This window comes from Coloeus monedula (assembly GCF_965178545.1).
Source record: "Coloeus monedula genome assembly, chromosome: 20".
NCBI lineage: Eukaryota > Metazoa > Chordata > Aves > Passeriformes > Corvidae > Coloeus > Coloeus monedula.
In genome coordinates this window covers 11,046,119-11,164,483 of record NC_138800.1, presented here as the reverse complement: position 1 = coordinate 11,164,483, position 118,365 = coordinate 11,046,119, and the positions used below count along the sequence as shown (strand labels likewise).

The 118,365-nt window shown below is 41.2% G+C and overlaps 6 protein-coding genes across 9 annotated transcripts; 2 read left to right on the top strand and 4 right to left on the bottom strand.

Annotated features, from left to right (window-relative positions):
- Positions 1-3,170: 3,170 nt before the first annotated feature.
- On the top strand, positions 3,171-7,781 carry PIMREG (PICALM interacting mitotic regulator; the record flags this gene model as incomplete). The annotated part of the gene is given in 5 exon segments (XM_082294506.1): positions 3,171-3,526; positions 4,340-4,662; positions 5,462-5,557; positions 7,657-7,762; positions 7,764-7,781. Coding segments are annotated over 5 exon segments (834 nt in total). The 5' UTR covers positions 3,171-3,235.
- A 7,445-nt stretch (positions 7,782-15,226) lies between these two features.
- On the bottom strand, positions 15,227-69,711 carry PITPNM3 (PITPNM family member 3; the record flags this gene model as incomplete). Its single annotated transcript, XM_082294754.1, has 20 exons — positions 69,680-69,711; positions 55,477-55,572; positions 47,757-47,864; positions 39,005-39,052; positions 34,764-34,840; positions 32,546-32,781; positions 31,383-31,572; positions 28,605-28,724; positions 27,606-27,787; positions 26,655-26,824; positions 24,953-25,123; positions 21,979-22,173; positions 21,086-21,234; positions 20,723-20,839; positions 19,953-20,069; positions 18,611-18,759; positions 17,460-17,609; positions 16,446-16,629; positions 15,919-16,047; positions 15,227-15,535 (listed from the first exon to the last, which is right to left on the bottom strand). Exons 2-20 carry the CDS (start codon positions 55,535-55,537, stop codon positions 15,227-15,229), a joined length of 2,862 nt encoding a protein of 953 aa, XP_082150880.1. The 5' UTR covers positions 55,538-55,572; positions 69,680-69,711.
- On the bottom strand, positions 68,753-81,352 carry KIAA0753. 4 transcript variants are annotated; one of them, XM_082294755.1, is made up of 15 exons: positions 81,214-81,352; positions 80,890-81,030; positions 79,502-80,102; positions 78,900-79,003; positions 78,547-78,609; positions 78,207-78,422; positions 76,927-77,137; positions 75,654-75,853; positions 74,377-74,546; positions 73,246-73,333; positions 72,870-73,043; positions 71,731-71,812; positions 70,957-71,077; positions 70,606-70,830; positions 68,753-69,887 (listed from the first exon to the last, which is right to left on the bottom strand). In XM_082294755.1, the coding sequence occupies exons 2-15, from the start codon at positions 80,977-80,979 to the stop codon at positions 69,770-69,772; spliced, it is 2,463 nt and encodes an 820-aa protein (XP_082150881.1). In that variant the 5' UTR covers positions 80,980-81,030; positions 81,214-81,352; the 3' UTR covers positions 68,753-69,769. The 4 variants fall into 4 exon arrangements, with proteins under 4 accessions (XP_082150881.1, XP_082150883.1, XP_082150882.1 ...); XM_082294757.1 differs by having other exon boundaries at positions 72,870-73,040; positions 80,890-81,346; XM_082294756.1 differs by having other exon boundaries at positions 75,654-75,850; positions 80,890-81,346.
- A 53-nt stretch (positions 81,353-81,405) lies between these two features.
- Positions 81,406-83,599, top strand: TXNDC17 (thioredoxin domain containing 17). The gene is made up of 4 exons (XM_082294795.1): positions 81,406-81,575; positions 82,319-82,400; positions 82,620-82,695; positions 83,313-83,599. Exons 1-4 carry the CDS (start codon positions 81,434-81,436, stop codon positions 83,379-83,381), a joined length of 369 nt encoding a protein of 122 aa, XP_082150921.1. The 5' UTR covers positions 81,406-81,433; the 3' UTR covers positions 83,382-83,599.
- Positions 83,600-84,594: 995 nt separating this feature from the next.
- On the bottom strand, positions 84,595-86,879 carry MED31 (mediator complex subunit 31). Its single transcript, XM_082294794.1, has 4 exons — positions 86,855-86,879; positions 86,401-86,478; positions 85,702-85,798; positions 84,595-84,969 (listed from the first exon to the last, which is right to left on the bottom strand). Exons 1-4 carry the CDS (start codon positions 86,862-86,864, stop codon positions 84,777-84,779), a joined length of 378 nt encoding a protein of 125 aa, XP_082150920.1. The 5' UTR covers positions 86,865-86,879; the 3' UTR covers positions 84,595-84,776.
- A 10,572-nt stretch (positions 86,880-97,451) lies between these two features.
- Positions 97,452-111,213, bottom strand: SLC13A5 (solute carrier family 13 member 5; the record flags this gene model as incomplete). The annotated part of the gene is made up of 13 exons (XM_082294547.1): positions 111,119-111,213; positions 109,572-109,679; positions 107,130-107,258; positions 106,205-106,341; positions 105,568-105,782; positions 104,084-104,255; positions 102,813-102,935; positions 102,063-102,275; positions 101,165-101,286; positions 100,774-100,892; positions 99,474-99,635; positions 98,346-98,483; positions 97,452-97,580 (listed from the first exon to the last, which is right to left on the bottom strand). The coding sequence occupies exons 2-13, from the start codon at positions 109,674-109,676 to the stop codon at positions 97,452-97,454; spliced, it is 1,764 nt and encodes a 587-aa protein (XP_082150673.1). The 5' UTR covers positions 109,677-109,679; positions 111,119-111,213.
- Positions 111,214-118,365: the final 7,152 nt, after the last annotated feature.

Here is a 118,365-nt window from a genome sequence, read left to right as displayed (position 1 = left end):
ACATCTTTTAACTTTTTGGCCTTCACCTTCAGTTTAGCTAAACAGGGATGGGGTATCAACTGCTGCTACAGCAGCCACCCTCTAAGAAGCCTTTGGCTAGCATCAGCTGCAGTTAATAGATCATGGTTTGTGCTCTGTTGCCTAGTGTTTAAAAGTACTCAGTTCTTTGGGCTGTATACATTTGAACTGGACCATCAGTGCAAAATTAGCACTAATGACTTTTCCTAGCCTTCTGGGGTACCATTCCACGACAATTAGTACCCTGCCTTAGATTCAGGTAAAATCCCTGTTGAGTATAATAAGCATGGCCATGGAAAGCTAGTGTTTTGCTAGTACCTTTGCAGAGGCTAAAATTCAGGATGTATTTACTTCCCTTCCCTGTAATACACGTGTCTTAATCATGTCTGCTTGAAAAATCATTCCTTGGCTTTTGGGGGTGAAACTGGAAAAACATCAAGTGATACTTTCTAATGGTCTACCCCAGAAATCTAGGCTTCTTGTCTGACAGGACTTACAGGAAGATCCGACTCAAAAGTACAATATGCCAATCTCCAAACAGTCTACCTTTTCTACTTTGCATGTGATATTCTGCTGGATAAAAAAAGTTGAAATGGATGGAAACAAGAAATGCACCATAAGAAGAAGAAAACATGCAGATCCATAAGAGTCTGTTTACAACTACAAAGGCTCAGATATTTCTATTTTAATTTTATAAATGGGCAGGAAAGGTCAGGCTGACAGCCCCCAGTTCAGCTTCAATCTGCTGTTTGCCTTTTGGCCTATGGTTCTTATGTCACACAGAATCTCTCTGCCTGTACACACACTCTTTTCAATTAGCACCGTTTCTGTTCTTAGGGATTCCTCTGCCCACTCTTGCCATTCAAAGTGGCAATCCAAATCCCCAGCTATCAAGACAACCCTTAGAAACTGAGCACGTGGTCTGATTACCACCCGACTCTCTCTCTCTCGTATTATCCCCAAGAAGAGCTCTTTGTTTTGCAGAACCATCAGTCATTTAGGAGGTCTCTAGATCAATGTCCAAAAATCCAAGCCAAGTCTTCAAATATGGTAGCTGAAGCTCCAGTTTGCTAGTGAGAAGAACCTGAAACTTCTGCTATAGAGATTGAGGGCCGGGAGGACACAGGAGAAGCGGGCTAACACTTCAGCTACCTGGAAGCCCTGAAAGTCAATGGACAGAGGAAAGCAGAACAGCATATAGGGCTGCAATACATAGAAACACATCTGTTAATAAAGGGTGTTTATTACACTATACTCATAATTTTTAGTGTGTGAATACAAAAGGGTACAAACACCATCACGTGGAACTTTTTTAAAACCAGAGCTCTTAGGAATTCGTAAAAAGTATGTTTGTAAGCCAGTGGTGAGATTCAAGAGGTATCCTGCAGCGTTACTGGGTTGGCTGCCTCATCACTTTAAGTCTTAGCTAAGGAGGTGTCTTTAGCTGTCAGCTCTGAGTTTAACTTGGTGGGGGGAAAACAAATCTTTGGAAAAAAACAGATGCTGCTATAGCTCTTTCTAGAGCAATTTTTTTCAGGTAGAAGTTTTATAAAGAGAAATGAATGCTTTGCATGTCTTGTTTGCCTCTCGAGTAAGAAAAAAATCCAAATCAAAACAAAATCCCCCACGGCTGAACAAATACATCCGCTACACTTGGGCCTCTTTGCTGCCCGATCTGCTTCAGAGGGCATCCCGGATGGTTTACGGTCCCACAAGGACAGTTACACCAGCTGTCGCCTCCAGCAAGAGCTGCAGAAGCCCGTGGAGTAAAAGCAAACAAACAAAAACCTTCTAAGACTTTGGCCGATAATTACCAGAAGTAACAGGAGCTGTGGCTTGGATACCCAAGTGGGCAACCCAGCCTGAGTCCTTTTACTACTCAGCTGACGCGGATCTCTGGGCCGAGGTCCGCAGAGGCACCAGGCCCGCGGGAGGCGGCAGCGCAGCCCCTGCGGTTGCGTCGCTGCGGGCCCGGGACGCGCCCCCCCCGCCCCGGCTCGCGGCGGCCACGCGCGCGCCAGGCCGAGTAACGGCAGCCGCGCGTGCGCGGGGCCCAGCCAATTGTGGCGGGCGGCGGCGGCGGCGGCGCCAATCCGGGGGCTCGGAGGGGGCGGGGCGGTGTTCGAACGTGGTGGCGGCGCACACGGCAGCTCCCGGAGGAAGGTGGCAGCTCGGTCCCGCTCCCGGTGCACTGAGTGAGTACTAACCCGCGCGGCCCGGTCGCGGCCCGCTTTTCCCCAGCCCGTCTCCTCCGGCCTTGGCGGTACTTTTCGCACTTGTTTCTATCGTCCCGGTGGGTGCAATAACGGCACTAGCTGGGCCCGCCCGGTGCCGCCGTGTCTCGTTACCCCGATGTGGCGGCACGGCGGGTCTGCCGCGGCTGGCGGCGGGGAGCGCGGGCAGTGCCAGCAGAGCGGGGTCCCTGCGGCGAGAGCGGCTCGGATCGGATCGGACGAGGCCTGGGCCCGGGCGTGTCCAGGGGCCCGGCCGGGGACTACCGCAGACAGCCGTGGCTTCCAAGAGAACTAGAGCAGCGCGCTGTCCTGTGCAATACCCGTTTGATCATTGTAACCGTAGGACGGCAGTGGCTCTCTCGGGACATTTCACCTGAATCATATTTGCTAGCAAGTGAAAAATCAAGAATTGAAAGTATATGTGTACATATGTTTGAATTGTCATATGGGATTTAGGTAACTGGCATTTTAGCCCTTCCCACCAAAACCTTCTACTAATAATAATCCTGTCTGTTTCAGGACTTACGTTTCCACAATCATAACTGTGACTGAAGCAGGAGCCTTCAGCTAGCAAGTACAGCAGGAGACAACAGCAGCTGCGTAAACTTGTCTCGCAGTGGAAGGTTGTTTTTGATAAAGAAGGCAAAAATTTGGGAATACCAGATCTTGATCTGAGACACAAACAAAAAAATTGCACTCATAGAGCATTCTATCTCTCAAATTAGCAGTGGAATTGCAGTATGAGGCTTCTTTATGGATTTGCACAAGCCTAAACGGCTGTAGAAATCAATCCTGTTCTCTTTCAAGCCTCCAAGTAAAAGTCTGCTCAGCTCTGGTTTTCTTGTTTCAGGCAAGTGTAACCAAATATATTGTGCCACAGTTTCCATTTCTCTTTTTTTTACACTGCTTTGTACTTTGTTCTGTCTAAGCTTTGCTTTCATTTTGATTGTTTAGAAATAAGGCTGACCAAGAACTGGAACAAGATGGCATCTGTGCTTCAAAATGTCAAAGCAACAGTGGCCTGGCGGAAACACCAGCTCCTAGCTGACCTCAGTGAGAATGAGAGCCCTGTGCCTGACAAATTCAAGAGAAGGGCCTCTCTGAGTTCTCTCAATACCATTCGCATGTCTCTAAGGAAACGGGTACCATTAAAGCGACTAGAGCTGAATTTTCATAAAACCCCAACTAGGGAAAGTCTGGAACCAAGACAGAGATGCCAAACTCTCCAGACTATTAAAAGAACAGCAAAATATGCTTTTGGAACAGTGTCCCAGGTACTTTGCCTTTGCAGTGGAACATGGATAGAGTTTAGTTTTGGCTTCAACTCCAGTACTAAGATTTCTGAAATCTGTACTGAGTGCTGTATTCCAGAGAGTCCATTCCCATGCACTTGCACGACTTAGTAGCTATGAGACAACTACTAACTTTTAAAATCTTTAATATCTTCTCCTAAAGTATAGGCAGGCAAATTATGGATCTAGCTGAACATGGAGCAAGGTGAAAACATTTTATTTTATTATGAAATAAAAGCTTTTCCCCTACTGTATTTAATCATGTATGGCAGAGCAGCCTTCACACGGAGGAAGCTGGGTAGAGACTGCCATCACTTGCAAAGAATTGTTACTGAGAAACGTGCAGCACTTTGGATTTTTTTTCTTTTATTTATTCTCCTGTACCCATACTATTTACTAGCATGTTCTTCATTATAGTTGATCTAAATTTAGACTGACAAAACCTGCTACAAGGTAGCAGGGTAGCAGATTTGAGGTTGCACTTCCCTTTGTTGGAGACCTCAGATTTTTAAATGCATGAGTTCTGTGTTGGGGAGCTTGACTTCTTCCAGCATGAGAGCAGCAGGAGGTTTGTCCCAATGCCTGCTCTGAAGTCCTTGATGAGTGCCAGGGGTTAGGGAAGCAAGTGACTCCTACAATGCAAATGAGTACAGAGGTTGAGATGCATTCATGTTAGTTGAAACCTGATACAAGAATGGAAGCTAGGCATTCAGCCCAAATGTTCCTAGTCTTCCTGGTTCCAAACTCTAGGCTAATTGAGTTAATTTAGCCTAACATGTCTAATGCTTCTTTCAGAAAATACAGAAGTCTTGCCAAAGCCCAGTACGGTCAATGGTGACCTTTCCAGCTGAATCCATCAGCAGAGGCTGTGCGACCAGTTCTACCAAAAAAGGAAGTACTACACCTTGCTGTAAGAGTGTTACTCCAGCAGCCAGTTCCAAAGGCACTCCAAGGTCCAGCAAAAGGGCCTTGCTTGGGCCAACAAGGGTGTCAGAACATAGAGAATGGAGGGATTTCTCATCCTGGCTTGGTAAAAATGCTGTCTCTCTCCGGAGATCAAGAAGAGCAGCAGCACTGAAGAGCCCTTATTCATCACCTGCTCCTTCCAGCAGGAAGATGTAAGTTACATTCTTTTGTAAGTCTTTTTTTTTTTTAATTACTCTGATTAGAATACCTGGTAAAGTGAAAGGCAAGGTGTGCAGTTTACTGTCCTATTCTCCTGAAGGGGTGTGCTGCTCGAATAGTTAAGGAAGTAGTTCCAGCTCCCTGTGTAGACAGGGACTGAGCTCTGCATAAAGCTGAAACATAAAAAAGTAATTTTTTGCTGACAGGAACTTTTAAAAAATCACTCTCCCACTGGGTAAGTTTGCACTGTTTCTCAGCACCAGTGCCCATCAGATGCTAGAGACATACCTGAGTTCTTTGCTGGGTAAAGGCAAATGCCCTGTATGTATCTCGCTCCTATTTCATTGTATCTTTTCCAAAGCTGCTATTTGTCTTGTGAAGATACCAGGAATTGCTCTGCTTATGCTGAGTTCTTTATAGAACGTAGACAGATTCTTGCCTCAAAGAACAAACACAAATTAGATCAAGGGTTGTGAGCTAGGGAAATACTTAATAATGTGCCCATAGGTTTTTCTTTTGGTAAAAGTCGCGAGAAAGGTTAAAGCTAGAAGTTGAATCCAAGCCTCGTGAATCTGAATCCTGTGTCTGAGTTGGAAGGTAGCTGTCTGGGGGATGAATGGAGATATGAAGCAGTTGGCCAATGGAATTAAGACCCTAACCCTACCAATGCCCTAAACTTCTCTGGGTAAAGTCTAGAGGTAACGAGTTACCTCTGCAGGGATGGAGGCTTGAGTAGTGTCGCCTAGTCAGCCTGTCCTGTTTGATCTTTAGCAATGACCATTCTGTTTACAGAGAGTTTGACTGCGAGTTGGAACTGGTCTCCTCAGGGATTTGCCAGTTGAAGCGTATCTCCCAAGCACTCGACGATGCCATTGTGAAAGAGGAGAGGTAAATAATGTTAAGTGTCCTTCAACTTTTGGCACAGGTTACCTCCCACCTGAACATAGCCAATTCCAGGCCAAGTAGTCCCTGTAACTCAGGATGAGGAATAGTTGCAGAACTTTTTCAGGTGTAACGTAGTACATCCGTTTTTCCTTCAAGATACCTGGGAAGATTAAATCTGCAGTTGGATTTGCAGCTTCTAAAACCTGTCAAATGCTCTCCTTTTCTTCAGTTTCCTTGTTGTGGAAGTCAGATTTTTAGCAGCAAGAGCCTACCTTTGACCTTGTGTGAGAAGAGTACCTCCCTGACTCTTGTCTAAAAGAGGTGCCAGTCCAGGCTGGGGGAGGAGCTGGGAAAATTCCAGTGTACTGACACAGTCACTGATGTCTGCACATCTATAAGAAAAATCCTTTTATTAGGTAGCGTTATGTTAGCAAACAGTCCATGGTACCCAGATGAAGCAGCCTCTTATAAAACACCTTGGTTAATCCATAAGGTGATAGGCTGCTGTATTTGTGAAGGTTATGCCATTCTGAATTAGACATATTAAGAGAGTAAAAATTAAAGGTCAGAAGTCTTGTCACAGGGTGATTCCCTAAACTTCTTCCTCTCTTAGGACACTTCATGTCAAGCATTCAATAACTAAATGTCAAGCACCTCAAACGCTCTAGAGAGTTTAGCATCAAGTACTTTACCTACAAAGAGTTAAGGGCTTAACATCCCAGATAATTGCAAAAATTTTTACCAATGGGACCATGTCTAGATACCTATAGGGTAAAGCTTGTATCAAGTTAATTTTATCATATCCTTTGAAAGTTCACTAAATGTCACTCCTAATATTCTCCCATCTGCTAGCGATATGACAGTTTCTCTCATTCGTAACTGAAGATAGTAGCAACCAGGTAAAGTAGTTGTTCACTTACCTTGTCTATGCCTGCATGCATCTGTGGGGAGAAAACCTGCTGTTTAGAGAGAGAGAGGTTTATCAATTCATGCTGCTTTAAGGCAGTATTATGCCAAACCACAGAGTTCTTCCTTCATATTCACTGTGGCTGTCTCTGGTACAGCAGATCATTGTGCAGTTGTAGAACTTCACCTCTACATTGTGGACTAGTGAGTCCTTGTGGGTTCACAATGAACCTCCTATGCAAACATCAGCTTTTCTCACCCCAGACCAGAAAACTACTGGTACTAATGTTTTTGTCATTCAAGTTTAGTTCTCACTGGTTACTAATGATCACAAAGCATGAGAGAATCAACCATTATCCTGAGCTGTCTGATTTTACAGCCTTTTTTTTCCATGCCTCGAATTTTTGTAGCAGTTGAATCCATGCTATCACAATTAACAGCAGCTCATAACTGTATTGGTGACATTTTTAAACACAGCAATTGTACCCAAATGAATGTGACATTAATATCTTCACCCATTATGTTGGAAGTGTTCTTTTTGTTAAAGGGAAAGGTATGTCCTGAATACTATGTTCTATTTTAGCAATGAAGATGGGTGCAAGACACTTTGCTGTAACTTTTCAAGAAAAATGAGAGCAGTCTCAAATGCTCAACTGATGCTTTAAGCTGTGATCTGTACTGCTTCCACTAATTTGGTACAGTTCTCCTGAATATGCAGATACATACAACGTGCTCTGTCACTGCCTAGTTGCCTACTGGAATAGTTGTGAAATGAACTTTTTTGGAGGTGCCTTTAGTCTTGCATGAGATTTTCTGTTCTGGTATCCAATTGCCATGAGTTTTAATGTTAGCGCTCCCTTTTCATTTTTTTCATGATGCAGCAAACCTTGATCTCAAAGGATTGTTTCCAATTCCATGTACTGTTCTAATGTTTTGCATTTTAATGAATTAGGTTATATCACAAGAAATGCTCCTGTTGCTAGTTAAAATATTGCAGTACTTAATTTGTGTACTGCCATTTATGTTCATTGAAGACAACAAAATACTTTCTTGCTAGTGTTTAGAACAGTTACACAGTGAAAGTGTACCAGACCTCTTCCCTTCTCCCATCTGTTTTCCAGCAATTTGTGTGACAACCAGTTGATTAGCTCTACTGACTTCATGCTGCTAATGGCAGTACTGTTGTTCTTCTGCAGGCAACAAGCAATATCAAACTACTGTCTAATGGCACAAAACTCACACTCTGTACATCAATCCCTGAAATCATCTCAAGCTATCAGAAGGCAAGCAAAGAAACTCCATCCAAGCACTTGGTACCTAGACAGAGATGGCTGTAGCTATTTTTTCATGTTTCCAAGTTTATGAGCACATATAAAGGAGAGGTCTGTATAGCACCTGAAAGGATGCACTCTATACTCTTAAATGAGCCACTACACTTTATATTTTTTTTTTTTCATGAAGCAGCTCAGCACTTCCCTTGCTTTCTCTTTTCAAGTAAAGAGAGAATCAAAATGGTACCAACTACAGTGTGTTATCTCCCGCTGAGATGAGGGAGATGGTTCATCTTGAAAGTGACTTTCATGAGGCAGTAAGTACTTAGAAACTGATGCTGAACTGGCCAGTAAGAATGGCCAAAGCAAGGGCCACAGACTTATGAAGGGTAATCCTAGGTAATATTAGTATTAGTGTTTTAACTGGTATCCGGTGGCCATGAATTTTAGCACAAGTACTTTTCATGTGAAAAAGATTGGTCTATTATTTTGAAAGCCTAACTTTTTTTTTTTTTTTTTTTTTTTTTTTTTTTTTTTTTTTTTGTTATTAGCAAACTAGAAGTTATTCATTGTATTAGCTGGAAGTTAATAAAACAGTAGTGGCTTCTTTGAGTTCTAGGCAGAACTGCCATTCCAAAGCAACAGGCTTCTGTGCAGTCACTCATGCCACAAGAACAGAGCCATATTAGGACTCTTACTACATGGCCTTAAAGATTAGCCTAACTAATCCTATCTTAGGTAGTTTGGTTCCAGACAAATCGAAGAGCAATTTTGTAATTTCTTACTGCTGCTTTAGATAGCATCTTGGCAGTTGAGTTACACATTGCTTTTGTGCTAATCTGTCTTTTAGTTACACATAGAAATTTGTTACTACAATTAATGTAACCTCTTGCAACTACTGTTATTAGCTACTATCACAGTGGAAGTATTTTGATTATGTATACTTAGCATTTGATACCTGTATCTTGCTTCTAATGACTTTAAAAAAAAATTAACATTCGTTTGACAAGCCATTTTTGGTAGTTCATTCACTATAACAAAGTTTAGTCTTTCAAACTAAAGCAAAGACATCAAGTTTCTAGAATTCAACAGCAGGGCTGTTTTCCATGGTAAGCTTTGTGCAGACTTCTCCGATTATGTTCACTCTAAAATGAACCTTCAAATGAAAGACTGATTTGGGAAACTTTGCTCTACTTGATAATTTTTAAGATGTGCTTGTGACTTAGTAGTTCCAGTGTTACTAAAATTTTAATGGTATCAGGTATAAATATGAAAAGCATTCAGTTATGATTTACGTATAAGTATTGATTTTAAACTTGGTTGCAATTTTTCTTCTTTTTATTGTCAAACTAAACAATTTTAAAACATTGAAACAGTTAATGAGGCCTGGAAACATGAAAGCAACCCTTCCAGCCTGAAGACTTCTAGACTTTCAGAGGACTGAGAGTTTTAGCTTATGTTATTTCTTGATGTAGTGTTTGTGTGTGTTTTGTGGGCTGGTTTTTAGGGTTTTAAAACAACTTTTCTATGTGGAAGTATAGAAAAGTATAGTATCTCCAAATTATTCTTTGCATGTCCTGAAACTACTTCTATAAAGCTTTCACAAAAATGTTGTCTCATTAGTGAAATACCTTCTTCTGTGACTTTTGAAAAGGAAGGAGGGTTGGAGTTTTGTGAAAAGTTGACCTCCAATCTAAGTATTATTTCAGACAGATCAAATACCCTCTCTTTATGTTTCCACCAGCTACTAGGGCATGTACAATGATGATCCAATATTTACCAAATCACTGGTAAGAAAAATCAGTGACACTGTTTGTTTAAAGGCAAGGAAGGTTTTATTTAAGTGGCTAATCTGTTTTAATATTTTAAAAACCAGCTCACATCAAAATCTATAGCAGTTGTAGAAATCTTACTCCTTATTTCATATTAAGAAATTCATTATTGTACATTTTTGAATCTTTACAAGGCAGCAATAAGAAATATAAACATTTGTCACCAGATAGAACCTTCTCACTGACAATATTTAAAAGTATGCACTTAATAAAACTATAGACTGAAAGAACACCTACAATTTCAAGTTTCTTTGTCTGAATTCAGTTGTAAGGGGACTGCCCCTTTTCTCCCCAACAAATAGAAAAACAAGTTATGCATAACCTGCTTGCCTAAGTTATACATAAGACTTGGGGTTCTGTGAGAGGACTGCCATTCTGGGCTGTATACCAGTCATCCAGGAATAACCCTACCTTTCAAACTTGCTATCTGTAAATCATGTTGCAATCTCTGCTATACCATCTCCCAGCATGTCACCATAAACCTGCCTCTCTCTTTTCTCCCTCCTAAGTTCTATACATCCATACAAATGACAAATGAACTGTCAAATTTGTTCCATTTTCCCCAACCCCTCAAAATTCCATTCCGTTTCAAGGATAGCTTATTGAGATAAATACACGTAGAGGGTAAACTGTGCTAACTGCCGTCTGTTGGGCTTGAACTAAAATGAGTGAAAGAGCCAACAACATGACCAATTCCAGAGTCCATGGCACAGGATTCTATCTGTTCCAGGCCTCGTTTCTGAAAAACAGATATTTTCATCCAGAAAAATGTGTTATTACTTCCATTTTTTATGGGGGTTCTGAATTTAGGCTCATTTGTAGGAACAAATAGTTACCTTGAGCAACTAAACAGCAAGGAAGTCTTAATTACCTTGCCAAACCCACAATTTCTGCTTAAGATATGAACACAGACCATGAAGAACCATTGCTCTTAGAGAAGCTGAGAAGGTAGGCTGGAAAGTTTTGTGTTTACAGGAATTCTATCCTGTACCAGCTCCAGATGAGGATGAAAGTTCCACTTTCTCCCCTGCATGCCTGACATGAACAATTCAATGCAGAGATCTTGAGTTCAGATGCCACATGTCAATCTAATCAGAAAAGTTACGAAATTGTGGTGCATAATCTTCATCTCTCCATTATCAAACCAATGAGCCTGTCAAAAAGGTACCCCGTCATCTAGTCCTGCGATGATGTACTCACCTTTCTGTGGCCTAGATGGCAAGAGGGGAAAAGAAACCTGGGGAAATCCTATTTGTTCAGTAACAACTGTTGGACCTACAAATTTTGAAATGTAAAATACCTACTGGCTTTGGGTATTATTTAAAATGCTTATAAACAAAGCTTTTAGCAAATTTAAAACAGAAAACTATGCAGAAGGCAAGAAAAAAAATACTTTTTTCCCTTTCTAAATTTATTCCATGAAGGACAGGATGATACTATAGATCTAAATATTGAAGATTTGTTAAATACGCACATTAGTAGTGTCCTGGCTAAAGAAAGACTGCAATGTATAAACAGGACAACTTATTCACTAGTAATGGCAAACAAAAGGCTATTTTGCAGAATAGTGGGGCTTCTGAAAAAAATGTCATTGTCCTGCATAGACCAGGGTGTGTAATTTTTTTTTTTCTAGTTTACTAATAGTTCCACTTCTACATAAGCAGTGAAAGTTTTACCTGTTTGGAAGTGACTTCCCTAGGTACTAGGGGAAAAAGTGAAGTAATCTGTATAAATTAAGACTAGTTTAATGTAAACAAATAAAAATGACAGCTCTCATGAACCCCAATGAGTAAGAATTATCAATACTTTGTCATTTTTACACCTAACAAAATTTTATGCTGAATAGATACAAACCATGCCACAAAACTAAACAGGAATACTTTGGTCAAGCAAAAATCTATTACAAGAGCACTAGTTTATGCAAACAAAAATGTTATTCAAAATAAGCAGATTTGGATTAGCATCACTATTCAATTCTGCAATCTATACAATGATATCTTTTTCCAAACCTACCTAGCTAGACAACAAAACTGAACAGACAGCCATTGTTGCTGTTGAGTTGGCTTTGTTCTTTTTTTTTTTAATGTATATTGGTTACAAATTTGCTGTGAAAGCAGAACCAAAACTTAAATGTCTTCCAGTAGCTATACACACATACATACAAAACCGAAACACCACAGTTGTGAAGGTGTGTTTTCACAATATCTCAAATAACTTTACCACTGCTATTAACCACAGCCATTTTTTTACAGTAATTTAAAATGGATCCATATCAACAGGACAAAGAAGTAAATGCTTCCAACTGTGGCTTACTTGTATGGTAGCCTTAGCGCCCACTGGACTAACAATTTTGCATTTTACAATTTCATTTACGCTTCCTCCATTCAGCATATTAAAAGAACGTGCTTTTCTGTTACACACTGGAGGCACTAAACAACTGATGGTGCTGAACCAACTGATGAGTCTAATGTATGTTCTGTGGGCACACCCACCTGACTTCTCTATCCCCTTCCCTTTCGTGTATGCTAAAACACTTTCATAGCCTGTATAGTTTAACTAAGTGCTGGCTGCACAGAAACTGCAGCGATGAGGACTTGCAATTAAGAATAAGATGACTGTAGGATCAAACTTACCCTCAGTAAATGGCCTGCCTAGGGGACTGATTTTCCATGAAAACAAAAGTAAAACTGAAATTCCAATTGCAAGCTGAATGCCCATGAATGACTGGATGCAGTTTCATGTGGACAAAGTGTTTAACTAAAATGCCTGTATCACTGTTCTGCTAAAATGCACAGCTGGAGCATGTGATCACAAGATAAACCATTCTCGCCATGAGCAATAAGCAGTGCTGGAATTATGCAAATACTATATAAGCTCTCATATATTGTATGAAAACAAAGTTAGGGAGAATATTTTCAGCTTGATTATAATACCATGTGAAACTTTGAAATTGTTACCACACTAAATCATACACACACACACACACACAAACGTTTTACTGCTATTAGCTCCTAATATTCCTAAGGGAAGCCAACACAGTGACTACTGTAAAGGTGACCCAGCTATTAATAGAAATACACAAAATAGAGTTTTCATGACATGGTACCCTGCAAAATGACATTATGTTTCCAAGAGTAAAAGGCAGCCCTTTATAACCTAGGAGATTTTTCTAACCTCGTATTCAGACACTATTTCCTTCAATACAGTTACAGAATTACACACAGATCCCTCTTTTGAAAGGAAGTAGACCTTTCTACTACAGCAATTTAAAACAAAAACGTAGGTTTTCAAGTCTCTTGGGTGATAGAGGTAGATGGCTAAAGCAACAGTAGCTTTGAACAGGAATAGCAATTACTGTCAGGAGACATGCTACACAACACCCAATGCTTAAAAAGAACTTTTTGATCAGTCAATATTTTAGACCCCTCAGCAAACTTAAAATTTTCCTAGTAAGTTCTCTCACAAGCCTTGGATTCCCATACCTATTTAAAACTAACAAGCAGGAGCATGCTAACAGTAAACTCACTGGAAGGAGATGGAGGCTGGGGCACCTGTGCAACCTCCTCCTAGTGCAGAGCAGAGGAGAAGAAATGCACTATGTGATTAGAATTAATACATGCAGTGGGCTGAGACAGAACATGGAATAACTCCTCCAATTTCACGTATACAAGAACTATGATACTACCGGGAAAGCATTTGTAAATGTAAAGACTGCTTCAATGCAGTTTGCGAACTACTTTCATTTAGCTTTTGTAGCTGGCTGACTTGGCAACAGAGCATAAAACCCCAGCCCCTTGTAATGTATTTACCTGCTCCCAATAAGTGTTTGCTACCAAACTTTTTATACCTTTCCTTAATCTTCAGCAGAGATTATCCCTTCCCTTAAAGTAAGCATTATAAAAAAAAACCAAACCAACTACTGATGTGACAGATATTTCAGGAAGTTTGAAATAGGTAACTGACAATCTTGCCAAGTAATGTCTGAAAATATAAATCAAAGATCTCCACTTATAAGCTATTTTGCTGCCTCTTAGGCAAAAGCTCCACTCCTATACCCTTCCAAAAGCACACCGAAACTTCAAGGTTAACAGGGAGTATAGACTTACTTTACTTCTGCACTGTCTAAATAGTTTTCCATTGCATTTCTTGTTTTACATGTTAACTTTCAAAATCATTAACCAACTTGTCGAGAGATTGTTTCTGGTCTAGCAAAACCTGAAAGGGGGATGGAGAGGCACAACACCCTCTCCACCCCAATTCCCTGAAATAAAAAACAAACAACAAACCTGAAAAAGGAATGTCCTGTTGACTTCAAGCTTTCTCAGTGTCAAGAGTACGTTTTTAACTCTAAAAAAAAGGTTTTTTATGTGCACTTTTAACTTCATTGCAGGTTTTAAAACATGCGTCAGTTCAGTCATTAAAGTTCTCTTGATTAATTTCAATGGAAGTATCTGCATGAAGAATCTGCAAACTGCTACTATGTAAAAGTAACTATAATGCTTTAGAAATATTACTACTTAGGGAAAATGTCACACATTTTACATCTAGTAAGTCCATTGAAAGATCAGAGAGAAATTTAAATCAGTAGAAAAATGTCTATTTGGCACCTGTATTTTCGCATGTCCACTCTTTGAAGCTCAAATGCTATAATTCTGAATATCACAGATTGTCTTAATACAGCAGCTGCTGTAAAGCATGAGAAGGTAAACAATTTATCAATTTACTTAATTAACTTTTTTTCCCCTCCAGTGTAAAGATTCTAGTTAGAATAATTTAAAAAGTGATTGCTCTGAAGTTTGCAGATCCCTTAGTAAAACGGTTCCCTTTAACTTGCCCTCTTAGGATTTGACTCTCAGACTGAGATCATCAGAGCCATCTTCTTTGGAGTAGTCCACACATTTTTGCACAGTCACCAAGTTCCACAAACAATGTGATCTTTGTACAGTTGCACACTACTTTGTTTACAACAACACTAACCGTGTTCAAACTGTGGCAGACACATTTATTTTTAACATGAAGTTTTTATGTTCGATTCACAAGTGAAGTTCTCTCATTTATTTGTCCAGCACCTCACACAAACATGAGTGCCCATGTTGGAGTCTGCTGACCAACACTGTAGGCTGAAAGGAAACCTTGGGTTTAAGGCACCCAGAAAGCATCTTGTTATACAAATCCTAACCACTTGTTATTGTAGCTCCTATAGCTGCTTCCCTTTATCACTTTTATTGAAAAGTGAAGTGGAAACAGACATGACTACTTAATGTTTAAAGTGTAAATCTTCTCTGTAACCTACAGGACCTACCCTTTATGCTGTTTTGGGTGCAGCTAGTTAGCTGATACCACAATCCTTCTGAGTAAAATCAGTGTCTTCTCCTCTTATTGCACATATTACATGTGTTAAAAAACAACCAAAGATATTTCCTGTTGCTATGATGATAAACTTGTGATAATTTTAGATTGTTTTATAGTTTCCCAATAAACATGACAAGAGGAAGAGATTGGGAGTGCCCCACTTGGTGTAAGAAGGCAGATTTCAGAACAGGGAAGACTCCAAGGTACAAATTCCCATCTACTTCTCTTAGTTTGGAGCTGCCTAAATACTATCTTTGAGGCATGCCTACAAGTTTAATGGGGTGCACCCAAGATCTACATTCCCAATCCTCCTAGGGAATAGATTCAAATTTGTGAACTCCACCTCGAACCCAAGCAATGGAAGGCAAATGCCTGTCATGATCTTTGTCTGATTCAGGCTGGCTCTGAGCACGCTCTGGCTTGGGGTTGGAAGAAGGCGGGTCAGGTTGCTGTACAGACATAGTCCTGCGGAGGTGGTTTCTCTTGCGCAAAAACTCAGGTTGCGAGTGGAGGCCAAAGCTGCCTTTTCTCAAGATCATCCGAGAGTTATTCTTTTTGGGTCGTGAATGGAGACTGAACTCCAGCGAGGCCAAGTGGGCTGCATAACCTTCACTGAGGAACTGAAATAGGAAGGAAAGAAAGGGAGTGACAAATTATTGCTGCCTTGACCTATGAGCTCTATAAGGAATTAAGTTTTGATCACTGGCATTCCAGTTAGACACCTACAGAGTATTAATACTCCTCTCCCCTCACTTTTTTTTCAAGTGACCTGTTCCATTTTGTCATTCAGAAATATGCAATGCATGCACTTGTAGATACAACTTGCAACCACTTGATTCTCTTTACTATTCACTCTTCCAGAAAACGCCTCATTTGTAACCCAAACAGCCTTTCTTTGAAATACTGTCGCTGCTTTGTGTGTGTGTGAGTTTGCACATGCATTCATTTGCATGCATTTCCTTGTTTTCCCTAGGACTTCCTGACTGAATAGCAAGTTACTTACTTGGCACTGTGCCTGGTATTTCTTTGTGGATCGTCCAACTATGTAGATCTGGGATGGTGACAGAGCCAAGACACTGTACACAGAAATATCCTTCATGGAACCGTATGCGGCACAGATTTTGATGTGGCACTGAAACAAACATTACTTCCAAAGTGAACACACTGTTGAACACCATGCAACTACAAGGCTGGTGCTTGATTTGCAATGAAGCAGCATATGAATTCGTTGTTAACAATTTCAATCTGTAAACCACAGAAAGCTAAGTCGGTCTGCCTGCATATGAGCAAGAACTACAGCTATGCGCACAGGAAAGAACAAGCAGTTCATTTACTTATTTGTCATGATTGGAAGTCCCTTTGGATGTTTTATCAGCTTTCCTTGCTCTTTAAAAAGTGAGAAAAGAAATGAGGAATGGCAAAAAGACTTTGTGATGGCCAGAAAGATTTACTGTTCAGAAAGAAGGGAGATCTCTACTGAATAATGTTCTCTGAAAAGAGGTTTCAAGGCTATAAATAGGTTTCTAGTACCTCTTGCATGAGATTCCGGAGAAAAATGGTCTTTTGTCGCAGTGGGTCATGGACAAGTCCATCTGAGAAGAAGATCATCCCTTGTGGGAAATTGTGTTGGGACAACCATGAAACCACACGCTGTTTTTGCATATCTGGACGGCCGGTGATATAGATAATCAGATATCCCAGGTCCTGCCAATGCCTGTCAGAAGAAGCAGTTAAATTATGTAAGTACAGAAAGAGAAACAACACTCACAAGTCAGGTCAGCATCTTTTCTCAGATCAGTTAGGAGTCAGATGTTATCCTTCAACAAGTGGAAAGGAGCATGCCTAAGTCTCTGCTCTAATCAAGGAACTAAATAATAATGCCTACACCTTGGGGGAGATGGAGGAAAGCAAGAGACATTCTTATACAAAATATCATCTAAAGTATGAGAGACATTTAAAAATATACTTAGAATAAACCTTGCAACACATCAGGTATTGTTACTTTTGAAATCTTTAATGAGATTTCCTGCCATTTCAGCTGTAAGGAATGGAAACCCTTGAAAACTGACATTTCTACATTCCCATGTAAGTTCCAAAATGAGAACTGCCTTTACCCATCCAGTGCAAAAATAACAGACCTGCAAGAATGGATTAAAAGGCCTTTTAATTTTCCCTCCAAAAAACATTCTTGCATTCCTGGCACCTGATATTTTTGAAGTACAAATATGTCCTTATTTGAAATTAGTGAAACACAAAATACACATGGGAATCATTATTAATTCACTGCACACACTTCAAGATCATATTCCCAAGAAGCAACTTTTTATCTTTAGGCAACTTAAACTACAAATTTTAATGTAATCCACAGCATTCTAATATTACTCTGAAATTCAGGCAGATCTGATGTCCAAGAAAATACAGAAATGTATCTGCAAAGACTCTTGGTCCTTATAAAATTGCTGTCTGTTTAGTATAACAACCCTTTTCCCTCCTACTGTGTTCAAGCAGAAAGTCAGAGATTTGAAGTGTTCAAAGCTCATTTACCTGACAACATCAACGGCCCCTGCTCGGACTTTGGGGTCACTTCCCATAATTGAAACACTTGCTGCAAAGGAACCATCAATGCTGAACACAACACATTCCATTCCTCGGGGCAGTACAGTCAGGTAACTTGCAGCACTGCTCTGGTCTCCTCTGGAGAGTCAAAGCAATAAATTAATTTAAAAAGCAAAATGTCAGAATGTATTTTCTGCATGTTCTAGTTAAGACTTGAAATTAGATCTGTCTGGACCTACAGCTTTAAAAATCACTGTCAAATACGGCTTCTGATTTCAGTCTTACATGGGGCAATTGAAACTTACACTTTTAGGAAATAGTTTTCCAAAGACAAATTTGGAAGCTGACCTTAATAAGAAATCACATACAAACAAATAACTAAAAGAATTAGAAAAAAAAAAATTGCAAACCAGTCTGAAGTACTCAAACTACTACTCAAACTTCCTCCATAAGCTTAACAGTTGGTAATACGAGCATTAGCCACCCTCAATCCTTGCAAATTATGATGGGAATGCCAGTCGAGAAAAGTCAAAAAAAAAAAAAGAAAAAAGAAGCCCACCCCAAAACGATGCAGTCATACATCACTCTTTTCATGGAAAGATATGTGAAACACATTTCCTTGTGATGTATTTTCCCCAAGAGAACTGGATGTTAAAAAAAGGATAAATGACAGGGAAATCCAAAGCTCTTCCCATCCTACCACCTCATGTTCCCTAAAACCTGTAATCTAAAGACCGTGTTTATGTCTGGTGATGAAGATTCTTACAATATGTGCTCACAGCCTAATGAACAAAGACAGGACAATTTATTTTGTTCCTCTTTGAAACGTACTCCTGCACTCTAAAGCTTCACTTTTGAATACGAGTTTATTTGCGTATCAGTAACTCCATTTTCTTGAATTGATTGCCTTTTTTATTAAAGTGAGGTAAAACATTTTCTCCTCCTCAAATAGCACTACATAGGATTGTAAGCTGACTTTGGACTTTGTTAACTGGTGGATAACAACATTCTATTGAAGCTAAATTCACCTCATTGATTTAATCTCCCAAGTAGGGATTCAAACGAAGTTTTTACCCAGTTTTGAAGTTCCTTCCTGATCACAACCCATCACAGCTTTAGTTCCAGCTTGGAGCTATTACCTGACCACCATTTTGATGGGATACACACCAACTCTCAGTCTCTTCTGTTCAGGTATATTGTAGGATATTCGTCCACTGCTGTTGGATATCTCTGTGTCAAAGTACACCCACCTACCCGAAGATGGCTCAGTCATTATGAAGATATCCACCTGTAAAACCAATGAAACAGTGATCTAGTGTGATAGTCAACAAAACACCCCCTAATTACCAGGCCTGCCAAGACCAGATAATATTAGTATCTCCGACCATGACTGGTTGTAAAAGCTTACAAGGAATTTTGAAGGAACTTCATTACTCAGTAAGAACTTCAAAGAGAGTCCTTGCAATAAGCAAATGCTTCCTAACATACAATACAAGAGTTTATTGCCTGCATAATTTATTGTCTTAATAATTTAAAGCCCTGATCTTAGCACTGCACATGTCAAACATAGTTATAGAGGTCAGAAATTTGGCAGGAACCTTAACTAGGAAAAAGACAATTCTATCTTGCATGGCTATTATTACCTTTTTGCACACTAAACCTACAAAATGGAAAATTTCATCTGGTTATTGAGACAAAATCTTTCTCAAATCATAATCTTGCCTACAACCAAAACACTTCAAATTATCAGAAGATTTCATCAATATGGTTTTCTTCAACTGAAATATTTCATAAAAATTAACATAAAGGATATTAAATACTTTGCTGGACCAGAAACAGGCCAAGTGAAGCCTCCATGCTTCAGTTTTTCCCTCAGCTCAGCTGCATTGCTCTCTTAATTTGCGCAGAAAATCTTACAACCTCAGTGAATATGAAAAAATGTGTTCACTTGATGCTTGGCTTTATTAGCTGCAAGCGTGGCTTCTGCAGGCAGCTTTAGGAATGAGAGTTTCAATTGTGTCACATTACTACTGATTTCTAGAACTAATCTTTACACACCCATGTGTAGGCAGCCACCTAACCTCTAGAATGCCTATTCTTTTATCTGGTTGTTTTACCTGGGCAGGATGATACATGATTTTCTTTTAGTGCTTTGTCAACTACTATAAAATTCTTTTTCCTTCTTCCTCGGAAAGTTAATTGCCTCCAGTAGGTGATACAGTTGGATGATAGGTTCAGAAACCACTGCACAGCACACTCACCACTAACCAAAGGAGATAGCCATAATCAGGTAAGAGAGATGAGAGCTCAGAAAAAGGTCACCTATCAGGAAAGCCCACTTTACAGCCTATTTTTGCTGAAGTAGTAGGGGGTTAGTGACACATTTCCCCTCACTGTAAGGCTTTCTCTGACACTATACATGTGTGCTACATTCCACGACTGTTTCTGTAAAACTAAGAAAATTGATTACTCAGACTTCACCTTTTCACCTGTTAAAGCCACCATGTCCAGAGGTCCATACATAAAGCGCCCAACTAGTACCTGAGGACCATCTTCTGCTGCAATGACATCATTAGCTCGGTGATTAGCAGTCACATTCTGAAATAAGAGCAAAAGATGGGAAGGGTACTGTTTGTTTTTGTCACGAGGCTACTTTCTCTATTATGTTACAAACAGTGACACAGAAACACAGTCCAGGACAGTATGTCTGAGGTTTGTCAAGTGCACTGCATTCCCACTTCAGCTGGAGCCTGATTTCCACTAATGGTGGGGTCCTGAATAGACTTTCTAGAGAGAGTGCTCCAGATGACCAAATAAGAGAGAACTTTTAGGGGAAACCCAATTATCCTTCATTTCAAGTGGTGCCATAGATCCACATCATTACGTGCAGGGCACATGCATTTTAACTGATATCAATAACTGACTTAGCACCTGAAGAATGGAGGAAATATTTTTGCTTGGCTTATGGATTTGTCTAGCATAAAGAAACTTCTTTGCATAATGGAAACTTAGGGCCTGTCTGTTATTTAAAGAAAGAAATATACTTTCTCCCAACATGTAGTGATAAACCAAGAAGAAATTGCTCCTATTCCCTAACCGTTAATCTGCCTGCCTCTGGATTAAGTTAGCCATTTTCAGCTCTTTAGTGATATTCAGTTATGTAAACTCTTACTCCGGGAGATTGAACTCCATTTAAATTTCTGCCAAACCCATGTTCCATAGCTGCCATATATATTCAGACTTAAACTTACCCTCAATTTGACATGTGTCCTCTTGCGTAGCCATTTTTCTCGTGGATTGGATGGACTTAGTGTTTCTGGATCCAGGTTGTAATTTTCCTTGAAATTTACATTTTCATACCTCATCACCTGAAATTATATTAATATTTTAATAAATAGTGTATGGCCTGGGGAGTCCCGGTACTTGGCAAAGAAAGAGAAATTACAATGCTGCCCCAGTTGAATGACACTGCAGAGCCAAAAGCACCATGGAAGTAGAGAGAGGTAAAGCCATATGTTCACATTAATTGCACAAATATGAAGACTGACCCTTGGAAGATGCAATTAACAATCCCAAGGTTATCTGTTGCAGAGAGAAAAAAAAAAATTAATTACCTGTCTTAAAATGAAGGCCACGACGTCTGTTGATTCCCAGTAGCTGGCATGAAAGAGATGCGGCAGGGCTACCGTTGGAAAAGCTGTCAGCACATCTGGACAATACAAGGCATAATCTATTCGTTTTGTTCCCCACCACTTTGCAGTAACTACAAAAAATGAAACAAAATATCAATAAATTTCTTGCTGTCTTCATTTTTAAGCTAGATAATGGAATTAAGTCCTCTGCTTTCTTAATCTTGGCATTTTGAGTCTGTTAAAGGTATCTATCATTTATGCAAGTACTGTTTTTACTGACTGCATCATCACTTAACTGCCTGCCATCTAAAGAGCTCTTCTGGGTTCAAATTTTGGGAAGTAGAAATCACCTCAGCATGATTCCCACAGCTTTCTGGTCCACGGAAAATGCACAGTGAAAGACTAGTATTTTTATGATCATGTTATAGGGTAAGAACTGCAAATGCTTCCCAAACAGTGAAGCAATACTGAGATAGATAGATACATATATATACACACACATGCACGACTATAGTCCATAACAGGACAATATAATGATTTATAGCACTTTTAATTATGAGTAACAAATCCTATCTATTTATACTGCTTCATGCCTGGAACATGATCATAAACCCGTTACTATGAAACTCTTGTGGCTATTTATGAGAGGCACCTTAATGTAAAACTGTGACTTCTTTTCTATTACTTTATCTAATTACAAACAGAAAAGAAAGATAACTTGTATTATGTAAAATTGCAGAAACTTGGGCTATTCTCATTCTCCCCAATTTCCAAGCAGGTACCTTTTCTTTTCATAATCAGCTTTTTCACAGAAACAATGTGAAGGGAAAGGCTGTTGCCATGTCCAATAGCACATGGCGTCAGGCTTCACTCACTGTTGGTGAGGCATGCTGATGGCAAGCTTTCAGTTGACCCAGAGTTTTCACTGTTTGTGCTGCCCAAGCTCAACTTTCTTGTTTTCCCTTGCAGTTGATCAGACGTATTTGGAGATCCAGGACTCTCCTGAGAGAAAGGTATGTTCAAAGAGCTATTCTCAAGGAACAGACCACTGTGATTGTGGAGAGCATCACCTGCAGGTTACAAAAATGAAAATAACATTAAAAAAAAAAAAAAAAAAGGATGCACACGATGGTTTTGAAACTAGTGTTTGTGTGTATATCTTATTTGTTTATTTATTCATTTATTTTTAAATACAGGGCTAATGAGTGTTTTCCTGAATAATATCACATTTAATGCCCATGGATGAAACTTCCTCCTTCAGAGTGAGAATAGCATGACACAGCATGACTGTATGGAGAAAGCATACCCTACTGTCATGAATGTGCAATGGTACCCTGGTGCTTTTGGCCAGGCTCTTCCAAACTGTGTAGTAATGCTGGGAGGCTATTTTACTTCACACTCAACCCTACTCATTTTAAAGTCATTTTTGGAGAAGAACTACACAGCCCTGGGAGCCTGTGATACTTCTCTGGTCCTCTTTCTGACGTGAGCAAAATTACTTTAGAAAGAGAATCTTCAGCAAGGCTATCTACTGGTTTGCATTTCCCAAATGGAACAGAATGGAATAGAATTCTCATTTATTCATGCCATTCTGACAAAACCAGAGTAATACCTCTACTCAGTGAAATGAAACACAGCCTTCTTTGCAAGGTCTTCTGAAACATGTAAGAACAGACATGCACTTAAATAAAAATTACTGGTATCTTTGCTTGAAGCAGCCACATTCCTCATAGCCAGGAAAGGCAGAACCTCAACTTAGATATAGGTTACAGAGCAAAGTACATATCAAAAGCAGCTGACTCCTCAGTGTTACTCCTCAGAGAATAAACCTGTTGGAGATGTAAAAATAGTGAAAAAAAAAAAAAAAAAAGGAGACCTGGTTCAATGCACATCACACAAAAGAAAGGAGATGGCCCTTGATGTCTTGCTCTATTTTTGAGCATATTTCAGTTCCATTCAGACAAATAATTGCAGTCATGCTGTGCTCATCATTCATGCGGTCTTGGGTTGGGGAACTTTATGATTCTTTATGTGCTGGAGGTCTGAAATAAGTTTCTCTGCAACTTTTCAAGTCTTACCAACTCTCAATGCAATGCATACCTCAATGGTGCACAAAGGAGAACACAATAACATGTTGCTGCTTTCAAGGACACCATTCAAAAAAGAAAACCAAACCACTGGAAGTGTGTCTATAGCTTATCAGATCTGGTAAAACAATTTATCATTAAATGAAAAGGAATAGCAGTATAGCTCCCTAAAATCTCCTCCCTTCCAAAAAGGAGACATGGTCAGAAAGATTCGGCTTGTTTTGACATAAGCATGAATATCTCAACTGCAAGAAACAATATTGAGATCTGCCCCGCAACTGAATGAGAACAACATTCAGTTCTAACACTTTGTGGTGGGTATGTAGTTTGGACAGAATATGTTCAACTGCAGTTTCCATGGGAACATGTTTTTCATCAAAAAACTGCAGTGTACTGTTCTTTCAAAGAAATCTTGTTGACACGTAGTGTAGCTAAATGTGGCTACAGGATGGAGGTGAAAAGAATGGAAGGACAATTTTGTCTCAGGCAAACTATATAGATCCCAACACAGTCAACTGAAAAGAAAACACAATGCTACTTTGCTATTACTTATCTCGCAAGACAAGGCAGTATTATTATGCTTTTTGTACTGAAAGAAGCAACCTTTCTCATGGCTCTGAGAGTGACCAGAAGTTATTATTTGTCCCACTAATCTAAATTTACCATCATGCTTGATAAGAAATAAATTAAAGACAGATCATTTTACAGAGTCTCATCTTGGATAATTATGATAGTCACAGCCAATACAAAGAGACAAAGCAAGCTTCCTCAAAGTCACAGCAACTATCTCCAGACAAAATTAACAATACTTTATTTCATGCATATACAGCTGGAGCAGTACTGAGCTTTCAGATGTTTACTTCTGTCTATCCATAATGAAGCAGACCAGTTGGATCAGCCATAGTCTGGACTGGCACTCCTGCATATTCCTTATAAAGAAAGCATCTCAAGAGAAGAATTTTGCAATTATTTAAATTGTGTTGCAAAGTTAAATGTGAGGTTGAAGCTTGAACAATAAAGATAATGATTATGTACCTCCTGCTATGCCAAATGTCTAAAAAGTAGGCTATGTTGAAACCAGGTGCTTTGAATTAATATAAAACAACCATGTTTTTAGCCCCCTAGTAGATATAATGTATCTTGTCATAAGCAGGAAAGCAAAGGAAAGGAATTAAATCACACATGTTAGTAAGTATCAAAAGCAGGAGTGGTAAATCAGAGACCTGTTACAAAGCTAAAGCTAACTTTTAACAGCCACAAAAGCACCTCAGTTACAAAATGTCAGTTAGGTAGCAGCTAAGAAAGCTGCTGTTTAATGAAAGGTCAAGACAGTGTGGCTTTCTCTGGGCTGTAACACAACCTGAACTTGTACCTTGCCCTTACAGTGAAGAACCACACCAGTTAATAGATCACACTTTTGTCTGAACCATTACCTCCTGCAATGTCTTCTGTCAGCAATCACCACAGATAAAAGAGGAGGAAGGGAAATGTCTTCCCCACTTGCTCTACATGCCTGGCAGTGCTTTCAATCTGCTTTCAGTCCTCCTCTTTATTACAACTAGTATCGCAAACCTCGTGCATAAGAATAGTTTTTTCTTAGTAATCTTCTTCAGTTCCACACTTGCTAAGTATGTCTGTGCTACTCAGTCCCAGATGACTTGTTTTCAGCATGTTAGCACATTGCTATTTCAAATTTTTTTGAGCTGTGTAAGGAGAGACACTTAACAACAGGCAATGAGACCTACAAAAACAGGCACTGTACCTAACTGGTGAGATCTTCCATCCCCTAGTGGGTATCTCTGGTACCGTGGGACACTGAATGGAGGAAGAAGATGGAATCTTTTCTCCAATAATGGTTCAAGTCTGCAGGCAGAGGGGTCAGCAGAGTGAAAGAAACTGTACACTTGGCTGCAGGCTGGTCGGACCTGGCATACTTGGATGAGAATGAGACAGAGAAAGACAGGGGTCAGTATTGCTACTTTACAATTTTCAAGGAGTCTGTACAGAAACATAGTTAATATAGTCTTCTGCAAACTCCAGATTAGCACACATCAGGCCAAAAGAAATGTAATTGAATTGTTTCCTGTTTCAGTGAAGAACACTTCACTGCACAGGAATTTACAGAGACATCACAATCTGAGATGCAGGCACATAGGAGATGTGAAGAGCAGCAGAAGAGAAACAGATGGAAGCAAGGAAGGAAAAAGAAATTTCAAATCTTGTAAATATGTTATTGAGCATTACAGCTGTGATGCTCAGCACTTCAAATGTGCTTCAGACCAGCAAAATGGTCTGATGGGCCTGTGACATCCAGAGGACTTAAACCTAGGTGACAGCAGAAGCTTCCCTTATATTTTAAAAACTGATTCTAACAAAACAAATAAATTCGTCCGAATTTTACTTGTCACATTTTCAGGTAGCTTTCTACCTTTCCTTTCAGTAAAGAGGGCACCTGACTCTTCTCAACTAATTTCCAACTGTCTGCATGATAGGTTTAAATTTGTCTTTTTCCCTCTCAACTGTGTCACAATTATCACTTTAAAACAGGATTCTTTTATCATATGCACTTCTAAAGACTAATTATGCTTCAAGTAGACACTGCTCACCTCAGAATGTGTTTGAAATGCCCATCAGTTGAGCTGCTCTCAAAGCATATTCCTTTGCAGGATACCAGAGGAAGGATAGAAGTGAGAACTAATTTGAAAAAAAATAGTTTAAAGTACTAGTAATTAACATGAAAATTTCCTGTCAAAGTGTCTGGAGGGTAGCAGAGCAGAGACTGAGGGAAGGACTACTGGCTAGGAAAAAAAAAACCCTTAGAGTTCTGAATTGTTGTCTCTTCTCATTATTGCAACAGATTTTCTCCCTCACCTGATAAATGAATGCATCATTTCCTATAAAGATGCTGTGCTATCCAAAGCTCATACCATGCAAAGAGACAAAGCATGTGCTGAATAATGAAAAATAAAGTAAGTTTTTAACTGAAAAACTTTAAAAATCCAGATGCATTAGAAATAAAACTAAAAAATCCTTTCTGTGTCTGGTCACTAGGCTCTGTTACTAGAGAGGAAGAATGGCTCACATGCAACACACCCGAGGGCCAAATCCACCCATGAAGCCAGACATGAACAAGAGGCAATGCTGAACCAAGAAGAGATGTTATTTTTGGCATTGTTTTCAAGGACTGATCCTTGGTGAAGTGTGAGCTTCATGTTGTATGACGTGGAATATATGATTAACAGCAGAACATAAGACACACTTCTGTAAGTGAGCAGTGAAATCCCTGGAACAATCCTCGTCACCTCAGTACCTACCTACATTAACGTTCCCATCTCTTAAAGGAAGAAACTTACCTCACTCCATGATCTTTAACCAGGCTCCTTTATTTACCTCCTTTTTGTGTGAGTCTCTTTGTTTACAAAGGTCATTACACAACCTGTATTTTAACCCCAAAAAGAGCTTACCATCCAGACCAGGCAGAACAGTGCTCCTCATGGCCAGCACCAAACCAAGCGGTGATCCAAAAAGGAAGAAATCAGACACTTCAAATTCAAATCGGCCCAGATTTACTTCTGAGAGACTGGAATCCACAGGAGGAAGGTCTGCACCATCTTTCAACACGCTTGAGTGGATACTGAATAAAGAAAATACTGAATCAAAAATAATAAAAAGGGCATTCAGAAAAAAAGAACATTCCCAAAACAGGATGCTTAGAAAGCTCTAGCACTGGCATTTAGATCCAAGCCATACACCTTAAAACTGTAGAATGATTGCAGTATAGCAGCCATGATTTTCAGTGCGGCTATTAAGTAAATCTACTACCTGCGACATGCAAGAGTTTCCTACAGTTGTTTTATAGAACACATGGTAAAGTTTTCCCAAAACCATGAATATTCAAGTTTACCTCCCCTCCCTTTTAGCAGTACAAATGTATGCAAGTTCATTCTGAAACTTCTGCTACAAATGTTAACCTACTAAAGTTGTGTAAGGAAAATGGTATTAAAAGGTTACAGTCAAAGTATGTTATCTGGGTACATAAAAACCATTGTTGTAATCTGCTCCTTGAGCTATGACCTAGAATTTTATTACTTCTCAACTGTTTTTAACAGATCAAAATCAATGATACTTATAGACAGCTTTTAATCTTTTAAGTGATTTAAAACACATCCATTTACTTTGTATGCATGAGGTAAATACAGATCACTTATTTCTTACTGACAGAAAAAGACTTATCTATCATTTAGTTCTGCTGGAGAATAAATACCTACACTCAGAAGCAGAAAAGTAGCCTATGAACCTGCTGCCCATCCATGAGACAGAACAGAAATAATAACAATGCCTCTGTGCTCTGGTGCTAACAGGTTCCATTCATTGGCAAGCCCATTTCTTTTACTCAGTCATCTACCACTAGCTACCTGGACAGGAATGCATGATGCTGGGTTATAGTGTCACAGTCATAAGTGGATGAGTCACTCTGTTTCCGAGGCACCAGCTGCCTTTGCTTCTCATCCTCCATGATTCCCGAGATGTCAATATTGCTTTTGCTCAGGTGTTTGCTGTCACCCAGACTGGAGTCCTCTGCTAAGAGTGGATTATCCTTCAGAAAATGAGCAGAGCAAAGGGAAGATTCAGACAGGTAACAAAATACGAAAGAGCTTATATGAAATGACTGCATTTATATATATGACCTCACTTTATCCAACAAAGGGTGGAAGGGACTAAAAATTTCTCTTTGCAGTAGAAGCAAAGAGATGAAAACTAAATTTCCCTTCAAGATAAATAGCCTAAAAGCTGGAGGGAGAATCAGGAATTTCAGGGTGGAGAGGGGTGTGAGGGGTGGAAAGGAGGAGTAACACAAAAGCTTTATCCCTCATGACTTCATCATTCTTAGAGAACTAAAAATATCATAAGGTAATCAGAAGGGGTCTTACCTGAGTGCACAAAATGCACATTACAACATTAATGGTCCTGCTCATCGTGTTCCATGGATATGGGATCGGCTTTTTTGAGAAAGGGTGGGGCAGGGTGGGAAGGGGAAGGGGAAGGGGAAGGGAAAGGGAAAGGGAAAGGGAAAGGGAAAGGGAAGGAAAGGAAGGTATTTTGACAAAAATGGCAGCCTACCAGAGATTTCTGAGCAAGGACGTATTTGCATCTACAGTTAGGGATACAATAAAGAGCACTTGGTAACCCTACTGCAAAGGCTAACAGATAAAGCCTTCACTACTGATTTCTGTATATCATAAACTGAAGCTGACAACTTAATTTTTAACAGCAAATTTTTGATAGATGGGCAGAATCCCACTCTATCATGGCAATTTACCAAATCCTTAAATTTTCTCTGGCTTATATGGAGCTGATTTCCTCCATGGAATGAATCTATAGGGTTTCAGCTGTGCGTATTTTTTTCTCTTCACCTGGATGCTGCTGATGCTTCCTCTCCTGCTACTGTTCCGACTTTCGTAAGCTGTATTAGAATTATAGCAGATGGCATCAAAGCCCAAAATTCCTCCAATGCAGTCACCTATGAGACACACCTGAAAAAAAGATTTTTTTGGGAGATGTAGCAAGTATTTTTAAAAGAGACAAAAAGCATCACAGCACTGCAGAGGAGTTTCTGTCTTACTTCATACCCTTGTTACTCGTTTTTATACTTTGGTTTATATTGCAGTTACTTTCTTCTACTTTCTTTTATCTCGAGAAATATGCCCTACACCAAGAATATCTGTCCCAGGAACTATTTTGATGAGTGGGAGTTCTGCCAAATGGATTAGAACTCTTCCAGCTGCTTGCAGCCAGATTCCAGCTTGAAAAGTCCAGATCACTGGATGACCAGTGTCACAAAGATTTCAAGCCACTTAACATTTCCTTCAGAGTCATACAGAGGAGAGAACTTTCACAGATTGGCACTCCCCTGTCAGGACAAGGGAACAAAACTTTAAAATGAGGTATTAAGCAGAGAAACTCACTCTTGCTTCAGATTTAATATAAACATAGAAGCTATCTTCAAGGTATGGATCTGGCAATTAAAAATACATATACTACTAAAATTGGGAATTCTGGAGTAATTTTATGGTACACTAGAATCTCCCTCACAAGCCAATTCCACTGAACACCTCCCCATCCCACATGAGATGATTCTTTCTCCCTGTTCCCCTGTCCATGTCTGAGCGTGAGTAATAGCTTGATAACATGCTTCAGCAAGTCTCTCCTTCCAATTCTCAAATGGAAGCAATTGTCTAATCTGTTGTTTCCAACTCCAATTAGCAAAACAGAAAATATTACGAATCTTTAACTTACTTCTAAACTTAATTCAGCTTGGCTACAACACTAAACTACAAGTTTTGGATATAGCATGTTGTGCATTTTTTCTCTGAAGTGAAGAATGTTAGGAAAAGCGAGTTCTTCAAGATGCAGGTAGGGAAGAATTTCAAACTCCTCTCAGTGCATATCCATGTAGCACTCTTCCTATATTGAGTACATTTCTTGTACTCAACTAAAATTACAAAAAAACACTTTAAAAATAAAACAAAATATCAAAATACATTAAGGTGATATCTATCCTAAGGCATTTCTGGTTCTAAAGTTGTATATAATTGAACAGCATGCCAATTTACTCTCTGATTTTCCAATTCCTATGCTGCACAAAGAGCCGAAAATCATATGATACAGGTAACCTTAATAAAATTAACAGCACTTTTTGTAGGGAATTGGTAATACCTTCTTCAATTTACCACTGTGTTTCTAATCCTTATTATTATTGGCATTAAGGTAATGGAGTTAATTTTTTCCAGATACTATGTAAAATCAAAAAGGCAACCTCTGATCTAATGAACTTGCAATGTAAATTGACAGAAGAGACAAAAATATGGAAGGAAAGACACGCACAGGGTGTGTGTCAGGATATATGATATATATTTGATCAGTACAGGACTTACTCAGAGGCAGACCTGACATTTCTATTTAAGGAGCAAAGCAAAGCACTGTAGAAAGAGAAGTCACTTCCACTTTAACAGTGCTGCTAGTTGATAGTGAAAATTCTGTGGAACATACAGAGGTCTAGCAGACTCTTCCACAGGAAATAATATATATTATTTGTAAACTACAACAGGGAGACTTTTTTGTACCTTTTCCAAAGAAAAAAATCATAACACTAAGTTTCTATTGAGAAAATTTTCATACTATTTTTGTAACTGATATCACTCTTTACATAATTTCACCTTTCATAATGTTCTGTCACTGCAATTGGGCTGGTTTTATGCTTTAAGCAGTAACAGTTTACTATGTGTAGTAAAAATGGCTTCAAACCAAATTTTAGCCTAAAAATACTGATATATCACAGCATAACCTTATTAGTGCCATGGAAAAGAATCTGTTTCTGTAATAACACACATGCTTCCCTTCAAAGTTTACACTGCACTCTATATTAAATGTATTTTCTTTCTTTTTCTGAAGTGTGGAGGTCACTGTTCTTAAAGGAAATGCATGCTTCTGGCCATTGTAGGTGGCCCCATTACAAAATAATATCAGTAACTCACACAGGGTATCAATATCATTTTTCTATGTGAAGCAGGAGATTTTGAAAACTAAGGATGGTGAAGCAGGAACAGTAATTGACAGTTACTGTCAGTCGGAAGAAACCTGTAGGTGACTTCACTGGTGTGCAGTTAGAGAAGAAATCTGCACCACCACTAGCAACTGAGTATTTGTCTTCTATGTTTCATTACTGACTATTGCTTTATTAATACAGTGATGGAGGCAAAGAAGAAATAATAGATCAGTATTGGATTTCTTAGGATCTTAAATACGTCCCAATTTTTCCATCAGCTGTGTCTGAAGAACTCATTAACACAGATGATCATTTGTCTCAGGCTGGCATGCTTGTTCACTACATACCCTGCTTACCGTACCATAGCAAAGTGAGAGGTTAGGAGTCAAAATGCTTGTGGGAGAATGTATATAGTCTTCCACCAGCTGAGTAAATCCACACAAGAGTGCATGGGATCCCAGAAGTGCCTGTCTTGTGCTGGACACTGAGAGAGCATTTTGTGTAGGTGATCCCATGCTAACATTCATTCATCGTATTTGTAGTGTTGTCCCACACTCATAACTCAAACCCCTCAACACAACGGCTTAAAAAGAAATAGCCTCGCTCTGAAGGAATTTTACTTTGATGTAAAAGAAAATAGTCCTACCTGCCCATTAAAACCAGCCCCATCAGTAGATTTGAGAAACTCATTGTAAACTTGATTTGCTCTACTGATCACCATGGCAACTGCATCCTGATACTGAGGAGATGAAACAGCCAGCAAAGGCAAGGCAGCCAGTGGGATGTGGTCTTCACTGCTGCTGAGACAGCTCTCATCATAGCTGTAGGGATTTAGGCTAGAAAAGGACATGTTATCATCAGGAAAACTTCAAGAGGCAGGACACAGCATCAGAGAATGAGCAGTTAGCAACAGAAATGGGTTGGGCTATTGCAGTTCACAATGAGCGAACGTGGGAAGGATCATTTTCTGATCGAATTCAACTGCTTAGAAAAACCAAGGCATTACTGCTTTAGGTGAATGGGATCATACTAGAAGGCATTTCTGCAGTTAAACATACTTGGTGCAATTGCTCTACATACAACTAGACATAATTTTGAATGGCAATGACATGATTACATTTCAGCTTTTGTTTTCCCCCTGTATAATAACTCCCTACACCGAAGAGCAGGATCCAACCATCACAATGAAACAGTTTCCTAGAACACAGTGTGACAGGTGTATTGTTCAAAAGCATATAAAGATGTTTTTCCCAGTGTCCAATCTTTTCAAAAAGATGAAACTAAGCTGCACACATTCTGAAATCACAGTAAATATTTGCATAGTAACATCTGGCAAAAAGGAGGCAACTTGATTGAAAATGCAACATTTTCATGCTTAGAAAAACAGAAATCAAGAAAATCTGATTCTCTCCTCCCCTCACCAGAGTTCAACAGCTAATCCTGGTTTGCACTTGTAGAAGAGTTGAAGCAGTCCCAGGAGTATGTGTTTCTTTCTCCTTTCTCTATCGTGCCATTTAAAATATTTATGTCACAGAAAGTAATGTTACTTGAAAACATTCTCTCATTCAATGAGTGAATTTCAAGACTGAAAAAGCAGCTGAGGAAGAGCAGCTACTGAAGTGGATATATCCAATAAAAATGGTCTTTAAAACAAATTCATCCACTTAGGATGAAAGATTGGCGCAAGTCTTGCGGTCAGCAAAAGATTAGGAATGATTAGCAAAATTTCATTGTGAAATATATGGGTCACAGAAAGCCATTGAAAACCACAATGCAAAACCAAACACCAGGAAATACAAATCAACTTACCTGGAAACAAGAGAGAAAGCTGCTGAACAGATTGCTGGGCAGGGAACAAGTCTCATTAAGATGTGGCCTGAAGAAGCAGGGAAATGGGCTCGGGTCACTTTCTCAAACACAGAACTGAAGGTGTTGATGTCTGCCAGCTTGCTGTTGTGGTCTCCACTCCCAGTGTCTAATATGTTCCCCCCATGTAGGATCAAAATTAACACGTGAGTTTTGCAGTTCTGGTGTTGAACTCCTTCCTGTGAGAAAAACAGGAAATAAGAAAGGAGGCGGCATTTTTATGGACTTCGTTAGTTTATTTGGTGGCAACATTAGCAGTGATTTTTTTTTCCTCCCACCCCCACTGTGATAATTTTGTGGTATTTGCTTTCACGGGAGTGGGTGGGGGCAAGTGTGTGCACGTGCACATGTCCTGTGTTCCATTTAATTCAAGTACATCTGAATCATATAGAGCCCACTATGCTCTGACACAAACCCTGTGCAGCACAGACGTAGGTTTCAGATCAACAAAGATTAAGACAGTTTTGTGTACATCAGAAATTACTTTAAATACTCTGAGCCTGGAGAAAAATTCGAACCTCCACAGGCAGCGTAAGCGATCATCTAAGTATCCTAATGATTGCTTCATTTACTGGCAAGGTTCTCATTCAAATCACCACAAGTCCAAAATAGACAAATTTCTCTGCAAATGAAAACATTCAGCAAAAGCAGATGATACCATTATCTCAGACTTTTGACACTGGCAGCTTCTTATTAAAATGAAAGATGGCGGTAATTCACCTGGACACTTAATGAAAAAGTAAAAAAATGCATCATTGCTGATATCCATAAAACTCACAAAAAAATTTATTAATATGTAAATAGGCACATACACAGAAAATAATCAGCATGCTTTGCAGATAACAGATATTTCCTACTTGAAACTGGAAAAGCATTTTAAATGTCTCACAATTTCACCTTTTTTTTCCTCTTTACCCCTTGAGACTCATGTGTACTCAAAGAACTCAGTAATACATTAAAAGATTAGATTTTTTGTTGTTAAATCTTGCTGCTATTTTCTTCTTCACTTTGGATGAGATGATTCCTGAAGATTTCTACTTCCTGACCAAATATGAACACACAGCAAAAACAACAGTAATATTTTTTGTCTAAGGATTGTTAAATGCTAGATTGGGTGATTTACTCAGCATCAGGCAATGTTCTGGACAGTTTATTTTTAAGTTCTGGAGTGAAGGGAAATGGGAAACTTAAGCACTTGTATAATGGTGACAGAGAAATGGCTGAAAATGAAAGAATTGTAGGTTATTCCACTATCTCTCTTCAGCCCATGAATTTTAGTATCCAGTAGAAGTATTCATTGCGAAAGCATTTTGCTGACCTGACCTGTATCTGCTTAAATACAGGAGAATCACAGAAGCATTTTTCAGGTTCCACTTTTCCATGCACTAATTTACAATTTCCTTCTCCATAAGGTGTCATTCCAGCTTTCATAAGAGAAATTTAATTCCCTTTAGAAGCTAAATGTAGTTCCTTCCATGGACAATGCCTGCTTGTAAATAAGCAGCACTGCTGAGGAGATGATGGAACTGAAAGCTTCAAAAAGCAAAAACTCAAGTGGGTCAATATTGCTGAAGTCACTGGTATGAGAAGTCTCTCAGCTGGATTTAACTGGTATCTTTCACAGGAAGACTCAAAGGGAATAAAATTAATTTGCCTCTCAGCAGTAGCTCAGCCATGACTTAGAGAAGGTGCTCAAGAACAAATCAACTGGACATCTGAAGTCAATCAATGACTGTCACCATTTTCAGGGGGTTGTAGGATTGAGTTCTTCAAAAGTGGTAAAGTAGATATTTCCACCACCTGTCCTACGTGTGGACAGAGGACCTTAATCAGTTTGCTGGAAGGTCTACAATGTGTTGAGATTCTTTCCTGCTTCTAAAACCAGGCAATTCTGTTATTACCAATTTCATGACTGCTGCTTCACAAAACCTGCATTTCCAGTTAATTACTAAGCAGACATAACAATTTCTCTTCAGAAAACGGAGTCCTTTTTCCACCTAAGTATGCAATGTCTAAAAATCTTGTGATGATTTTCAGTGATTGCATGTGCACCTACTAAACTAAACCATCAAATGAGTTTACAATTTCATAATACAATATGACAGTATTTTCACCTGTCTACTTGAAAATCAGCACAGCTTGTTTTAGGAAACAATCTCACCTCATTGTCCTCATGTATTTCAATACTGCCTTGTGCAGGGAACCTTTGTTTTCTTAAAGAGGCTCTATATAATTCACCTGAAAGGAAAAGAGACATATTAGTCATATAAGTATCTGCCTGCTACATCTTTCACAGACATCTATGGAGGTAAGGCACATTTCTAATTTCAAGAGAGAAAGTTCTGTTCACATGAAATCCTGTAGACAAACAGAACAATACACAAAGTTTCTTGCAGGCCTACATATTAGAGGCTCTTCTATTCTTAGCAGCAACATACAGAACAGGATTCAGGTCCTTATACAGAGGCATGTAGTGCCAGTACAGCTGCTGTTGATCATCTGTGCCTTTCTGAAGCAGCAGCAGAAGAGGTCACCTGAGGTCCTGCATCACTCCACTCATCCCATAAAGGTATCTTAGATACTTTGGTATGTCTTGTAAGCTGAAAAATAGGAAGTGACGTTGCAGAGAAACACACTGCTTTGCCAATACCTTTTCATAACAGGTTCATGCATCCAACATCTTCAATTATAAACACAACAATGAAAGTTTCTGCATTGACTTTGGAGCATGACCAAACAGACTCAAAGACCTACTTGTCTGCTCTTTAGGCAGTCTGGCTGGGCAGCAGCCTGATCTAAGTGGTGAAAAATTCCTGATACCAGCTTTAAGATTACGAGATTGTCCACTGTCTTGCCTTGGGAATGAACACTTAAAAAGTTTTTCTTTGCAGAAAGCGTGACCAAACAATGTCAACTGGTGTTTAAGAAGCATTTAAGACATTGCCCTTAACAACATGCTTTAACTTCTGTTCAGCCGTGAAGTGGTCAGGCAGTTGGACTACATGATCATTACAGGTTTCTTCCAACTGAAAATATTGTATTCTGTTCTATTCTATTCTATTAATTTTACAGCTGGCTGTGAAAAAGCGTGACCTCTGAACAAATCTTCTCTGGCCTTAAGGTCAGAGAAAAAGATGATACAGCACTATCCAGGTTTTTTTTTGCATTGTTTCTTCATTGAAGAAAATTGCTACCGGCTCTTTCTGGTCTCTTCACAATGCAGTATTTTTTTTTTTTTTCTACCGTTGCATCTTAGTTACCTGGGAAACAGCTGTAAGATGAAATTTGATTAGCAAATGTTGTGGTTAGTTCTTTGGGGAGGGAAAATGTGCTTTTCCCTCCGACAGTGATGGAATTCCAGACAAGATGTGAATCCTAGTCCTGTAACAACTCCTCTTCACTCTTTTGGGAGGGGAGGAGGAGGCTTTTAAACCCTCGTGAGTGATGATGCTAGAAATTTGTCATTTAAAATTTCAGCTGATTGAGTTTGCAGTCTTAAAATTCCACTCATCTCATGTTAGCTGTTCCTAGAGAAACTAGGAAGCCTTCCTCCCTCCATGACAGACACAAGTTTTAGGAGTTAAAGAGAGATGATTGTACCAAATAATAACACCAAAATAGGTAACAGACAGCTTTCAGGATTTAGACACATTTACCTCCATTTCTTCCAGCATGCCAGAAGAAAATAAATACACCACATAATGCTATAGTTGGCTCAGTTTACTTTTCCTTGGCATTAGGAGTTCACACCTTCTTTGAGGTTCTATGCCATTTGTCTACAGGCAGTCTGCCAGACCTTAAGAGAGTGGAATGTAATTTTCACCTCACCAAGAACACTGCTTAAGCAGGGTCTGGCCAGGTTATTCTGAAAGCCCTGAATTTAGTCCAAAACACATTTTGAACATTCTACTCTTCTGCATTAGGACTGAGACTGAATTCTACAGCACATTCTACCAATATTATCCCTTATAGCCACTGTAAATTTATTTAGCCCCTGTGTCTACACTTCTCTGTATTTAAAATTGAGGCAATTATTCTTGCCTTTCTGACAGGCAGGGATTTAATGTATCAGTAATTTAATACTTGTATAAAACAAAAGAGTTCAACAACAAAACCCACAACATCAGAAAGCAAACCTAACATCATAAACCCTAAAATTCCACCAAATGCAACTGCTTTCTGAAATTCTCTGCAATGTAATGCTGACCTCATTATTAAACAACTATGTCAACAATAGAAATTTAGAAATTCCATTTTTGGGGAGATCATCAATTTAAAAACATTTAAATTAAATTAAAGGGATTTAAAACTTAAGTCTTCATTATAAAAAATCAGCAGGAACTATTGAGCATTTTTTTGTCAGGACCATGTATCAGCCCATTGAGAACTACCCTACTAGTTAAATGGCTCTTAGTAACATGTGGTACCAAAACAAACTTAGGTGAGGTAGGTGAGTCAAAACAGAAAGTGACACTTGCCTATTGCTTACCAGATACTGAACTATAAGGAAGACAGCACACAGTCCTAAAACAAATGCAACCCCAATAGAAAAACTGCTTTTCATTCTAGCAGTCAACAGTCAGGAACAGTGGACACCATTTAAACTAACTTATTTAATGAGTGATATACCAAGTATTTCTGCAGACAGAAACATATCCTGCTAACACAGATACCAGGGAGCTAGTGTGTCTGGCAGGGATTGTTTCAGACTCAAATTCCCACTGGAACTGGTATATAAGTATACATATATACACATGCATACATGTTCATCAGTGATTTAGAGAGGCACTAAGTAAGTTCTGTATCTCTACTCAGTTACTTTGCCTGAAGTAACTTGTTGCCCTGTCTCTTCACATGGAGTACATCAGATCTCAAGACTGCCACGAGAAGAAAGCCAGGTGAAAGGAAAAACTCTAAGTGATTCAACACCTCAAAGCAGGCATGAAAGGCAGGGGTTTGATACATGACCAAAAGAATAAGTTATTTCCCTGAATCTAGTAGAAGAGAATTCATATGATCATTCCCAAACTTCTGAGATCATGAGGTAAAGTTCAAAGCCATACTAAAAATCAAGTGAGGTCCTCTTTTTTTATGACACAGACCATTTCAAATATCCCTAATGTTTTGCCATGTTAATTTAGAGGAGAAAAAAAAATTTAGAGGAGAAAAAAAAAGAGAACTTGTGTTGGCTACAAAACATAAAGTGGCAATAGTCCCAAAAGAAAACTGCTATTTCCATTATCACGCCCTCATGAGAAATGATGCCATTTCTTGCCATCTGCTGCACTATTGCTAGCCCTTTATAATGACAAATCCATCATAAGAAATATGTTCATATGAAGGCTGTGACATATGCTTTCTATTAACAAATGAGAAAGAATACTGTAAATATACTGCAGATGCAGTTTTGCAAACTGCACTGTTTATAGGAAAATAATGGCATGCATCAGTGAGCCCAATCGTGCTCTGAAAACCACAACATGAGATAGTTCCTGTGTTAACTTTCACAGTTTCTTCATTGAATGAGTCTTATACATACACATGCTACCAGATCTCGTAAATTACTACTATAGAGAACAGAAGAAGAAGAAACACACAGGATTTAGCTGAGGATCTTGACTCAAAATGCTCCACAGCTCCAGTTACCAGACCTGGCCAGATGGGAAAAGTATGATTTCCAAAAGGAAGGGGTTGGCACCTAGTGACAGCATGTCCTTACAAACAGAGCTGCAGGAATAAAGAACCAACATTTCACTGTGAACTCCAGGAAGGTAATGGACAATGTCCCCAGAGAGAACTGTGATGAAAGAAAACACCCTCATTAACACCATACACTTCTATAAGTCAATTCTCACTCTTTAGCAAGCAATGCAAAACCATAGAAATATCAAAAGCAGAGCCACATGTAAATACACTCCTTGAAGTTGGGCACCAGCAGCAAAAGAACCCTAGCAATGCCAGGCTTGGCACTACTTTTCATTCTTATAGCACTCAGAAATTTTAACAGTAACACTCCTTGCACCTCCCTAAGCAGAGATGGAAGGAGGAAGTCCAGAGCACAAAGCACTGAAGGCTCCTACACTCCAAATTGAGCCATGTTGTACTGTCCTGTGTGAGCTATTGTGTACACCAGCAGCTTCACTCTCCAGTGCTCTACCTCCACCACTCCAGCCAACACTATAAGACAATAATGCATTAATGTCACAGGCACTTTCCTGGTACATTTTAATAATCCATGGTGAAAATAATTAAATTTAAAAGAAAATTTAAAGAATCATGATCCCTCCACATGCATTTCTCTTCTCTGTGTAACATACCACAAGACCTGTGCCAGTTAACAACTCTATTACTATCTCTAGTTGTTGAATAGCTTTGGTACAAAGAAAAATTAGAACAACTCACGTTGTTTTTCCTGTAGAAAGCCAGATGAGCAAAATGCAGACTCTTCACCTGCAAAAGAAAGAAACCACAATGTAAACTAAAATTGCTTTACATGAACATCAAGTTCTTTACTTTTTCTCCTGTGTTGCTGTAAATATTTTGCAACTGACTACTACTATGCAGATTTCAAAAACCCCCATTGGCTTCCGTGGGAATAGATCAGCATATGACACACCTGACAACTTCTGGAATCTATTAATCAAAATGGTTATGCTAGAAGCTAGATTTTATTCTTCATTTCAAGAAAGGCATCATAAAAAATGAAACTTGTAGGTAGGTAGGGAAGAATCTATTTGATAGAGGAATGTAGGTAGGAATCTATTTGATAACCTGCAGCACTAGTCACTGAATCTCTTAATAACTAAGAATTGGCATAACTTACCTAGCAATACAAAGCAGATTCTTATTACAAATATTGAATTAGCAGTTGTTTAAAGAATGTTTTTGTCCTTCCATTCTCTTCCACAGTCTACCTGTCCAAGGAAAGTTGCAAGTACAAAGAGATTTTCTCAGATCTAAATACAAAAACCTAATATACAGAGACATAAGGATACGGGAATAAAGGCCCTTCCTATAGATAAAGTGCTCTGGCCATTACTACCATGGAGGGTAAACACCTTTGCCATCATTTGTCCATGACAAAACCCAAAGGTATCAGCCTACCTCTACCTACACCTACCATCACAGCTGGAATGAGAACACAGGTCTCTCAATCCCTTCTCTAGGTTCTTTCTTCAGAGGCCCAGGCAACATTTACTTTTTTTTTCCAGAGCCAACCTACCACTTGAGTACATTCACACATGCAACAGACACAGCACGCTGCTCCTGGAGCACAGCCTGACTCAACAACAGAGGCAACATCCTGTTGCAGGTGTTTGGCATCAAAGAACAGAACGGCAAAAGACAAGGACCAGGGATGCCGGTGGCCCTCTACGATACTGTGAATAAAACTGCATGTGCTGCTGTTGCCTCCCCACTGATTTGCTTGTGTTCAATGAAAGCTTCTGCCTAGTGTCTAAGACTATAGAACTTGTCTGCACTGTTTCTCAATCTCATGAATTAAAAACGCTGTTATACTAAATCCAGCTAGCGTTAATACATAAAGACTAATAATAATGTTTAAGTTCTCTGATGGATGCAGCAGTACTGCAACTATTCTCTATTTTTTCAGGTGCTCCAACTATCACAGTTAACAATTTGGTTTTGAAGGGAATAAAAAGAACAGAAAAAATGTAAGGCTTTTAATATACAGCAAAGAAATCTCCTTTAGTCCACTCTCTGTGCAAGCTGTACTTGCAGTACACTGCTGTACCTCACCTTTGAGGAATGAAAATTATTTGAACTAGCTATTTCCAAACTTCACATATAATCTTTCCTTTTCAGTTCCTTTCCAGGACAATTCACAGACTGTTGTTCTGCCAAAGAGGTTGGGTCACAACTGTTACCTGCTTTCAGCTTACCAGGGAAGAAGTATTAACTGCAACAGCTCATAGAGAGAGTCATTGCTGAGGCAAAGCAGCCATCAGTCACTCCCTTGGGAAGAACGTGTGAAGTTCTCAGGAATGTGAGAGCTAAAAGCAAAAACCAGACCTCCGTGCCAAGAGCACAGACCAGCTTTCTGAAGTGCTTGTATACACAATCCCACAAATTACAACATGTAAAACAATGGGTTTCATGAATAAAATTCCTTCCTGTGGCAGCTTTGAATGGCTGTGCAGATAGAAACTCTACATCGCAAAAGAACAGCTCTCGACAGATACTGAAGAGACGTCCACTACAGAACTAAAATTAATTTTTATTTGGTAGGTTTAAGAAACAGACAGTTACGTTATTTTTCATCACACAGTATATTTAACAGATTCTGAAAAAAATGCCACTTCTCTGTCCCAGAATTGAAGGACGATCTGCAAGTACTCTTACTTGCATGCTACTAAAAAAAATAAAATTTAAAAAAAAATCAGGAAGGTGTTTTTTGGGCAGTGTTGAAACCGGAATAGAAGCCACCTTATTGTCCCACAAAAGATTGGTAAAACCAGTAGAAATAACCTTGTGTATTCTTCAGAGAAAGCAGCTGCAGGTAAAAATAAGAGTCACAAAGTTACCTTTAGTGTCATGCCATGGTACACCGCCAATATACATACATTAGATTTGTAGCCTGTAGCCATTACACACACATGTGCTCCTGAGATGTCAGAGGGCATTTTGTACAATTCTTGTCTCTTGTTTTGCTCTCGCCTGGGATTACATCAATAATGGGGTCAGCGTTAGAGGATAGCACAGCAGAACAGAGTTATGTGCCTCAGCACCAAGGAGATACCAGGGGAATTGTTCTCTTCTTTCTTCCCTCACACATCCAATCTTGCAATACTGGCCAAAAAGGCGCCAGCAAGCTTTATGGTATACATGACTTTCTGCACTCTAATAATCTGAATTTGTGTAACAACATAACCATCCCACTGGAACAAAGAACATTGATACTCCTCTTTAGAACATGACTTTCACCTCAGCAAGAATACTGTGAAAATTAACTTCTGAATAGAAAAATCTGTTTTATTAATTTTTTTTAAAAAATGCTGTAGCAAATGTAACACCAGTGTGAGCATAGATATGTCAAACTTGGGAAAACAGAGGGAAAGGAAAGGAGGCAATATACCTACAGATGGTATGATCCTCTCCATGGGAATGGCAGCCAGGGAAACTCTAGGCCCAGTGAAAATGATGCAAGAACACATGCTGATTTCAGCATGTGGACCGGATCTTAATACAGATTAAAAAATAAAAAGGGAGAGACTGCAAGGAAAGCAATGCTCTCTGCAGCAGGACTCAGCTCTCAGTAAAAAATATCTTAGCAGGTAGATTATGCTTCCTCCATTTTGCATGCATCTTCTGTGCTGTATTCTAGAACATACAGCATCACAAAATTAAATGACAGCAGTTGCACAACACTAGTAACCTGCCCTACTATAAACTGCTAACAGTAGTGATTTGCAGAAGTCCAATCCACTGCTTCTCTCCAAAACCTGCAGCTAGAAGTAAAATCTGTTCTTTATATGAGCAGTCTGATGCATTTTGGAATGCTGATGACTATTGTAGTTTCCCTATTTCCCTTCTACTGTTCACCAAGCCAAATTTTCTGTTTGCCACTCTTTATATTAATAGGCAGCAGCAGATGCTATTGTAATAAATTTAATAGCAGCATAAACATCACAGTCAGCTATGTAAAAACAACGTTTAATTAATTATGTGACTCCAGGAGGCCATGACGAGGAGGGGTAGATCACATGCTGCTGGAGGGAAGGAAGAGAGCAGTTTGTTTACACAGAACATTCACTGTGGACAAAATTAGGCAAGGCAGCCCTCAGAGGGGTTAAACACTGTACAGCCTTTATTATTGGCCTAAACCGGGATTAATTTTATTTCACAAGAAACCATAGATGGTTTTCAGAAAGCCTACAGTCTTTCTCCTTCCGAAAAAACATCAACCTGAAGAATGATGTAGCAAAACTTTCCTCTTACATGTAAGATTTGTACCTATGGTGCAACAACCCAGTTGAATATTTGATGAAGAAAAATCTCCTGAAGTTGATTAATTACTTCTCTCTCACAGTAATGTTTCTCCATAATACCAGACTAGTTAGACTCTTAATTTGATGGAAAGATAAAGCAATACTGTTCCACAGACAAACTAAAAACTGTTTCTGTCCTACAAAGTAATAAAATAGCAATTACTTTCTCATTTGCTTTCCTATCTCAACCTTCATCTACAGGGCAAGGTCATGGTAAGTTTTTGCAGCAGCTGTCAGTATATCTTACCCTTCTGACTGGTATTGTCTTACCTCGTGCATTAATTTGGCCTAACCAGAAATTCAAGAAGTCTGGGACAAGACAAAGGCATTTTCATATATGCTTAATGCTCTGGAATGCCCAATACAATTTCTGGGAGCTTAGTGCACTCTGAAAAGCTACTCCTCGTGCAGTCTGCCCAAAACAAAACCAAACCTTCTCTAAACAGAAGAATTACTGTCATCGAGTTGTCTTTCTAGCAGCCTTGTGCACATAAGACAACAGAACATATGAATTGCAACCTCCTGCCATGTAGTCATATAGTTTAGCTTTAGGGAGTCCTGTTAGCAGCAGAGAGTTGGACTTGATCCTTATGAGTCCCTTGCAACTGGAGATATTCTATGATTTTATAAATTAGCTTACTCCACAGATGTATATCAAACTTAATCTTAACCAAAAACGTTATTCTAGTCTTTCAGTTCTGTTCAGTGCCTTGTGGCTATTATGACAGGAGAACAGAGAGAGCAGTTGAAGGAATCAACAAGAAATTGTTCCTGACACTCCTAGAAACTGGCTGCTGCACAAATAAACCAGCCTTTTTTCCCCCTTACTCTAGATAGGGAAAAAATGAGATCCAAAAGATACTATATTAGAGAACAACAACAAAAAAAAAACCAAAACCAAACAAAAAATCACTCAGTGATGCATTTATTGCACTTAAAATCTCAGGAAATATATTTTTAAAGGGAAGTTACAAAGAGCAGATAGAGTAGTGGGGAGTCATAGTGCATGTCGTGAATTCAACAGCATTTTATAGTCCACTGAGAAACACAAAGCTTGTTATTAAAAAAAAAAAATCAGTAGAAATTGAAAAGCTCAATCCTAGGTGGTGCAGAAAGGGAAAGAATTGCAGGTTTCCAAACACAGACCAAATACAACTTGCACAACAGTAGCATCTCCCACCTCTATCCACTATCTTGTAGCGGGGTGGATATGAAGAATAAATTTGATCTAAATCAGCAATTCAAATGACTCCCAGAAAGAAAGCAATACTCCTGTCAGCACTACTTTCCAGATAGACAATCAATTTGGTAAAAGATGAAAAGATCTGTGTAACCTACTCTTGTGCAATGGGACCAAGAAAGGCCGTTCACTCACCTGATATGAAAATTTCCAGTTGTGAAAGCTGATCATGTCCATGTATTTTGCTGGTAACCAGTAAAGCAATCCATCAGTCTGTATGTGTGGCATATGAAGCACAGGAAAAGTGAATTTCACAGGCATTTTACAGTCAGTTATGTTTTAAACAACTAAAAATTAAATCGTATTTTGTCAATATACCTGAGAATTCATCCCAATTTGAAGCATTTTAATTCAATTAACTGGACTTGCAGAGTAAAATAGTAGCATGTTGCTGACAAAATTGACTAATGGCTCTTAAAATTTAATTAGGGTGTATTAAATAAATAGTCATCATTTGTGGCAAGCTTTATTACAGAAATTACATAGTTATTTGTTTGCTTGCTTGTTTATTTTCTACAAAAATACCAAATACGGCCTTTTTCTTTTTTTTTAAATAAATTAGGTTTTAAAACAAGGAAACAGTCAAGATTCATTAGGGCTTTGCCTGTTTCACTTTTTTTGTGTGTGCATGTGTGGGTTTCTGTACATTTTGGAAAACGTTTACATTTTGGAAAACGCAGGCTGAGCTGGCAAAGAAGATGACCAGCCTGGCTGATCAGAGAGCTTTGGCTTGAGCTCAGGGGAAAAAAGAGAGTGCATCACCTTTGAAAGAAGGGGCGAGCAACTGGGGAGGACTACAGGGCTGTTGTGAGGTTACACAGGGAGAAAATTGCAAGGGCAAAAGCCCAACTAGAACTTAGTCTTCAAGCTACTGCTATAAAAGACAGTATTAAATGCTTTTTACAAATATGTCAGCCATAAAAAGAGGGCCCAGGAGAATCTCCATCCTTTACTGGATGCAGAGGGAAACATTGTGACAAATGTTGTGACCCGGGGCCCAGAGAAAAGGAGCCCACTTCTGGCAGGATTTGTGGTCTTGAATAACAGCCTGGTTGATTTTTCCCTTCAGCAGGCCAGTGGGCATGCAGTGGTAGGACAAGAGAGAATGGCTTTAAACTGAAAGTAGGTTTAGTTTGGACATTAGGAAGAAATTAATGCCTCTGAGGGTGCTGAGGCACTGGCACAGGTTGCCCAGAGAAACTGTAGCTGCCCCATCCCTGGAAGTATTCAAGCACAGGTTGGATGGGGCTTGAAGCAACCTGGGATAGTGGAAGGTGTTCATGCCCATGGCAAGGAGTTGGAACAAGTTGGTCTTTAAGGTCCTTTCCAACGCAAATCACTCTATAATTAAGTACACCTTCTAGTGAAAGACAGAAATTACGTGCTCCTGAGAACCATGAGTTGTGCAAGAATGCACAGTCAAAAAAAAAAAAAAAAAGATTGCGCACACCAAGTTTTAGATGTTATTTAACTTGGTCACATATTACAAAGATGTATATTTCTCTTCCTTAAAAGAAATAACCAAACAAAAACATGCCAATTACCTGTTTTCCCACAACTACACCACAAACTCACATTACTGCAAATATCTTGTTACTGTGATTTTAATACATAATCTAAATCAACCATTTCAACCTTCCTACTCACTCATCCATCTATGTTTCTGAAGATCATCTTCACATCTCTCTAAATTTCTACAGGAAGCTTTTTTATGAAAAAGCTATCCACAGACAAGAAAGATGTACAAGTACTTTCTCTTCACTGCTAGACAAACTTTCCTTCAAGACATCTCCCACCATCATTAAAGACAAAACCTCTCTTGCTACTCATGTCGAGGACCATAAGCAAACCTGAGATATACAATCCATTCCTATCACACTACTAAGTAATTAAAACTAGTGCGTTGGGGCAAATAGACAAAGGAAATTGATGTAGATCACATTAAGATCTCCAGCTTGGCATTTGCTAAATTCTGAAATCTTGGCTTTGCAAACTTGGTTCTGGGATATTCACCAATTGTAATGAAATATAACCTGTCCTATAATTTCTGGTAAAATGGCCAAGAATCAGAGCTGTCCAGCAACAGTGGTCGGTTCACTGAGGACAGGCAGAAAACCAAACAGTCACAGAAAAAAACAGAAGCTCAATACAAGAAAAACTTCCAAGCTTGCATATTTTATTAGATGTGACCAAAAAAAGAGGTCTGATGTTGCAGTGTAGTTTGCACGAAGTAATACAGTAGTTCTGTCTATGTTAATGACCCAGAAAATGCCAACTGCTTCTGCTCACCAGTTAGGAAGGCAGAATAGGTAAATTCCCTAGCGTGGAAGTTACCAGCTCAGGAAGGGCAGTCTGATCTACTAAAGCTGCAACCTTTTTGTCACTGCTGTTCAGTGTAATTAAAGCTGGTTCATGTCCATGGATGTGTGACACTGCTCAGCTGGCAAAGGCAAGGTATCCTGGCCTCGAGCTGCACTGGCCATGCCTTGGCAGCTGCAGTTCTTCTACTCTTTAAAAAAATAACCTGAACTGAGGGAACGGGGGGAAAGTGGTGACAAAATGAAGGCTGAAGAGCTGAAAAGTCTGCTGGCCGTATACAGAGATTGAATCATAACAATACAGATAAACTCCAACTGCACTGGCAAGCATTTATTATCTCCCTATGGAGCTCTGTGGTTCTTCATCCACTTGAGACGTTTCTGGATTCTCTCATATTTTAGTTTGCATGTGTGAGAGAAAAGAAATAAGAAATGGTATGTTCCAGCTCTCAAGCCCACATTTACAAAAGACCAGTATAACAAGAGATAGCAACTGAGGGAGAGAGGACAACCCTAGTATTCACATGACCTTATTTGAAGTCTTATGCAGGTTTGGTCTCAAACAAACGTGTCTTGACCTCATGGATAATGAATACCCCAGCATTTTTCCTCAGGATTTCACCCTTTAAAATGCTGACATAGGTTTAAGTTTACATGCTTGAATTTAAGATTACTAGCTTGAATTGAATGACATTTTTTTCTGTAAAAAGTATTTGCCTGGTCTGCAAGTTAACGTGTACAGTAATCTCATTTCCCACCATAAAAAACTCAAGTAATGCAATATAAAGCATATACTAAATTCAAAGTATACAAAAAGTCTTCTTCACCTTACCTCAACTTACCTTCACTGCACTTGCACTATACAAAAACAAACCAACAATAACTTCGACCTTAGAAACACTAACAATATATATTTAAGGTAAGGATATGATGTCAAGATAGCTGGAGGACTGAAATCCACCAGTCTGAATTTGTTCCTAGTGGTGAGTACATGCAATTTCCTTTCATGTAATGGACAGAATACTTTGCACCAGGAGTGAATTTAAATGCATAACTATGATGTGCTTGGGCCTTTACCCTAAGTCCCAGATTCTTACTGGTGTATCAGTGCCCATTTCCCACTCCTTTCATTGGTACATAGTTACATATATATTTATATAAAAATGGCCCCAAATACCTGAAAGTATGCATCTCCATAGAAATTCCAGATAAAGATTCGTCGACTTTAAGGAGCAAAATAACCCGGTGTCAACAAGAAGTCTCTCACACATTGAATACAAGAAAAAATAAGTTTTAGTCTTGTAATCTATGTCATAGTTGTTCAGCTGAGTCCAACACTGACTTCCCACTGAAGCCAATAAATTTGTATTACCTGGTCTGACAAAGTTTTCTCCTGAAAGAGATCATTGCAATTCATTTCTCAGCACTAAAATGCTACTTAGATATCCATGTTAATCTTTTAACTGTGGGATGCTGTAAAATTACATTACTTCTGTAGAGCACTTACATAGTATCTAAAAATGAATTGCTTCAGTAGTCAGATGTTCTTGTTAACTCTAAAGAAATAGGTAATACAAGCGAAACATTACCTTGATTTTCCTCAAGCTTCCCAATTGTTTCTATCTGCTCAACAAGGTCATTTGAGTTCCACTGGCTCATGCCTATGAGAATAGCACTTTTTCCTTCCACCATCTCTTCTGTAACAGGAAAAAGAATAGAATAAATTACTGTGACAAACAAGAGAAAAAAGACAGGGTGAGAACTAGTAATTAAGAGAGAAATAAACACTCATTAGAGCTCCTAATGGGAACAGATAACAGGTTATGCAGGACTGTCCAGGAAAGCTTCTTGCCTACTCATATGATCTACAGAGATCCTATATGTTTCACAGATTATGTGCAGGAAAAACATGGAAAAGAGAGGACCGTCTGAATTTTTTCTCTTGCCTTGAGCAGTCACTGTAAAACAAAGTTTATAATAATCACTTGAGTGTTTGAGTGGTTGGTTGGTTTTGGGTTTGTTTTTTTTAATTTTTTTTTTTTTGTTTGATTTAAGAACATTCAAAAGGCAGAGCAGAGGGAAGCGTGGACACACAGACCAGTTCAAGACTTTACAAGAATATTTTTTCCCCTTTTATCAAAGCCGCCTGTGCTACATAAAACTTTAGATTTTCATCTAGGGACACAGAGACATAATGGAATGGAACCAAGCTCACAGCACAGAGAACCATCTCTTTTATTGAGATCCCATCCAGGGAGCAGGGTAGGAAAGCACAAAACACAACCTGCAGATAGATATTCACTCTTTTTTGTAAAAAAACAAACCCAAAACCAAACAGGCCTAGAAGCTGTAGGAAAATATTTTCCTTCAATTTAACAGCTATTTAGCAAGAAGGGTGCATTAATCCTTTCTGAATAAATTTACTAAAAGCACTTCAGTCTGGCTGGATACAGCCCAGAATGGTCTTTGTACCTAGGGTGAGCACACAGGAAAAAAAAAAAAAAAAGTAAAATATGAAATAACAATTCTTTACTTGTTAAGGCAGATTCAGAGAATGGGTCAAATTCTGTCCTCTCTTATAGCCTTTTGTAGAGAGAATGGCTCTAATATGGGAGTAAACACAGAATAATTTAGTCAGGACATTTCTGGCTAAAATCATCATTTTCAAATAACTACCTTTGAGTAGGTCTCTAAATGATATAAAAATTTATGTTCTTTCACCTCTCTCATTTAGAGAGATCTTGGTACTGGAGAAAGATGGATCTGCATAAAGGACTGTATAAATCACTTCATAGTCCCCACCATATCTTATCTCTCCGTATGCCATGCCTTTTACAAACAAACAAGGATAAAGGTTATTTATCAGATTTATCAGAGAAGGTGGATCCAGCAAAGCCCCCTAACACCTGATGCAATCTCAGCTGCTCCCTGAGGCAGAGAGAACCAACCACTTAGCACAGCATTTTGCTTAGGTTTTTTGTCACTTTCTCTCAAAGGCTGATTTATTTGAAGTTCTATAAGGAGGAAGGGAAGGAGCCATGGTGGTTTTGGTCTCTTCCCTCCCTCCCTCCCTCCCTCTCTCCACAAGTGGTTTTACAGTCAATCTGACTATGATGGGTATTTTCAGTGATGTTTTATGCTTAGTCCTTACTGCTGTTCCTCCTGCCAACTGGAAGTAACAAGAAGTGTCTTGCCCCCCTGAGCCTCACACCAGCCCTTCAGTGTAGTTGCACACACAGATGGAAAAGTGTTCAAATTAGCAGCAGCATAGAACAAACACAGCCCTCAAGACCTCCTTAAGGCCTAATGGTGAGTGTCTGGCTGAGAGGTGTAACATTTCATCCATAGATAAAAATGGGCAGTAATGGTTCTCTGCTGGACATTTTGTTTTCCTGCTTTGTTCTTCTTGAGCAAATTCCAGTGTTGGCATTGGAAGACCAAGCAGCAGCAGCAGCAGCATAGCCGATGGCCCTTTACACTGGCAGGTGTGTACAGCAGGCACGAAGACCAGTGAAAAGAACTGAGAACAACTGAGAGACATGTGCCTCCAGGGCTGTGCTATGGAAGATTTTTTTTTCAGCTTAAAGGCTGTGGGGCAGGCATGTGGGGAGATCTGTATGGGGGTGTTTGCCTGTCTGTTGTGGAAGTCTGATAAAATGGCCAAATGGGAATGTGCAAGCTTCTTTGAGCAGCTTTTCAAATCTGAGGAAAAATGCTAGTTAACTGTGGAATTTCATATTCTGACAATTTTGTGATAATGTACTCAGCTGTAATTTTCATCTTCTGTGATCAGAGGTATGTTGCAGTTAAATTATAAGGTCGTTTCCTGCACCAAATATCATTTTACATGTTGACACTGTAAAATTCCTGTCTAACTTATGGCCTGTCACATGAAAAGCAAGAAACAAAGGAAAGCAAATATAACATATATTTATACTACAATATTAAACAGTAAAATATTACTTCTCCCTTTCTGTATGGATTTCACTAAATTAAGCAGTTAGCCATGACAGATGAATCAACAGTCAAAACATGTACAGCTGCTTCATCTCAAACACAGGTGCTTGATTCTCTGTTTACAAGGCTGCGAGCCAGAAACTTCTTTGTTTGAGAAACTGAGATTTGACCCCAGCTGTTTTTCAGAATACAAAAGCAGCTCATTATTGTCATGTTTTAATGGTGCCCACTGCTGTGCCCACTGTTTCCTACTTCAGACTGTCTATGAAGTACAAATTACACATGGGTAGACGTGGGATAGCTTCCAGATTCTCCCATGAAGAAACTCCACAGTACTCAACTCCAGCTGCACTGTGCAGCTGCCAAGAATATCAAACATTGATGAAGCACCCTGTATAAGTACCAGAGAAATTTTGTAAGAAACACTGCAGAAAATGTTATGCTGGAGACAGAAAAAGGGTAACAAGCTACCTCATTTTTAGGTGGTGAAAGCCACAGTCTCTCTCCTGGACAGGTTTCCCTCACTCCAGCACAAACTCCTCTTGTTTCTTTGGTGCTAAATTTAATCTACTGATAATGCAAATTACTTCAGCCCACACACGTGTTTTCCTCTACCAAAGACACAAGTTCCCTTATGACCAAGGGAGCTTCTGAGTGCAGAAATGCCTTCTGCCTCTTTTGTTAGTATTTATGTTCGTGTGTACATTTATTTTCCTGACATTTATACACTTATTTCTGAAAGGCTGTTTGGGAGAAACCAGAGATTTCCTAAATTAGGAGGACTATGGACTGCCTCAAGGGTAGCAAGGCCTTGCAGAGAGATTTGAATAGACCACAGAGCTGGGCAATCACCAGCCATATGAAATTTAGCACGTGCAAGTGCTGGATTCTGCACCTGGGATGGGGTAATCCTGGTTATACCTACAAACTGGGGGAGAAAAGGCTGAAGAGAAGCCCTGCAGAAAGAGATCTGAGGGTTCAGGTTGATGGCAAATTGAATACGAGTCAACAGTGCATCCTGGCAAACAAAAGGGCCACCAGTGTCCTGGGCTGCATCAGGCACAGCAGCCCCAGGGAAGGCGCCCGTCCCGCTCTGCTCTGCCACAGCCTCACCTCGAGTCCTGTGTCCAGTTTTGGGCACCATAATACAAGAAAGATCTAAAGCTATTAGAGAGCATCTGGAGGAGGACAACCAAGGTGCTGAAAGGCCTCAAGACAAGATTAATGAGGAATGATTGAGGTCCTTTGGTTTGTTCAGCTGGGAGAAGAGAAGACTGGGAGGAGACCTCATTGCAGTCTGCAACTTCCTCAGGCTGGGCCATGGACAGGGAGGTGCTGACAGCACTCTGGTGACCAGTGACAGGATACAAAGACATGAAAACCTATCTAAACAAAACTTGATTTGAAGAGCATCCTTGCAAGCTAGCTATCAAGTAATCTAAACTTGGAAATACTTGTGCCAACTCAATATGGACTATGTCCAGCAAATTCCAAGTGCATTTCTTGTTCTCAGTCTACAATGCATGCCTCACCAACTCCAAAAATGCAGCCATCAAACTGACCTTTCAAAGTACTATTGAACAATGGATCTTGATGATTCAAAAGAATATTCCATCAAGCACAGTAAGTGATCATACTCCCAAAGACAGAATCTAATCACATTTTTGATCTATTCACATCAAAGAAAACTACACCATCTAAAATGTCTGACACATCATAATTTTGGTTCTCTTTTTGGAGAAAAAACCTGAAGTATGATTTGGTGCTCAAAGTTACAACTCCAGCTTCACACGGAATTTGGAAACATTACTGAAATCATCATGACAGCTATTTTAAGCATGCGGTAGAACATTGCAAAGCACAAAGGCAGTGTGGAGGAAAATCAGCATAGGCTGTATTTCTTTTCTATTTCCAACTCTTCCACTCACTAAAGCTTAAGATTTAAATGCAGCTTAAACAATCTGGGTATCCTATTCTCATTGAATACCCAGTGGGAACAGATCACCATCTCTCATTCTCTTCATGCTTAGATGTCTCCAATGAACATTTAATTTTAATCCACACAAGTAATTTATCAGGTATTATTATCTCTCACTAAAAGTCTGTTATTAGGGGATTAACAGCTCAGTAACAGATGCTGTTCATTATCTTTACATAGCAGTGACATTTTATTTCAAGTAATCATTATAAAAATGATAGTGACTATCATTACAAGCATTTCAGACTACATAGACTACTTTTGACATTAAAATGTAAGTATTTAAGGAAAGCCTACCATACAATATACTTTACACACAGCATTCTGTGCTCATAAACTATGAGTACCACAACATTTCTCCAAAATACATTTAAGATATAATACATAAAATATTATACATTCATAGTGGACAGCATTAGAAATGGAAACATTTTTGAATAGATTTTGTCTTCCTTTTTCCCCAAATCTTTCCAATTCTGATTGTACGTAATTTTCTGTATTCCTCATTTTCAGGGCCTGGGTATGCTGAAAAAATTAGATTTAAGAAATCCCCTTCAAATGACACACCTCAAATTTACAGTACTTAAGCAGTCAAATGCTGACTTTGGTTTTAATTTGATAGGGGTTAATTTGATAGGGATGATTAACATGCATGAACTCCAAGAAAAGGATAACTTTCCTCACATTGCTGAAGCATTGTGTTAATCTGGTGCAGTAATAACTTACTGCCTATACATTAGTTTCACCATCTGCACTGAGAAGAACAAGAAACATACCACAATTGCCAGAAGTGACGACACCCACTAAAAACTGAGGCAGCAGAAGACAGATATCTTGACATCAAGACATTCACAAGCTATTTGCAATACAGCCTCTTCTTAAAATTTACATACTTTAGTGAATGAGAGTCAGCATGCTCACACCTTGACAGGTGAGCACAACAGAATTTTACATCACATCCCTTAGAGCACAAACATGCTGAGGAATGTTTAGACCTCCCAAACTGCCACCTCAGTTCATTGGCAGCATTTCCAAATAATATTCAGGTTGCACAGCAGAGCATTTTAAAATTAAATAAATTAGGCAGATCTAATTTCAGGAGAGGAAAGTTCAGCAAATTAAGAACAGCTCTTAATTAGCAGAGAGCTAGCCTAGCCTCCTTTAATGAATAAGAATCTTGAGAAAGAACACACAGAGACTGGCTTGAAATATATACCATGTATTTATTGGCTTCAGCTTTATATGAACACAGTGATAGAGAAGACAGTGCCATAAGGCTCAAGGTAAGAAGGCAAAACTAATGACAAAAGTTCTTATGCAGGCTAATCAAACTCAGCTCGGGACAAGGAGACAGCTATATTCCATGCCACCACTTGAATCTTTAGCAAAGGTGTCAGAGAGCATTTGACTGTAACATCTCCTAGTTAGAAACTTAGGAAGTAAAAAACCCTAACCCTTAACATTCTAAATTAGAAGCCTAATGCACAGATAAAGAAATTATAAAGACGGTATGTTTCTGATAGGTCAGATTCTCATCTGCTGGACTAGTCTAAATGCAGAGTAACTGCTGAGGTCAGAGATCATTTGAATTTAAAGTAGGTCAGAAGGCGGTGACAGGATCTCCTGTGAACAGCAATACTACCATCTGCATCTTACCACAAACATGGTATCAACTGTTGACTTTGCTTCTTCTGCAGGAGGCCACAAAAAGCCTGAAATCACCTCCAAGGCACTTTAATAATAACAACCATCATCAGCTTCCTCTTAAATTCTACTCTAATTTTCATTCACCTGCCAGAAAAGATTTCTCATAGTTTTAACACTGGAAAAATGAAAATCTAGAAATAAAATTAATAGTTGTATATGACACAAAAAAGCAGTGCCCTAAAATAGCCCACATCTACCCACAGTCCACCTGGTTTTTACCCACTACCTAATAGTGCCTCTCTAAAGAGTCCAGTGTCCACATGGGACTAGTTCTCTCGGTGAAGAGACTTCCACAGACTGACACATATTTCAAGGGCATGCATTTTCATGAGAAATTACACCATAAATGGAGATTTTGCGTTTGCCTCCAAAACAAACAAAACAAGCTGCCATTCTTACCGGTAACAAAGCAAACAAAATATGTATCCACACATACATGCCACACACACCTTCTCCCCCAAAATCTCAGTTACACGCCCATATCAGTTTTGTATCTATGACAATTTACATTCCCATAATAATGAAAGATCATCTGAGTACCAGCTGCAGTGTCTGTGTGCCTACCAACTGACAATAAAGATTAAAAGAGACAAATGAGCTTATACACCATCCATATTTCTTTCCTCTATCTGTGCAGACAGCTGGAACATCCTTGTGCTAAAAGTCTCTTTCCGATAAGACAGCTGTTTGGTTCAGAACAAGGAGAAAATAATCAGTGTTCAGCAATGTATTTTCTGAAAAACAGACTCATGCATGCACACAGGCAGAGCTGAAAGCTCTCAAACCTCTCTTCAAGTAGAGAAGGGCTGCTAAATCTCAGCTCAAAAGAGCAAATTTGAACTGATTTCAGGCTAGGCATGAGCTGGCTTTCTGACACCAGATAACATGTAGTCAGACTTTATGCCTCAGCATCCCTATAAATATTAAAAAAACCCCTAAACAGAACCAAAACCAGAGCCCCAGTCTCCCACTGGAGGAGGGAGATTGCATATGCACACAACCTACAGATTCTTCTCCCACTTCAAAACTCAGCATGTTACTGATCATGTCAAGATTCAGGGTCTCCAATGATGTAGGGAATGCTTCAGTTACCTCAGCTGGTTAGAGTCACAGGTTTGATCCCCATATGGGCCATTCACTTAGGAGTTGGACTCAATTATCCTTGTGGGTCCCTTCCAAGTCAGAATACCCTGTGATTAAATCCACAAGCATTTGAATATTGTTCCTTGAACAAGCAGAGGTCCCAGTCCCTCCAGTGAAAGTTTTTATAGAGCGGAAAACCTAAGACATTGGTCTTAAAAGCTGGCCATCAGTAACATGGATGCTCATGGCCTTCCTCAGGAACTGCGAACAAGAGCACTCCCATTGCAGTGTCATACACTGTCTGACCTGGGAAGGACCTGGGCCCAAGAGACCCCATGAGGTCCGCACTGGTGGTGTCTTGCTGCTTCCGACACTAGACTCAGTTCAGGGCAGCTCACTCATCCACCCCAGCACCTCACCAAACTCCTGTAAATTTAGGTCCATCCACAAATCCTGGATAGAAGAACTGATGGATGTTTTGTCTGATGAGGACAATGTTGTCAGTTCATCCACAAAGGAGGCTAGCTACTTGTTTCAAAACTGGGGGAAAGAATGGGGAGGGGAGAACAAAAATGTGTACTTACCTCGTGCATCGAAGAATTCATCATCGGAGCTCTCTACAGAGTCTCTGAGAACATTCTGCATGTGCCGCTGAGCGCCACCAAATTGGCACGGGCCAGCTGGAAATACAAGGAGACTCACATTAACAAGAGGGAATGCTCACCTCTGCTCCAGAGAAAAACCCCAACCCAACACATTAATGAACAGTTTGCGTACGTGCCTCAGGAGGATGGTCATCATGCACACTTTAATCTCAACTGTCAGCCAGCCAGAGCTCTCAGGATGGCAAAAAAAAAATACTTCCACTTAACCAAAGTGATTAAAACAAGTTCCTGTTAAAGATAAGCCTTCATCACTTTCAGCTAATGCAGTGACCTCAAAAGATAAATTCCTTCCTGTTGAATTCATCTGGCTGTTCCATTCCAACACTCAAACTGCACATTGTTTCTAAGACATACAGCAGCATTTCCCCAGGACATGGCAGTAGCTCCCACTTAAATTCAATTTAACTCCTAAAAGAAGTGCTGTCTTATTTGGCTCACAGATTTGCAGACAAGCTACTCAAATCTCACTCAGTGAACTGCTTTCATCAGAGAGCTTTGCTGTGCTGGAGCCTGGGGCTTTTATTTGAAGCTTGCCATTTGAAGACGAAGGCAAAACCACATTAGAATAGGTACAGTAACAGATATAGTCATGACACCTTAGATGGTCCTTATAGATTATCATACTCAAACTAACTTGTAGTTAGTAAACCAGACTTGTCTAAATATCTGAATTCTCCTTGCATCTGAGCAACCCAACGCTAGAAAGCAGTAGTGAAATATATTCCTTATATTAACAACAAAGTCTCCCCACAATCAGTGGAGAACCAGGGATCAAATCCACCATACCCCTAACAACACTATTGTAGAAAGGACACTCATTACCCACCAGAATAGTGTCCTTCGTTTTATTCATTTCTGCAAATGATGATATCAGACCTGATTCTAATATCCTGAGCCCCTGGCCACAAAAGCATTCTTCTGTCAGTAGTAAAAGAGCAACTCAAACAGAGGATGCATCCTTCTGTATTATTCTGGAGAAAACATGCCTCTAGGTCACAGCCTTTTGTTCTTCATTTACTCCACCTATAGCTGAATTAATCAGAAATATAAGTGAAGGGTGGTAAGAAGAAGCAGATTTTAGCTGACCAAGATGTGAGTAAAAATAATAATCAATTAATAGCATTTTAATATGGTTTAAAAAAATGTTTATTAAGGAGTCAGTATTCATTACAAGAGTACAGCATGTATTGGGAATCTGTCCAGTGATATCTGGCAGCTGATGGAGTCCCTCCATTCAGATTCATATCTATCCTAAAATGTATTGCTATAGTCACCAAAATAGTGGTAGAAAGAACACGATTCTGAACTTCTAATGACAAAAAGTCTGCATTGGGTCAATGCTCGGAAGAGAAGGCATTTCAAAATTTCAAAAGCACAAGATGGGAGGCACCACAAAAATACTGGAGTGGTGTATGTAGGGTTGGACAGAGGGAGGAAGGGAGGGAGGGAGAGAGGGAGAACAAAAGGAGGGAGGAGGCTATACAAATAAAAAATTGTAAAAACTTCCAAAGTACTCCAAAGTAAAGAGCAATTCCCTGGAGAAGAACTGCCACTAGCCTGGCTGAAAATCAGTAGAAGTACTCACCCCACAAAAAAAGCTCATGGTTCTAAGGACCTTGGAGTTTGATGTAGAACGTGAAGGGAGGGCAGGGGAAAGAGTCACAAATATCCAGGCATAAATTCTGGCCATGAGAAAAGTTCTTGGGAGCATCAGTTTTATTATATTGCACTGGGAATGCTTCTAGATTTAGAAGCAGCTTAAACATAACCACAGTCAGCAGCACAAATCTACATAAAGCTCACTGCAACAGCTCTCTACACCTAGATTGATTTGCTGGCTGGACTGCATTGCATTGCCCTAATACATTGGTGCTATTGAGTCTGCTTCTTTCTGTGCCAGCAGATTAGCATTAGGCACCTTCAGAGGACTCTATTAACATTTCTTGATTTTATTAGACACTGGCATTACCTGGACTCACTGACTTGATTTACACTGTCAACTGCTGCATATTTTATAATTTTGCTTCAGAGAATGAAAAGACCTTCAGAACACAGGCGAGCTCCTTGGTAATGACACTTTATGCCTCTATGGCAGTGAACCTACTCTTTATAAGATCAGTCAGTTGACTCTTAGCAGCCAGATTTCAGTGATTTTTGCACCCAGGGTAGCAACTTTCATTTCAGTTGTTCAGGATCACAATTTCTGATCATAGAAGGGGAAAGCACGTAGAAATGCTTTGAACACTACATGACCAATTTGCAAGTCATAATAGTTGCACTGGAAGTACATACAGTAGTTCCCCGTAAGCTGTTGGGGCAGCACGACAGACGGACAGCAGGATACAAGGGTAACATTTCCAAGAGGCAGATGGAGAGCCCATAGAAACGCACAGGTGCTTTTCTTCTAGAAGAAGCAGAAGTAAAGTTTCCTATCTAACCTGTTCTCTCTGCACAGAACTGCAGGTTGTGACAGTCAACCTGTCAGAGAGGGAGCTGGAAGAGACCTTCCCTGAGCACAGAACCACAGTAAAAGCTAGGGAGAAGACAAGAGCAGAGCCATCCTTGTAGCATTATGAACAGAAGCTGAATGCTCTAGTTAGGCTAGCACTAACTGTAATTAATTGTAATTAATTTTTTGAGTGAACCTCGTTTTTCACAATTACAATCAGGGATTTTCCTCAGTAAAAAAAGTCTTGATTTTTTTCTTCAGTGAAGAACAGCTGGAATTTCACTGGTACTTTGCTGCATCAGTGATCTGGGTGACATGAGAGGAGGTGCTGTGATGCATGAGTAAAACACAATGCTGGAAAGCAATCTCTTAATTTTCCCTGCACTAATTTTGTTCACGTTTTAGTTTTTTCTGTGGCTGATGCTATCATATCCACCTGAAGACAACTCTTGTAGGACCTACAGAAAACAGTATTCCCACATGTATACCATTCCATAATACATATACACACGCATCATCAATATACTAGATCTGAGTCTGTGATCCACTATGCTTCACAATATACCCCAACCTCACAGTAGCAGTCACTGTGTAAACGGCTAATTAAAACCAAAATCACTTCTGAATGTTTGTGAAAAGCAATCAGTTAAAGTAATATTTTTAGACTTACAAAATAATAGACATACTCATTAGCCAATTTACTCTTGTTAGATATTGATTTCCTTACCCCTGCAATGTACAACTAAGGATCACAACTGAAACCTATATCCTGCACAACAGCTTCCATAAGGGGAAGAGCCACAGATACAATCAGCTACAATATCTTGTGATAGGCAGCAAAATAGTCAGCATCCTATTTGACTTAAAAATTGCTACAGAAATAGTTCCATGTTCTATTATGCAACACTCGCACTTCCGGTTGAAGGCAAGTCAGATTGCACCTCTGTACACGTCATCCTAATTCAAATGCGAGGCAAATTTCATCCTTGGGTTTAGTGACTGTACATAATTCCAGCAAACAGCAGAAGGAACAGTTCCCACTCACATAGCAGCAGCTTCTAATGCTGTCCATTCAGCGAAGGAACAACCCACTAAAATGACGCAATCTCTGATATATTCCACAAATAGACCTAAGGAGCAGAACAGCCATGGAAAATGCCAATTCCACTTTGACCCACAAACACCAGCAGAGCTCGTTTTACCATAGTTCCATAAGAAATCAACAGCAGTTGGAAAGCATACATAAGAGAAGATCAGCTCCAGCTTCCTCTGGTCAGGGGACATAAACCCAAATTCTTTCCAAGGTGCCTCTTTTTTTTTAATCAAACTAGCAATGATATGATGTTTAAGGAGTGCATGAGCACATTTCATTCCATGTGATATGAGGGTGATTCTAAAAGAGAAAAAGAAAAGAAAAACACAAGAGGAACTGAAGTGACCCTACTGGTCTGTAGCCAACATTCTCAGGACTAAGGAAATGGAAACAGAAAAACATATAAGAAGGGAAGTAAGGCTGAAGAGGCTCTGAAAAACACTTTAAGAAACAAAGGTTTTCCTCTGAAAACTGCATAGCTAATGCTGTTGATTCCCAACTTCAATCCCTTTCCTATAACCTTTAGAAGGCTTGGTATCCAAAACACACTCATCCTTTAAGTCCCAAGCATCCTAAGACAGAACAGCTCACCATTGTCACTCAATAATAAGCACATGATCTGCTACCAGTCCCAAAAATGCTTCTTCAATATTATTTGTTAGGCAAAGATCATATTTAAAATGCATACCACGTCAGGAGAAAGAAAAGGCATGTACTTTCCATTTCCATTCCAGTAACCGGCATCAATTCTGACAGCACAAGGCAACACGGTACGCTGCAGACCCCAGGTCCTTAGGTGCCAAACACCTGGAGGTTAAACGTGAGGAGCACAGGAGTATCTTCTGGAAAAAGGAAGGAACATTTTCCTGTGGAAATGATGCCCTCTGGTGGAAGCACACTTTGCCAAGACAGGGACTGAATCTGCTACTAGATCTAATGAGCAGAAAATTAATTTTCAAATGCAGCAGGAAGTAAGCCTAGCCCTGCTGTGAAACCACAGCCATGTTACCTTTCGTCACTGGTTCTGCCTTCTCCTCATTTTGAAATAGCTTTTAAAAACACTTACTGCAACAGAAAAACAAAACCATTACTGGAGTCATCACATCACTGTTTACAGAAGCACTTCACGAGCAGGACCAGCACATACACTTTGGGAATGAAAGAGCAGTGATTTCATTCCTAAAACATACTTGTGAGGGCAGAGTAGCAGCACAGTAGGCTCAGTCCAGAAGCATCACCGTAAGAGTCACTCCACATCTCCCTCTTCTCCTTACCAATGCACGTATCACTGGCTACCTTGTCAGGCAAACAGGACAGACGGAAAGTAAGCAGGATGACCCAAATGCCAGTCATACCAGCCCCTTGTGTACTGGCAGCATTCCAGGCTGGTTCCGGAGGCCATCCCAGCTTAGATGTGCTCACACCAGAGCTGCCAGGAAGATGCATTCAAACAGCTTGGGATAAGAGCAGCAGTTTTCATTGGATGCAATTACAGCAGTGGGCTTTACTGTAAAACTAATTAAATATTATTCACTTCACCGTCATACTATCACCGATTTCAAGCTTTGCAGCAGGCCCAGCCTTTTTCTACATCTTTTGCTTGGTAACAAACATTTCCCAATTTCCAATCAAGCCTAGACATAAGCACATGCCAGAAGACAGGCAATCATAAAAAAACCACTCCTGAATACTACCACGACACCTAGGTAGAGGTGAAACAGCACACAGTGTTCTCATAGCTACTGGAAACTCAGTCTTTTACATAGTCAAATATTGAGGGTTGAATAAATCTCAGTTAAAAAACAATAAAAAATAGACTTTATTGCAAAGATTAAAACATTTCCACTTGTCAAAACTTGTTTTAGAAGTGTACCATTTTGAATTCAGGGACAGTTTTCCTAATAAAATCAAAAAGCACAAGTCATTTTTCCATTTGGATAGAGATGCTGGGTAGGAAGAATGACCTTTGCTATTGCTACTGACTGCTGTTGCATAATACTTCTTTCTGTTTTGCCGGTTTCAGATGCTTCTTGCCTACCCATTAAGTGATTTAACTGAGCTACCCACACAGTGTTACCTAGTGACTGTGCAGTTAAGACTCACTGGAGGCCAAGTTCACCCACTATTATTTTCTAGTTATGTTTTATTTCCCATTTGGAAAATGTAAAACTGTTACAAGGATGTGAATTTAACTACTGGAGGCACTCCTAAGACTCAGGAATTCATACAAGACAGAGGGAGATGCTGATCAGAGGAAGTCCTTGCCTACACACTGACCACCAAAAAAGATGGACCATATATGCCATCACTTATAGCAGGGCCACACAGAGCTCATCCAAAATCATGGAGTGAATCTGCAGCAGAGACTGGAACTGAAACGAAATCAGTTGAAGCTGAAATGAAACACACTGCAAGTGGAAGGGGCTGACGAAGGAGGCCTACAAAACTGTGAGGCTAAAGGGGGAGAGGGAGAAAAATAACAGTGGGAGGCAAGAGGGAGAGAACAAAAAAGGCCAAAGGGGATGGGGAAGAAAAAAGTGGAAGATCAAGTCAAGATGTCAAGTTCTCTTGTCAAAATGCAGAGCGGACAAAGCCAGATATAGTTACAGACAGAAAAAAGTCCACATAAATTGCAGGTTCTCTTGTCAAGAAGTGAAAGACTTAACTGATGGAACAGTCCAGATGCCACTGTGGTCAGAAGTGCCCAACACAACCAACTCCTCTCTCCCATTCCTCATTCAGTGTCTATCATCTCACAGCAACTTCACAGTGAGAAATCCCTGGTTGTCTACTCTGTACATCCCTCCACTGCCAGTTGGTAAGGATAGGCATGTATTTGAATATTGAGTACAGGAAACAAATCGAGAAACTAAACCATGCAGGCCTTTAAGCCCCTATTTTAAGGTACCAGTGACATTTGCAGTCTTGCACTTTACAGGATTACTAGTGAGGTGGACGAAGAGAGAGAAGAAGTTTAACATGACTGTTCAGACTTCAAAACCTAGATCGAACTTCCCTGTAAACATGGTACATCTCCCAGAGCTGTTTCTTGATGTTTCAGATGCCAGCTTCCCCACAGCAGAAATTAACTTCACCCTCCCTCTCAGCAGTGTCATCACCTCCTCCAAACTTACTCCCCAAAACCAGAGAAGATATGAATATTCTCTAACCTTTTCCTGCAAGGACCGTAGGTGGACTGCCTGCAACACATTGAAAGTCTCTACTTTCGTAGTGCAGAGATTCTGGCATTTTTGAGTCACTGTGCTCTATTAAAAATGAAGCTGGAGATGAAGAGCAGATACCCTACAACTCCCACAGGGACATATCAGGTAGTGATCTGCAATTGTCTCTGTGTGGTTTTACAATCTACACTCTTGCAAATGCCCATGCATTTCCGCGCAGGGACTACTTCAAGTGCTTAAGATCTGGAGTTCACTAGGTGAGATATGGCTATTCAAACGAGTCAAGTGTGGACCATGTCTAAAAGCCCTTTACAAGCACACCTGTCATTCAACAGTGACCAAACCGCACATTTTCACTACAATTTTGGTCTTCCTTTCTATCTGAGGTAAGGCTACAGCACTGGCAGGGGCTGCAAGGTAGGGTAATACAAGCAAAATAGATGCAATTTTTTTATAATTGTGCATATTGCAGCTCACATTGATAAACTCGGTAGGCTCAATTTATAAAAGCAACACATTTTCCCTACACCTAGAGCAGATAGTTTCTTCCAGACCTCCTTTGTGAATGCTCTACTCTTACTTTTCTTTGCAATAAGTAGTGACAACATCACAAAGCTTGTATCAAAATACATAGTTTGTCAGTGAAATCACATCCAAGACAAGTACCATGCTTTAAAATTCCTGTCCAAAACTGTGTTTGAATATGCAAGCTATGTATGCAGGCTGCGTTACTCATGCATCACAGAAAGCAAAAGCAATGCTCCCTTATTTTCTTATCAAACTTAAAAGGATTGCAAACTAATGCCAGAGGAAAAAAATGAGACTTTTCCCCCATTGGATTACTACTTCATCTTCCAAAGACAGAAAAAAACCATTTAGTTCAATTCTATATTTGCATCCTCTGAAATTATTGATGCTCTCATGTTCCTGAGTATTACATCTCTGGGCATCCATGCCTACTTTGGGGGAGTAAAAGAAATAAACAGTGCTGGAAAAAAATCCTCTTTTAGGTTTAGCTTTAATATTGCCACGCTGCTGTAAAGCTGTGTCCGGACCTGGCACCGAACACCAGGCGAGTGTCACATACTGACCATTCAGTCATAGCAGTTAGGCCTTCACCTGCAGCAGCAATGGGTTCTGCATGCAACCTATAAGAAAACCACTTCTGCACCAGCAACTGCACTCTCATCTGTTCTGGCCATTGTGCACACAGAACATATGCTACCTCGTTAAGGCTGCACCTGCCGCCGGGCACGGGACATCAGGGTGCTGCTGCTGCTGCTGAGCATCCTCCAGCCCTGGTCTCAGTCCCAGCCAACCGACCTCCAACCTCCACATTGCTCAGGCTCCGGAGGAAGCACGAGTTACAGCACGTGAATGGGCAAGGCGCAGCGCAGGCTTTCGGCAAATTACACCCAACAACACACCTGTATTGTTCTCCGACCACGGCTGCAGCCTCCCGGTCTGCTCCTCCCGAGTGGGCGGCAGCGAGCACCGGCCCGACCAGGCGGCAGCCAGGGAATTCCCCCGGAGCTAGGAGAGACCCTTCCCGGACCAGCACGGCCGGAGGGCGGGAAGGAAGCCGGGCAGCGGCGACTGGCGCGGGCGCCCGCGATGCTCCGGCAGATCCGCACGGCCGTGCCGCGACCACGACACCGGCAGATGCGGGCGCCGAAGGTAGAGCGGGCCGTGCTCGATAACGACGACGAGGACAAATGTATCCGCGCCTCGTTCACGCGAGTTTGCGTTCACCACTCCGCGGGGCCAAAGGCGAAGAACGCAGAGACGGGGCTGCCCCGGAGCCGCGGGTGGGCGGGGAGCGCGACGGAGCCCCATCCCCGCCGTGCCCCTGGGGCCCCGCGCTCCCCTCGGGGCCGCCCCATCCCGCCCCAGGGGCCTCGCTCTACCCTAGGGACTGCCCCTCGAGCTCAGCGCTTACCTGGGAGTGGAGCTTTCGCCATTTCAGGGCTGCCCGCTCGCAGCCGAGCCGTCCTCAGCCTTATCAGGTGCTCGCCCGCTGGGCGCTCCGGCACCCTGCTCTCCGGCGCCCCATCGGCTTTCAGCAGAGGCCCCGCGCCGCCCCCTTGCCTGCGGCGCTGAGAGACGCGGCCGGGAGACGCCGCCGCCGCCCGGTGCCGCCCGCCCGCCGCTAAAGGCGCAGCCGCCGTCGCTAACGGCGCAGTGAGAGCGGAGAGCGAGGGTCGGGCCGGGCCAGCACGGGGACTTGGCTACGCATAAACGGCCTGGAGAGAGCGGCCGCGAGGTGCGAGCAGCACCCCGGCCTGGAGAAGAGCTCGGCGACGCGTGTCGCCTCGCCTCGCCGCTGCCGGCAAGGACCCTCCGCCCGGAGCTCGCCTCGCCCGCAGCCCACACGACACGCCCCCCGGGGAGGGGGAGGGGCTCCCTCGCCGCCTTGGCGCCCCTCGGAGCTGCAGCCGGGCAGAGCAGGAGGGGGCTGAGACCCGCTCCCCACTGCTGCCCCGCTCCCAACCTCAGCTGCCCGGGGAGCCCAGTGACGCTGTGCCTGCCCCGGCCCGTGGTGCTGGGGCGCGCACGGCTCGGCTGCTGCTGCGGCACTGCCCCTGCAAGCCGTTCCTGCGACTGGCTGCTCTGGATTTTAACAGCAAAATTCCTCCGGGTGTTGCCAAGCCCCGTGTCAATGCAGTGGCTGAACAACTGCAAAGCTGCATTTTAAGTCAGCCATAGGCAAGTGGCTTAGAGTCTGCTGAAAGCTGAATTAGGGAACTTACAGGGTGAGACTTGGTTCGTCCCTCTTCAAGAGCCTCACTAGCGGCATATCTCTAAAAGCAGAGAAGCCAACTTCTCTAGAACCCCCAATAACTGGGAGAAATTCACCTTAAGGAACGTCTTAAGTCACAGCCCTCCTTGTAGAAACGATGGGAGGAGGCTGGCAGAGAGCTTAGGAGGGACTATATGATACTGCAGTGTGTCAGAACACCACCAAATAAAGGGCAGTGAACAAAAGTTTTGCCCCCAAACCCCTACTATTAAAGAGCCAAGCAAATATAATGCAACCAAGTCCTAAAGCAACTTCTAGGCTCTGTGCCAACACCAACTTGGTAAGTATAAAGATAATTACATTATTTGCTAGGGGTATTGCTTAGCAGTTCATTCAAGAGCCACAGCAAATACCCCTGAGAACATGGCGAGTTAAGTGGTTTTGCTTGAGCCTTAAGTGGAATAGGTAGCCAGAATGCCCAGCAGTTCCCACCTCCAGAGCCAGCTGCAAGTAAACTATGGTCCACCTTCCCCCAGCTATGGGTGATAGTGCTATGACATGCTGTAGAGTTTGCCCTCGAGCCACATTGCCTCTGCTGTTGGACATAAGTCCTGTTTAAAAGATTTGCCAAGGATTGCTTTCCCAAAGGTGTTACAGTGTCACTAAGCCACCAAAGAAAGCAATCCTAGAGAAAGACCATGGATACATGGAATCACAAAATATGCTGTGCTGGAAGGGACGCATCAGGATCATCAAGTCCAACTCCTAGCCCTGTGTGGGACACCCCAACAATCCCACCCTGTGCCTGAGAGCATTGTCTAAAAACTTCTTGAACTCAGGCATGTTGAACTCCAAAGGCGTATCTGGTTAGGTATCTCATTCTTTCTGTATGGACTTTGTCCTGTCTTGCCCCTCTCCCCCATAATTTACCCCACTGTTAAAGAGTAGCCCAGAATCTCCAATCTATAATATTACTGATATTTGCTCCGCTTTACTGAGTCTGTTCTGATTTTTCCATACAGAAAAGCGGTGATAAAATTTCAGTGTCTCTCCATTTCATGGGATAAGCACAGGGCATCTATTCTTTTCATGTGGAAAAGTCTATCAGTTTCCCAAACTCATTTTGAAAAAGGCAGCCTGTTTTAGAAAAACATTGCTATAGTGGCTTAATGCATTGCTAGGAAGCCTTCTTCCTAGACCCTGGCTGCTAGTCCATAGCAGAGCAAAATATTAGGAAATATCAGCAGAAGGAAGGACTGTGATAAATGCAAGATTTGTTGGTGAGTACCAGCTTGATCCTAAATCAGGCTTTTTTTGTTAAACGAGGGACTGGGTATTAGGAAAAAAACCCCAACAAAACAAAACCAAAAAAAACCACAACCAAAAACCTGGATACACTCATGAGAACAGAAATTAAATGCTAAGGAAGTAATCAGACAGCACAGCTCTCTGGGAGCTTTAGGCAGCAGGCTATTTTTAGTCATGTTTCCTAACTGGAATGCCGAGGGGAGAGGGAGAAGCCGTGACACCAGGATTTTTTGAAGCATCTGTGGAGCTTTTCTCTTCTACAGTGCAGCAACTGTTTTCAAAGACAGCCTCAGTTTCCATGGGCTTCCTCAGGCACAGATGGATCTCAGCCAGGGCAAATGCTCACCCTGCGCTCCGGAGCAACACTGCAAAGTGGCCGAGCTCTGCCAGGGGGACCACAGCTCAGGGCACCCAGCCAGGGTCAGAGATGGCTCGCTGCATGATGGACCTGCATGGACCTGCTCACTCCAGTCATACCATGAGCCAGGTAAGGCAGAGGAGCACAAGGAGAGACTGGCTGTACAGCCCACCATGCATAAGCTCCATTCCAAAATCAGGCCTCGATGTAAGGCAGGGAAATGCCATCATTAATGTGTAACGCAGAACAAGTCGGTAATCCACAAATGGGGACAGTCAGAAAAGGCCAGTGCATTCAAAAAATAATGATGATAAATGTCACTCTGCTCCCTCTCAGACTAATAACTTAGAGAATATCTTTTCTCAGTAGCACCCATGGCCCTCTTATCACCAGAACCATACAAGAAAAGGGTGTGGGACCATATATGTAATGCATAGGAAGAAATAATGAGACAAAAATGTGCCACCAAGTTTTGTCAGCAAACAGAAAAGCAAAGTCGCTAGACCTCAAGAGCATGTATTTTAGCACCAGCACTCCCCCCTATTCAGACACAAGGCTAATGAGGGCTGTTGGAGAAGCAAAGGGTGATGTTTCATAAAGGAAACAAATGTGGTACTTCATGACTTCTGTTTTATGGACTGCATCATTCTCTGGGCAGACTTCATCTTATGCTGTTGGTTCTGTTTTGGACAAATTTCAGGACATTGGAAAAGCCAGATCCAGGAGTTGTCTGTATGGAACAGCCCAGCATGACCTCCCCTGAGCATCTCAGTTTGGGTCCATTTGAACAATGCTATTTATGTTTCACCAATACTATGGACGTTTTGTTCTGTGGCTGCTCAAAAAGGGACAGAAATCGCTATAGAATGTTAAAAAAAAAAAAAGAGGAAGAAGAAAGAAATAGAGTCAGCATGTGCATTTTAACAAGTCTATTAATAACTGACACCCATGGTGCCACCTTCTGCGGATATAATCATTGCTAAGCACGTGCTCCTGAGGTGGTTAGAAGTCCACACTGAAGTCTTGACCACTCTGTTCTTTTTCCCCTTTGAAGTTTACTTGCTCTCTGTCTCCTTCCAGATCACCCAGTTCTTTGGCTGCTTATTCCCTCAGCCTAAATATTCAGACTGGCTGCAGAAACAGAAGACGGAAGCCAGAGGCAAGGGATTGGAGTGGGGGGAAGTCAGCAGTTGCTGCCTTATGTTTAGTTTAATTGGTACTACTTAGTTCCATATTCCGAACAAGCTTATTTTCTCAGTTGAAAGACAAAAGACAATTATAGAGAGTGTAACCTTGCACTTGAATTTCAGCCACATTTAAAAACATCAGAGGCAAATGAAAGTTCCAGTGAAAACACCTGGACAGGGAACTAGCTTTCATTCAGCTGCCTGCACTGGTGTAGGTGCAAAATTATAATACGAAGACCAGTTTCTTTGCAGATTGCCCCAAACTGAAGGCCAAATCCTGACACCTGCTGAGCCTGAACTCCAACTGAAACCTTAAGAGCTTGTCCCTACCAAGAATTCAGAACAACTAAAGACCAAATCCCCAGACATGAACTTTCATAACATTGCTATTCTCAAATCTGACTCACAGTAGGAAACAAATAGCCAAACGTAAAAAACTAGTCAGTGCAATAAATAAACTCAGATCCCTAAAAGAGGTTAAAGCCCACAGAAATTTGGGATTGCTTAATTTCTATGAGGCAGACACAAGTAAGATGTCTCAAACTTTTCTTCTGCACCTTAGTTAAGTTCCTCCAGAAGGACTGAAGAGTGTGAAGTTGGGAATTTTATTTAAAGCCTTCACTCTCCACATATATCTGCTCCCAGAAGGCAGCCAAATGCCACAACGTTCTCATCCGGAATAAAAGTTGATTTTGGCATCCTCAGTCAGAGGATACCCCTCACAAGTGAGAGAAAGTATGCCTTCCTTCACAGATGACCACATTACTTCAAGGTGTATGTAGTCTGACTCTTGTAATGTTGCCAGGTGCTCTCTTGCATGCTGGGTGCTGACTATTCCAAATGGATTCAGAGGGAAGTTATCTTAAATTAAAACTGTGTTCAGTGATAATAAACAAGTGTTGTTTATTAAAAAATAAAACATCCTCAAAATACTTTCAGATGCATATATACACATACATAAAGACACTATTGCTTTAGTATTTTTGACTTATAATCTTAGAAATTAACTGTTTTAAATTACAGAATCGCATATCAGCAAAGTCATGCTTCAGCAGTAACATTTATTACATTTTATGTAAATTTGAAGATGATTGAAATAGTAAACCAGGCTTCAATAGAAACAAAATTATTTTTAAAATATATGTTCTAATTAGAGGAAATAAAAATAATCTTAGAAGGTTAAAAATGAATGGGTTATAAGTTGAATAATATTGGAGAAAAAAAAATCGACAAAGGAAACAAACTCATATTGTTCTTTGAGTTACCTCAAGGGATGAATTTGCATTTCCCTAGTATACTACATATGTAATTATTACTCATTGCTCTGACTCCAGACATAACCCAAACTAGTACCTTGATTACTTGAAACAAGTTAATTTAATGTTGCAGGAATGCCAATTGCTCATTTATTTTGTTGTTCTTGATTTCATTGGGATTCTTAAGAGAAAGGAATGTGGGGTTGAATCACTAAATGCTGTTAAAAATGTAACATTTTAGAGTAGTTTAAGAAAAAGAAAGATCTCTACCATGTGCTTCTTATTGAAAGGTCTCATTTTGCCTGTGCATGATGTACTAGAGATACTCGGGAACTCCACTCTGAAGCTGACGGCAAGAGCCCAAGCAAGCCTGCAACTACAGCCAGTGACAAGTGTTTGCATCTATTTGTGCTGTTCCATGAGAATGCTTCACTGGATTGCCACATCCCCAAAGAACTCACCCCAGTGCATGAGCTGAGCATGTGCTAAGGTGATCAGACAACATCAAGTCTGAAAAGGAAAACATTATTATAATGGTTTTATAAAAACCTGAGATGAATCCTTGATGGAGATCCAGTGCAGAAAATCTCACAGACTGTCAGGCTGAGGCTGACGTTGATGGGGCACGTGGGAAAGAATTCAGTGCATTGGCTGCAAAAACTCCGATGTGAACACAGCTTCTGCATAGTCCTCACAAACATCCTGCAACTCTGCTGCCACGTCGCACAGGGCTTCTTCTGTCAGTTGCTCTGCAAGACTAAGGGAGAGGGAGGGCAAAATAAAAGAAGGAAAAGGTTCAGAAAGTCAGATTTCAAATTCCAGTCATTCATGCCATTGGTATCAATGCTCTGTGCCAACTGATGTTGTGCCAGTATTTATGCAGTTCTGAAAGAACAGGGCTAGCAAAGTTCAAATTCAGCCTCTATTTCCATGCTTTCTTTGGGTTGGAATTTGCAAGACCCAAAGGTAGGTTTTGAAATATATCATATATATTGAAAATTATTTCTAGGCAATTGTAGGTAATTACTCAAGAAAAGTGGAAGGAAATTATAACCAATTATGTAATTTAGTTGCTAAACCTTTTACTGAGCAATCAAAACACTTACTCTAGCTTCAGTGCAAAGGTGTGTATTTTGGCTTATGTTGCCCTGCTTGCTTAGCAGACATTCAGCCTGAGAAACAATTTTTCTTTGCCAGGAAGTGAACAGCAGAAAGGCTGTAGTTTACTGTTTCTTCACATCTTCTATTTGTGCTAAGGGATGGATACTCTACTCCAATATCCTTTTGTCTTATCCAAAGACCTTCAAAATCCATGAACACTGAGTACCAGTGGAGAAATAGTCTGAGAGCCAACTGCTTCTGGCTTTCAGTTTGGAATTGAAATGGCCCATCCCCCCTCATCTCCTGAGTGAGAATGGAAATACCTGTCAATAGCTGATACATTCACTTCCAAACCACAAAGATAGCTCATATACCTCTCAGCAATCTGCCATGGATCGAAATTGCCCACCACCTCATGGGAAATAAGCTTCAAATGATGCTTGTATCTGCTGTTATAATCCAAGATGCTCTGGAGCACATCGCTTGGCACAGAGAGAGACACAGAATACGCTTTCTGTAGAGAATTCAGAGGCAAGGGCTGCAGAATGTCATCTCCAGTCTGCAATTTCTCCTCTGCTTCTTTGTTTTCATCAATATCACTGGAAATATGAAATAATCATCAAGACAGGACAAAATTTTTAAGTCTCTTTTTGAAGGGTCAGTGTAATGAAGTCACATAGATCTTATGCACCACAGTTTACTGTAGGGCCAAATATTCCACTTACATGCTGTCAAAAGGTTTTTCAAATAAAATGTCTGTTTCTAGCTCTGTGTGTCCAGTTAATTTGGTTATCTGAACTGGATGAGGAGATGTAAGTTTTTTAGCTGTTGATGCCATTTGTTGTTCTAGAAGGAAGAAAATACTATTTTAAATTGGTTTTTTGAAAGAGGAAAAACTACATCTACTGCAGGTTAAGTCCTCACAAAGACTTTTGTTTCTTTTAAGGGGAAGTCCTTCAGGTAAGTAAAGTATTCAAAGTAAGAAAAAACAAATTCAGCTCAGTGTATTAACGATTAGCAATTTAGAAATGCTACCTTTAGTATAAATCATTTGTGCTGCCAGTGGGTAATTCTAGCAGAGAGATAGAAAATGCCACTGTAAAAATAGCACAGTCTATTAAACTTAGTGGTAAATCCAAGATATGGAAAAAGAATCCATAGATTTGGGGTAAATCTTCACCAGTTTTACTGTGAGATTTTCCAACTTGTGTTAAACAACACAGTTTCAGTAAAGCTGTGTGTGATCCGATACCTTGGAAAATCAATGTAGCTTCACTGTGCTACTCAATCAAACCACAGGATAAAGAAAAGGAATGCTGATAAAGTATTGATTTTAGAATTACATCTTAGAAACTGTCCTCTGAAAGAAGCACCTATGGTAAAAAAATGTGTCTGAGTGGTGCTATTTGATCACACATAATCCAATGACCTTGATTTCACACCTGAATTTAAACCTACAGATTATAGGGAAACCAACCTGTACTAAAGAAGACAATTACCCGTTTTGTCTTCCTGGGCCCAAAACTGGGAGCCACTGTACACAATCTGGGTGACTCTCCTGCGGACAGCCTCCTGGTACATCTGGAGTGGAACACACAACATCAATCAATCACCCATGTATCTGGCAGCTCAGCTGCACTGATTATGACTCAATAGGAAAGCAAGTAATGATCCTCCTTGGGCAAAGCAGGCTTATTTTGGCTGGTAACAAAACATAGAAAAGGGTTGGGTGATTGAAAACACAGACATTTCTCTTATTCAAAATGCCATACTTGAATACAAAACTAACTGCCAGTCCCATGGGAGCTCTTCAGATTTCAGACCAACAGCCCTTAGCCAAACAACTGACGGGCCCTCAAGCTGCTCCTGCCTCACCAACAGTGAATCCAAATGGGTGCTCCAGTGCCTCAGGGACAAGGACACTGCAGGATGTCAGCTTCATACTTCCAACTGATGAACAGATCTCTACAAGTAAATGGCACTAAACTGAGTAGTTCTAAGTCACAATAAATTTCAGAGAACAGGAAGGTCAAAATGGAACTCAAACCAGAAACTATGAAAAAACTGATTGAAGAAAAATTTTTAAGAAAGCAATATATGAGAAAGCTCAAGTCAACTAAACAATAACCTTATGAATATTTATATAGAAAGATGAATAAATAAAGGCACAGATAACCATGTATTTGTCTGATGTCACCATATTGCCCTGTGAAATACTTTGGATTGCCAGAGCGTATTTCCTCAAGATGGTCATGCTACTGGAATACTGAGATTCTATAGTTTAAAACAAGGGAAAAATTCAAATTAATATTCAAATACTTTCCAATCTGCTAGACAATCAACATAATCACCATACTGATTCTTCTATTCACATACAATGATTTAAGCCACAAAGTTTTGAGATGGGATGCAAACTCAGGTCTGCTAACTTTACAGCAACAGATTCATCAAACGCTCTGCTTCTGTTCTTACACTGTGTTTTCTGGAAGCACAAACTCCAACCAGGTCTTTGATCTCAGACACTGATCCAGTCAGACTTTGCTTCATTTAAGAATGTAGATACTTATAAATATTATAATTTATGGACAGTAAGTAAGAAATTGGCACTAATGAGACCAACCAAGACAGAAAATCTTACTTCAATTTCTTCCATTCTTTGCAACATTGACTCCAGGCTATGAGTGTCAGCCACAAGCAGGGCCTCAGTCTGGAGTCTCTCATGCTGAGCCATGCTCCACAGTTCCTGAGCAGTATCTTCCAAAAGGTCATCCAATAGCTTTTCACTCAGAACATCTGCATTTGTTGCAACCTGCTACTTAAAAAAACAAACCCCAAAAACAAATACCACAGAAAACAAAAAGACACAAAGCCAATAAAGAAAGAAAGAAAAAAACCCAAACCAAAACAAAAGCAACTTGCATTAAGTTGAAAAGAAACTGTCTGTTGCCCCTTTGTAAATGTTTGACAGCTCTCAAGGCATCATTCACCCCGTGGCAGGACCTTGCCTGTACTACCTGTGTCCTGTCTAACGGAGGCTCTGACCACTCCTGTACCTCCTTCCCATCTTTGTCCGCACAATGGGCTGGAGAAACAGTTTGTGACCTGCACAAAGAAGAAGAAATGACAATGCCATTCTGAAACCTAGTATGACAATATTAATTTAAAACACTAACTACATAAATGTATTTTTAGGGGGACTTTTGGGAGTGGGGAGAAGCTCGTATTAGATCTGACACCCATTATGATATTTTTCAAAGTAAGTCATTATCTTAACTTTTCTATTTTTTCCATTTCTCCTCTGCAAAGGTCAGTTAGAACTTTCACTCCTCTAGAATTTTTTGCTTCAAGCCTTGCTAGTCTTCAAAAATAGCGCAGTAGCATAGAGAGTTACAAAATGTACATTCTAACAACTGAAGAATGGAGTAGTGTGATTTCCAGCATCAGTTTGGAAGAGTTACAAGAAACTTTAGAGAAAAAATTAATAGCGTTTAAGACCATATAAGCCAGAAAATTCTGTTGAGAATGAGGGATCTTGAATCATGTTTCTGCTGTTGGCAAACGGGAACTACATGGCTATCCACAAATACTGTCCAGAGAAATGAGCTCCTCATCTTACCATGCACACTGCCTAGTACAGATACAGCATCTGGTTCTCCTGCTTCGAACGCTACAAACACCAGTCCCAAATCAACCTAAATTTGGACACCCCGTCTCCAAATTAAGTAAATTTGGAGTTAAAAGTAAACAAACCTGCACTTTATTATTGTCTGGGACAAATACATGTATCTTGTCCTTCTGGAACAGGGAGATAATATTTTACCTTCTTAAAGCAGTGCTGGGAATACCCACTCCACCTCCTGTGTTTTGTCACTGCCCTGCCTTGCACAGTTTGGCTTTGACTCCCAGGCAGTAACTCAGGCAAAATACTAAAGCTCTGGCTCTTCCCAGGCTTTAGGGAATGAGGCTGCTCTGGGCCAAATGGGAAAGCAGAGCAGCTATCTGACAGCAAGCTGTGCTGTGCCACTGGCCACCCTGGACTGTGTGACTGAAGCCAAGCCAACTCTATCCCAGTTACTAGCACAGATCCAGAAGCATTTCCACTGGGAAGCAGGGTACAGATGGCTGCCAGGGGACTGCAAACATACCGCTTAGGTGAACCAGACCGAGGTGGAGCCTTTGAAGGCATGCAGGGCATTTTGCTCTCCTTAACAGGTCGTTTGTTCTCTTTTAGTTGGAAAGCTATAGTTGGCTCTCGAAATCGGGCACGCTTTCCTGGAGGGTGTACCCGTCTTGACTTTAAAGATTTCAGCATTCCCTTAAAATTAACATGATCACATTGAAAACACATATTCCAGTTGTTGAATTTTTAAAGTCTTTTGCATTCTGCTTCAGACTTTGTCTTGAAATTACACCTGCTAGCTTTGCTGCAGTTGACGTATGTGAAGGTTTTACAAGTGCTTTAAAGGGAAGTACAGCTGTGCCTGAACAGAACATATGCTTAATCCTGCAACTATTATTTTTGCAAACAGTTACAACTTTTCCAGTGTTGCTCTTCATGGGGAAATAACTTATTTTTGATATTTCAGAATTAGATTCTATGATAACTATTAATAAATCCAAATAGGTTTCCAAGGTAACATTGTATTCAGCCACAAAACAGTAATATTCCCACATTTATATTTGTTACAAGGTCATTTAGACTTGTCCCCTCAATATGAATTATTGAAATGCTTAACCTTCCTGCCCATGATCCTCGCTGATCCACAGGGATAGGAAGCAGTAAAAGTTACATAAGCATACATCTATGTTACTGTGTCAGATTTGATTTTCCTAGTTAAAAGTGATACTCTGAGGAAGGAATAAAAGAAAAATACACTTATTTGCAAAATCTAGCCCTAGTCTTTTAAGAATTGTTTTGTTTGTACTATGGAGCTTCTTTCTGTTTGCAAGGACTTAGCAGAAACCAGAACTTGTATAGTGAAGTTTCATCATTCCTGTTATCAATTAAGTAAGCCTTAGTAACTTATATTCTCCTACTAACATTAGCACATTAGTGCTGAGTGCATTTTTTGTGACAGAGGATGACCATAGGAGGAAAATACTTCAGCTTTAATTTCAAATTGAAAAAAACATGTTAATTTCAAACATGAAACTAGTTTCAGTGAGCATTTTCCTTACTAATTCTGTTGTTGTTTCTAGTTGTATAGTGTATTTCCAAGGAACAGTAAACACTATTTTCGAAAAACATTTGCTAAAATAGTCATAACCACTAGAAATAACAGACAGGGTTTATCCCCCTGTATCTCCTATCTCATAATGGCAATACTGTGAGCAAGTGCAAAGCTTTGACAGTGTCTTATATTATACAACAAATCCCAGAGCACAAGTAGAAGACAGCATAAATGATTTATCACTTCCATACCTGTGGTTTTGCAGGCAGTGACACATCTTTCTTCCTCAAAGCACCACTTTCAAGGACAGACTCTTTTTTTACAGCTCTAGCTCTCACCAGTGCAACTGTGCTCCCTTGCAAAGTGGCATTTCTCTCTGGAATAGGTGGGCCACTTTTTTCTTGGTATTTATTGTGCAATATATGAGCACAACTGTTTGCCTGTTGAACTGCTGAAATATTTGCAACATGTCAGTGTTTATCTGTATCAAAAATAACACATAAACTTTTAATTGTAAGTTGAAAGGGGCAAGAATTGTCTTTGTTTCTACATTTGATACCTCTGTTATGCTAGGTATACCGAATCATGAACTTTAAGCTCCACCGTAATTTTACAAAAATCAAAGACAAAAAGAAAATTTCTAGCCTTGTATTTCCTGACAAGTATTAAAGAAATTGTCTTTCTTCCATTGTTTTGATGAACAGGAAGGTTTGGGGTTTATGGTCATATACATATTTATATGTATAGAGATATTTGAAAATATACATATATATGTAACTCATGGGAAAGCCTTTTGGCAGCAATTGCCATATGAACTCCAGGCAGTGGTAACAAAACATCCCCGTTTAGGCAGCAAGACACATGGAAATCATTAGATGTTTATATACTGTCTCCCAGGACTGCCAGAGATGAATTTGGCGTATGGAATTCTTGCTACCTGGGGGTAGTAAAGAATGCTTACTGTTCTAGTAAAAACTAGCCTGAGGTATGAGAAAATCACCACAAAAAAGAAAAACAGTTAATATAGACTATATAATAATGTAGGAACTTACAGCTTTCATGAGCTGCCAAAATACTTCAGGTAAATTTATCTCACAACAGGTTGAGAAAGAATAAAGCTCCTTTTCTTTCAAAGTAAAAGAACAATATAGAAAGCCAACTCCAAAGAGTTGCACGGCAAGATAGTGGTGAAAACCCCCAAGTCTTCAGCTTAACCATCAGTTAATGTGTCTCTAGGTACAAAACTGTGACTGTTGTGCAAAAGACATTGACAGTAATGAACTGGCCAGGATAAAACAGCCACTGCTCCCAGAAGCAGAGAAATTGTACCAACCAAGGGAATTCTGAGCCAAAGCTACAGAATACCTTTTCAGTGTGAACAGTTAAACAATCACAGCCTAGTTTTTGTTAAGATTGATTTGCTAACATCTGACCAACCTGTGACCAACAATACCATACTAAAAAATGGAACTGCACATGGCGAGCTAGGTGATAAAAATGTATTTAGTAATTCAAAATACAAACCAGTCAAGAGACTACCAGCACATGGAGGTTTTTTAGACTCTTGTCCAAGCTGTCCCTTTAAGGGGACAGGTTTGTTTTCTCCTTTTGGAGACAGAAGGTGCTTTCTGGCTGGAAATGTCTCAGTCTTCCTTGGAGATTTGGCCTGAGAAGCTGAAATACATTTCTTCACTGTTTTTGGTGTTTGCTTGTTTTCCAGCAGTGAATTCAGATCCTGCACCAAATATTTAAGAGTTTTAATTACTCTCTCAGCAAATCTGATGTAATGAAAAGCAAATTCAAGAGATTCTAAGCAGTTGGAGCTTTTTTGGTCTGGTTTTGTTTTGGTTTTCTTTTTCTGACAGTGATTATTCCTGATAGCTTGTTCATGTAGAAGCTTTTTCATATTATTAACTTAAATCTTACTGAAAAGGCTTACATTTTTGTATTTACAACTGACTCCAGCAAACCATTTGCTTACAGAAGGTTCAAAAAAATTGAACACAAGGGCTACAGACCAACAAAACCCCCATGGTCACATGATTATGGTAATACAGACACTTCTTCCAATGCTATCTTCAAACTTAACTACTTCCTTTCCCATTCCCAGGCAGTTAGCACTGTTACTGTTCTCATAAGCAGTTCATAACAGTAAAATTAAAAACACAGCTCTTACAGTTTTAACAGTATTTTAAGGAAAGTATCTTATGGCTCTGGTATTGCTTTTTTTTATTTATGCAGCAGGCAACATGAATCAGAACTTTTCTATGATAACAATGACAATGACATGTATAAGCCATCAGATATCACTAAAAACGATATTTGAAGGGCACGGAGCTAACTAAATCTTGTACCCACAACTTTATCTTCTGCCTGGACAATTCTACACCCACCACCATATGAGATCCTCAGGTGCTCATCACTGACACTGATGACTAAAGCATGCATCCAAAGTAATAAACACATAATGCACACCAATTTATAAAATTAATTCTCTCAATCCTGAAAATGACAAATGAATTAGAAACTGATGCTTTGTTACCAGTCCTCATTCTACCAGGACAGCCAAGAAAGGTAGGAACAGCAATCAATAAGACCAGCAGCAGGTAGTTTGTGTGTTTAGGATGCACCTCTCTTTTATGCCACCATTACTTAGGAACATTAGAAGTACATTTTTACATTAGAAAATATGGCCTTTAAAAAACAAAAACAAAACCAGTAATATATTCTGCCATTTCATGAACACAATCTCATACTTCACTACATCTTTCCTGTCTTAGCAAAAACAAATGTTATTTTCCTACCTCAACTTGCAGCAAAATATCTATGATAACGTCAGAAATGGAAGAATCTCCTTCTACTTTGGCAGAGCATAGAGACAGCTGTCGAACGAGACTGCCCAGTTCCTTGTAGTGGGCAGGAATCTGCTCATCTGTTTGATCTGCAAACTGACTGGCAAATGCCTGCAAGGTTCGTACAGCTCCTCTGTGTGCTGCTGCCAACCTGGATACTGCTCGGGACTGGAGAAATGAAAAACAAATAAATGCTTTAATAACTATAGTTTCTATGAATACAATCAAACCCAGTAATCTAGAAAACTCTGTCAATAAGTCACTTACAGCCTGAAGGATAATCACATCTTACCTTTTTAGTATGTTTGATTGTATGAGGACTCAGTTTTTCTATATCATCCTGAATTTCTTTTACCTGTTTATCAAGAAAGCAGATGGAGAGGAGCGAATCAGTCAGAATTAATCCCATGTCTATAAATGAACAATAGATTTTCACTGTAGCATCTGAGTGAAAGTCCAGATTTTCCAACAGTGATGCTCACCTCTCTGTCCAGCCATGAGGGAAATTAGTCACACCATTCAGATCTAAACTATGGAAGTTCAGAGATAACCTGATTGAATTTCTCTTGTTACAGTTAGTGTCTGTCAAATTTATCACAACAAACTAAGCTACTACACATCCCAGTTTAAAATGATGGCTCCTACCTGTTGCTGGAGCACATACAGCATCCGAGCTGACCGTGCAGCTTGTTGCTGTCTCCTAATGCAAAGTCGCTGCTTGTTTTCAGGATCAAGTTCTCTATCTCTCCCTAAAAAGCATAGAATATAAAGTTTTATATCTTAATTTAACCCGTGAAAATCCCAATTAAGCCATGACAACAGACACAACTTAGTAATAAGCCTCTTTCATGCAGAACCAAACCACATATTTGTGGGGGTTCCTTTAACAGTAATGCAAGTTAGTTATTATAAACTCTACATTCTGTTTCTGTTTAGAGTTTGACTAAACAGTCTCATACAATATAGCTCATTAGTTATTTAAAAAATCATGTGATCCCTTAGTTTTATGACAAAGTTGCAGATAAAGCACTCAAAATTTGGAATGGTTAAACCTCCTGCCAGTTATTACGAAAGAACCAATTGCTTAAGCTGGCTAGCTATTCTATCTTTTATCTATTTTTCAAAAAAACAGATGGTTCTAAAAAATCCAGACATAAATACAAATTCTACCCCAACCCAAAAAATGGGGGGGAAAATCAACAAACTAGTGGACATTTATATAACATAATTACTGTTCCGTCTTACACCTTTTTTAATAATTTCTTCGATTTTCTGGACATAGCTTCTCAATTCTTTCTGCAGACGCTGGACTTCCTGCGTATTTTTATGTTCTTTTTTATTTAAATTTGGCTTGGGGTCTGGTCCTGTGTCATGGGTGGGTGGAGAGTCCAAAACAGCTGGTGATGGCTTTCTCTCCTTAACTACGCAGAGATAAGTGTTTGCATCAGAGCTGGCAGACTCCCCTTGGGAAGGCTGGTCAAGCCTCTGCTGACATGTCAAGCGAGACTGAGACTTCAGGGCATTTTTATTTTCTCGACTTACAAATACTTCAGTCTTCTGCTGTTGTGATTTTTGAGTCCACTGTGGTTTACTGACCACATCTCCAAATTCCTGCTGTTTCACTTGTTCTTGGAGACGTCTTTGTTTGATGTCCCTTTTTGCCAGCTGAACAGCTAATTTCAGTCTCTCTTCAGATACCACTGAGAACATCCCAGAGCTTTTCAGGCTGGGGTCCTCACTTCCAACTAGATTGGATGCCTTCAGTTTTTCTATTATAATTGGACGAGGGTGAGAGAATCTGAGAGCCAAGTTGTCTGGAACTGCAGGAACATTTCTATTAAACTGGAGCTGTTCAAAATGCAAAAAGACCCTGATGTTATACAGAACACTATACACAGATGATGCAACTCTGTCATGATGGCACTGTTTAGGATTTGTGCTGAACACAGTGCTAACAGCACACCAGTGTTTTCATTCTTGCTAAGCAGTGCTCACACAGGTGAAGGCCTTTTCTGCTCCTCGCCTGCTCACCAGTGAGTAGCCTGGGGGTGGGCAACAAACTAGAAAGGAAACAACTGGATGGCTGACCCCATCTGACAAAACGGATATTCCACACCCTGTGGCATCATGCGCAGCAGTAAAAGCTGCAGGGAAGAAGGAGGAAGGGGAGACTGGTGACATTTGTCTTCCTAAGTCACTGTCAACATGTGCTGAAGTCATGGAAATGGCTGAACACCTGCCTGCTGATGGAATGCAGATAATGAATTCCTTATTTTGCTTTGTTTGTGCATAAAAACAGGAAAGCATTTGCTTTCCCTGTTAAACTGCCTTTATTGCAATCCATAAGTTTTCATACTTTTTGCTTTCCAGTTCTCTTCCCCTCCCAACTGGGAGAGAGTGAGCAAGTGGCTGCATGCTCAGCTGCCTACAGGGACTGAACCACAACAGAAAATTAAGAATAATTATAGTTTTTGACCTCTCCCCTTACAAAAGGACGGTGTCAAGATTATGTGTGACAGCATGAGGAAAGCTAGCTAGTATGACACTCCCTGCTGGGCTGTCTCACAAAGTGGGTCAGAATCATCTTTCTGTTACAATCACAAAGGAAACCAATACTGCAGAAGGCGAATGGTACCTGTGCTTGTAAAGCCTTAGCTTCATTCCCGTATCGCTGGGTGCTCAGTGCAAACGCATCATCAGGCACTGCTGTCTTGCTCGGCCCCATAGCACTGGCTTGAGAGCAAACCCCGTTGTTGCCCCTTGCTTGTGATCACAGCTGTGAACGCGAGAACAATAAACAGTTAGTTCAGACTTGCAGAAGCAATCCCAGGTCTGATGTGAGTAACAGAGGGAGAACCAGCCCGAGGAGCCGCGGAGAGGAGATAGGGGCAGCCTCTCCGCAACCGCCCAGGGCCCGCGGCTGCTCCCGCCCCGCGCCCCATCGCGTCCCGGACGGTACCGGCACCAGCGGACCCCGGGTGCTGCCGCAAGGAAGAGAGGCGGGAGGAAGGGAGGAAGGGAGGAAGGGAGGAAGGGAGGCCGGACGGCGCCGGGACCCGCCGGGACCCGCCAGGCGCCGCTCGAACCCGGTCCCGCCGCCGCCGCGGGGGCTGCCGGGAGCGCGCGGAGCTACGGAGGCCGCGCAGGCTGGGCCGGGCGGGGACTCCGGCGCTGCCGCCATGGGCTGGGAGGAGATGCAGGTCCGCGGGTACCCCGAGTTCGTGCGGACAGCGCAGAGCTACCACGGCCGACCCATCTTCGCGCTTTTCTGCGGCGATAAGGACGCCGAGGGCAGGAGCTGGTGTCCTGACTGCGTGACGGGTGAGGCCCGTGGGGGGAATGCCCTGCCTGCGGCATGGGCCGTGTCGGTGCTGGGGAAGCCGGAGAGGCCCTTTCCGGAGGGTGCCTTTCCGGAACATGCTGGGCGGTCACAGCAGCCCCGGTCCCAGTGCCGGTCCCAGGCTCTAGGCGCAGTTTCCCCTGGTGAACTGAAGGGGCTGTGCGGGCTGTGAGCCGCAGCTGCCGCGCTGCCCTTTTCGTTACGCCCATCGAACGGCACGGGCTGTTGGCGAGGACTGGTACACGGCCCAGCAAACAACCAGACGCGCGTCCTACACTCAGTTTCACCTATGCTGCACGTGTCGAGGCGCAGCGGTGTCCTCCCCGACGGTGTCCGGCAGCAGCAGGTGAAGGCTGTTCTCAGAAATCATCGCACTGAACTGCCTGGGTCGTGCGTGTCTGAGCACGAGTGGAGGTGCATTATGGAACCGTCACCCTGCAGAAGGGTGGGCGCCGTGCTGGGCTGCCACACCCAGGACAGGACCGAACGAGTGTTCTTCTTCCGTGTTAGAGAAGAAATTGGTCTTTACTCAAACACAAGTCCAGTCAACGTTCGAGCATGTCATAAAGTCTGAAAAACTTGTGGATAGCCAGGTGAAATGAAATACAGATTTCTAACTAAAGCAGACAAAACATTAATCTGCAGCCTTGCTGGTCCAAGTAAATCCATGTGATTCTGTGTCACAAGTATTAAGTACTAACAGATTTTAAAAATTATTTTCTAGCTGAGCCAGTTGTGAGAAAGGAACTTCATAACCTGCCTGATGAGTCAGTTTTCATCTACTGTCTAGTAGGAGATAGAGCCTAGTAAGTAACTTTGACTGCTGACAAATGGGAACTGTCCTTCTCTGTAAGGAATCAATCATTTTTTGAGGTCTTCACCATCTCTGACATGACTTATCTGCATGCTTGTTTTGAGAAAGGGGTTGGGAGGGTGTGAGGCAAAGCCCTTTGAATAATTTTGAAGCTATTTTAACTTCAAAATGCCCCTCTACAAGCTGTGCTTAACGCCTTCTTTCTGAACAGCTGGAAGGATCCCAACAATGAATTCAGGAGGAATCTGAAACTAACAGGAGTGCCCACACTACTTAAATACGGAACAGTAAGTGATTTGTTGTATGTTCTGGATGTACAGGCATTAAGATGGGGACCTGGCAGGAGTTTAGGGCTGTAAATGAGTTAGTGTATTCTCTGAGAACCTTCTCTTGTTCAAGGAGACCAGAGCATTCTGAACAGCTCTTCTGCTCCCTGTTCCTCACTCAAACAGTTCCTCAAGAGAGAACCATTCTGCTTATTGTGTAATGTCTATAATAAACATGCAGTAAAGGGAATATGTACTCTTGGCTCATAGTGCTTGAGGGGTTGAGAAACTTCTTAGCTACATATTGTTAATGTTCCTGATTTGCAGCTCCTCAACTTTTGAAAAATCCAAACGCTGAACTACGGGAGTGAAACCAGTATGCTCGACTCAGACAGCAGCTCAAGCTGTAACTTGTACATGTTAGTTAAATTAGCAGTTACTTTCTTAGAAATGCCTCTTCCAAGGCCAGAAAACCCTCAGGAATGTTTCAGTTGTTATTACCTTGTTTGCTCCGCGCCCACTACCTCACTCCCCCGGACAACAGTTGCTGGATGTGGCTAATGTTAGTGTGTTAAGATGGCTCTTGGCTAGAACAGGTTTTTTAATTGCCCCTAAAACATGTGAACTTTTCCTTTCAGCCTCAGAAGCTGGTCGAAGAAGAATGTTTTAAAGCAGAGCTTGTGCGTATGTTGTTTACCGAAGACTAAAGCCCTCCCTAGTCAATCATTGACGAAGATGGTAATCTCAATTACTGCAGTGTCCTTTCAAGGAATAACTGACCTTTATTAAAACTTTCATGATTAATTACTTCAGACTAGTCAAGATAAATGTCATTAAATTCTGGGTCCAAACCCTACACTAAAATCTTACAACAAAAAACTGTATCTTTCCTTTCATGTCCAAATAAACTTGAGTTTGTGAACAACCTGTTTTCAAAGGAGCTGAGCTCATGTTAGAAACTGAGATTAGCCTGCACTTACTGAAGAGTAACTGCTAAATTACACTCACAGTGAGTAAGGAGGAAGGGGAGAAACAGAAAAACCTCCTTTCTAAGCCTGACCACATAATTACTGAAACTGTAGATAAATTTTCAATGCCAAAGATGTTTAATGGCTTATCTGTTCAGTCCAAGTGTAATAAGGTGGTGGCTGACAGCTGTAGTGTCACTGATCACATGTTAAGAGCTGGGAGTACCTGCTCCTACAACGGCAGGAAATACAACATGAATGCACCAGAAATACAGTCTAAAAATATGAAAATTAAAAACCCTGGATGCTGCCAAGAGCTATGTTGTTACAATAAAAACTATAAAGGAATAAGTGGCAAGTGCTTCTCCAATACTCCAAGCAATGACATGTTTCCCCACACACACAGTTCTCATTACAGGGAGTGTAAAGAGACTCCAGAGCAGCCACCACTGGACAGGCAGAGGCCAAGATTCAAGGAAGCCGAGTTTAATGGAACAGAGACAGTTACAGCTTGTTTCCCTCTCTATCTGCAGAGTTTATTAGCACCTGTCTCTGCTCCACTTCCCAGTCCTCACCTTGTACACTCAATTTCTATCCGTACTACATGCTATAAGGAAAACTGCAAAACGCCCATCAGCAGTGACTGCCAGGGAAACAGAAATGACAAGTAATAGCTCAGCTTGGTTTCAAAAAAAAAAACTGCACCATTTCCAACTTTGTCTATCATCACTTCACCTTTGCTTGTCCCAGAGCTGTAAGTAGCAGGGAGTTCTCAGTGACGCTTTAAGACACATCGTTATTCTCCAGGGAAAAAGCTTCCTAGGACCAGCCTTTAGAGCTACACTTTTTTGTAGATACTTAGTAAGTAACAAAGCTAGGGTTTGTTTTCAAAATCAAGAGGAATCAATAACTATTGTAGTAAAGCTCTTACAAAACTGACCATGCTATAAAATAAATTGCAGGTGTTTATTAGTCTTTAAAAGAGTTGATGAAACAAAAACAACCCCAGTCACTCGATAAATTCAAATAAAAGGGACACACATCCAGAGCCAAACTTACACAAGGGTTCATTCCCCTCCTGTAAATACTTCACTAACACAAAGTACACCTTATCACCACTACTCCACGTGCTTTTCATTTTACAGAGGTGTTGTTTTGTTGTTGCTGCTCGGCCAGTGCCTGCTGGAGGCGCATCCTTTTCCGGGAATAGTGCTGCCAGTGGAGGATCTGCTGCTCATCAATAAATTTGGCACACTGAGCATTAACCAGTTCTTTGCGGAAATGTTCATACTGGAGCAGCTCTAGCATATGCAAACATTGAGGATACCTGGATTAAAAACAAACACACGTTAATACAGGTTTTTACAAGGGACACTAAATCTAGAGAGCCCAATACTTCTGTAGGTTATTACTTTAGTTTTGACTTGTATGTGCTTTTCCCAAGTGTGAAACCACTTCCGCCTACACACTGTGACTTGGTAACTGCAGTATCAGGCCGGGAAACAAGGAGTCCAGTTCCATTTATAAATGCACGTTCCTGCTTGCTTAGAGTAGCTTCCCCAATGTCTTGGTTTGATAGACCAAATCCATAGCAATTACAATGCCTGTTTCCAGAGCCCACTTAAAGGAGATGACCAAAACCATTTTCCCAAAAACTGAAGGAATTTGCACACTTGCAAGAACACAAAATCACCTTTTGTCTCATGTAAGCATCAATAATGCAAAATTAATCTTAAAATGCACTTACTGCTTTTGTACCCTAACATTCAATAGTTTGATTTTGAATCAATCAAAAGTGCAGACTAAGGCTTTAAAGGAAGATTCTATGCAAAACTCATGAAATTTTTATAATTTTGCCCATTCCTGCTACATGTGGACTATTGGAAACAGGAAAATCTACGTTGCATATAACCATAATATTGCATAGTCTATGTTGCAGGGAAGACAAAAGTAACATTACAGGCAGAAATGAAACCCTGACATGCTACTGTACAATATGTAAAAAGAGGTCAATGCCAAACCATTAAAATGCAGAAACCTAAGGGAATTTAGCACTTACTTCAGGTATTTTGCATATTCAGGTTCTTTCCAATAAAGTAAATATTTAAGATAATTTACAAAAGCTTTATCTTTGAAGTAGCCTCTTTGTGCAAGAACTGAAATAAAATGACAAATAAGGAATTGTCAGTTACAGATGGGTGAAAAAAATCTGGACACTTGAACAAATTCACAAACTGAAAACTTTCTCATTACAATCAAATTTCAATAATTTGTATTTGGTAAATAAAAAAAAACACAGGGAAAAATAGTATTTTTATGTCAACAAAATAATAGATTAGTCTCATCTCCCTTACAGTTTGTATCTTTCATTGAATGGAACAGCTTTTTGAAACAAGAACTTTTTGACTGTAGCATCAAAATTAGCAGAGTTATGTATAGTACCTGAAACTATTCACATTAGTAAAATTCTGTTTTCAGATAAAGGAATGCTGTTAACTTGACATTAATGTTTAATAACACACTTGAACTTGTTATTTTTTTCTCCATCAAATAAATGCTTTATTTTTTGCATTCCAACCAACAAAAGACTTTGCATTTTAAAAAATAATAATCCACCTGTTAAACAAATTATTTACAGATTATGCTGTGAAAAACCCTTTGTTTAGCCCTGTCTCTATATTTAACATTACCAGTAACAATAAACATCATTAAACTATATAAACTCCTCAGCGTCCTGGTATTTACTTTAAGTACTCACAGTTGAGGTAATTTGGATTTGCCAGACATTGAACAAACTCCAGCTCCAGCTGGAATCGAAGTCGATTTCCTGTATCATCTGATTCAAGAAAGAAACAGTAAGAATTGGACCCACACAACAGATTTGAAAGTAATCGCGGTCGATGTGTAACCCGGGACTAAAGCGTCCTGGGGGTGGGCGACGGCCACGGCCGGCGGCAGCGAACCACACAGCGGGGGCCGGCCCGGGCAAGTACGTGAGAGGCCTTCTCGGGGCTGCGGCTCAGAGGGGCCCCAGAGCCCGTGCGGAGCCTCTCCCGCGCCGCAAGCTCTCGGCCTGCGCGGTCCCGTCAGACCCGGCGCTCGGGGGACCTGGGAAGCTCCGACAGCGGCTGCGACAGCGGCCCCACGGGGCCCCGCACCGGCCCCGTCCCGGCCCCGCACCGGCCCCGTCCCGGCCCCACAGCGTCCCGCACCTGCGTCCATGTCGGGGCGCGGACGGCAGATGGCGGCAAGCGCGCCCTCTGCCGGCCGCCCGGCGAAACGCAGCGCTAAGCACGCTGGGAACGCAGCGGGCGTTGCCTAGCAACGGCCGCGGGGAGGGGCGGGGCGCGGGGGCGGGGCGCGGGGGCGGGGCGCGGGGGCGGGGCGCGGGGGCGGGGCGCGGGGGCGGGGCGCGGGGGCGGGGCGCGGGGGCGGGGCGCGGGGGCGGGGCGCGGGGGCGGGGCGCGGGGGCGGGGCGCGGGGGCGGGGCGCGGGGGCGGGGCGCGGGGGCGGGGCGCGGGGGCGGGGCGCGGGGGCGGGGCCGGGGCTCTCCTCACGGACGCTGCGCCAGCGCGGAGCGGTCAGTTCGGCGGAGCGGTCGGTTCGGCGGAGCGGTCGGTTCGGCGGAGCGGTCGGTTCGGCGCAGCGTCCGTGCCGCGGAGAAGGTTCGTAGCCGGTGCCGGCCGTGCGCCGACACATCAGTCCTTCGCACTCGTCCCTAGACACTGACACGGCGTCCCTTGAACAAATGCTGGTTATTTTAAGTGTTGGGTTTCCCGGCCCGCGAGTCCCGCCAGGAGCCGCGCGCTGCCGGGAGCGCTTCCCTCGTACCGGTACCGCAGAGAAGCCTGCGAACACTCGGCTGTTGGGAGCTAAGAACAGCTGACACCATTCCCTCGCTGCCGCGGGTGAGGGAGCAGCTTCTGCTGGGGTACAGCAGCAGGGCACCGAGTAGCTGCTCGTGGAAAGAGTATTCAGAGATCCCAATATCCAAATAAACCCCACACTGAATATGGCACTGTACAAATTCCTTCCTTCTCACGGTGCTCTGCTGCAGCTCACGGCAACCCCCAAAGAACTCAGAAATCATAAAAGTGCAAACCAATGTATTTTTGAAAGACCAACTTTCAGTTTTACATCAATCGCTTTGTCCTGACGACGTCACTCACCACCGTCCTGCGGCAGCCTCCAGCCCTGGAAAATGTCACCATCTGAGGGGAAAAAACCCAGGGACTGCAGCTTCTACGACTGTTCCCAAACATGAACATTCCTTCTGACAGGAGCAAGGATAGTGTTTTGTCCATCTGCCACAGAGGCCAGTCACTCCCAGAGCCATTAGAAGGTGGCTTTGGGGTCAATGTTCTAGGCATGTTATTTCCCCAGATAACCCTTGAGCTGGGAAGGATAAAAAGAAGATGAACTTTTGTTTGTATTTGCAGAACATTCATTGTAGCTTTGTACTAGACAAAGCCACTGTTCATCACTTCCAGAGCAAAAGGAAGTAGAGAGAATCAACCCTAAAGTACTGAACTGTATTTAAAGTTTAATGGTAAATAAACTGGTGTATTATTTTCTTTCTGTATACTGGACAAAGTTTGGAGCTTTGGGCTTTGTTTTGTTTTTCATAGTAACTTTACAGTCAGCCAAGGAGATTTCTGTCAACCTCTGCAATGAATTCTTCATTAATTAAAGCACAATTTTCTCAGAGTAAAACCATTAATAAGTAAATACTCTATGAGTGAGCAGCAGTGGAAGCAATCTTTACAAACTTACCCGAAACCCTTCTCATGTCTTCCTTTTTTTGTTGTTTAATTATTTTCTATTTTCATTTGTTGAAGTATTTTTGGCATCCAAGTTAGCAATTTTCTATAATACTATCTTTCCTATGATTTTTTTCCCTGGGAATTGGATTACAAAAACCATATAAAAAGGATCCGTGCATAGTTTTTCTTAATAAAAAAGGTTGCTTTTTTAGACAACATTTTAGTGGTTGTGGAATACTACTATTACTATATCAAAACATAACAAGTCACTCCCCAGTAAACACAGACTTTAGGCTAAAAGAAGAGATCAAATAGATCCCACGTGTCTGCATTGCTATTCTAGAATGTGATTTTTCTCCCAAGACTGACTTCAGAGGAGAGAATCCTAAAAAAGGATTGGTCACAAAAATAAATTACTATGTATGTTTGCCAGAGTTAAGTCAAACATCTCAATTCTTGTCCATCAAAACTAGGAACAAAATTGAAAATCAGGATTTTAGTATACTAACTGAGAACATTCTCTAGGAAAAGTTTGGATTTTTTTCTGCTTTTAAAAGTCAGGTGAGCCAAACTTGCAGGATATGTGTTAATACAAATATGAGACTGGAATTTGCCTTATTGTCATAGAACCAGGATGACATCACTGCCTCAGTTTCTCCTTTCATAGAGACTAGACTGCTATCATTGCTGTTGCCTGCCCAGAAATGCGATGGTTTATGACAATAAGTATATCTTAACTTATGAGAACTGGCGTAGAGACACAGCTCTTAAATGGAACCACCTCTGGCACCTGAAGCCGCCAAGGTTTTATGACACAAGAGAAAATAATGTCTTGTTTGGTTAGCTGTTAGATCTTGAACGTGAACACTGAAGAAGCGAGATGCTACCAAAGATTCCTCTGTGACACCATAGTGCAATGCATTTGCATCAGAGAGAAAAGAAGGTCCAGCAATTTCATCACTGAAAACGGATCAAGTGAGATGAAACAGTGAAGTTTTTACACCCAGTGCATGAAACCCAAGACATCCCATTTTGTTCACCCATTTACCCACTGCTTTGGAATAGAATGCAAACTGATATTAACATGGGCAACATCTGTCAGGATTTTACCCATAGAATGCAAGACAGCTTCTGTAGACTGGAGAGCATCCTGCTTCAAATATGGTTAAATAACAGAGAACAGAGTATGCATTATGTTATATTTATAACAAGCCAGCACAAAGTCTGCAATTTTTATACTCCAATGCTGTAATTGTAATTCAATAGAAACAAGATCATAGTTTTCAGTGGCTAAAACAATTGTCAGAACATATTTAATTAAAGGCTTAACTCTTCACTGAGTTCTCTTTTTTTGAGGTCAAGAAACTGGCAGGTAATGTGCATTTCAGAAGCCAGCCAATGACAGTCATGGTGGAACCACTTCATCTGCAGATGCCAAACACCGTTCAAGCAAGCTGCAAATTGGATGAGATAGTGTAAAGGGACTGGTTTATTGAAGGCACCAGCACTGGTACTTCTGTGACTATGGTACTCCTCTAGCTTCAGACAAACGTTAGAAATCAAAGATAAAGTCAAGATTAAATGTCATGTGTCAGAAAGCATTTTATATTTTTCATTAATAAGTTGGTTAAAAATATGTCAGGCTTCTATTAGGACGCCTGGGCGGCAGGTGAATTTGAAGTCAGCCATTTGCCAGGAGCAATATGCATTGACCTGAGAGCAGTGGTCTTTAAGGAACATCTTCCCCAAAAATACTGCCACTGTTTGGAGCCCTTCCTAAGGTCCTCTAAGGAAAGAATTCTGGAGGGAGCCAGGATACATGGGGCCTGATCTGAAGGAACTCTTATTCTGTTGAACACCAAACAGGCCAGAAACAACTAATTCCCAGTAATGAAGGAATGTAAAACTTCTCAAGGTCAAGATACATAGAAAAGTTTGCAGAACAATAAACGGAATGTTATCTATTTTATAATGATTACAAATATGATTAATTTCACTTATTTTCACAATATTTTAGATTAGCATTATGGTTATGTTATTCTCCAAATAACACTTCAATAATGAGGTAGTTTGAGCCACTTTCTGTGCTATTTCATTTTTAAGCTCTTCTACTGTGGCACTGAGCAGCAGGGCTTAGGGAAAACACCAGAAAGAATTAAGTATAAAACTAAAGGAATCATTGGCATGACTTTGTAATTAATGAAGAATTAATCTCCTTTATTTTGGAATACATTTAGTATGTGTTCAGCAGATAAGAAATAAGTAGTTAATTTGGTGCTGAAACTAGTAGGTACACTCATATAGACTAGCACTACAGTCACTTTTATGAAGAAAAGCATAGTCTCCAATAATGGAAATATGATTAGTGAGATTCCTTCTTACTGGCAAGTATAACTAAATATTCTGTCCAGTCATCTACAACCTCACCCACTCAGGATGAAAATAACTTTAATTGTTGGTCATTGCAAAGGTGGTGCACAAATAGTTACAGTTTCACAGATGCCTACATCAATATTTAGCAAGAATATAAACCCTCTCTTTAGTTGCATGCTAGTCAACCTGCCAGTGCTTAGAGCAAGATTATACAGCATTTGTGCAAACAAAAGTACTGATTTTCTTTGGAGCAAATCTAAATACATCTCTCATGACAAGGTTCATAACTTTTGAACACCAGGCCCACAGCTGAATATGCTGGAATTATGTCTTAACACATAAACTTAGTAACATGAAGTAACCTGGAGCTTTTAAGTACACAACCGTATAAGGTACACCTTGCCATGTTACTTGCATTACATTCTACTTACTTTCTGTATTGCAGTTAAAAATATAATTAAAGTATTTGGAGATTAAATGCCACAAACCTACAGTTTATCTGGGGTGGTTTCTTCAAGCTCTCTTGTTTCCTTGCCCATGCATTACAATAATTAGTATCTCTGGGTTTTAGCAGTTTTTCCCAGCTCAGAGAAAACAGCTCAGAGAAAACAGCCTTTCGGTTTTTGTATCTACTCCTTTTCCTAGGCCACATTGCTGGGAACCACATTCGAGGATACCATTTTCTTTTGGTGGGAATGCCAATGTCGTCTCCATTCCTTGCTCAGAAAGGCTCATTTTAATATTTTGGAAAAGAGAGAAAGATGAAAAAATAATTGCCAAGCTTTTTCCTAAATCACACCATACTTCTGGCAGCTGCTGTGCAAGTTTAACTTATTGGGCAGCCCTCAATCTACTGACAGATCAATTCAAACACAGAGCAGTAGAGTGGAGTCATCCCACACAGGAGAATGACTGCTGACAGATGTTTCATGAAGGACACCTGCACCTAACTCCCAGAGCACTGGTCATCATCAATTTAAGTAATTCCAAAAGAAAACACACAAATAAACAAAACAAAGAGCTGGGCCAAGATCATCCCCAAAACATTAACAATTTATTTGTCTGACCACTTTTCACTCAAGGCTGAAGTTATTCCTCAATATGACGCCGCAAAGGGGTGACTTTAATGGTATTTTTTGTATCCTAGGGTGGCATTGCTTTGTATTGATCTGACTTACCTGTGTAAAAAGAAAGAAGTGAAAACAGTCAAAGGTGAGCTCCAAAAATGAGGCAAGATAAGACAATTTTGTGTTTGTGGAGGATGTTCCCAGGAAAATTTATGTTGTTTTTTCCCCATTGTTTGTTATTAAAAAAGGAGTTAAAGTGTCCTGTGTTCTGCCCTCCCTGCTCCTTCATTTTCTTCGTCCCCATCCCTTTTTTCAGAGGAAATTCTTTTTTCCAAATTGAAGGATAACTTAGTATTGTGCACAAAAAACCCTCAAAGAAACCAAACCAACCAACCAACCAACAACAACAAAAAACCCCAATCCCAACCTCCCCCCCCCCAACCCCCTACATTTCTGATTTCTGACTCTATAGCCAAGGCAAAATATTGAAGTAAAATAGAAACTTCCTCCAGAATAATCATTCCTTAAATGAATGTGTTAACTTCGTTTCTGGTAGAAATTTGATCTTCAGCTGGCTTTCTAAAATATTTGCTAAGACCCAACCCAAGTTACTGTTCTCAAAGAATAGCTCACAGAGGAAACTACAATAAATTAGATTTAGTATCTGGAACACTCAGTTCTTTCAAGAAAATGATTTGTCTATAAAAAAATGTTTTATGAACATTATAATGGGGCTCACACTCTGGCCTGAAACAGCTTATGGAAACTCACTGAAGTGCCATGTGCCAAATAAGACGGGAAATAATTTTGTGGGGGAAATAAAGCACTAAAGTAAACTGGGGAAGCATAACATCTTTTCTCTGACAGAAGAAACAGTCTCTTTCTTACGGCCAGAATCTACAGTCTTAGATGTAAATCTACATTTACACCATAATGAATGGGCAGCTATTGACTAAGTGCTCCAGAAAAACCTAAATGGGCAAAAAATAGTTTCAGTATAGTCAGCTCTATTTTTAAATAACTGCCAAACCTTGTATTAAGTAGTCCCTGATCACCTCAGGGCAGCATGGTATGCCTGCTTTTACTCTGTGCTGCCAATGGTGAATTTCTCTGCCAAGCAAAGGCAGTTTGCAGCGCATGGCAAATCCTCTCTGTGCTGCAGATCCTTCACACAGGGGCCAGCAAAGATACACAAGGGGGAAGGTCTGATCTGATGCAGAGGAGCTGCCACTGAGATGGTTCTTCTGAGCAGAGGGGAATCAGCACCCTGCCACTAAACCATGCAGACAAATGCTGAGCCCAACAAGTCTCTTGCAGCAGACTGCTAGCCTTGTGGTGCAAAGTACAAAAGTGTTGAAGACCTCTCAATGGCACAATGAGATTGATCAGACTTGTCAAAAGTCACACATTTATTCACCCACATTGGAAAACATTGTGGAAACTCTGTCACTTGATCCAAGTGCTCAGGATTCATTACTACCCACTTGTTCACATATTTAGCATAGACATTTGGGGGGAAGAAAAAGATGTGAAGTATCTGAAAAATGTATATGATATGTCATTACTAAAAAGGAAGAGGTGGTGTGTTAAGGAACCGCTGCTGCATTTTGGCTAGGACTGATTCAGTGCTCTGTTTCTTTTTCTGGGCTGATTTTCACCGACTGCCCAATTCCAACTTTGTCAGCAAATGTTGGGTTTGGCTACAACCAGGTTATCGTTCTTTCAAATGGTAACACACCTGAGCTGGAAGACAAAGGCTGAATAAGCCAAAGACTGAGTTCAAGTGAGTCAGCTGGAATGCACTACCCGCTGCTCTGAATTCAGTGGATGACACCAAAAAATCTAAACCACTTTTCAGCTTGGGGACTTCTTCTTGATCATATAGAGAATGCTGAAAGGTTTTTCTTCTCTATTTCACAGATCTAGATATTCAACACATGGGAAGGAAATACCTTTGTTCTCCCTTTGTATGTTTTCTTGTAGTTTGGTCATTCATGTGCTCATTTATGATTGTGAGACCATCCCCAAGCACCAGTACATTGTGGGAACAAGTTGGCACACTGGTACAAGGCCAAGCAGGAGCCCTGTGCAACAGCAGCCCAGATCATGACTCTGCAGGTTTGAGACACTCAATATTTGCAGAAACAGCATTAGCAACTTGGTATTTTGGTAAACTGGTATTTTGAGAGAAGAAAGGGAAAGCCAAGGATCCATAGAGAGTGGGAAGAAAATAAGAAAGCATTGATTTAGCTCCTCAGAGGTGGCACTGCCAGCTGTGCTGCCAGCTGGCCAGCTGACAGACTCACTGACCACGAGGAATCACACTCTGCCCTCGTATGGTAAAATGGGTACTGTTTGCTCGCTCAGTGTGGCCGAATAACCTGCCCTGACAAAACCCACACTGAGGATCCTCCCATGTTTTCTGTGGGTGCTGGGGCTGTGTGTTTTAAAGCGGGGGACAAAGGGATTTTTTTATGCCACTACCTTAGGACTATCACAACTTCTTCATCTACACCAATAATCCTTCGATGAGCAACAAAATAAATGCCATGCCCAGTAAGTGTCTATCATGATACTTGTCCTGCAGTGCTGAAGGGTCTGTAAACCAGCGCCAATCACAAAGCAATTGTCCTTGCATTGTCCATTGTAAGTAACATATATTTACTTAGGGCACTGGAACAGGACACCATGCATGCTTGATTCTGAAGAAAAGCCCGTTTGTGCCTGTTATACTGGAAAGTTTGTACAACATTAATTCTTAAAAACTGGTTGTGTTTCTTAGATTCTTATAATCCTTTACTCTGAAATGAATGAGACAGTTAGTAGGGTATGCCACCTGATTTGGTCCCACCTGAGCATCTTCAGAGGTGCAAACTTGAGTTATCACTTAGCTGTTGAAAGAAGAGAAACCACTGATATTCAGGTCTGAAGACACTTAAGAGTGGTGTCCAAATCTCTGCTTTGCATTATTCACTACAGCATGTACCCTCCTGGATCTTACTGGAGCAACACCATGGTACTGCAGAAGCTAATGCAGAAACAAGTGGTCCACTATGGTACACAGGAAACAATCCATGCTGTTTCTAGAAAGTTTTTATTTGCCAGGCTCTAATTGTGCAACCCACCCATTTAAATTAATATGAATCACTCACAGAATGTCATAAAAGCGTCTCAAAAAGAAACTGCTGTTAACAGTACAGAGAGGTGACACATCCAGTAAATCACATTTACAATAAACCCAACACTCTTTATTACCCCACATGCACACTTCCCTTGCCCCAGCACTCCTGACCATGAATCACCCTGTGTGACTGTTGATGAAAATAGCATTTGCTTCCTTCTCGTCCAGCAACAGAGTGAAGCTCTTCCCTAGCTGAGGTGAGGGCAACTTCTCCCCTTCAAGAAACTTTCAGAACATTCTTTTCGGCAAACAGGACAGTGAAGTGCTGTCCTACAGCTTTTAGCTGGAAGCAGTTTTAGAGGAGTTTTGGTTTGCATGAACTGAGATAGCCAAGCTCAGTGTCATCTACCTATGCAAGCTCCCCTGTATCTTACTCGTAAGACAGAGCAGAGCAAGCACCTTGTATCTGGAAGCAATAACCTGTTCCTTCTCACACTGTGAACTCCATCAGAAAGCAGAAAAAGTCCCTTTCTCAAATGCATTTAGATACCTAGAGATGCAAATCAGCATTAAGTGGTGACTGCCACAGAACAGAAGGTGCTCAGCTGTTCCTGGTTTCACTTTGTTCAAACAAATACTGTTATAAGTTTCAGGTGGTGACAAATATCTGTGAGCAAGCCACTTCTTGGCACTAGAACTGGCCTCTTCCTTAGATAGACCCTGCAAGTGGAAGTGTGCTTATCCACATGCTCCACCATTCCCCAGAAGAAGTATGAGGCTGCACCACATGCAGCCAGCTGGGTAGACAGGGAGCCTTTGGTGGCACTCGGGAACAACATTCAGCAGAGAGTTTATGGTGCTAAGCACCCTGAAAGAGCACAGAAGATAAAGGCAAGAAAATCAATTCTTGAAGCAGTTTTCTGCTCAAAAAAGCACCTGGTCATTCTGTGGATAAATATTTCCCTCACTTTTACATAAAAATGTGTTTTTCCAGTTCCATAAAGAACATTCACATTAATAACAGAACTACTGAATATCCTACACACAATACTATGCTATATGCCAGATCTTCTACACAGAATTCTATGATTCTGTAACTTAACACCTTGCACCCATTATCATGAGGTGGAAAATCAGCATGGGTGCAGAATTTGACCCTTATGTCCTCACAACACCTTGGTGAGGTAGATAGGTTCCATAACATCTTCTTTAGGAGGGGAAATAGCCAAAAAGAGGTGAACTGGCTTGCACGGGGGTACACAGTAAGTCTGGGAGCAAAACCCAGGTCATACCCACACATCCTTCTACTCTAAGACACAGCTTTACCTCCCACCCGCCTCCATCCCCAGGGCTGAAGGAAAAGCATCCATGTACCACTGAGGAAGTACACCCAGCCCAACACCAATCATTCTGTAGACTACTTCTGTAACGGAAATGGCATAAAGAGGTTACAAACTATTACAAACTACTTTTCTCACAAGACATGAATTCCAAAGTACACAAGACAACTCCCACTGCTGTCAGCCAGCACAAGCACTAAAATCTGGATCCCTAAATTTTTTCCAGGTCATCAATTAGAGTCTTTCTCATGTCTTGACTTTGCTCAAAATTCCAGAGTTAATTAATAAGGCACATCAGGGGCTAATCCAGGAACTTCTGCAATAGGTGTGAAGTCCTATGGGCCACTAGTCATCTCCAGGCTGGCACTCAGAAAACACTGGTTGGCATGTGAAATCACACATGTGACTGAGGGAAAGGCTCCCTTCCCTCTAATTGCCACAGTGCAAGAAGCACAGAGCCAGCCTTAATGCATCATTGTCCGAGACATCAGCTGAATCATGATCAGCATGGAATTATGTTATCTCAACCCTCAATAAAGGCATCTAAATGCAGTGAGACTTAGGAGTGAAAACAAGCCAAGAGAAAGCGTGCTGGATTTTGACTTGGAAGGATCCCACCACATGGCTGCGGCCCAACTAAAACATAAGATAGCATAACATCACATACCCCTTCTTCACTAGACCAGTGACAACAGGGATTTCTCTGTACAGTTGCTGACTTGTAGATATAAGGAATAGGTAAGGAATGTTCAGCCCCTGCCTGAGTGCAATGTTCAATGCTAATGATTTACAAGTACATATAGTGATATAATAGTTCAAACCATTTCATCCAACAGCCTCCCCTCTCTTTATTGAAAGTTTGATAAATCCTAATTCTTGACCTTGATTGGAGGAACAGTGGATCATTTGATCATACTTATGATCCCGACACATGATCCTTAAGGTTGTATAATTGCAAACACTTTTGGCTCCAGCACAACTGGAGCACGTTTGGGTTGGTTCAACCCTGAACTGATGTGTGACTGCTGGAAGGCAGCAAACACCCAACACTGGATCTAAAGTGGTGATGAGACTCTATACAGGACTTTAGGCAATAGGGAGTAGTAAGGGTCCTTTCCTTGTTTAACACACAAATTCTTCACCGCTCACTGATTTGTTGTGCTGTTTGCCCAGGTTGGGAATGTGTCCAGGTCAAACATAGGTCTTCCCCATGTGTTGATGGCCAGTGTGACGCAGAAGACTCCAATGATGTTCATCACTATTCCAGATCTAACCTGTGAGGAAAAAAATCCAACAATAACCAAACACCAGCACAGCAAGTCCAAACCAGCAACACCCAAACACCAGCACAGCAAACTGCAGCAAGGCCTACTTGTACATACACAAGAAAGATGGTCATATAAATCACAGAAATAGCCATTGTATCCATTGCCTTATGCTCTTGCTTAGGTGGAGATACCAGGGAACTCTGCAAAGTCTTTGAGCACTTTGCTATGTATATAATGAGTCTAGGAGCTTTAAGGCATGTGTAATAAGTTGTTCTTATTAGTTAGAGAACTGCTTATGCCCTCTTCAAGTGTCCAGTTAGAAAACCAGTAATGTTTGTGTGTTCCGCCCAGAAACTGCCCTGTGTGGTCTGGCAGAAAATCAGAGGACCAGAGCCAAGGGCTACTGATTGCTGCCTTCTGCTTTCAGCTCCAATGGAGACAAGGCCTCAGACACTCGCCAAAGCCCCAGAACACTGCAGAGCATGCCCGCACTTTAACCCTTCAGGTTTCAGAGACTTATGATTTGTCAGTTTTTCATTTCACTTGGGCCGGTCTGTATGTCTGCCAAAGCCTGTGAGAAAAGTTCTGTTACTTCAGAGACGCAAATTTTTATCACAATATTAACACTGCAGAAGACAGGGGCATAGGGTAGTAGTTACAGCCTGTAAGAGCTTCCTGGTACTATGGAAACACTCTGCAAAGAAAATTAAGCTCACCATATTTCAGGAAGAAAGCAATGGAGAATTTCAGATAAGAGACAAGGCATCTTACCATATCCAAAACACGGATGTGGCCATAAGAAAACACTATTGCATTTGGTGGTGTTGCAACAGGTAGCATGAAGGCAAATGAAGCACTGAGAGTACCAGGCAGCATAACATACAAAGGGTGGATCTTGACAGATGCAGCCTGAAATGAAATGGAGAGAATATCACTCTGGAGGTGTTTGAAAAGAAAAGTATAAAGGATCAATCTACCCCAGACCACTGAGATACATAGGCTTATTTTGTTTCCTTGTATTACATCACCAGAATAATTTACAAACATTTTATTCTGAAATCTGTATGTGCTTAAACATAACTTTGCTGTTGTTTCCTGTCCCATGATACTTAAAAACAAGGTTTGATTCTTTCATGTTGTTTGTTTTGCTCTATGGTATAATTTGGAGTTCTGGTCAAATATATCCAACAATCTTTTCTTTGACCTCGGACCACCCTTTTTCCAGGGAACACAGGAATGGGATTATAATTACTAGGCACATGGAGTGACACTCTAAGACTTTACATAAACTCTGTTGGAATCAAAACTTAAGTGCCAATTTAAGTCACTAATAGCTCAGTACCTTGATTGGGGTAATTTTACTTTGGTGAAATAGTCTAGAACAAAGTGCTTTTCCTTTCCCAAATAAAGAACAAAGTAACCTATTTTTCTCTTTATGCCACAGTTTCGAATCTGCTCAGAAAAGGCAGCAAAACTTACCAGGTTTTCCTCCCGAAGTTTTAAAATTGTTCTGGGTTCCTATGAGAAATGCCACATTACTAATAATCAGGCTTACCACTTTGTGTATTTTAGCACAAAATGTGAAGATGCATCATTCAAAGGCATCATCAGAAAGTGCTGGATTTTGTTTTGGTTTGGGTTTTGTGTGTGTGTGTTTTTCCAGTTCTAAGTGATGGTTCAAAATGACCAAAGTAACTGATGTTTGCTGATCTGTATTGCAAAAGGGACTTCACTTTCTCCAGGGAGAAGGCACACACCTTACAGAAGGCACAACGTGGCTTCCTTTTAAGTGAGGAAACACTGGAGCAACATCCAAGACATTAAATGTAATATTGCTTTGCCACCCAGTTTAACTCTGATCTTCCAGCTGACAGGACAACAGGATGGAAGCAGTCTTACCATGGACGAAAAGACAGGCAGGAAGAGGGTGGCTGTGGCCACATTACTGGTGCACTCAGTGAAGACAGCTATAATAAGGGAGAGCACTGTTGCAATGGCCCACGGCGGGATAGATCCCAGTGGAGTCATTTGATGACCCAGCCAAGCTGAGAGCCCAGAGTTCTGACAAGAAAAAAAGTGAGTTTCAGTGAGGTTTAGAACCCCTGACTCACAAGCAGGGAAGTCATGTTATGTGCAACATTCCTGTCAAATAACGCTAAAGGAGTCCTGAATTATACAAACACCATCCAGGAAAGTACAATGATTTGTCACAAAAATGGAAAGAAATTCCTTGCCAACTAGACATAATACTGTATCCCACTTTTCTGATTCTTCTGGAAATCAAATACTTGCTCACACTTAGGTTACAAAATTATGGTTTTCTTGCTAAACAGAAAGTGTTATTTCTGAGGCCATTGCAAAAACTTAATGTATGGCCCAGAAACTTCTTCTAGGGTTTCTGAAGGTTATGAATCTGTCTGAATGCTCTGTTGTAGGAACACAGTCAGTAGTTGATACAAACAGGTTACAAAATCTCTGACTTGATGGTTTTTAACGCTCTGGAGCTTTAATAATTTATGTATGATGTATGTAGATGAAAGTAAGCCCCCAGAGCTTTAATTTGCCCCATGGTTTAAACCTAATTAGCCACAAAACTTAGATGTGAACACGACTTTCCCCCAAGTATGGCCCTACTGATATCTAAGGCTTGCTTTGATTTAGATGCATCTTAGCAGCGGTGAAGGAAACAATGTGGTTCACCTCAAGATTCCTTCCTGTTTTGGGAATTTAGCTGCATTTTCTGTGAATTTATGAACACAGCATCAACCCAGGATTTTCTTTCTGAAAGTGGTTTTGGTTTAAGTCTGAAGATATATAACCTTTAAACAAACTGCAAATGGTTCTGAAAATCTTACAAGTGTTATCTATGCTTCTATTTTTCTAGCCATGGCTGGGATTGGGATGATTACAGAAATAAGAAAGGATGCTTTCCTGGACTGTCCAGACAGTGAAGATCCCAACCTACTTGGCAGTCTCAAAGAGGTAAGATAAATTAAAGAAACTTGGTCAGAGCACAAAAACTCCTAAAAAAGACTCACAAGTGTTCACCTCTCCTCAGTTTTTGCTAATTTAGATCTGCTTCCAGATCTGAACTTCTCTACTGGGTTTGGCTTTGGGTGCATGCCCAGTAATACAGGACTAGATAACAAACCAGGGAAGTTCGCCTTTGAGTCAGAGAAAAACAGATGTCAGGACATACTGCGCTTGCATCAGCCAAAGCAAAACCTCCTCCCAGCAGCAGCACAATGCTCCAGGGCATCTTCCTTTGAACCACATTCCAGTCTAGCAGCGGGGCTGATAAAAATGGCTTTTTAATATCTGAAGTGAGAAATGAAAAGTAGAACATGTTTTAGGAGAGCGAAGACACTTTGTCTCCTGTTCTATAAGATACCAGTGGGCAGATGCACATAACTGACAAATCTGCACAGGGTGAGGGTAACACACGTGAGCACGGACTGTGCCCCAGCCCTGCCCAACAAGTGAGATAGGTGAGCTGCTCTAAAGAACTGCATGCAAATCCAGTGCATGCTTCTGCCTTGTTAGCTGAGTGGTTAGCTGTTTCACAATATTACAATCCCTCTTTTAAATACCTTCTTCAGTCTGTTCAGAGTCAGACATGCTTTGACTCCAGGCTATGAATTTGGGCTTATGAGCAGGAAGGATAAACAGTAGCAGGGCAATAAACACAGCAGGAGCAGAATCAGTGATATACCTAATGAAGAAAAGAGGATATAGGTTAGAAAATGGACATCTTTCTCCTAGAAAAGGGCTGCCTTCCAGCACTCTAGTCACTGATCTTTGCCATCCCATCTGGGGCTTGAGCAAAATGGGTCGTTAGCTCATGTCTGAGGTCTCTCAGACCTGCTATAACATAAACACAGTAATAAAAGAAACAAACTACAATACACATTAATAACCAGAGTCCCGGATGACAACTCATCCCTCCTGGAGCAGGGTTCCTTCTCTGTGCTGAAGCCAAGATTCAACAGTTGTATCTCAAAGATGGACGTCTAAAGAAATGGCCTGAATGATAATAAACATGTATTTTATGTTCCTAACATGCCATGCACGAACACTATGCAAAGAAGCCATTCAAAGCACAAAATCAATTTTCCAGTGAGTTCTAAGGTATTAGTTAGAGGCAATATTACCAAATATTCAAATGTCACTGCAACTGATTGGAGCTCATAAAAACAAAATACGAAGGTGTATGTCAGTGTGACTGAGACCAGCATTACAGAATTTTCTCTTCCTTTAGGAGGTTCAGCCTGCTCCATGTCTCAGTCTCCAGCCTTTTCACTGCAGCACAAACTGTCAAATCATAGATAATTGGTGGTGTCATGTACAAGCCATTGGATCAAGCCCAGCAAACGTGAAGTCAGGTAAAGTTCGAATTAATGACCCCACACTCAAAATGGAACATATGAGCAAGGGAATCTTTTTAGTAACCAAGAGGGTAAAAGATGGAAAAAACACCTAAGAACTTACTTTTCTCCTTCTGGGAAGAGCCTGGTGGCCCAGCCTTTTACAAAGCCTGGGTGTCTGGAAAACCACAAGAGCACCAGCAATACAAACATAAGGAGGACATTGAATTCAGCGTAAGAGATAGGGCCTAACTTCTTCATTTCTGCCTTCAGCACATTGTATGCAGCTTTTTCTTTGGCAGTTCTCTCTGTCCCACAGCCCCAGCTTTTTTTAAAGCTTTAAGAAAAATGGAGAAAAAAACCCCTGTGAGTATGAACATATTAGAGGGATTTAACATCCTTATCACTCTGAAGCTATCACTCTTGGGGACAGACACAGACTACAGCAGAGGCCAGAAATAAAGAAATTACAACAGTGCCAAAGTATTTTGTGGGGACACGCCAGTTCTCACAGAAGAATGGGATCTATCAAAGGATGGCAATTTGGAGTAACCCGGGATGAAAAACTCAGGTTTGAATCAATGGCTGCAAACCAGCTTTGCCAGCTCTCCTAGGGCTGAAATTCACAGATGAGAGATTGAAAAATAAAAAGGCAATTCTGTCTGAAGATTAAGAATGTATAAGGCTTTTGCCTTAGTGTACCTCTCATGAACACAAAAGGTTTCCAGACCTCAAAATTTCTGTGAAACGGACCTGCTCTCTGCTACCAAATTAATAACTTGTCAGTGCATTTGTTTTACCCAGATGTCTCAGTAAGCTGATCTGCACTAATTTACTGAGGGGTTTACACAATACTGTGTAGATAAATACTCACTTGAGTCCCATGAAGGAGCACTGTAACCAAAGCCAAGCTAGCACCAACATCAGGATCATGTTTGGGAATGCAAATCCAAACCAGGAAGCAAAATTCACAATATCATTATTGTTGGGGTATAACCTGTAAAGAAATGACTTTCTGTATGAATGTCAAAACATTTAGTAATCTACTCTCCCTTTAATATGTGCTAGTGACAATTATACATGTACATCTAGGACAACCACTACAAGCAATCATAGGCAACATCCACAGCCTAACTGAAGTCAGGAGGAAGACAGCCTGATTTCAGAGGAGAACTCAATTGATCCTTAATTTTCCCCGTGTCTTACTTTGATGCATATAGGAGCTTATGTTGATACTTTATGTCTCAGTCAGACAAGTGTGGCTGAAAGATCTCCCATACATCCTAGGTACCTTTCACTTCCAGCACACCTGCTCATTTATCCCAAGACAGGATATTTTTTCTTCCTCCCAATTCATTCTAATAAGAGAGCAAGAAATGTCTTTCCTGAAATTAATACCTGCACTTCTGCTGCCTTCAACAGAAGAAAAAGTTGCTAGTTGGCTTGAAAGAATGAAGACAGTGTTTTAAGAACGGCAATTTTTGTTCTTCCCTGTGTCCGCCAATAATGATCGGAGGAAAAATATCAATAGCAAACTTCCAGCTGGGTATTAAAACCAACAGATAATGTAGCAGCTGAGGCTGAAGTCCTTTCAAAACAAGGAAGCCATGTTGAGGGACTGATGTTGAGTCTGCAAAATTTCCACTGTGGATTGGGTGTCATGGAAATCAGTTCCCAAACTCAGTTTAGCAATGAGAGTACAACACAACTGTACAATTTCCACAGGCACAGTATGGAGGAAGAGTATTATAGGAGGGGCCAAGTTCCTTCTAGCGCTCTTCAGTGTGCTTATAAGTAATCTACATTCTTCTGGTGCTCTTTACTGCAGTTCCTCATCTGATGTGCTGTATTTCAGTTGAAAAAGAGGACACACAAGAACCAATATCTCATAATCAACCACTTGCATGTCGATTGCCAACAACTATTTCCAATTTTCTCAGAAGACCTATAATTCCATCACAAAGCCTCCTTTTAAAAGATGCTGAGGCAAAAAAAATGAGGCCCAACTCTTCATACACATTTCTCACTCTCAGCTCTTCAACTTATTGCTTAAAGTTCTCAACTCAAATTGTCATCTAAGGCCAGTCAACTGGTCACAGAAACAGTACGACAGTATAACTAAAAGAAGCAGCAAAAATGACTTACTGATTCATCTGTCCTTTGAGTACCATGTTTGGTCCTGTTCCAGTAAGTGTTGCAGTTCCTCCAATGCTGGCAGCATAGCATACACAAAGTGTCATTCCCTTGCATATACGCTTCCTCATTTTCTTTTCCTCAGAAGATCTGGGGTCATCAGGGACTTGTCCATTGCTTATGGCTAGACACAAAGAAAATTACTTGCCTCAGGTAAAACTGGAAAGGCAGAGAGTTCAGGATAGGGCCTGTAGGCTCAGTGCTTCCAGTTTGTATGTACCATTTATTTTAATTTAAAAACTCACAGACATGTCCCTAAATACTTTGGACTAATGTTCATGAGGAGCTGAAGAAAGAGGCTGACAGTCTGAGTTTACATGATCCAAGGACGCTGTTGTCCACATCAGTGCCACAGTTCCTCATCAGCAATTTCTTATTTCACAGAGAGGCTTACCACCAGCCAAATATTGTAGTCACTGGAACCATTCCAATCCCACAGTGAGAACCCAACTAGCTTTAACAGATATGAATACAGGCAGAAAAAAATCCCACTGAAACCCAAATCCTTGCTTGGCATAACTTAATCAATATGTTATGCCAGTTTACAATAACCATGAAACTTTACTGCTGTGTCCACTGTTCTCTGAAGCTAACACTCTAATCTTGAAGTCTGACTGGACTAATGGAGCAGGACAAAGAATTTATGTCAATTACAACCAACTCAACAATATCAAAGGGTATTTTTTGCACACTCTAATTATCTTCACTACACTTGGGATCTGATCTTTAATCATACTTAATAATATAGCCCTCTGTAACAGCACAGCAGAGCAGCGAAATGAGAGGGACTGAGTTTATGCACATATTTCAAATGAAGTAAAACCTACTGCAGAACCACAGTATTGGCAGAGGACCTTGAGGTAAGATCAGGGTAAGATCACACACAAGAGCAGTTTGTCTACTGTGAGTCAAATTACACCAGTTCCTCTTTTCCACGTGGCTTTTAAAGTAGTCCTCTTTCTTCTCCCCACCTCCACATACAATCTGGTCAATAAAGAGATATTTATTACCCTTGAACCAAAATAGATTGTGTTCACATGATTTTTTTCAAATAGCCCTACATGGCTTAGAAGCTGAATCCTCACTGATAATCACAAGATTTAGAAAGTGGGATGCTAGGGGTGTGGATGGTTATTTCCCACAGGATATGCTTTTCACTTCCCTAAACAGGCAGTTAAGTCTGGGGAAACTGTAGGAGGATGACTCCAGCTCAAAGGAAAGACCATAACAACCTGTCTGGGATCTAGCACTAGCATACAAAATGGCAGCCATCAAAATTGGAAGCTATTTTGTAAAACCTAAATGTTATGTATTTAGGGGGTTTCAGTCAGGTTACCATCCTCTTTCCTTGGATAGGGTACACAGCAATCCTAGGTTGGGGAGCTGTGAGTGTAGCAAGCTCAGCAGCATCAGCTTTTTGGTGAGCAGGCCCTTACCATGCACTGCAGTGGACTCTGATGTGCTCTTTTCTTCCAGCTCAATAACTGTATTTGTTTGCCCAGCTGCTTGTTCCATCATGGTCACATCATACTCCGTGTTGTCCATTTGATCCAGGACAGCCTGGACAATGGGAACCATCATGGCAGTGGTAGCTGTGTTACTTATCCACATGGACAGGAAGGCAGTGACTACCATAAATCCCAGCATGAGGCTGAAAAGAGAGAAAAACGCAGAGGAGAGGGGAAGAGAGTGAACAGATGCTGCTAAGCTTTGTAGTCACTGTAATTTGGAGAGCAGAGCCCAACAGGGATGTGTGCAGCATCCAGTAATACAGAGCAGGATCAGACTCCCTTCTAGGACAGCTCTGCCACCTTCACTGAAGGAATCCCAGTGCATGATTAAGTCTGTCATAATTTTGTCCCCAATGGCAAGCCTCTACAATTTAGTCAGATGCTAGTTTTGGATAAAGGACAAATAAACTATTCCTGTTGCTAGACTTCATTTCTGAAAACTGTGCAAGTACAGCTCAATTGGTTCTTGAAGGAACCTTTCTCTGCTGACTGTTAAACATTATCCCTAGGTCTCTCCTAAACTGAGGTAAGAGGTAAGAAAAAACCAATGGAATACTCTTACAGTGCAGGTTTCACCCCAAGAATCAGAAGGACCCTCAGTGCAATCCTTTTGTGAAGATTCCACTGTTCAACAGAAATTGCAACAATCAGCCCTCCAACGAAGAGCATGTTTGTGTCATTTAGGTACTGCAAGCAAACCTGAAAGACAGAGAAGGTAAGTCGGGCCCAAATGTTGCTTCTTACTTGCTTCCCTAGTGCATCTTGCCTACTACCCTCTCAAATCCATGGACTGGACCCAACCCCACCCAACCCTGGCAGAAGAGGCAGCTGCTGCCTGAGAGCTCCCTGCAGTTTCCTGAACCCTTGATCACCTGTGTAACTGCTGAATTGCCTGTGCAGGAGCTCTTTGTGCATCATTGTGCAAAATGACACTGGATTCCTAAAACACAGCTGGGGGCTCAAAGTATGGAAGGCACTGGAAATGTCAAGCTCCAAAATGGCTTTCTCAGCACCTTATACAACCACACCTGCCTTTACCAGCTTGTTGGGCAATAGTGGAGCTGGGCTACAGAACCTGAATACAGCCTCTGCCTTGGACTAATGCTCCAGTACAAACAGTCCAGGATAAATTCTGGAGAGGGCACAGCATACCTGCTGGCACCATGCCATCTATCCTCTTAGAAGTTTGTCCCATGCATTTTGAGATCTCCCAGCAGATCTGTCAGCACTACTTTCTCAGAGGTTATGAACACACAGACTGCTGGCACTAGTGGGATACTCTCCAGCAGGATCCATGCCCAAAACAGACCATTTCCTCTACCACCTCAAGCCCTCCCCTCTTAACAGTTTGGGCAAATGTTTATGTAGTTCAGCATCTTCCCATATAAGAACCCTGAACACTAATACAGACTTGTTGGCTAAATATTGATGAGGGATCAGAGCACTGGATTTCCCTGTATCAGACCTGGATTGCATGAATTCCTTACTGATTTAGAGCTCTGAACTCCAAGCAGAGGGAAAAATACCACTGGCATGAGGGAGGTGACAGCCAGGGGAATTACTTCAGTGCACCAGTACACAGCCATGATGATGATGATATATGCACATTTGGCCTCCTACAACATAATAGAAAACACATTTAAGCATTAGAAACTGTTTTTAAAGATAAGAAATACATTGGTAGCTCTTACAAGTGGCTCACACACTCCACTGTCTGTAGCTTAACAAATTACATTGAATGAGGACTTAAACTTGTGCTCTTAACTCATGTTCTGAAGTCACTTGTCTAAAAACATCTTTTTGACCAAGAAGACCATAGTGTTTGCTTTAATCCATCCACACAATATAAATGCTGTGAGAAAAACAAATCTTTCACCATGAGGTAAGTGCACAGTTCACCGTGTGCAATTACCTCTTGGTGGTTGAGGTCAGCAGATTTTACATCTAGAAGCCAAGAACAGCAATATAGAGTTAATTTTTCTAAACGGATGACCAAGTTTCCCAGTGTGGATGATTAGCTTGCCTGAAATTCACAAGTCTTTGATGTATGTCCTGTAACACAGCTGAACTCAGAAACTATTTCACTGAATAATTTAAAAGTTCTCTGCTTTTTAAAGTAACTAGTAAACTCTTTTATAATTTTTTTTTTTTTTTTTTTTGTGACTAAGCACATTAGAGGTATTAAACAACTTTCCCAAATCTTATGGTCCCTACCTGCTAAGGGGATTCCCTAGATTAGAATTCTTGCAACCTGTCTTTTTGGGCTGTGAATCAGGCATTTCTGTATCCCAGCCTTCCGTGGTTTGTACTCTAAAAATTGTTGGGAGAAGCAAGCCTTCATTAGCTAACAGTGAACTGTTTGAAAGCTGAAGTCAGTGTTCTGTTGTTCAGTATTTGCTCCTATTTAGGGCATGTGTTTATAGGATTTTACTTTAATACAACAAATATGACTTTATTGCTAAAATAAATGGTGTGACAGTGACATTTAAAAACTGACATCAGGTGATATTTATAAGTAGGGCTGCGTTTTTCTTAACTTTGTTGAGAAGTTTAAGAACCAGAAAACACCTTTCATAAGTAATTTGAATTTTTTTCCCCTCAGGTACAAGTTTTGAAAAAAAAAATTTCTTCAGAGACTAGAAGATACCAGGGAGATCCTATTGAAGTCTCTTCCCTTTATACATATAAGGTGAGCCCACAATACAATTCATGCTGTACTGCAGTAATGCAGGGCTAGAACTGACTGTGGTTAATCTGTTGCTAGTATGAAAGACAGATAAACAATTCTAAGTGAATAAAATTCAAAACACTGGGTTTAGAGACTAAAGAGTAAATAATTTATGTGGAGTTCAAAAATACAACCAAGCTTATAAATTAACTCCAACCACCATGGCAAATTCAAACGACCAAAGATTTGGAATTAAATATGTATTTGTACTTATATCTATGTTTATCTGTGATTTATGGGAACAGTCACAGAATGTCTCTTTGATGTTTCTGTACAGTTGACACAAAATGCAGTGACCTGCCTCCTGGCTGAGAGATGAAAAAGCAGTCACTGACTGAAGTATTACTTTCCCTTTGTGAAATACTGTAATTTCTTAGGTTATACTAATGACACAATATGCCTACAAATAATGGCAAACTGAAGACATATTTAATTTTTTTTTTGAAATTATCTTTCCTAGCTTTGACCAAAGTAGAGCTTAACAGTCAGGAATTCCTCACTATATAAAGCACCACCATTCAACTGAAAGGCCAGGTTGGTATTACTTAGGTAAACCAGAGAGCTGGCAATTTGGTTTATAAGCACAGATCAAATTTTCCTGTACTTTAAAACAGACTGAGCAACACAAGTTGCTCAGAAGAAAGGCTGGTTTTAGCATTAGAATAGTCTCCAAAGCTCTAGTAGGCTAAAATAATGCGAACTGAGGTTTCACACTTGGTCAAGAAGGCTACAAGACAATGAAGGCCATACTTCCCTGGGTTATTCCAATTTTATGCTGGTGTAACTCCACTGAACGCAAAGGAGTTGTGCCATCGCCATCCCTGGAGTAAGATGGATGAATTGGAGGACATGGTATTTGAAATCCTGACCAATACATACAACACAGCGCCGGCTCCCGACTGCATCAGGATGGAGAATGTCAGCAAGCAACGTGCTGGGAGTACCAGAGCCTCAGCAGAGAGCTGGAGGACGCACTCCTGCCCTTCAGCCCACTCCAGTCGCTACGACATAATGCGGGACAATTTCAAACGCGCCGGCCAGCTACGCACGGGTTTGTCTTGGCCCAAAATGCATAGCATCTGTTTGGCACGATGGGTTGGGTCCGTGGGAGCCACAGGGAGCAGGGCCGGAGACGGGTGGAGTGGGGATCACCTGGGGGGCAGCAGGGCAGGAGCCGGGCTCTGTTCCCGCAGGCACTTACCCGCGTGGGCACAGCGAGCGGCAGCGGCAGCAGCAGCAGCGGCGTGAGGAAGAGGATGGCGAAGGAGCGGTACCTCAGCAGGGGCCGCAGGCACGTCGGGGCCATGTTCTGTGGGGTGACACGGTCAGGGCGCGAGTGGGAGCAGCGCGAGCCGCCGCCGCTTTAAGTACGGGGCGGGAGGGGACGGGAGGGACACGGCGGAGGGACGGGAGGGACACGGACGGGAGGGACACGGACGGGAGGGGGGACGGGAGGGACACGGACGGGAGGGACACGGCGGGGGGACGGGAGGGACACGGACGGGAGGGACACGGCGGGGGGACGGGAGGGACACGGACGGGAGGGGGGACGGGAGGGACACGGCGGAGGGGACAGGAGGGACACGGCGGAGGGACGGGAGGGACACGGCGGAGGGACGGGAGGGACACGGCGGAGGGGTCACACGTCCTGCCCACCCCGCCGGGGCCGCCCCGGGAGGCGGTGCGGGTGAGGGCCGGCAGCGAACGAGGCTCCCCGAGCGCCCCGGGCCCCGCTCCGAGCCGCCCTCCCTGCCCGGGGCGCCGGGACCCCGCGAGGGGCCGGTCCCGCACTCCCTCCCTTGCGGCCACCTTCGTGCGGGGCTTCTGCAGCCCCTCCATGCCAGGGAAGTTTGCTCAATGGCCGTGTATCACACCAGTCGGGAGAGTGTTTTGAGAACGTTCTCCCTGCTCGCAGAGCCCACAGAAAGGTGCCAGCAATCACAGATTCTCACAGAGCGCATCGCGTGCAGGGACCGAGGTGCTGACACGGCCCCTTTCGGGAGCTGGACTTTCGGGAGGTGCTGGTGACGCCAAGGGAGGATCGTCCCTCGCTCATTCACACAGTGGTGAGGAAGGACTGGGCTCCTTTAGGGAAATGGAGAGTGAAAACCACAGTGGGGGTCTCCCCAAAACAGAGGTCTGTGCAGGCATGCATGGCTGTGTTTTGCTATTATTTTGAGAGGCATTGTGCCTCTGGGTCTGGGTTAAAAATAACCCAGGAAGGTTAACTTGAAAGGTTATTTTTAATGTTGTTGAATTCAGTGGCTTCATCTACAGCGCAGCCTTGGAATCCAAAAGGATGATCCTACTGACAGTGGCCAGCACTACTGAGAGGGCAGAAAGGAACAACCAGAGGGACCGGAAACTAGACAGGGGACAAACAAATTGTTGATATTTTAGGTTTTGCTTCTGGGATGGCAACAGCCACCTGAAATGAAGTCAGCAGAAATCACATCTCAACAATTTGATCCTGCAGTCTCTTAATACAGTCTTACCAAGCAGTTACTCACAGAAATAAAGAATTTCAGATTCCACAGCAAGTAATGAGGGAGCTCTGACTACAGCTTGCACTCTTTATCCTCTGCTGACCAGAGGAACTTGAGTGACAGAAGTTCAAAACAAGACACTCCAATGTTACTTTTCATTTATAAAAGCAGTGAATGCCCACTAAGAAAAACAGTAGCCAACCGGATCTGGACAGATTCCAAATCTTCAAACCTTTCGGAGCAGTCCCTCTGGGTAACTTACCAACACAGAGGAAACTTCACACCAGTGCAAAGTCTAGAAGAAAGTGGGGAATCGGCCAAAACTTGCATTCCTGTGGCCTATCTCCAACGAAAAAATGGTTCCTAGTCAAAAAAGAAAAAGGACTACAAGCACTTAAATAAGAAAATGCAAACAGTTAACTCTAATGGAGTTGTTCTAAGGTTAACTCTGATAGACCAGTGCAAATATGATTTGTTGTTTTCTTGTTTCAATAAGATGCAGTGAAGAAAAAAGAAAATAAAGAGGAAGACAACAAATGTGTTGATACCTTTGGATGTACTAATCTTGTGAAAGGGGACTTGCTTGCTGTGCCTGGGGGTGAGACATGGGACTCCACGGGCAATTCAATTAGCTAATTCATGCCTCCGTCCTTTTTTTGTCAATATAGAAAAGGGAATCAGTATTCCTTTATTGTGTGGAATTATTGCAAACTTGCCTTCAGTGTGCCATGCAAAGTCCATTCAACAGTATGGAACAAAACAGAGAAAGAAAGACTCATAGAAAAGAACCAGCACCTGAATAATAGAGAACCAGATTGAAAGGTAGTGGATGCTGTCTGCTGCTGCTTATGTAGCATTGGACCAGCAAAGGGTGTACCTTGGGAGGAGAGGGAGAGGCATGCGAGAAACACAATGTTCCCTAGGTTTCTTAGGATCAGCTGACTTTGGACAGGGATGAGAAGATGGTGCAGGCCTCCCAAGAGATTACAGAGCAAAAAGGAAGGAGAAAAGGAGGGAAACAGGGAGGTGTCAGTCAAGACCAGTAAGTTCCTGACCCTTAGAGATAAATACCCACTTCATACTGCTTCTGGCAGAGCTGCTTGGTTGAAAAGTGAGAGATATCTAGGAAAAACATTGAGTGCAGATTTGAAAGAAAGCATGCCTAGATTTCCTTTATTTGAGCATCTTTTTATCTGAGACACTGGTCCTACACTAGGACACTGTAATCTTTTCATGAATCAAGACCAGCACTGATAAGCTGCCTTTAGAAACTTTAAATTTAAGGCATTCCCAGCACTTTGATTAAAGCAGCAGTGGGGAGAAATCTGAAGCGGGACCATGGAAATGTGCAACTTTTACTTCTTTACTTCTTTTGCTAAAGTAGGCTCCTTTTTTAGAGGTTTACTTCAGGAGGAGAGCAGGTTTGTTGGAGTGCATGTGGAATATTTGTTCATGAACAATGTCAGGGCTGACTGCTGAGAAGAAATCAAATTAGTGCCAACTACAGTTCCTGTGGAAGTCTGCTAGGAATTCAGCGAAAATCAAGCAAAGCAGCTGGCTGAGGGAGAGCAGCAAAGCAAAGTCCTGTACTGAACTGAACCTGTCAACTTGAAAGGTAAATTCTGACCTTGTTACCACCTTGTTCAAGCTATCCTGCCACTGCACACTTCATCACTACTTTATAAACCACAGAAGGTTTGCATGTGTCAATTCATGTTCTATTGTAAGGACCAGGAGGGTGAGAAGTTGACTGAATACAGATGCTAGAAGTACGTCATCGTGTATTATGGCAAGCTGCAACAACATTGGCAAAAAAAAAGAATACTGAGAGGCCTACATTCAGATAAACAGGTGGGAAAGTTGTGCAATGCATAATCAAGGTGGGGAAAAGAGGAATTTACAGTACAGGCTGAGTCTCAGCATAGCTCTAAGGGATCAGCACAGAGAAACACAGAGGAACATGTTCCATTTGGCAAATATTGCAGCTGTTCTCCATCTCCCTTACGCTTACAACAAAGGTGCATTTGGCACTGTCTGGACATGAGGGTGCTACAGGAGTGGCAGCTCTTTCATAGCATTTGACGATGAGCTTCCTCTTCACTGTGCCAAGGAGAGGACAGACAAAGTTTTGGGTGCTTACTTTACAGAACTGGTTTGACAGCTGGGTAGAGGGAGCTGCAGAGAGCCTAAGCACTTCCAAAACATTCAGGAGGAATTTTAGGTGGTCCAAAGAGCATTCAAACAAAAACCTCCCACAGCCTGAAATTTGGCTCATGCTAATTGAGCACTAATTGCAAACCTTCAAGAAAAAGGAATCCTTTCCTCCAGTCAGTACGGCTCTGAACATAGTAGAGAGCAATGGTTTTAAATACTGCTTTAAAGGCAGTGGGTAAAATTAACTTTTGATTGCAGACATCATTTAGAAGCAGAAGATTGTAGCATCCTTTGGGCCAAATTTGAATAATGTGCTGTTCTTGTTCTTCTTGGTAGTAAGTTTCAAATCAGTTTTCAAAGGAATTCAAATTTTTGTATTACAAAGAGGCTTAGGCACGGGTGGTGACATGAGGTGGAACCAGGAGCTGAATCAGGTCTCTTGTACCTGAAAACCCTTCTCCTGGCTGCAAGACACCACTTCTCCCATTTGCTGTTCTGCTGCCCTAATAAACACAGGTATTTTGAAGCATGTCAAGAATCAAGGGTTTGAGTAACAGAGCCAAGCCCATCTTGTGGCTCACCGCCACTAACCTTCCCTGGCCTTTGCGACGTTTTCTCAGCTGGTGGCTCTGGGGCTCATTTGATTTAACTTGACAAAGAAAGCAGAGCATTTTTCTGCTGTTAGTGAGCTGAATAGGTTCAATGAAGTGTTCAGTGAGCACCAGAGCCAGCTCAAGAGACTGGGCCAGTTCTGGCTGGGCAAGGAACAGCTGTGACAGGAACAGCCGCATCTTTCAAGACAGCAAATGCCAAGATGAGCTTGACAGCATTGTCAAACCACATGCAGAGTCTTGCAATCTTTTCTTTTATACTTCAGATACCAGAGGCAATGATGTGAACCACGGCCAAGAGTTGCAGTCAGAAGTGGGACACTGCTGAAGACCAGTTAAGAAAGGCTGACCTATATTGTCTGGTAGAGAAAGGGACTGGAAATCAATCCCACTTAGAAAGTAGGAATTCCAGGGTCAGTCCAGGTGGAAAAATTGAAAAATAAAGATTGTGTTATAGTTTAGTTCATTCCCAAGAAGCTGCTTTTCTGATATATTGCACTCTCTACAAAGCAATCATCCCACTTACTCCAGTTATTGGTGAATAGGAATGGTCTGTAAAAAGGTGACTTTACAGGCAGCAGCTGGTTCATTTAATTACAGATAGACATATTTTCTGCTTCTAATTCAAATGCTGCCCAAGCACACAAGTACAGTTTGCTTGTTCTAAAGCAGTCCATTTGACCTAGATAACTGCTACTCTCTCTCAAGACAAAAACTCCCACATTCTTTTTAAAGTTCTTTCATGTTGCAGGCTCCATGCAACAGCCAGAGGTACAAAAGTTTTAGCAAAATAAAATTAAACCAGGATTGTAAGATGTATCATATTTGACACTGAGAAACAAACATTAAAACAACTGACCCTGAGTCATTCTAGGACTTAGCAGAAAAAGAATGTTTTCTACTTAGGCGTTTGAAAATCACATTTAAAAAATAACCAGCTCAGAACTTACCTCTACGTGATTCTTGCCTTAAAAAGATGCCTAGAAGAGGTCTTGTATGGTAATTTTATGCACTGGAAGGTTTACACTGAATTTAAATAGAAAGAGTTATTACCAGCATTCAGAGAAAACCACTCTTTCATTGCTCTCCATTTTCCCTCCAATCGGTACTTCCCAGCTACTGCCAGTCCACTGTGCTGCTTCAGGAGTAGCTTTCAACTAAGTTCCCAGTGGAGTATCTGATATTTTTCCAAGAAAAGCTCTTGAGACTCTGAACGAACAGTCCTTTCGGCACAATCCCTGTGCCCAACAACTTTCTACATAAAAGCCCTCATTATGAATTTTGAGTCAGTGGGGTTTTCTCAGGCAGTGTATGTCGCTGATCAGTCTTTCTAGACCTAGAACTGGTGTTTCCCATATAGTTAGTGCCCTAAAGCCCATTCAAATGCTGTGCAGGCTAACAACTACAAAAGAAAAAAGATCCAAAAGAAAATCATGTTAAAAATTTGATTCAGAATTGGCAGCTCTGTAACCTCTCCCTTAGCTGCCATCTCATTAACATATTTGTTCAAAAGCCTTTTCTCTGCTTCATTACATAATTTGTGTTACAAAATCCAGATAAACATTCATTATTCCCAGATTTAAATAATGGCTTATTGCGCTTCCTTTTTCTTCTTCCTTCATTTTTCCCGGAGAAAAATGGGGGACTGAAGGGGCTTGTTTAGATGGGAAATGAACCACACCAATTTCTGAGAAACATCTGTGGCAGCTGTTGTCTATGGCATTATGATACATTGTGCAAAGTCTAGTGAATAATTATTTCTGATACTCCTGCAAGGTGGAAGAATTAATATTAGTGCCCCTACTTGACAGACTAAGAAGGTCAATTAGTATTTTCTGTATCTCCTGTATCCCATTGTTCCACACTGGGTAGGGTCTGTCACATCAAAGACACCACTTACATCATATAGCTATAAGGGATCAGTTGTAGCAGCAGGTACACAAATGCTTGACCTTCCTTCCAAAAGGCATTGAAAACATGAAGTTCTGTTCATTTTTCTCTTTAACTTATATTTCTTCTGAAGTTTCCTATGTAAAAATGTATTGCTGAGGTCCAGCAAGAGACAGGATGTGCTGTTCCTGGGGCCTTCATGCTGTTGGTCCATCCCAATCACAGCAAAGTGTCCCCAGGGAGGAAAGGCAGTGCTGGCTAATGCAGGTTAGAGATTTCACCTGGCACATATTTGGATACCCTGGGTCCAAGGGAAACTGGGGAATCAGTGAGGCCTGGGCATCTGCTGGGGCATGGCTGAGCAGCCCATGCTGTGCACTTGGGGAGGAGAGGCTGGGGACCAATGATGGGTTTCTCTCTTGTGGTGATGGAGGGAAAACACCTCCCGTGAGCTGGCTGCTTTTTTCCAAGGGAAACAGCATTGCCCCAGGGAGGCCAAGATGGGTTTGTGGGGCCAAATACTACCATGACCAGCCCTCAAGAGGCGAAGGGGATAGCAGCATGCCCCTGCCCTCCTGCTCACCACAAGCCAGCCCTGAGGCCCTGCAGCCTGGGAGGGACCTCATGTCGTGCCTCCCTCCTCAGGGTGCCACAGGCTCCCTCAACTCTGGGCCAGAGCATGCCTGGATGCTGGGGGCAGAGGCCAGCCAGACCAGCATCAGCGGGGTGGAGGAACCCTGCCATCTACTGAACCAGCTAATGTAAATCAAACTTACATGGGAAAGAAGCAAACTGAGGCCCCAGAGTTTCTCTAAGGACTAGCGAACTAATCTGTGTGTGGAACTCACACTGAAAACCAAACCCCAATACTTCTCTGGCAATGCTGCTGTTTCTCCTTTAAAGAATTTTTTGGCTAAACAGCTGTTTGGGGTGGAGTTACTGCAACACAGCCTTTCAGTTTTTGGGGTTTTTTCCTCTCTGCTCTTAGAAGAAAGGATATCCAGCAGAATAAAAAGAAAAATGTCAGGAGAGAGCAAGTCCTGCAAAAATTGGTAAGAGATCTTCACTCCTACAAAGTGGGGGGGGATTTCAAGAGTTCCTAGGATTTTCCTTAGTGTTATCCGGGTCTCCTGTAAGAGAGGGAGCAGAGGAAGAACCACACATCAGGAGTACACTCGCCATTGAGTAGGAAACAAAAATACTTTGTATGCGTCTCAAATTTCCAAGTTGCTGCTCTCTTGCTACTTTGCTGTGCAGAGGTTTCTTTCACATCCTTCTCCCCTGCTGCATGTTCTCTCTTTTCAGAATACCACTGTGGGCAATTTTGCAGTATCTGGCAGAGAGAGGAGTCAGTGCATGGACCATGCCAAACCCAGCAGCTGCCTCAATTTCCCCCCATGACTGATGGTTCTTTCTGTTGCTATGTTTGCAACTAAGTGATAAAACATTCATTTCTTTGTTCAGGGTAATTGGCCATCTCTCATAGATGGCTGAAAGGGGCCATGAGGATTGCAGAACTTGATGTGTCTTGAATAGTAGCAAGGCCATTGGACAAACTATACAAAAGAAAGATGATTAGCTTTCCCTCTCCCAGAAGAGACTACACTCCACATCACCTCAAGCTCTTAAAGACACTAATTTTTTTTGATATGCTGGTGACCTGTGACTCTTGCAACATTCTGCTGCCACTTCCAACCCTTCAGAAACATGAGGTGAGAAGTGACACGCTGGACTTGGCTTCCTACCTGCAAAGGGCCATACTTACACAATCACTGCTGATGTCCCCAGTGCCCAGGATCCCAGTGCCCATCTCTGTATTCCAAAGCTTCTTGAACTGTTGGCCACAGGTACACTCTTGTCTGTAAAGTGTGGAATTTGTTAATTCCATAGACTATTTATGCTCACATCCACACAAACAAGATCCATTGCCTGTAGTCTGCTTCAGTTTTAGGAAAGTAATAACCATGACTGAAGTAATTAATTTTAAGCTCAAATCCTGGAAAGTCTTCAGCAACTGTACTTATTTGCTGAAGGCTCATGTTGTTCCTGCTAAGCAAATAGTAAGATTATATCCAGTTGCCTCCCTACTGAATATGATGGCTTGGTGAATATAATGTTAAATTCTCCTCTGACATGACTGTTACTTATTTTTCTAGATCAAATGTCTGCATTGGACAACTTTGCAAAATGCTAGGATGAAAAAAATCAAGCCACAGGGAAAAAGCTACTGCAGAATTTCAGAAATTTAGAATAGATTTCCTCATTCAGGATGATTCTAGACTGAGTTAACAGGAACAATGGGATATTTTTCAGAGGAAGTGCATCTTGTAAAGCTAATACTCAGAGTATCACAAAGCTCTTTAGATTCCAATGCACAGGGTGCTCCCATGAGATTGCACTAAAGAAGCATTGCTGCAGAGCCAGTCTGTTTTCACTCTCCTGACTCAGACTAATATGTCTTGTGCCTCACAAATCAATCTACTCTGAACAGTGCAGTACTTTCCCTACTGAAGCAGAGACCAGAATATCCTCCTCTGGTTTTCAGATCCTGGCAGAATCATTTCCTCTTGGTCCGGTTTAATTAAGTGAAACTGAAAGCTGTTGTTCTCAATCTGTCCTTTTTCCACTTTGTTCAGTAAATGATGTATTACTTCTCCCTGTAAAGCTTTCCTTTCTGGGTGAATTAAAGAGAAAAAGCACCAAAGTGAGAAATAGGGGGTATGTCTAGTTTTGAATTACAGGACTCTGGTCTTGAAATGAAAGTGAATACATGGTAATAACATGGATTATTTGAACTGCATTGCGAGTTTTTTTATATTGTTCAACTGAGTGATGACATAGGAAGGCTGTAAAC

Bases quoted from the DNA above. Each gene is read 5' to 3' on its own strand.
- KIAA0753 (XM_082294755.1), bottom strand. From the start codon at position 80,979: ATGGGGCCGAGCAAGACAGCAGTGCCTGATGATGCGTTTGCACTGAGC. The intron at 79,004-79,501 runs GTGTAAGACGGA...TATGCTTTTTAG, and splicing joins CGAAGAAATTATTAAAAAAG to GGAGAGATAGAGAACTTGAT. The intron at 77,138-78,206 runs GTAGGAAAATAA...TATTTGGTGCAG, and splicing joins ATATTTTGCTGCAAGTTGAG to GATCTGAATTCACTGCTGGA.
- TXNDC17 (XM_082294795.1), top strand. From the start codon at position 81,434: ATGGGCTGGGAGGAGATGCAGGTCCGCGGGTACCCCGAGTTCGTGCGG. The intron at 81,576-82,318 runs GTGAGGCCCGTG...ATTATTTTCTAG, and splicing joins GTGTCCTGACTGCGTGACGG to CTGAGCCAGTTGTGAGAAAG. The intron at 82,696-83,312 runs GTAAGTGATTTG...TTTTCCTTTCAG, and splicing joins CACTACTTAAATACGGAACA to CCTCAGAAGCTGGTCGAAGA.
- MED31 (XM_082294794.1), bottom strand. The intron at 85,799-86,400 runs GTGAGTACTTAA...ATTTTATTTCAG, and splicing joins AAATCCAAATTACCTCAACT to TTCTTGCACAAAGAGGCTAC. The intron at 84,970-85,701 runs GTAAGTGCTAAA...TTTTTAATCCAG, and splicing joins GAATATGCAAAATACCTGAA to GTATCCTCAATGTTTGCATA.